The following is a 123,265-nucleotide window of genomic DNA, read 5'->3' as shown; positions in this document are numbered from 1 at the left end:
GATCTACAATTCGTAAAGCAAGTAAAGGGCGGCAGTAAATCAGGATGGAATGTGTCTTATCAACCCACGCAAGTCACCCAAGAACCAGAGGTGTCAGCGATAAGGAAATGGTGCGAAAGCGTCAAGGTGGTGACTTTTCCACGGATTCGTAGGAAAAAACGGACACTGGGACCTGCATTTTTCCGGGAAGGAACACCACCCCTCTTGGAGACATCTGGAGTCAAAACCGTTTCTCATCTCGTCGCGTTAACAGCAACCTCTCAACTCTCCCGATATAAAAGACAGAATAAATCGTTACCAAAACGTTCTAATGCATCTCGTCGCAAATCGAAATCTGTACACGGGCATTATAGTCAATAATCTAATCGCTAATCAAACCCTGTACATCAACCAGTCTGTGATTAAATGTAGAGTCATACGTGTAACAGAGTTTCTGTACCCTCGCGAACCTTTGGACCTCCATTATCTCATGGCGACAGCCCGTCTGGTCCTTCGACTCAAGCACAAAACCCCGCCACCGCATTTGGATTCCTCTATGGGTGCCTAGTGATGCAGTCACTGGTGTTGGGCAGGAACTCAGGAAGCCCCTGGCCTAAACACTAGCCATGGGTCGAAAAAAGGTGCGTTTCTGCATATGAGTTTATTAATGAAAGTGGGCCAATTTCCCCTGTATGCCCTATAAGTATGTAACACGTATTCATTAACGGTCTGTACATCTACCCCTGAATGCAAGGAGCATTTCATCTAATGTCACGTAATAATCTACTGAGTAATTCTTCTTAGAGTGTTCATTGATCCTATCGAAAATAGTACGAGCTGCAAGTTTTCCCACCCGCTTTCCCTCACCTCTGATCATAGTATCATCAAATCGGCAATTTTAATAAAAACACGAACCTGCGTCGAAACATCGTAGCAGGAAATGTCCTATATCTCTGACCATTTGGAGACCGATACTCTTCCAGACATTTTCATGATCTATGTTAAAGTCCAGTGGTGATCAGTAGCTTAATTTCCACAGAGTCTGCAACTCCAGAGTCAATTTTCTGTTTGCATCTAACCGAAGTCCTTTCTCTGTATATGGTTGAGGTCGGAACTACCATATCTATGGTTTTCAAATATGTACAGCCAGTCTTGCATTGGCGGCAATGTTAGCATAATAAATAAATAATATAATAACAATAACTATGTTTTTTTTTATGGGAAGCTGATACTCCCCATGCAGTTCCGTTTTTACCTTGAGAATACAAGTTACTATCAACTCCAAATATTTTTTCAAGTTCATCCTCTTCTTCCTGGATTTCTTCCTCTTCATTCAAAATTTGCTGTTCAGAACCTGTACCATGGTCCCTGGGATTCGCAAAATTCGGACCTGCAATTGTGTCATCTACGGAGTCGTTAATCCCACTGTCCGTTGAAATTTCTTCGTTAAGTTGGATCAGCTTAATTACTCCCTCTATATGCGGATCCATTTCAGGATACTGACACGTATAACATGCTACGTCTGTTATGAGAAATCAGAATGTTAAGTTTTAAGGAATTTGCCTTTTGATAACGCGTAACTATCATCGAATATTATTTTCATTTTACTACTCAAAATCAATGAAAATGTTCTACAAACTGTATGTCGTCTCTTTATTTAACCTCGAACTGATCAGCTGAAGGATGTTGTGGAGGAACCGTTCCCCCCTCTAAAACCCCGTCCGCCATCCAAAACAATACAATGGGTATCGCCCAGGGTTTTTCCCTAATTTCTCGTAATGCTAGGTTAAGGCTTTGTAAGTATAGTTAGGTATTATTTTAGTAAAATAAGAACCAGAAAACGGTTGGGCAAAATACCCTCGTGGCACGCCCATGGGCTTCAAAATCTGCACCATGATTTCCGACAAACCCTGGGTTTTTCCAGCCGTTATTCCCATATGAGGGACGAACCAAATTTTGGTATTCCCAGCAATAGCCTTTGTCGGAACCAAAATCATGGTGCGATTACGCGTACCGACAATACGCACAAGGCCCAATCTAGCCATTACAGCGCTACGCCTTAATACGGCAAAAAGAGTGGAAAAAAGCGTAGAGTCGGGATACGCCTATGGGTGTCCCTGAAGAGGCAAGATTTGGTAAGACTTGTTTTTCTGCTGGTTCTGGCAAAGCTCGCTTATTTTTTTTTGGTTCTCGAAAAAGCTCTCTTGTTTTGGTTGTTTTACAAGTTTGCCACCCAGCGAATTAGACACGGAACAAAGAGAGTGCGACATTGCCGGTCGTGTAAAACCGAGGGAGTAAACTGAGTTTAGGTGAGTGTCCGCGAGTTAACACCGACCGTGAAAAGTGTCTTACCGCGTAACTCCAGCCATCAGTACTCATTGGGGGGATCATTTGGTCCCTCATTCCCGCCGCCGCGCCCTCGAGGAAGGGTCGGGAAAGGAGTCTCACCCCGAGAACCACGCAAGGACTGTTTATAAGATAGCGTGAGGAATGTGAAATTAAGGACGTTTGTAGAAGTAGTTTTAAGGCCCAGGAGCCTATCCAACTCTCACACCCTTGTAAATGTTTAAAAGTTTCCTAAGTTAAACTTTAGAAGTAGCTTTCAAGAACTCTTTCAGAAAAAACTCAGATGGTACTCTTTGGCAATTCAACTTGGCCGTTTAATTTTGTTTGACAATTAAACTTATTTATTGGTCACTCCTGTGTTTGAAATGGCGCACGGGAATGCGATGGGAAGCAGGCTAGGACTCTTTCAATTATCATTAGAGGGGATCCCCTAGTACCACCCGTGAAGCAGAGGCGGAAAGGCCCCGGGAAGCACCGACGCCGCGCCCCCGACGGTCAAGTAACCGAACCAATCACGTTAAGGAACCGCCAAATCATTCAGTAGATCCCCATGCTCTGGAAACAGCGCAAATGACGCTAACTTGGAGCTTTTTCCACAACATATTCTAGTGGGCGGGGCCTATCTGAACAATATGTCATATGAGAGCTATTGATATATTTTTTTTATTATTTCCATATGGAAAAATAGTTGCTTTTCATGTTCCTGAAGTGTACTGTAAACATCGGAATTTGCAAAAAAAAAATATATATATATATATATATATATATATATATATATATATATATATATATATATATATATGAAGGATGTTCGTTTTGTCATGGACTCACAGACTTCACCCGTTGAACGGAGGGTTGAAAAAAGACCTCAAATTGACGTTGACATACCAGAGGCACGTCTTAGATAAATTCATCTGTTAACAGATTTCATTCGGATGCTGGATGGTAAACGGCAAATGGTTTAATCAATGTCTCACGTTCGTGGTTCACTACCTACTGCGAAGTTTCTTTTTAATGATCACCCGTTACTAAACAAGATAAATGGTATTCGACCATACAACCTATTTTTAATGGTACCTAATTACTTGTTAGTGAACACGTACTATTTTAATTCATGTTTGTACTGGATACATAATTATATTATATTACGAATGCATTAAGCAAGGCCATACAAAGCTTGAACGAGATTTAATAATTCTTATTGGGGGCAAACGAAGCACGTTTCCACATTTTGCTATTTTACAAATCGTTTATTATTCAAATCTAAAAATAAGTAGAAAAGAATGCAAGTGGACCATGCCAGAATCGAATCCGGAAGAAAAGGCATCCGATCCCGTTCAGTGCTTTTTCTGAGACGACCTGAGTCCGTTTGATTATGTGTGAGTTTATCTCGAATCACTCTCAATATCTCACTAATGAGTTTTAGTGTTTGAAATCAAATTTTGACACTCTGGACTCTGGTTAATGTTAATTTTTCAAAAAGTGCCTTATCACCCTGTAGTGCAATCGGGGCCGAGCTATAATAACATTTTGAAAATGGTGAATGCTAATTTGTCAAACACAGGGGGTGTCAAAATAACGGACGAAGCTGTAACTCGGTTATTTACGAATGAATTTCGATGAACTAAAAACCAAATAAAATTATACTTCTTAGACTACTGAGGAGCATCAAAGTTCTTTTTTTACTCAACTTCTTCTGCTTCAGATGTCCACTTTAGAGCTCCAAGAAGAACTCCATGATTTTTAAAAAATATTTTTTGATGGAAAATATTTTTTCCATTATCATGTGACATTATTATAATGTTACAAGTTAACGTTAAAAAAAAATTAATTTGAAAAAAGCGAAAAACTTTGTGCCTTTGGGCACTAATACGTCGGCTTGAATATTACAAACACGACTTTTCTTCCGCATTTAACGACGCATTTAGTGAAATTGACACGTGATAATTGTCTCTGATAACAACACTAATAAATGTTTTTATTGCACTAAAGAACTAATTTACAATAATCCAACTTGCAGCACAACTGCTCACCGATAATCACGAGGGAGAATTATGCGGTTCCAATAGTTAAGGGCGGCTTCATCTTGCCCCTTCTCGGTGGATGTCGCCTGGACGCCACTTAGTCGTGGCACCAGGCCCTTTGTAGAAGATGACATACTAGGATGAGATGGAATGAAATGCAAATGATCATGGTATGACGCAGATGACTCCGTGACGACACAGATGGCTACATAACTCACAACGTCCAAGTTTAACATACAGATGGTGATAGCAAAAACCTTAAAAAAATTTTTTGGAAAAAATTGTTTCACCATTAACTCCTCGTACATCATTCAATTCAGAAAAATATTTTCTATAACAAAATGTAAACAGTGTGGCTTTGTACTTGAGAATTCTGAAGTTAACACCCGAAGCGAAGAAATTGAGTTAAAAAAAATCAAATTTCACGTTACTTAGTAGCCTAAAAGGGTTATTTCATTTGGTTTTTAGTTCATTAAAATCCGTTCATAAATGACCGAGTTGTAGCTCCGGCCGTTTTTTCAGACATCCTGTATTACAAAGCGTCGCCATAAGGACTCAGCACTTGAGTTTGAAATAAAGCGCGATTTTCGGTAGCAAAATGCTGTAGTTTCTATTGGTTTAGAACATAGGAAATAGGAAATTAAGCATGAAGTAACACATCTGCACTCTTTGCGCTCTTTTGACGAAGTTTTCAACAACTCTTCTATATAGATGTGGCAGTGTTGGTTTGACACAACGTTCAATCTGGGCCCTCAATATTTGGGTGGTCTGAGGTTTGTTGACATGACAGTTCAAAAAATAAAAAAATAAAAAAATCGAGAGGTGTTAAATCACACGACTGTGAAGGCCAATTCTTGTCACTACAACGAGAAATGACCGGACCAGCAAGTCATGCAAGATCGTTAACGTTTGATGGGCGGCACTGCAGGTGACATCGTTCAGCTTAAACCACGAGTCCTCAAGGGCGACAGCTTACAGTTGCAGAGGCACAAACCAGTGGGTTGGTATCATGTCGCGGTAATGTTCCCCATTGATCCCTTCCGCGTTTCCTGACTCGTTTTCAAAAAATCATAGTCCAGTGATTCCCCCAGAGGATAGTGCACACCAAACGATGGTGTGACTGTTATGCATACGTTTCTCATGAATCATTTCTCGATTTCCAGAGCCCCAAAAGCGTCATATTTACGAAGCCATCAAGGTGAAAATGAGCCTCGATCATTTAAATCGGCATTCATTTCTTGCCGTTCGATGATCCAATAAGTGAACTCACCACGTTGTGCAGGATCTGTAGGCAAAAGTTGTTGAGTCAGTTGAACTTTGTAAGGATGAAGATGTAGATATGTCGTGAGAATGCAGTGAAGAGGTGAAGAGTGGCTGTTGAAACATTCAATTCTTGTGCGACGAACCCAGGTCCCTGGGTTCTGGCGAACTGCCGTGATATTTTCTTCTGAACGACCGCTATGAGGCTGTTTCGTCTCTTACACCAATGACTGAACCAGTACTTTCGAATTTGTCGATGATTCTTTTTACAGTTGATGAAGTAAGAAAACCATTCCTACCGAAAATTGGACGCACTTTACGAATGGTAGCAACCAAGCTTTCACCACTTTATTGGTAACAGTTCTGCACCGTGTATCGCTCCATATCTCCCATCTGTCTTCTTTCGACTTGGCACGCATATTCATTTATTACAAGATTACATCCAAAATTCCATTACATTAAAATCCTGCGTTCTTGTTGTAACACCCCATATTGCGACAACTTTGTTGATTGATACACGTTCCCTTCTTTTTAAAACTAGAAAAGCTGAATGATACGATTAGAGGGTTCAGATTTGATAATAGTTCATTAACTTGAATAAAAGAACACTCTGGCGCTTCATGGTAGTTAGATTTCATGAATTCAATCTCCAGTGCCTGGTTACAAAGAAATTCTAGCGAGCACTATTCTACCGTAGAGATCTCTTCATTGTCTACCAAACTTGGAGCATGCGCTTCTCGTGAATTTTTCCTTCCTCCGCGCCTAATTTTGCCTCGCCTGCCGAATCTATCATTTTTGTCCTCTCGCAAGGACACGTTATTTCCGAGCTGGTAATCTGGGCAAATTCTTAAATAAATGCTATGTTGTCACATAATCCCTCACTCAATATTAGTGAAGTAGAGACAAAAAGTAAGTTAAATAAAATATTAGATAAAAAGCGTGTTTGCATTAGAAGCGTTTTCGTTATAGCGTCACTTAAAGGATAAAATACATGTAGAAAGCTTGTTTTTTAAGAATTTTTTCTCGGAAATTACTGCGTCGCCTGACTTGCAATTTTATGTAGTTATTACTGGCTGTAATAACTATGAAGCACTTTTTTTAAAATATTTATTAATCGTGAAACAATGGCGGCTTAAAATATACAGGGTGTACGTTTTACGACCTCAACCATGGGGATATCGGTTATTTGAAGAGATACGAAGTTGGCGTAATTAGGGCGCGTTTTCGAGCTTTGTAAGATGCCGTTCGAAGAATTTTCAAATTTCGATTACTTCCGGAAATATCCGGGAAAATACAAAATTTCAAAAAAAGGTTTTTGTTTTTTTCCGGACTCACTTGAGGAGATGATTGAAAACGACTGGCACATTTTCGTAGTCACTTTTTCTCTTCGACAACATGACAGCGTCAAATTTGAATCCGACGTTTCGCTTTTCCAAAACCATCATCAACTTTTTTCTTATAGGCGCCATCTTGGATATTCGCATTTTTGACGTTCCGACCGAACATCGTTTAACGTCGCATACATTGACAAATTTGATATGATTTTCTTCTCAAAATGCCCTTTTCAAATGACGAAAAATGAGATTTGGTGGAAATTTATTACGCTTCGCATCGAAATGTGCAAATTACTTCGGGAACATACCTAGAACGACATCCAGAAAGGCAGCGACCGGCAAAAAATCACTTTCTGTTGCTTCACCGAAATTTAGCCGAGTTCGGAGCACTTTCTAAGCCGAGACGACGAGTTAACTCTTCAAATGAGAATGAAGCGGAGATTTTACAGGCGGTAAGTAAAATGTGAACACTTTCACAAAATATTAAATGGTAAGGAAATTAATTTTCCATTAGACTCAGGATAATCCTTCTACATCAACAAGGATGATAGCGGAAGAAATTAAAATATCTCATCAAGCAGTGTGGAGAGTTAAAAAAACCAAAATATTGCCCTTTTACAATTCACATATCACAAATATTACATATAGAAGGTACTGAATGACGGGTATCATTTTAAAGAAGCATTTTGCAAAATCACTTTGCAGAAGCATTTTGTATAATCATTTTGCAGAAGCATTTTGCAGAAGTATTTTGTAGAATCATTTTGCAGAATCATTTTGCAGAAGTATTTTGCAGAATCACTTTGCAGAAGCATTTTGCACAAGCATTTTGCAAAATCACTTTGCAGAAGCATTTTTCAGAATCATTTTGCAGAATTACTTTGAAGACGCATTTTCCAGAAGCATTTTGTAGAAACATTTTGCAGAAGCATTTTCTAGTATCATTTTGCAGAAGCATTTTGCAGAATCACTTTGAAGAAGCATTTTCCAGAAGCATTTTGTAGAAACATTTTGCAGAATCATTTCGCAGAATCACTTTGAAGAAGCATTTTCCAGAAGCATTTTGTAGAAACATTTTGCAGAAGCATTTTCTAGTATCATTTTGCAGAATCACTTTGAAGAAGCATTTTCCAGAAGCATTTTGTAGAAACATTTTGCAGAAGCATTTTCTAGTATCATTTTGCAGAAGCATTTTCTAGTATCATTTTGCAGAAGCATTTTGCAGAATCACTTTGAAGAAGCATTTTCCAGAAGCATTTTGTAGAAACATTTTGCAGAATCATTTTGCAGAATCAGTTTACAGAATCAGTTTGCAGAATCATTTTGCAGAAGCATTTTGCAGAATTACTTTGCACAAGTATTTTGCAGAAGCATTTTGCAAAATCCTCATTTTCTCTCCAACGTGATCATCTCTGACGAGCGCAAGTTTACTAATTCAGGCACGTTCAATCGATACAATGAACATGCCTAGTCAATTGAAAATCCACGAAAACACCAAGGTCGTCAACCACAAATACGCTTCGGGTTAAATGTTTGGTTTGGCCTATTTGGTGATAGGATTATTGGTCCGTACATTTGCGAAGAAAATTTAACCGCAGATGGGTATTTACATTTTTTTTAAACCCATCTTACTGACCACATTGATGAAAACATTTGCACCAACCGCTTGAATAACGTTTGGTTCCAGCAGGATGGTGCTCCGTCACATAACGCTAGGAGAGTAACGGATTATTTGCAGGAACTTGCGGGGAAGCTCGTCTCAAATAATGGAGACGTACATTGGCCGGCACGCGCACCGGATCTTTCCCCATTAGATTTTTATTTATGGGGAACTATGAGAGACCTTGTTTATGAATTCGTACCCACTGATATTAATGAGTTGCGAAGAAATGTCATAACCACCTTGAGGACCAAAATAAGAAGACGAGATGTTTTAAGGTCAATGCACAAACTAAAAAGACGTATGCAGCGGTGCTTGGTAGTGGATGGCGAAACCTTTGAGCATCTCTTATTAAAATGAAATTATTATATTATATTAAATTATATATATTATTATGTTAATTATTATATTAAAAATTATCAGAACTAAAGTATGTACGTTATTTCTAAAGCATTCTTTGCAAAAACAGGATTTCTGATATTTCTATTAAATAGCAAGTCTGATTCTTAACATGTGATGCATCATCGTAGTCAGAAAAAAAAGCTGAACAGAAAAATGTGAAAATCCAAAACGACGCCCATAGGAGAAAATAAAATTGATGATGGTTCCGGGAAATCGAAACGTCGGACTCCAAATTTGACTCTGTCATCTTGTCGAGGAGAAGAAGTGACTACGAAAATGTGCCAGCCATTTTCAATTATTTCTTCAAATAAGTCCAGAAAAAAAATAAAACCTTTTTTTTTTAATTTTGTATTTTCTCGGATATTTCCGGAAGTAATCGAAATTTGAAAATTCTTCAAACGTCATCTTAAAAAGCTCGAAAACGCGCGACTTTGCCCTAATTTCACCAATATCGTATCTCTTCAAATAACCGAAATCCCCATGGTTGAGCTTGTAGAACGGCACCAGCATCGTGCCTATTAAGCACCAATGTACCACTTTCACGCAAGCGCCTAACAATTGCTGGAAATTTTGCCCTGCTAGAATGTCGTGGAGAAGAAAATCTTTCTTGATAAATTCTTTCGGCTTCTCTTGCGTTACCTTGAGTTTCACTATAAATAAGCACCATATCAGTCAACTCCGGAAAAGTGTACTCCACTTTAAAGAAGCTTCTAACGCACAATGGTTAATTAAAGTCGATACGACAATAATTGTCATTTTTCTGGACAACAGTTCAGGTTAGAGTATTTTACTGAGAGTAACTGTTTTATGAAGATTTGCCAGTTCTTTAATATTCTTGAACTCTTTTACCGATAAATCTAAATTTAAAATAGTTTTGGATGAGAATATGTAATGATACATGTATAACTAGCGCCCTCTATCATGTACAAAATTTTAATTATGTCCATCAAATTTATCGGATTACGAAACGAAAATACACCAATTTTCATTTCAATAGTCTCAGTAGTTTTAAAATAAACTAAAAAAAAAGTGGAACTTTAATACCCTGTATATCAGAAATGACGGGTCTTCTGTTACCTCTATCGATTTGTCACCATAATTCTGAAACAGCCTGTATACAGGGTGTTTCCTAAGTACGATACATAACTTTGGGTGCATATTCTACAGCTAAAATAAAGGTAATTTTGTTATATAAACTATATCCCAAAACACTTCGCTGCGGAAATACAGGGTGTGAAAATTTCATTAAAAAATTACAATTTTTTAAATATTTTAGAAAGTAGTTGAGACATTTTAATGAACTTTTAATAAAACAGGCAAGTACACAACAATAAAATTCATATCTTCATACAAGTATTTCTTCTCTTAAAAATAATAAAAAAGAATGAAAAAATTTAGCAACAATGTTTTTTATTTATTTACTCGAAAACGGTGCTTGCTACGAAAAAAAGTCAAGAAACCTTTTTTCTTCCAAATCGGACACGTAATTAAAAAAGAAACAAAATATTGGAAAAGAATAGTGGCGTACCATATTTTTCCCTTAAAATATCCGGTGATTATCCTGTCCGCACGCCACTGTTTACACAACAGCTACTGTTTTTAGCGTAAAATACGCACCGTTGCTAACTCTCAAACCCTACAAAAAAATTCATTAAAATGTCTCAAGTAGTTTTTAAAAGATTTAAAAAATTATAATTTTTTAATGAAATTAGCACACCCTGTATTTCTGCAACGAAGCATTTTTGGGATATAGTTTATATAACAAAATTACCTTCATTTTAGCTGTAGAATACGCTCCCGAAGTTATGTACCGTACTTAGGAAACACCCTGTATATGTATGTACAGTAGTGGCCATAAGTATGGAAACTTTTTTAATATTGCTTTTATTTTAAATGAACGATTATAATTTGAAATTGTAAATATAAAATAAATTCTATTTTTAATACTTTATCGACATCCATGGTATATTGGTAATTATTGGAATTTGCCTTCCAAGGTGTTCCCAAAGGTGCTCGATCAGGTTAAGATCTGGACTCTGCGACGGCCATTCCATTTTCGCGACACAATTTTCTTCAAACCAATTTTTAACCAGTTTTGACGCGTGCTTGGGGTCATTGTCTTGCTGAAAACTCCAAGACAAGGGCATTTCCCATTCTGCATAAGGAAGCAAATGATTCGCTAAGATGTCCTTGTACACGAATCGGTCCATAGTCCCTTCTATTTTAATTAATGGCCCATCCCCAGAGGCAGAAAGACACCCCCACACCATAACACTTCCACCGCCATGTTTTACAGGAGGCAATTGATACTTAGAATCGAATCTTGCATTCTTAGGACGTCTTACGTATCGAATACCATCACTACCAAATAACTGAAATTTACTTTCATCGCTCCACAAGATTGTATTCCATTTTTCCTGTGACCAATTGATATGTTGCCAAGCAAATGCAATTTCTATTTCTTTTGGAAATTAGTGGTTTTTTGACAGCAACTTTTCCAAACGAACCTCCAGCTACCAAGAATCTTCGCACCGTGCGACTCGATACCGCCATGTTGTGTTCTTCAGCAAGAAGTCATGAAGTATCCGTTGAAGTCAATAGTGGATTTTTCTTCGACATCCTTCGTATTAATTCTTGAGTGCGTTTTGGAAACTCTTTGGGCCTACCTGGTCTTGAAAATCTCTATATTGTACCACGTTCATGAAAACGTTTCCATATTTCCGGTATTGTTCCTTTGGGTACATTTAAAGAACCAGCAATATCACACTGCTTCTGCCCCTGCTTAAACACCTGTACAACTCGCTGTTTTAATTCTTCAGATAAATGACGCTTTGGCATCGTCACTTTTATTGAATTCTACTGTATACTGTGTAAATTCGACAAATTTAGCTTTTATTCAATTCGTTTTATCAAAAAATACAAATAGTTTCTATACTTCTGTCCGCAGTTTCTTTTTAATTTCACATTTACTCCAAATCAAATTCCAATAAATACCAATATACCATGGATGTTGATAAAGTTTATATACAGGATGGTCATTTAATGCGGTCTCGGAAGATTACGGCTAAACAATTTAATATTTTGAATTTATTTTTTTTGCGTTATATAGAACTCGATTATGGGTACATTTCAAAATTGTTTTCGTTTTATACAGGGTGTTCTAAATAAGTGACAAATATCAAAGTTATGTTTTTTTAAATAGGACACCCCATATAGTAATATCGTTTTAGATTTCTTGAGAAAAATAAATGTAAGTTTCATTAAGGTTTAGTTGTCCCAAATCTTGAGGATTTCGAAATTAAGTTTTTTTAAAAAAATTATGCAATTTTAAAAACTTTGTTTTGAAGGAAGTTTAAACTGGAGTAAATCGAAATTCATTCCAAACCTTAGATATGAGACTTATTTTATGCCAGAATTATTAAAATTTAAATATCTCATACAGTGCGTCCAAAAATAACATGAAAATTGCATTCTTTTTGAAAGGAAATAACTTGCTTAATTTAAATAGAACACCTTGTGTTTTATTACTCAAAATAAGATATAAACATATGACTAATCAAATTATTAATTTTGCTACCTTTTCTTAAATCTTATTTTTCGAAGAAAACCTGTACATTTAGGTATAGGAAGGTGTAACGTTTTTTGATTAGGCCCAGATATATATAACAAATCTTTATTTCCAATGGAAAGGGGCCATCGACCCATATGGTCTTTCAGCCCATGGGTACAGTTTTGTTTTGTAACAATTATGCTACTACCTAGCTACCTCTTTAACCTTTGGGTTGATAAAGTATTAAAAATAGAATCCATTTTATATTTACAATTTCAAATTATAATCGTTCATTTTAAATAAAAGCGATATTCAAAAAGGTTCCACACTTATGGCCACTACTGTATATTGGGAGTGTGCCGTTCTACGAAACGACGTATATAAATCGACAGCTTATACACAGCCAAAAAACCCGTAAATAACGGCTGCATTAGCATAAAATTCATTAGTCAATATCGTTAAACGGGTTTTCGATCAATCCTATCTTATAGAAATTTTGTTAACAGCAAGGAAAATGTTACATGACTTTTTTCACTCCAAACACTGCGCTTTGAAGGTGTTTTTTCTACTTGGTATAAACAACAAAAAAATAAAAAATCGTGTTAATAATTAAAATATAATTATCAGGCAATTAACGCTCAGGAGCAGCGTACCTGCTCTCTTTTTTCTATGCGGAATTAGAGAGTGATTTTTAGCATAAAAGCGCTTTTTAATAAACACTACTAAAAAAATTTAATTAATATACAAGAAACTTCTCTTTTTTGCGTTTCACGTATGAATAAAACCAAGGAGCAGTTAGTTTCATCACAATGCAAATATTACATTGTTTTTTTTACTCTAACTGGCTCTACTTGGCTGTTTAATGGTTTTTCTATAGTTGTATCAGCAACCAACAATAAAACAAAATAGCTTTATATTTCTAATTTAGCTCTCTGGTAACTAAGAACGATCACGGCATGCGTACTGCTTTTTCTGCTGCGTGAAATTGAAGGATCGCAATTTTAGCAAATAAAATGGTGTAATTAAAAATCAAAAAAACTATAAAAGCAACATATTTCTAAAACCGTGGAAAATTAGATGTTTACTTATACAGGGTGTCCCAGACCAAAGTGCAAATACTTCAACGACGGTTTCTACTAATGAAATTAACAAAAACAAGACAGCAAGAATGTTTCAAAGGAGTGTTTGAGCGAAGAAATTAGGAAAAAGCGACCGCATTTGGCGAAAGAGAAAGTTTTGTTTCATCGAAACATCACACCAGTCCACACTTCCGTCATCGCGATGGTCAAAATCAATCAACTTGGTTTCGAATTTTTTTGCCCGACCACCCTACTCGCCAGATTTAGCCCGTTCAGATTATTTTCCATTTCTAAACTTGAAAAAATGGCTTGGTGGAACGAGATTTCCCAATAACGCGAAGGTGGTGTCCGCGATTAATGTCTATTTTGCAAGATTCGAAGCTTCGTGCTATAAGCAGGGTGTTCCCTTTAAAGCTGTGATTGAAGATTACTCAAAAACGGTGCGTTGTATGAAAAAAAGTTTCAAACAAAAGTTGTCCGGTAAAGAGGGGGGCAGGTAATGAAGATAATGCCTTTTAGCCAAAAGGTCATTTTAAGGTCATTTCAAATGGCAACCCTGTATTTTTTCACGGACTTTTATAGACCTTAAAAAATGAATTTCTATTATTTAAACACTTTTTTTATTGAACGTTTTACTGTAGAGTTATTCTTGATTTTTGCCTAATTTTTGAGATAGTCAAAATTATTGCATTTTTTTTTCCAGGAAAATTTTGCAATGCATTTTCTATTTAAAACTCATAACAATCTTTCTATCTCATTAAAAAAATATATGTTTTTTTGATGAAAAAAAATTAATTTGGAAAATTAATTTAAAATCCTTATATGAGAAACTTAGGGAAGCAAATGTTTAAAAGAATGTCCTTCCCGCTCCAAACACGTTTCAACTCTTATGCGAACAGAATTGTTTACTCTGCGTGACATCTCCCCGTTCATCATTTGACACGCATTTTCAATGCTCCTTTTTCATGTCATCAGCACTACTTTTGCATAAACTTTGTCCTTTAAAAAACCCCCAGAGGAAAAAATCTGATGAGGTCAAATCAAGCGGCCTAGGAGGCCAGTCCACCGGAACGTTCCGTCCAATTCATCGATCTGGGTATATTTCATTCAGAACCTCATGAGACATTCTAGAAAAATAGGCGGGACAGCTGGCATGCTGATACCACATCATCCGCTTATTGGCAAGTGGAACATTTTCTATCAAGTCCAAGAGATTATTACTCAAGAAATGACGGTACGTTTCTTCATTCAAGTTCATTTGAATGAAAAATGATGCAATTTAGTATTTCCCAATAATACTGCACCATACATTCACCGACCATAGCCTTTGATGTTCAACTTCTCTAAGACAGTGTGGTTTCTCAGTACTTAAAAAATACAGAAAATGGCGATTTACTGCATCGTGGTTTATGAATTTGGATTTGTTGGAAAACAACGTTGGAGAAGAAATTTGCATTTTGATTTAAAATGCTGCTTTGTCCAATTAAAAAAATAACTCGGTTTTCAAAATCAGTTCCATGGAGTTCCTGATGGAAAGAAATGTGGAATGGATGGTATTTCTTCAATTTCAAAATTTTTTGGACTTTTATTTTTGATATTCCTAAGTCACCAGCAATTTGACGATGATTTGTATGAGGGTCGAAGGCAATAGCTGCAAGAACTGCTATTTGATTGCCTTCATGCGTTGCACTTAGAGAGCGAATGCGTTTTTTTGTTTCTGTTTTCGTTTTTTTTTTGAAATTTTTGATTATACTGTTGAAATTGTCCAACAGGGAATTCTTTCATCCGCAAATCGTTCAGCATAGACTTCTACTGCTCGATTAACATTTCTTCCAGCCTCTCCATAAATAAAAATAATTTCCATTTTTTCATCTAAAGTACAACGATCGGTTTCAATCATTGAATTTTGAAGTGAAAAACATGATTTTTGAGTAATTTCACACAAAACAATTAGAGTGATTATCGAAAAAAGAATATCGATCTCCTGTAGACCTTGTTATAAGGTAGACTCTAACAAGAGAAAATTTGAAAAACAAATTTTTTTCATAGAAATTATTTTTTTTTCATTAGATAGGAGAACTGTTATGAGTTTAAAGCACGATATGCGCAACGAAACTTTTCTAGAAAAATACGCAATAATTTTGATTATCTCAAAAATTGGACAACATTCACAGACAACTCTGCAGCAAAACGTATAATAAAAAAATTGTAAAAAAAAAGAAAAATACACATTTTTTGAAGGTCTACAAGGATTTGTAAGAACAATATGGAGTTGCCGTTTGGAAAAAAAGTTGTCCTTGATATGACCTTGAGCTGTCGTTTCTGCTAAAAGTCCCTATCTTCATTACCCGCCCCCTCTCTGCCGCACAACTTTTATTTGAACCTTTTTTTCATACGACGCACCGTTTTTGAGTAATCTTCAACCACAGCTTTAAATGGAACACCCTGTATAAGCGATAGAACATCGCTGGAAAGAGTGCATCGATCTCAGAGTGAATTATGTCGAGACGTGATGTAATATTTCCCTTTTTTTTTTTTTTATTTAAGTGTTAGGTCGGGTCCTTCCGGGGCTACTTCCCTAGCTCCTCTTGAAGCATTACGTTTGTGTGAAAAGCGGAGTGAACTAAATAAACCATAATCGTGTAAATGCTACTTACACAATAACAAATGCCCAACGACACTAGTTCAGGCTGAATGGATCTTGTAGCAGTACTTACTCTGACTTCAAGAGTTTCGACATAAATGTACTTATTTTCGTACATTCTGTATTTAATGCAACGTAAAAATAGTCTTAGCTGTTACTTTGCGGTACCACGCCTCTCGTAGTCAAAACTAGGTACGATTAAAGGCCGTAAAAGTTAAAAAATTGCATTGGATTGAATTCGGAAGCGTACTAGGCGTGTAAGGGTGCATAACCGCATCGCTAACAGTTCGATTATGAGGTGCATTACTGCATTGCAATGGGTGCTTCTTCTCTATTATCATTGGTTGCGATCGATTTACACAATTCAATATGTAATTCTATGGAAATTGCACCAAAAAACGTTTTTGCTATTTTTTCGCAATGCTTTAAATCTAACTTTTGACAGTTTTAAGATCATCATTAAGCGATTCAAATTAATAATGACTTTCAAGTACTTATTCCAATTGTTGTACCGCAACAGAAAATACATTGTAATACAGGTATTGTGCGTCTACTGGGAAAAATAACATATTCTCCATTGACCATGTAAATTTATTACCAACGTGCAGCCAAGGCTAGCGACAGTTATAGGCCGAGAATATGTTTTTTCGTTCCCAGAAAATGCACGTACTATTTATACCTTAATTCAAGATTAAGTTCAAAAGTATAAACCCTAAATGTCCACGAAAGGCACTGAGTGGTTCATTTAAAAAAAAAATTACTGACCGCTAATTAGCTTTTCTCGGTCACCCTTTTTAATTGTCCTTGTGAAATCGCCAAGGGAGTCTCGGAAGATTTTTCACAAATTCCGCGAAAAATCCCTCGCATCACTCACATCGGAAAATATTTTCCTTGTTTGAGCTGAGTTCGAGAAAATTTTTGAGTATAATACAGGGCGTCCCAAAGTGGGACTCAACCGCATGTCCCTTGGTCAAAAATACACTGACTTTCAAAAAAACCGCAACACCAAGAAGACCGCATTGTATATATTTGAAATTTTGGTATGATTTTGGACTTGTAAAGAGAAAAAAATGATAAAAATTTCAAGTATTTTAATGCGATATGAAGTTTTTCTCTTCTTTTTTATCTGTGACGATCGTTATTTTTGCAAATTTTTTGACAGGCGATTAGCGATAAAGGTACTATTGTTAGTACCATATTGAATGTGTGGTAGTGTAAAATGCCTCGTGTACGCCAAAATGCAGTTTATCGGCAGTTAACTCCCTTTGAAAGGGGAAGAATTGTTGGTATGCATGAGGCAGGTTTACCTTGCCGCGAAATTGCACGTAGATTGGATCGAAACGCATCAACAGTGCTAAGAGCTTGGTCTAACGAAGGGTCAGTAAATCGTCATCGTGGTAGTGGTCGTCCAAGAATGACGCGAAGACCGGCGACTTCGTCGTTCAGCAACATTTGAAACAATTCCGTCTCTTGGTGCTAACTGGGTAGCCACCCTAAATCGAAGGGTCTCCCTTAGTACCATGTATCGCAGAATTCGAAGTTTTGGACTAAATTCATATCGTCCTATACGTCGGTTTCCATTATCACGAAACCACAGGGTGGCCCGACTGGAGTGGAGTGTGCAATGGGTGGATGAATGGAGAAGAATCGTGTTCAGTGATGAGAGCCGATTTTGTCTATGGCGATCTGATGGACGGTTACGTGTTAGAAGGCGCAGAGGAGAGCGATTAAATTCGGACTTTTTGGAAAGGCGTCATTCTGGTTTAACGCCAGGTGTCATGGTTTGGATGCCGTCCAGTATGGTAGTCGGTCTCCTCTTGTTTTCATTTATGATAGATTAAATGCTCACAGGTACATTAATAGTGTCTTAGAACCGGTTCTTGTACCATACATGCACGACCATCCAGGAAGCACATTTCAACAGGATAATGCGCGACCACATGTAGCCAACGATACTTTGAGGTATTTGGAAGCTGAAAATTTGGATACTTTGCCTTGGCCAGCTCGGTCTCCAGATTTGTCCCCTATAGAGCATGTACGGGATATAATGGGTCGGAGACTTCAACGTTTAGCTCGCCCTCCAGAGACCATAGATGAACTCCGGGAGCAGGTGCAGATTGCCTGGGATACAATACCGCAGGAATCTATTGATAATTTAATTTTAAGCGTGCCACGTCGCTTACAGAAATGTATTAATTTAAGAGGAGATACCACCCATTATTAAATTATTATTAAATTTGTTCACTTATTCACAATAATTTTCTTTTGATATTTTGATCGTTTCTATCTATTACCCGACCCAACGTAATGCCAGAATTTCAAACGTGTACGATGCGTTCTTCTTGGTGTCAAAATCAAAAAACGTTACACCTTCCTATACCTAAATGTACAGGTTTTCTTCGAAAAATAAGATTTAAGAAAAGGTAGCAAAATTAATAATTTGATTAGTCATATGTTTATCTCTTATTTCGAGTAATAAAATACGGGGTGTTCTATTTAAATTAAGCAAGTTATTTCCTTTCAAAAAGAATGCAATTTTCATGTTATTTTTTGGATGCTCTGTATGAGATATTTCAATTTTAATAATTCTGGCATAAAATACGTCTCATATCTAAGGTTTGGTATGAATTTCGATTTACTCCAGTTTAAACTTCCTTCAAAACAAAGTTTTTAAAATTGCATGATTTTTTTTTAAAACTTAATTATTTCAAAATCCTTAAGATTTGGAACAAGTAAACCTTAATGAAACTTACATTTATTTTTCTCAAGAAATCTAAAACGATATTAATATATGGGGTGTCCTATTAAAAAAAAACATAACTTTGATATTTGTCACTTATTTAGAACACCCTGTATAAAACGAAAACAATTTTGTAATGTACCCATAATCGAGTTCTATATAACGCAAAAAAAATAAATTCAAAATATTAAATTGTTTAGCCGTAATCTTCCGAGACCGCACTAAATGACCACCCTGTATATCGATGTATGGTTAAATACGAAATTGTCCCCTTCTGAAGATACAGCCTGTCAAAGTTTCATTTTTTTTAAATGTTGCAAATAACTGGAAAACGCCCATAGGGGTTCTAACGAAATTTGGTGAGTAATCTGTCTGGCTCTTGGGGCACATTAGACGAGGGTTATTATTCCTAAATCATCAGGAGTAGTGGTCAACTCTTAGAAGGTCGAATGTTACATACACCAGAATTTTCTTATTCATTCATGAAGAAGATTTTTTTTATGTGAAATTTCCGGTCTTTTTTGCAAATTTATTGAATTTTGATTTGGAGCCTCAATTAGACGAAAAAAACGTAAATCTCTATTTCGATTTCTGGAACTGCTGGGTAATTGCCAAGAGCACGGTCGTCAGCTCGGCTCACTCTCAACAATGTCAGTGAACGCAGAGTCTTCATATTTGGTCACACTTCATAGGTTTCAAGTAAGTTTTGAAGAATGTATGCACTTAGAGAAAAAACAGATACACTGCTCCTCAAAAAGATAGCTCCACCTATGTTTTTTGGTAATTTACGAAAGTGTTTAGACTTTCCTTAAGTTTTTCTTTAAAATCATGATGTTGGCCAAAAATATTACTCTCTGCAAAAAATCACTCACATCCGCTTCCTTATACTGTAGTATGTAGTATAGTATGCTAAACCGAAAATCGGCTTCCACCTAATGATAGCTTCACTTTGGTTTTTGGCGTTTATCAATGTGTATGTGAGCTTTCATAAAGAAAGTGATACGGGGTTGGTTACTAATTCATTTAAGGCAAGAGCAATAAACCTGCTGTCTTACAAGGATGGTGTTATGTCTTATCCTTGGCCACATGTGGTGTGTCACGGACACCTATGAGTGTCCCCTTGGAGATGGACTAAATTTGTACTAGTTAAAGTAGATCGTTGCCCTAAAAGGTAAAGAGGGTCTGTTTTATCATATGGGGTGTGAAAAGGAATGACTAAGGGATGTAAGCGTGGGAAGAATGTGGATGGTGCAGCGGTTTTTGGAAAAAAGCAGATACACGGAAATGACTCCGACACCTTGCAAGGGGGCATTTTCACTCCATTCCCAATCGTTGTCGAATAAAGAAGTCTGGCGTAAAGTGTTTTTTTTTTTAATTTTTTTCTTGATAAGAAGGAAATATTCTTCTGACATGTATTTGCTTACATTGATTTTTTGCTGCGTAAAAACATCGCTCTGGAAGATCGTGCTCAGTTTTGTTCAGTATTTGTTACAATGGGACGTGGTCGATCTTTAACTGAGGTGGAAAGAACAGAAATTTTAACTCATCATCGTTATGGACGTTCAAATCGTTCGATCGCTCGTGAAATGGGACGTAATCATCGAGTCATCAATTCTTTTTTAAAGGATCCAACCGCTTACAGTACGAAAAAATCCCCAGGGCGTCCGAAAAAGTTGACTGCCCGTCAGACAAAATGCATCATTAACGCACCTTCAAACGCAACTGTGTCATGTAGTACCATCAAAAAAGACCAGGACCTTAATGTATCAATTGAAACGGTCAGGCGTACAATTCGTGAGTGTGGTTTTATTAAACATTCGAAAATGCTCAAAGCACCAGAGTTACCTGCGTTCACGAGATTCAACGTCTCGCATTTGCTCGTGCTAATGTTCGTACTGATTTTACAAATGTAAGTTTTCAATATTAGCAGCAATGTTATGTAATTATTCACCACCTTCCATGTAGTTTATTTGGTCTGACGAGAAGAAATGGAACCTGGATGGCCCTGATGGATATAACTCGCATTGGAAAGATTCGAGGAAAGAACCTCGAATTTTTTCACGAAGAAACTTTGGTGGTGGCACATTGATGGTGTGGGCAGCGTTCAGCGTGCATGGCAAAGTGCGTTTAGCGTTTCCATCTACTAAGGTGAATTCGGAAGAATATCAAGAACTGCTGGACGCCTGTCTTTTGCCTTATCTCGAAGCAAATGATAGTATTCCATTCCAATATCAACAAGACAATGCACCAATTCATGTCTCGCGATCATCGAAAGCTTGGTTTAATGGAGTACAATTGCCGCTGGTCGACTGGCCTTCTCGCTCGCCGGATTTAAACGCAATGGAAAACGTTTGGGCGATACTCGTACACCGTGCTTAGGCAAATAATCGAAAATGTAGTACCATTCAGGAGATTAAGAATTCAATTTTTCTTGAACGGGAAAATCTGGATAATGATCTTCTTGTTCGACTTGTAGAATCTATGGATAAACGTTTATTTCAAGTAATTCAGAAGAATGGCGGTGTCACTGATTACTGAAATGTCGTCAATGCTATTGTTTTCTTGGTAAGCTGTAAATAAATTGTTTTTGAAGTGAAGCTATCATTTTGTGGAAGCCGATTTTCGGTTTAGTATACTATACTACATACTACAGTATAAGGAAGCGGATGTGGATGATTTTTTGCAGAGAGTAATATTTTTGGCCAATAAACATGATTTTAAAGAAAAACTTAAAGGAAAGTCTAAACACTTTCGTAAATTACCAAAAGACATAGGTGGAGCTATCTTTTTGTGGAACAGTGTACGTTGCTCTCCTTGGGATTTTGCCAGGGAAATTATCCAAAGGGCGCGAGAATTTATGCGGAAAGATTTCCAAATCGGCGATCTCCAAATTGGAAAATTTGGAAAATTCAAAATGAAGACCACCTAAAAAATAGGATCTTGCAAGCAGCCAATGGAATGCGCAATGAGCCGATGATGATGCGAAGAATGAGTTTTAACTTTCTTCGGCGTGTGAATTTCCGTACTCAAAAACGGGGCGGTCATGTTGAGCACTTATTAAATGAACTCTATTGAAATTTGTTCTTTTACTTCCTTGCGAGGGCTCTGCATTCGTCCTATCAATTACCCAGTAGCTCCAGAAGTCGAAATAACGAATTACATTTTTTCCGTCTAATTGAGGCTCCAAATCAAAATTCAATAAATTTGCAAGAAGGGCCGGAAATTTCACATAAAAAAATCTTCTTCATGAATGAATAAGAAAATTCTGGTGTATTTAACATTCGATCTTCTAAGAGTTGACCATTACTCCTGATGATTTAGGAATAATAATCCTCGTCTAATGTGCCCCGAGAAGCAGAAAGATTGTGCACCAAATTTCGTTACAACCCATATGGCCATTTTCCAGTTATTTGCAAAATTTAAAAAAAAATGATACTTTGACGGGCTGTATCTCCAGATGGAGACGATTTCGTATCTAAGCATATCACCATGATTCGATATATTTTTGACAAAGGAATATGTGGGCAAATCTTGACCCCCTCATTCGGGGACACCCTGTACATTAATATTACGTTTACATTTGGGGAGCTGTGGATCGCCCTTCGAGGACCTCCTAGGTACATGGCCGTTGATTTGAATAACTGTAGAATGCTGAATTTAATTTTATCAATCGGAAAATTGTTGTTTCCTTTAATGGAAACTACGTACTAATTACTAATCGCACGGCTGAAACTTTATAATTAAATAATTATTTCTTGCGGTAGAAAAACAGTAAATCAACTAAACATAAACGACTAAGTGCTTAATAACAGAAATACTGCTGCCAAGTGATAAAAGGGAAAATAATGAGATTAAGTGCATTTCAGATTTAAGCCGATTATCATCTCTTCTGATATCTATGATGCACGTACGGTGCGCGGGAAACACATTCAAACTTCTCCAAGTAGCGGTAATATTCAATAATCGAACTGCTAAGCATGCGCATTAGAAAATTATTATTTTAAAACTCATTTATTTCGTCTCTAGCGCTCAAAACTAATTCCCAATTAATAATTGCTTGTCTACTAGTAATTATTTACTAGCATAATCCCACAGAAACGGTAATAAATAAGTTTCAATGTGGGTATTTGCTAGTGCGCGTGCTTGATGGTTCCTTTAGAGAAAATTACCGTCTCTTAGGAAATCCCCATCGTTTCCATTTCAGTCGTCAAATCATGCCAGTATTCTTGCTTCTAACGTAAATCTTATTTTTAACTCGACTTACAGGGTGTCCCTGAACATAGTGCCATGTATTCAACCACGTCTGCTAGGTCGCGGAATCTGACGAAAACTTCATATGAACATACGCACGTCGAAAGGCGTTTCGTTTTCGATATATGGGGTGTGAACGGCTGATTCCTGAGGATGGTTTTTTGTTAATATTTTCGAAACTGTTCGAAATATGTGAATTGATGAAATTTTTTAATAACTTTTTGTGCAATTTCTGAATCTTCGTACGTAAATTGCCACGTCTTTTTTGAGGCCAATAATACAGGGAGTAGCGTTTATAAAGTACCTGAGCTTTCTTACGCTGAACTTTATGATTTTATAGGAAAAATGACAAACTCGATGATTTCCATATGGAAAGGTGCTCTTATTGAAAGTCGAAGTCTTCCAGCAGTTTTCGAGAAAATCGATATTTAACAAATCGGTGGATACCACGTTTTGTTAAATTACACATCAGATTTAAGACCCGATAGGCCTTCAAATGAAACAAAAAGGTATTTTCGACATTTCCGTACATAACAGCATGTACTGATAAAGGCCGGTGGCTTTTTCTCGAGACCGGAATGGTGTGCAGTTACACTTATTGGCGAAGAAAATGAATTAAAAAATATTATAAATCTCACGTTCATTTGCTAAAAACACAGTACCGGTTTCTCAAATTTCAGCTTTCTCGAAAGCTGTTGGAGATTTCGAGCTTCAACAAAAGCACCTTTTTATGTAAAAATCTTCGCATTTCACATTTTTCCTATGACGTCATCAACAGAATTAAGTACAAGAACGTTTAGGTACTTCTTAAGAACTACCCCCTCCCCCCCCCCTCCTTCTGTATTACCCGCTCCTTTAAAAATGTGGCAAATTCCGCAGAGCGATTCAGAGAGAGCACGAACAGCTAAATCGAAGTACAAAGTCTCATTAATTTATCCCGAAAACGGTTGGAGAATGTTAATAAAACACCAACAAGAGGAAGCAACTCTGTACACCCTGTCTATGGAAAATTAAACGCCTTTCGACGTACGTTTATGTGAAATTTCGTCACATTTTGGGACTTAAAATACTCCGTTGAATTAGTGGCACTACGCTCACAGACACCTTGTGACTGTAATCACCACTGCAATTCCCCATGTAAAAGTTCTCTAATAAATCATTATTTCACCACTAAATATATTAAAATCGATTGCTGCAATCAATTCGTACTTGCGCCGACACTAGTCTTAGATTAATTGACTCTTAACAACAACCTCTTTACATAGGTAGAGATCTTGTGTCTAGAAAATTTCACAATTATGCTAGAATACATTGGAACTTGCCTAAATTGAATAAAAATCAAATCCGAAATTCGAAAAAGAAAAAAGTCTTTAATTGTAACGTCGAAAGGACGCTCCGTCTGATTTAAGTTGCCATGGCAACCGTTAGTATAATGAGCCATATGGCTTATGTACGTGTCGTTAGTAATCTATTAGTCGACTTAAACTTAAGTGAAATCGACAAAAAAATGAAGGGAAGCGTATTGCATAGTGCTGCAACGACCCATTAATTAAAGCTTTTAGAGGTAGTAATGGGAAAAATTGGTTTTTTCGCGCTACTGCCGATATGAATGCCGACTTTGAAATTTTATGTATTATCATAGGTGTGACACATGTAGTAAGTATTAGTAGTAATTACGTATTTAAAGCGATATTTATACTTTTCTAGCAAACTTCGCTTCAAATTTAAAATAATCCACAGGAAAAGGACGAAATAGATGAAAGAACGTGATTGTTTCAGTGCGCTGACGATACAGCACTAATCGTCCGTGACCGAAGTGCGGAAAAAGCAGTAGGAAGACTCCAGACGCAAAACACACGAGACAATGGCATGGGTGTACACACGGACGCTCGCACCTCGTACAACCAAAAATCAACTCCTACTATCACCGGATTAAAACTAACCTGCCGTCAATCACCGCAGGTGAACACGGACCTAAACCCAAAAACTACATCGAATACCTGGGAGCGACAATACGCAAAAAACTTTAAATTCGACAAACAAGGATAAAACATCCGGATAGAGGCCATTAAAGGGGCAAAACATTTTTAAATTGCTACAACAGAGGCATGAGCATTAGAAGTGTGAAAATAATTCACAAACCCATCTGTAGACCATTGCTAGACTACGGACCACCGAGGACAAATTTAAGCGAAAGAACTATGCGACATGTACAGGCAACGGGACAGATCATGACTAACGCTGATTCTAAAGGTAAGACGTCCAGGGAACCAACGGCACAACTCATCCAACAAACTCCTGTATTAACGCACAGAAATGGCGCGAATGACGGGAAAGCTGATGCGAACGCAGACAAAGTGGAGAAACAGGCACTATAACTGCATCGTGGTAAAATCGCTTTGCCTAACAAGACGAATAAAAAATCCCGCCTCCTCTCCCCTCATCCAACCTGTGGGAACATTTTGAGCGAACCTAAAATAATTTCAACCTCCGTCTCAGTTACTTTTGTATAATGTTAGACCTCAGAAAGTCCTCTGAAGCTTCATAAAGGTGCCTATGATTATGAGCAAAAAATGCGAATTTTCTCAAAAGGCACTTAACTTCCTTTAACATCATCTGCACAGAATTCCAAACCTCGCCAGTACTTACCGTTAATTAGGTATGAATATTCCTTTGAATTTTAGTTCCACTATGAGTTACACGATAATGCAATATTGACAGTCAACACTCTGGAATTTATCAACAAAACCATAATAATGTATTCCACCCGGCAAAAATATTTAACACATCATAGATAATAAAGAAAAAAAATTAATTTAAGTGACGGACTTCAATGCTAAAAAACCTGCTGCCCGTCGCCTGGTACTATTGATAAACTGGGGTACAATACGTATGGTACCTACCGAACTAAAGCGCGGCGGTGCGACTTCAGAAAAATGTTTTACCATTTGCTAAATGGATTTCAATTTGAAAGGTTACTCCCCGCCCCTGCTTTTTGTTTGCGGTACCTCAGACCTCCATATAGGTATCATATTCAGCATTGAGATTTACGAATCTATTTAGTTGGCAATAAAACCAAATCTCATTTTAAATAGTTGATAGAATTATGCTTGTCTGCATTGAACCCCATTAAATACAATTATGATGTTCTGTCTAGGCTAAAGTACGCATTCACGTCACATCACAAGAGGCAATATAAATCTATTGTATTTGCCGAGTGATGTGAAACACCGTTTGAGAGATTGCTCAGAACTTTGCCTTCTATTTTTAACGTAATTCTGGCAGAAACGAGTATTTAAAGCAAATCTCAAAGCAAATTTGAAGATTAAGAGATGCTAAAAACAACTTTGAATATATGCTGTTCCGATTTGTTCAAAATCCCGGGTGGCCACCAAGCACAAATCTTTCTCTAAACACTGGCGGGAACGAGTATTTAAAGCAAATTTGGAGATTAAGAAATGCTAAAAACAACTTTGAATATATGCTATTCCGATTTATTCAAAATCTCGGGTGGCCACCAAGCACAAATATTTCTCTAAACACTGGCGGGAACGAGTATTTAAAGCAATTCTCACAGCAAATTTGGAGATTAAGAGATGCTAAAAGCTACTTTGAATATATGCTATTCCGATTTGTTCAAAATCTCGGGTGGCCACCAAGCACAAATCTTTCTCTAAACACTGGCGGGAACGAGTATTTAAAGCAATTCTCACAGCAAATTTGGAGATTAAGAGATGCTAAAAACAACTTTAAATATATGCTATTCCGAATTGTTCAAAATCTCGAGTGGCCACCAAGCACAAATCTTTCTCTAAACACTGGCGGGAACAAAGTTTGGCGAATGCATCGGTTAGAAATCGAAAAAATGTCAAATTATTTTAGGAACGTTCCAATTTTCACCGGAAAATGTTGCGCATTTCTAACACAAAATTCTCATTTTCTGATTTTCCATTGTAGAAGATGTTAGAAAAAGAATGTAAAATATTTGAAGACGTAATAGTATGGACTAAAAAAAAGGCTGAGTACATGGGCCCCAGAATGACGCTTTCAGAGCTATGGAATGTTGCCCTTTTGTGAAACAATTATTTATAATTATTTATTATTTATTTATTATGTGCTAACAAACAAAAGGAGCTTCTAGCAAAACAAAAAACGAAGTGGCATTACACGTTCAAAGTGTCCTCTTCCCATTTCCAAGCAGGAAAGGCCTCTTTGTCCGAAATATATTCGAACTCGTTCTAAAACCTCCTCGTTGGCCCTAACTTGTCGACATGAACTCCTGACTGCAACTGCCTGATGCTATTTTTAGAAGTACCATAAACTAACATTTTCAAATATCCCCAAAAATGGAAGTATAGAGGATTTAAATCGGGCGATCCTGCAGGCCACGGCGCAGGTCGCTCCTTCCTACCCATCTTCGGGAAAAATTTTGGGTTAAATACTCTCTAACAACAATGAAAAAATGAGCTGGAGCACCATCATGTTGGAACCACATTTGCTGCCTTTGATCCAAGGGAATGTCGCCAAAAAGATCGCCCATTGTGTTGTGCAGGAATTATAGGCAACCAGTGCCTGTTAATCGATTTGGTAAGACAACAGGACCTAGGAACCTGTCTCCTACAATACCCATTCAAATGTTATATGACAACCATGTCCCATATAGAGATTCTGTTACAACATGGAGATTATCGTCGGCCTGAACATAAGTATTGTGAAAATTAAAAACTCCATCTTGTGTTGAACTCGACCTCATGAGTAGAAAAAAATGTACAGGGTGTCCAGTGTTCGACACTTTTGCAGGGCATCTCCGTTATTATTGCAGGTCGAGTGTTGGAGTTTTCGCAAAACTGTGTAATTTTTTTGTAAAAGAAATGATGCCGCAAACAGATTTATCGTGGGCCTCTTGGTTTTTGGAATACAGGGCGAAATTGAAAATTGTGCATTTTCACACAACTGTTGTATATCAGTTATCTTACAAGTTATCGACTAGATAAAAACGGAATCTTACAAAATTTTTTTATGGAGAATTTAGTGACGCACTCAGTTTTTTCCCAGGTATCCCTGTTTTTGAGAAAATTGCAAAAGTTGAAATTTCTTAAATGGGACGCCCTGTATGTTAATTGGTAGTTACGTTCTATTCACTAAGAGCTTTCCAGAAAAATATGATAGTAGATACTTTGTTTCAAATAGAAGACCAGAATTTATGTTTTTTTAAACAGAGTTAGAGATTAGAGGCCAAATAGATTTACTTTTATGAAACTTATACTAAAAACCAATAACCAATATCGTGTTTTTTTAGAGATATTGTTCAAAATAATTGCCATTTTCCGTAATACAAAGCTATATATATTATATATAATTATATAGGGTGTCCCATTTAAAGTTGCGATTGAAGACTACTCAAAACGGTACGTTATATGACAAAAGTATCAAACAAAATTTGTCCGGTAAAGAGGAGCACATGTCATGACATAATGATTTTTGTCAAAACGTTATTTTAAGGTCATTTAAAGGGCAACTTTTTTTCAAATGGAAATCCTGTATATTTTTTACAGAATTCAGTAGGCCTTCAAGAAATGAATATCTTTTATTTGAATAATTGTTTTATTAGAGGTTTCGCTGTAGTGTTAACCTTGATTTTTGTCCAATTTTTGAGATAGTCGAAATCATTGCATTTGTTTTTCTAGAAAAGTTTTTCAATGTATATTCTGTTTAAAACTCATAACAACCCTTCTATCTAATACAAAAATATATTTATTTATAAAAAAAAAAAAATTATTTCTAAAAAAAAAATTTTTTTATTTCTAAAAAAAAAGTTTTTTTCAATTTGGCATTTTAATTTAAAATCCTGATTTGAGAAACTTATGGAAGCAAATGTTCCAAAGAATGTTCTTCCTGCTCCAAATACGTCGCAACTGTAATTTGAAAAAAATTGTTTACGTCGCGCAACATCTCCCCGTTCATCATTTGACACGCATTTTCAATGCTCCTTTTTCATGCCATCAGCATTACTTTTGCATAAACTTTGTCCTTTAAAAAAACCCCAGAACAAAAAATCTGGGGAGGTCAAATCAAGCCATCTAGGAGGCCAGTTCACTTTGTCCGTCCCGTCCAATCCACCGATCTAGATATATTTCATTCAGAACCTCATGAGCCATTCTAGAAAAATGGGCGGGACAGCTCTTATGCTGATACCACATCATCCGTTTAATCGCAAGTGAAACGTATTCTAACAATCCTGAAGATTATTACGCAAGAAATTGCGGTACATTTCCTCTTTAAGTTTCCTTCAATGAAAAAAGGTCCAATTAAGTATTTTCTCAATAATACCGCACCATACATTCACCGACCATGGCCTTTAATGTTCAACTCCTCTAAGCCAGTGTGGGTTTAAGGCACTTCAAAAATGCAGAAAATGGCGATTTACTGCATCGTGGTTTATGAATTTGGATTTGTTGGAAAACAATGTTGGAGAAGAAATTTGCATTTTGATTTAAAATGCTGCTTTGTCCAATTACAAAAATTCATTCGGTTTTCAAAATCAGTTCCATGGAGTTCCTGATGGAAAGAAATGTAGAATGGATGGAATTTCTTCAATTTCAAAATTTTTGGACATTTGTCTTTGATATTCCTGAGTCAGAAACGATTTGACTTATATTGGGATCAAGGCAACAGCCGCAAGAACTGCTATTTGATGATTGCCTTCATGTATTAATCCTCAGGAGCGATTGCGATTTTTGTTTTCAATGTTTTCATTTATTTGAAGTTTTTCATGATACTGCTGAAAGTCGTCTAGCGGGGAGCTGTTTCATCCGGAAATCTTTCAGCATAAAATTCCACTGCCCGACTAACATTTGTTCCAACCTCTCCATAAATGAAAACCGTTTCCATTTTTTCTTCCAAAGCACAGCGATCGGTTTCAATCATTGAATTTTGAAGTGAAAAGCATGATTTTTGAGTAAATTCACACAAAACAATTAGAGTGATTATCGAAAAAAGAATATCGATCTCCTGCAGACCTTGTTATCAGGTAGAGTCTAACAAGAAGAAATTCAATAAAATGTTTTTTTCAAAGAAATAATGTTATATTAGATTCTGCTTAAGTATGGAAAATCTTTCGGGAAATGGCTGACTTTTCCTTGCAAAACCAGGATTTGTGATATTTTTATTAAACGGCAAGTCCGAATCTTAACATGTGATGCATCATCGTAGTCGAAAAAAAAGCTGAATTCAAAAATGCGAATATCCAAGATGGCGCCTATAAGAAAAAAGTTGATGATGGTTTTGGAAAAGCGAAACGTCGGATTCAAATTTGACACTGTCATCTTGTCGAGGAGAAAAAGTGACTACGAAAATGTGCCAGTCGTTTTCAATCATCTCCTCAAGCGAGTCCGGAAAAAAACAAAAACTTTTTTTTGAAATTTTGTATTTTCCCGGATATTTCCGAAAGTAATAGAAATTTTACCATTCTTCAAACGGCATCTTACAAAGCTCGGAAACGCGCCCTAATTTCACCGACCTCGTATCTCTTCAGATAACCGAGATCCCCATGCTTGAGTTCGTAAAACGGACACCCTGTATGTTCAAGAGCGAGTGCAACACGGTTCTTCCTGTTCGCTTCATTTATCCAGGGCTTCTTAGCTAGTCTTCTTTCATGGAATTCCATTCTCTTAATATGTTGTCTAATGGTCTCTGGATTAATTCTTTGTTCAGTTGTCTGTTGTGATTGTGAAGGGGGATAAGGTGCACTTACATTGGGATTCTTGTCAATTTGCTGTACAATGAAGCTTTCATTTCGTTGCGTTGTGATTCGTGCCCATCCACAAGGTCTGAGATTATTAACAGATCCAATTGATTTGTGTTTCTGTATGATGTACTACATGATAGGACAACTCATCTCAACACATTTTGCTGTTTGTTCATAAAATGTTCCTTCCCGATAATATTTGTTTATCAACTTTTTGACGCCTTCGCCAATTTCTTTTCCCCTTCGCCCTGTAACTATTATTTTCATTTTTACTTTGTTCTAAATTGCGTTAACGTTAACTAGTGAAGGTTTATCGCAAATAAATGGAATTTGTAAATAGTAAATTTAGCAAAAAAATGAACCAAAACATCAGTGTATGGATACCTTTTTGGGCGTACCTAAACACACATTTCTTTACTTTCCTCGTGCAAAGAGGCAATTTCCTGATCATATTTTTCATAGGTCCATGTAATGGTGCCTTACTCATGCAAATATGTCGAGTTTTTACGATTTGATTTGTTTTTAATTTACGAAAATTGCACATACAGTCAGTCATAAAAGTATTCGTACACCCACTAAATTTTCCAAAAAACAAAGAAATACTAATGTAAAAAAAAAAGAAAAAGAGCTGCATATGAGATACCCTAAATGTATTTATTTTCAATAATTAAAATAAAAATTAAAAAATCAATGCGACAAAAAATAAATTTTAAATGTACTTTTAAGCGATCACGAAAGTATTCGTACAGGGCGTCCCATTGGTTATTTTTCGGGTTTTACAAAAAAATTAGCGATAACAATTTTTTCCTATTGTTGTTTATAGTAGTTTCTACGATATCAAAATTGTTGAATACGCATTTGAAGCATTTAGTAAAAATGGGGCGTAAAGGACCAGAGTGTTCTCAAGATATTCGAAATTTACTTATTAAACTCCATAAAGAAAGAAAATCCTATTCCGAAATTAGTAAAATCGTTAATAGAAGTCGATCTACGATACAGTACATTGTGAAGAACTACAGAGAATAGGGAAATGTGTATAAAAAGCCAAGATCTGGAAGAAAAAGAATTTTAAATTTACGCGAAGAGCGTTTTCTTATTCAAAAAATCAGAAAAACTCCGAAGACAAGTGCTCCAATTTTGGCTAGTGAACTATCAAATATGAGTGGTAAAAATGTGCATCCAGAAAATGTCCGAAGGGTTCCACGATCAGCAGGATTTCATGGAAGAATGCCCAGGAAGAAACCGTTTTCGCTAATCGGCAGAAACGACTCGCTTTCGCGAATAAATATAAAGACGAGGACGAAAGTTTTTGGAAAAGGATTCTATATACCGACGAAAGCAAGTTTAAATTCTATGGATCAGATGGGAAAGGTAAAATTTGACGTCAGAAAAACACACCATTGGAGGCCAAAAATCTATGTTCTACCATTAAGCACGGCGGTGGCAGCGTTATGGTTTGGGGAGGAATGTCAGCGGCTGGGGTTGGAAGTTTGGCATTTATTGAAGGCAAAATGGATCAGTATCAATATATGAACATTTTACAACAGAACAATGATCCAAAACACATCGCTCCTAACGTAAGGATGTGGTTAGTCTACAATGTGCCGAAACTTCTTGATCATCCACCTCAGTCGCCTGATCTAAACCCCATTGAACATCTTTGGGATGAACTGGAAAGAAAAATTCGACATCCTGATGTTCGAAAAAATATTACGAGTCAAGAAACATTAAAAATAGTTTTACAAGAACAATGGGACGAAATTACACCCGAAGTCACTGTAAATTTAGTGAATTCAATGCCTAGAAGGCTAAATGCTGTAATTTTAGCCGGAGGAGGACCTACAAAATATTAGTTCATTACCCAAAACCCGAAAAATAACCAATGGGACGCGCTGTACGAATACTTTCATGATCACTTAAAAGTACATTTTAATTTATTTTTTGTCGCATTGATTTTTTAATTTTTAATTTAATTATTGAAAATAAATACATTTAGGGTATCTCATATGTAGCTCTTTTTCTTTTTTTTTTACATTAGTATTTCTTTGTTTTTTGGGAAATTTAGTGGGTGTACGAATACTTTTACGACTGACTGTAAGTGGAACTCGCCTGCGTCCATGAAAACCTTTTAAACCTTCTGTGAAGCGTTGAAGTGACGTTGGTTTCCAAAACCCGGCAAAATCGGTACCCCAGAGGTTTTCCAAGTTTGGTCTCGCAAGTTCGTATATACTCCTCAAAAATGAAAGTCAAATTAGGGCCCTGATTTCCTCAAAACTCGTTTACCGAACCACGTATCGATGTGCAGCATAATACACTGGCGAGCATAAAATTCGGGTCACTTCGAAATTTTCAAATATAAATGTATTGAAGGAGAAGTGATATTTTTCGCTGGCATACCGGCATTGCTTCATGAAATTTCGGATCATTGGGGAAATGTTTACGGTTCTGCATGGTTCTACCATGAAAAAAAAAGATTGATAAAATACCTTCAATATCTACGCAGCCTCTTTATCAGTTCCATTCAATTGTTGTTCACTTTAGGCGAATTGGTTAAAGGTGTTCTCTTTAACTTCAAGTTGCGCTAACAGTAGAAAGGCAAAAAATGCCAATTAATAGTGTGATTGCAGCAAGAATTGTAGCCGGTTTAGAAGATGGCAGAGGGCAACGTGAAACTGCCACAAATGTCGGAGTTAGCCTTTCCAGTGTTCAATGCATCTCTCAACGTAACGCAGAAACGGGGTTACTCACAAGGAGACAAGGATCAGGCCGCAGAAGAGCAACCACAGCTAGGGATGACCGATTTTTGGTATCTGCAGTTTTGCGGAATCGCACCGAGACCGCAGTTTCACTGCGAAGTCATCTTGAAGAGGTAAGAAACGTTAACATCAGTTAATGGACGGTACGTAGGCGATTACACGCTGCCGGATTGTCCTCTCGGAATAGGGCTACAGGACCTCCACTTTCTCACGTTCATCAAATTGCTCGATTACATTTTGCCCACGAACACTTACTTTGGACTTTGGAAGACTGGAGTGCCGCATTGTTCTCAGATGAATCTCGATTTTGTCTTACTGGTTCTGATAGACGTGTGAGAGTGTGGCGACGGCCAGGCGAGAGGTATGCCCAAGCATGTATAGCCGAACGTCTTCCATTTGGTGGAGGATCAGTTATGGTCTGGGGAGGAATCTATTCTAATGCCCGTACGGAGTTAGTTTTCATTCAAAATGGATCCCTAACTGCGCACAGGTACTTGCTGGAGGTCGTGCAAGATCATGTCATGCCGTTCATGGGGTTTCTGGGGGATAACTCGATTTTTATGCAAGACAATGCTAGGCCTCACGTTGCAAGAATCGTGACCGCTTACATGGATGAGGTTCAAATACGGAGATTTGACTGGCCTGCGCGAAGTCCCGACCTAAATCCCATAGAACATGTTTGGGACGAGATGGGAAGACGTCTTCGCAGTCGTGTACCCGCTCCAAGAATTTCTTCAGGAAATATGGGAGAACCTACCCCAGGATGTTATTCGCAACCTCATTGAAAGCATGCCCCGACGCTGGCAGGCTGTCATAAACGCTAGAGGGGGAAATACGCGATATTAATGTCATTATGAGTTGAGCACAAAATTGTGTTCAAAAATGTTACAGTGCTTGGGTAATGGACACCCTGTACAATACATCGGTTATTTGGGTACAGGATCGTGTTTTTTCTACCATTTACCCTTAACAAGGTTAAAGAACCTCAGAATCGATAAAAGCTATCCTTTTTTATTTTTTTGGAAGTTAGAAAGGCAAAAATTTTGAAAATGCTAAAGTGACCCGAATTTTATGCTCGCCAGTGTAGTTCTCTGCCTTATAATGCAATTTTACATTTGTCGATATAACGATATAATTTATTGTTGTATTGTCAAACGGCTCGAAACGTTCAATTGGAGATTTAGCGTTTGGTCCAGCAGCCTTGACACCCAGTATACCAGTCATAATACTTCATTTTCTTATTCTGACATTTCCAGGGTATCATATCTTAGACCAGTGGGTTCTATCGTCTCTGATATAGTTACAGCGTTGATTTTGAAAAATTGCGTTTTCTTCATCGCCGGCTTCGGCAGCATTAGTGATATCGGCGTTAACCTCATCTTGAACCTTCAGCTACTCTAAATTGTCTGTCTAAATCATCCTGATCACTGTTTCTATCGTGATCGTCATACCCGATCGAGCATACCCTTAAGGAGATATCAATGCCCGCGTACCCCTTCATTAAAACAACTTAAAATTAATAACTATAATTTATAGCTAATTACAATCCTACAATACTTTAGAAATTTTCCGTGATAAAATGATGAAATTTTGTATTTTAATATAACTTTTGTGCTCTTTCTGAAACTCTATCAAGAATTTGCCCCATTTTTAAAGGAACCAGTAATACAAGGGGGCAGTCCTTAAGAACTTTTTTTTTATATAGAGAAAGAGAACCTTCATAGGTACCACTGTCTGATGGTCTGTCGGCAGTGGTTATGCGGGATTCACCCCAGAATGGGGCGCTTACCCACTAAAAATGTCTCCTCTCCCCCCCGAAACCGACGTTAAACATTACTTCAGGGGGGAAGGGGTATTTCAATTGGCTACCCTACGCCTCCAGGAGGCGGGGCAACCAAACTCTTCCTCCTCTCTTCATCCTTGGCTCTCCAAAGGGCCCTCCTAAATTCGTCACACCTTCCTGACCCTGTTCAGTATCCGTTCTTCCCACAGTTCACACACCTCTCCTCCGCTTTAAACTCCCGACTTCCATATCCCTCTTCCCCTCACGCAAAGCAACACTGTGTACTGTCCACTCCTGTGCAGTCCCTTGCCATCTGATCAAGCCTTCAACACCTAAAACACCTCCCCATCTCTAACCTCTTTTCCATTGTACACCTGCAAAATTCGATCCTAATATATGGCTCCCTTAATAATTTCTCCCCCCAGTCTTCTCCCACCGTAACTGTAACTGCCTGCATGTCACCCCTATTTCCCCTCATATTCCCTATTGTAATTTCTCTCTCCATCGTTTCACTTATTCTCTTTTTTATTGCTTCTTTTACCTCCTCTCTCGTCGTCGCAGCATCCATCCCTCTCACATGTAGCATAATCCTCTTTGTCCCTGGTCCTACTATTCTCACCCTGGCATCTGACCTCCCCTGCATCACCACCCTTAGAGTTCTTGCGGTCTCCTCCGCCTTCCCCATCATCACTAACAGATCTCCATCTCTGGTTGTCCTTAGGCCTTCTATTTCGTCACACTCCTCGCAATCCTCTGTCGTTCTCTTGATCCCTTTCACCATTTCTTGCAATTTTCTCCTTTAATTCTTTCCACTATCAACACGTAAGTCTCCCTTCTGTTCTTTTGTATCCCTTTTTTTTACCGTTCTCCGTGTATAAATGGTTATTTTTGTTTCTGTCCCGTAAAAGATCCCCTTAACCATTATTCTATACCTTCGTATTGTCATCCCTTCTACTTCATGTAATACAAGCCTATTGTCCTCCTCTTTGTCAATCTCGTCTCTTAGCTCCATCATTTTATCAAACAGACCTTCCTCTCTTCCACCAAATTGCATTTTTATTACTTTTTGATTATTTTCCGGCTTCTTCTCACCATTGTTTTAATTTTATGTATCTGTTCCATCACACCAAAATGTTTTTTTATTTTTATCAAAACCAAAAATCATCTATCATATTCTCTCTGAATTCCCCCCTCCATTTTAGTGTCCTCAGGCCCCACGACAACCACCTTCGTCCCCTCCTCCTCTGTGACCACCGGATTCCCCACTTTCACACATGTCCTTTTATAGTCCTCTTCCCTCCATGTTTTGTCTGCCTATTCCATATACTCTTCAAAGTTCTCAATCCTTTTCATTTTCATTTCCCCTGTTTGAGCTCCTATTTCTTTTTCTTTCTCTTATTGTTTCTCTGTTTATACTTGTGTCAATAAATATTTTTTCAAATCTACGTTCATTAAAAAACTCCTGTATTGTATTTTAATTTATGTTACTAACTTGTTTTTCTAATCTTTCTGTTAATTCTTTAATTTCCTTTTTTGTATTGTTCTCAATGTATTTTCTTACACTGCCTAGCATTCCCGTAATCCCCTTATGGCCTCCGTCAAAGTAAAAGCCTCGGGGCTCTCCCTCCTTTTATACAGTGTATCCCTGCCTTCTCCCTCCCCCCTTTTTCTTTCCCTGTCATCCTCACTCCTGGTTCTCCTACTGCCTTCCTGTATCTTCCTTCTAACCCTATCCGCTGTACTCTCCAGTCTCCCTCTCTCCCTTCTCACCGATTTTCCTTCTTTCTCATCCCAGACCAAATCGATGGAGTGCCTTCTCTTCTCTATCCCTTCCTCTACATACATCAAGTGGGTCTACCTCCCCACACACCCAGAATCCGTGGGGCCTGCGCCGGCTACCGAGGCTTGCACCTGGTCGGAGCCGGCGGCGAGACTATCACCCGCCTGGGATACTTTGTTTTCTAACACACTCATTGTACCTCATTTCTTGTGTCTCTCTTAGTTGGTCTCCCCCTCCCCCATCCTCTCTGGCAGGAATCCTGCCGAAGGAGACGGAGGAGCAGGACACGTGAAGTCCCCCCACCACGACAAGGTGGAGACACATCGGGGGGAATCCTTAAGAACTACTTAAACTATTTTAAGCTTAATTTTATTGACGATTTTAAAGGAAAAACGTTAAATTTGAAGTGTTTTACATAAAAGAGATACTCTTATTGAAAGTCGAAATCTCCGTCAATTTTCGAAAAAATTGAGATTTAACAAATCGGTAGATGAGGTGTTTGGTTGAATAAACATCAGATTTAAGGCCCAATTGGCATGTCCTTCAAGTGTTCACCGTTAAACCTGCACACATGCTGGTGGCCTTTTTTGCAAAAAAACATTGTTCGCCATTGGTCAAATAATTGTTGAACAACTTGTTGGACACAATGTCTCTAACCATCTGCGGTCTCTATTGAAATTGAGCACAGGTTACTGTTTATTCTTCCTCAAACAGTAAAATCGAGCGAATTTAAGTCTACAGACCTAGGAGGTCAACGAGTACGATCATCAATTCCTGAACCAATCCATCTGTTTGAAAAATGGTTATTGTTATAACTATTACCTACCAAAAGCAATTATTGTTCTTTTGTACTTTAGAAATGGACCCACACTTGTACTCATTAGAATAAATCATTGATCGTGAAGGATGAGGGGATCCGCTCATCATCTGCCTCAAACATAAGACAAGAAAGCGATGGCAGATCCACTTATCAGTTCGCATTAACGCAGATGTGAAAGAAGTGATAGAGGGTTGCAAGCGGGGGAGGAAGGTGGAATATTTTATGCTAATTCATTGGAGAATAAGCAGATGCACTCGGGGGATGACTCCGATGCATTTTTTGGTATGATGGGACATTTAATTTCCGCCCCTGATGAAATAAAGCGGTGTTGGTCGAGACACGATTGTATTATTTTTGGGAAACCACCTTAATACTACACAACCATTAGGTAAGTTCTCTACCATGATTAGGAGTGAGACCATTATGCATGAACCAAAGCCTTTGCCTTTTCTCAAAGGGAATATCTTCAAATTATTATTAAAAAATCGTTGTGTAATAATTTATAGCACCTATTTGCATTTAAATTTCCTGGAAATAAATTATATTCAATAATTGATTGTTCAGTTCTATTATTTAAAGTTGCTGCCTGAACATTGATTTTAAAAGAATGCTGGTAATGTGTAATTCATGCTGTTTTAGGAGTTTCTTCTGCCGAAATATGAGAGTTGTGCTTGCTGAAACATATTAATTGAGTCACTATCATTTTCCACTAATAACTAATCGGAGGCCAAAATCAACTGCAAATTTGTCTACCTAACGCAGACGGAATGGAGGAAATTGTCATAATTCTTCACGCTGCTGCTCATGAAATATTTGTTTTAAGTGCTACTTATCTAATTTTAACTATAAGACCATTTTGCAAAATTTATCGAATTTGTTCCTCCTTCCTCACTAAACCCAGTTTCGCGACAACGCTATTCAACTGCTAAAATTTTACTTCGGTGTAGATGGTTCCGATTAGAAAACTTCACATATCGTCTGACAACTTTCCCACTATTTCCATAGCACTCACTTAATGTCAATAATATACAGCCAAAACAATAACATTGATAGTAACTGTTAAGTGCCTTATGTGCAAATAATCGCACAATAAGGAAAGGTAATAAAGGAGGATGGGGAGCGTTAAAAATTTATAGGAAACGCCTTGCACATAGAACTTTTCTTAATTAATAAATTCCTTAATTAAAAATGTTCACCATTCTAAACTAAATGTGATAATAGTAATATTCTATCACTCCCTGCCTTTGACTATTTACTAGACATTCTTAAATTTCTTTATCTAAGTAGCATGTCTGTCTATGCCCTGAAGAAAAAAATCGAATTTTAGTTTTAGATTATTTTATTAAACCTTAACAGAACACCTAGAACCTCAATTTCTGGAAAAACCATTTGTTCTTTCCCTGCTTGTATCTCTCCTCAAATTTAACCCTGGTTTGGAAACGGATCTTCTTTCTCTTCATGGGATCTTTAAGATCCTTTGAGACAATTTTCATTGTTTCAAAATGTTGATCCGTTACTGAGTACCGAGTAGGCATCAAATGATTGTAGTTTAGAGTCTGTAAATAAAATTCTAATTAAATAAATAAACTTTATACTTAAAACTAAATTATTATAGTTACGAGTCATTTCATTTAAATCCACTCAAAATTTTTGGTTTATATGAGGTGATTCATAATAAGTGACTTATTAACAGTACTGAATGATTATAAAAATTAACTTCCTCAAATTTGGTATATTATCATAGTGCATCATAGTCTACTTTATACTTGGTGAAAACAGAAATTGATGTTGAAATTTTGAACAACCTACACAACACATCATTAGGAAATTTTCTGTTACTTCCAGTCGAACAGGAAGTAATCCTAATTTTCGGTTTTAAAATGGGCACCCTGCATTTTTTGACAATATGAGAAACTCAACTGTGTTAAGTCTCCAAACATTGTCTTCACCCAGTAAAACCATACTATTCTTGATACTGAACATAACATTATATTATGTATGCCATCAATCATTATTTTTTGTTTGAAAGTACTATTTTATTAATAATTTTATTTTGTTTGTCTTATCTATTCACATTTGATCAAGGTGAATTATTAGATTCTCTCCAAAAAAATAAAAATTAAGAGCGGTGTATCATTCAGACAAACAGTAATTTGCGTTCATCTTACATTAATATTTTGAGATAGGACAGAGAGAGCAAATGGTCAATGATCTCTTCGAAAAGCAAAGCTTACATATACAAGGTATTCCCAAATATCTTGTACATACGGATAGAGGTAATTTTTTTAACTTATTTCATGACTAAAAGTTCATATACGTCCACGAACGTTTTGTTACCCATCTACAGGTTGTTCAAATTTCAGAAAATGTTCAGTTTTTTCTTTATAACTCCTACAATGTTTGAGATATGGAGTTAAAATTTAGAACAAAGTTTATGATGTAGAACTTATATCATTGGGCATGTCAAATAAACTTAATAATCTACAGAATGATACTTTTCAGAGTTCGCGCCCCTTTTTTATCCCTTTGAACTTTTTCGCGATACGCTGCTGGTAAATTCTAATATATAGAATGACTTTTATTTTGTTTATAAACTTTTTGATTTCTTGTAGTTTCTTCATATCTTCATCGGTTACCAAGAAAAAACAAACAAAAAGCAAATATCTGTAATTCACCAGATGAAATGAAAATTTTCAATGTGAATGTGAAGGAAATGTAGTAGGCTTTCGTTTTATTTGGCTACCTTGTACTTGCATATTGAAATGAATTAAAGGTTTATGTGGTAAGCTATAAGATGTTTTAAACTCTACTTATAATCTCATAATGCTAAATTTTTCAAATACTGAAATGGCTAATATACATTTTACCTATAGCTTTGCGAATGTTAATGCAAGAAACGTTAGACGTTCATACAATGAAAATCACCTCAATAGAATTATACCTCAACAACAAATATTCTCTGATATTCATAGTGTCTGATAAAAACAAAACTTTTAATAAAAATATCAATGATGCCAATAGACCACATACTATGTAACACCACAGATCTAAGTTGTTTTAAATAACATCCAGACACTAACATTTCAAAAATCGATAAATAATTAAATATTACTCATAAAGTTGTTAGCATATCTTACATAATTATTTGTTATAGGCTTGAAACATTCAAAAGGTCCAGGTAATCCTTCTTAAAAATCTCCCTGTAAGAATTTCTATAAGTGATACCTTAATAGGCTAACAGTAAATCGCCAATTTTGATTGTGAGATCCCCTTTACCCACGACAATAATTTTTTAAAGAAATTTGATTACAAAGTTCATTGACAACCACATATGAGCCAATTTTTGCGACAAAAATTGCTTTTATTACTAGACGAATTACCTGTTTTGTTGAGTAATCAAGTGTGGTATATGCACGATAGTACCCTAATACATATTTCTATTTTCACAAAGGAGTATTTGAATGAAATGTATACGAACAAATGGATAAAATAGGGTAGACCTTAGTCATCATTTTCCAGGTCCCCCGCCTTAAATAGACTAGGATTTTATCCAATAGGGGCACTTAAAATCTTTAGGGCGCACAACACCAGTGAATATTGTTGATGAGTTATGAAACCGAATATTTAATGTATTTGAAACCGTAAGAAATACTCTGCGGGTATTCAAAAGAGTATTGGCACCAATGAGAAGAAGGCCAGATGCATATGTAAGGAATGGAGGAGTCCTAATAAACATATATCTTATTTTGCTTCATTTTCACAATACATTGTTTCAAAGTATTCAGGGGTTTTCTGAGACTAGATATTCAAATATGATATAGGTTTTCCGTCAATATGTATAGGGCAATTATTAAATACTTATTAATAAATTAATGTTTTTACATTATAAAATAATATGTAAACAAATTTGTAATTGTTGATATCACATATATTGAAATATCTCAAAAACCATTGCTCTGAGAGTTTTCAACCAAATATACTTTTTTTTAGAATTGACGAAGGAACAAGACGTAATCTATTAGAAGTTCAAATACCGACTCTCAAAAACATTAAAGCAATTTTAACAAAAGAACATTACTGCATGTGGCGCGCCCTACATATTGCGGTACAACCGATATCATATTTGAATTTTCCGTCTCGGAAAACCTCTGAATACTTAATTTCATTGAGATATTGCTCTCATATCCAAAAATATTTATAAAAAACCAAAAAAATAAAACTTTGACATCTTGTATCATGAAAAATAAGCACAATAGGACAAACGTTTATTAGGACTTTGTTTCATAAAATGTGACAAGAAATCACTCCTTGAAATTAATGCTATCATCTAATAGACACCCTGTATAATTGTTTAGCGCCACAATAAATTTCAATTTCATCTTTACAATCAATTATAGAAATTCGTTTTGTATTCTTTTTCTCAATTACTTATGCAGCTATGATAAACTACAAGACATCAAAAAGTTTTTAAACAAAATAAAACATTATTTTGTACTTTAGAATCTACCAGTGACGCACCACAAAAAATTGAAGAGGAAAAAGAGGGCATGACTCCTGAAAAAATATTTCCTTGTAGATTATCAAAATCATTTGACCAGCCCAATAATGTAAGTCCTACAGTCTCAATTATATTCCATATTTTAGCTAAATATCTGAAAAACTTCACAAGCTATAAGGAAAAACTGAAAAAACTTTCTAAGATTTTAACACTGTAGATTGGTAATGACACATTACCCAACCTATATTTATATAAGATTTTAATAATGATAAAAGCTAAAAAATTACTGTCTTCCATATATACATAATATTTAAGAACACCTTGTATATAGTATAATCACACTTGCAACATAATGATTCACAGAAAATTGTAAGAAAGAATAGTGTAGTTTCAATGGTTAAAGATGGTTTTATCTTGTCTCTTCTCCCTGGATGTCATATGAGATCCACTTATCTATGATGCCACATGTCTTTGTACAGGATAACACAGATGGTTACATACCTCATATTGTTCAAATGTTTCATTTTTTTGAATTAACTTGTTATTCACTATCAAATTCAAAGAATATTTTGTATAAAAAATGTTAAAATATATATAGAATTCTATTTAAATTTTGAACTTGAGATATAAAGCATAAGAAGCGGTGTCAAAAAAATCAACTGACTTTACTTAGTAATCTGAACAATATAATTTGATTTGATTTATAGTTCATCAAAATTCGTTCATAAATAACTGAGTTAAAGCGTCACTGTATTTTTTATAAAAGCCTGTATATACATATTGCATATATGAAAACCAATAACATGCTAACAGTACATCTATATGAAATTGTCCAAAGTAGCACTTACTTTAACAAAAGGCTTGATTTTACTCCTCTTGTGCATTTTTCCTTTACCCATCCTCTTATGAATTTTACGGGGATACCTGTCGATTCCAGCCACCAAGGCATGTCCATAGGGTTTGTCGCCAGTTCCATCATCATAATTTTTCACCACAATAGCTTTTCTGCCTGCGTACCGGCCTCCCAGGACCAGCACGACTTTTCCAGGTTTCATAATTTTACCCATTTTGGTCTAGAAATAGCCAAAATAATCAATTAACAGCAAACCTGGTTAATATACTCGTAAATTGGGCAAATTTGAGGATTTACACAAACAAATTGATTCGCTGACATAACCTCACATGAATTTCAAAGACATTTTTGAAAACAATTTTACGATAATCAATGAATGTACACTTTCTATTTGCCTAGCGATATATTTAAAATTTAAATGGCATCAATTGTCCCATAAATTGAAGAAAATCTAGAGGATGAATTAAGATTTTAAAATTGTACTTACAAAATTCTTCTCTTTTGAAATGGAGGTTATGTTGAAGGACCAGTCCGATAGGTGGAGCTTTACAGCTTGGTGGCAGGGACAGTATTACGCTTGACATACAGCTGACATGACGGCATCTATAAATTAATCGGGTAGGTAGTCATGTGATAAGCACGTCACCATATTCTTAGCACATAACGTCATTGAAATGCGAAATTTAAACGGTGGTTCGGTATGTACATATATGCGATCATTAACGTAATGACACAACTGTTCTAATAATTATCACATATTGACAAGTGTGTCATATACGATATTTGCATAAACGTATTTATTGTTGATTACAAGCCTGTAATATATGAATATTTTTTATTTTTAAGTTAAAATCTCAAACAATTTAGAATAGTTTGAATAATATGTTTTCCTTTCAAGTACATCGCCCTTTGGATAAAATCCCTAAATAAAATTACCAGTTAAATTATTTACAATTTATTATAATTTATCAACTATATTATGGACGCAAATAACAGTGTAGATATAACAAATTATAAGCAATAATAATCTTAAAAATAATTCGTGAATAAAGAATGCCGTTCATCACAAACTAATAATAATTATTACCTAGTTAGGTATGAAATAGGATCATTAGTGACTACGTTTGGACAATAATCAGGATTAACTGTGCTGAGTGGAAACCAGTTACAGAATTTTGACCACTTTTTCCTACCGTTTGACTTATTAATTTAGTTAAACATACCTATTTTAAATTATGAGCCTATCTTCTTTGAAGTACTAATGGGGAGTTTTACAGCAACTAATTAAAATCTTGTGCATGCATGCTGAAGTATTATCATCACAAAATACAGGGCATTTTTTATTGCAAATATTGAACAAAGAAACTAATATTCTAATTGCAGATATTTTAATAAGTGACAGATAACTATGAATGATATGAATGATAATTTTAAACGACATATTTAAGGCATTCGCATGACAATTTGCTAAATGGGTGAAGACAATCTTGTAACTCACAAATAAAGGTAATATTAACTCAAATGCCATATATAATTTTTTCTAAGTTAATGGTAAAAAAAAATAATCTAAATATTTGTATAGATAGGTGCAGGAAATACCCTGTGCATTGAAATATGAAGACCTTCAGCACAGAAAAATTGCATAAACTAAAATTGGGGCCACATTCGAACATTTGGGCCTGAACAACCAAAACTCACAATGTGGACATTTCACCGGACGAGATTTAACTAGCTAAATTTCTCCCGAACAGTGTCGGTAAAACTGATTTGGTCAAGTATTACATGAAGCCTGATATTAGCGTGAACGAGATTTTTTCAATATTTAAAAGAGTTGATTTTGCTAATAACTTTCATTAAAAATATTTTTTACATCTAGTACTGTTCCAAAATTACAGTAATCAAAATAATAAATTGTATCTAAATAATATGCCATTTCTTGTTTGCCCAGGAAGTGTCGGAGTTCAAAACATATTATATGTAGTCGACTTCGAAGTTACAACAAACGCTGCTCCAGAAAGAGATTTCATGCAGGAATAATTGTGTTCATGCGCAAAAATTTCATCATACCTTCACAATCACCATTTCGATAAGAAGAAACGAAGTATAAATTGTTTGAGATTTATTCCAGCATAAACAATCAATTTCAATGTATCTATTTGTAACAATCTAAATATCACCTTTTAAAAATCACGTGGCCAAACAAGAAATGGCGATAATTGAAACGCAGCAAATGCACCAAACTAGCTAAGTGTACCGAATTCTTATTAGAGTTGCTCATTTTATTTATTCTTAAGCGCTAAAATAGTTCCGTTCCTTTCGGCTAAAATGATCAAATATGGATCCAGTTTAATAAATATAAATAATTATCGGTAATTGCATTAATATAAAAATATTGTAAGTAATACTTAAGTACAGACTGAATCAACCATATAAATATGTACACCACTTTAATCTCACTAGACAACCTAAAATTTTAGTAGTTATGTCCGATCAATCGGCCTGGGTACTGAATACATCTCTGACTAAATGAACAGGACCCATCGGATTTTCAAGGAGTTAAAAACTCCATATTCGCAATTTGGCAGTACATTAATAATTTGGTCCTTATGCCGGTAACCGGGCCGGATTTTATCCGATATATCATAACAAAAAAAACTGAAGTTCGCATTTGCTAGTCACTAGATGAAGCGTTGATTCTCAACAAAGCACATCTTTATTATTGCGTCATTTTCAAAAATAGCTGAAACAGCCACGTAAAGAATGAATTGACCAGTTTCATTTAGCCGGAAGTTCAGATAAAGATGGGGATGTTCTCCTACAGTTACAAGAAATAAAAATATAATACCTCATGGCTTGTGATCGGCTGTACAATAAATAGAACCGTCCATAGGAATGTTAAGGAGCTGTTACATTTCCTTCAAATGCTGTAAAACCAAACATGTGATACATTTCGTTAAAGCACTTTTGTTTATGTGTACATAAATTTAAAAACGCCTTATCGGCTAGCTTACACCTTAAACGTTCATACTTGAAGGCACAATCTCACAATACCAAATTTTGAAAAAGCAAAATCTGAATGAGGCACTCTATTGTGATCAATGATCAATTCCGTTACTATTGGTCTTACGAAAATGATAAAATTAACAAAGTGTGATATTTTTTCCTAAAACCAACATAAACTTTACATTTTTTAAACTCGCATGATGAGGTACTGTTAGTCACGTTTAACATATCTTACAATAAACATCACCAACAGTTCTTAACAAACGCCGTACGTTAAGGGTATTAATGCTAACGACACCTCCACGAATATTCATTTGTATCATAAGATTTACTGCTACAGTATATGTTTTTTCTTTATAGTATAAATACAAGTTTGTTTCATAATGCCTATTGTAATCTTTCCTCTAGAATTTCCAAATCGTCCATTGTATTTAGCGATTTTATACTGCCATTTATTAACGTTTTTTCCATGCGTAATTACAAAAGTTTATTTACTGACACGATGATGATGGTTTAGGAAAAAATATAAAAATTTTGGTAATGTCGCAATAAGATCGAAAGTAGCTATTAGCAAAAATATAGTGCCCGACACTGTATCCGCTATGTAACAGTCTCCCCAATCACCTCTTGACATGTGGTTTTTCTAAATACGATTTGAAAAGTTCTGATAAATAGACATCATCTATACATAACAAAGTTGAAACGTAATCAGTTATTACGTGTAACAATCAGTCATTCCCACAGCTCGCCGGGAAAATTGTTTACTTCCGTCTGTTCCTGGACAGGGTTGCCGTCTATAGTGTATGAAATTCGTATCCTCATCCGTAGCATGTTCTGTATAAAGAAAAATATAGTTAGTTTATTTATAGAGATCATACTTTTAATATAACTGAACTTTGTTTTTTATCTTCAACTCCATATATTCTAACACTATTTAACTAACAAAATCGTCAAGTGTCCTAGCTTTAACTAAAACGAAACGAATAGTATGTTGCAACGAAAATATTTACCTGTCCGGGATTAGTCACTTTTAAAACCTGAGTGACCACACCATTAGGAGCCAAAGTAGTTCCAGACGGCGAAAGCATTTGAATTTGGAATGTCTGCAAAAAAACTCTTGCAACTTGCAATCACTAAATGAACCAAAAGCTTACTTTAGGTACTGCAGCTTGAAATAGAAAATCAGTCAAAGGGGACAATGAATCATTTGTCGCCGTCACATTAATGGTCACAGTGCCATTTTCTCTTACACCATCAAACGAGAATAAAATTCGCAAACCTTCTTTATCGAACGCGGTTAAAGGCGGTATGCTACTTCTTACGGATTCTACTGGATTTGGGTTAAATAAACCATCTGAAAATTTTTGAATCAATATCAATATTTAAGTTAACTAATAAAAATATTTTTTTATTACCTGATAAGAAGTTCGAATTCTGACTATTCATCACAGTGGGTAAAACATTGGCATTACTTTCTAAAATTAAACCCAAATTGCTAGATTCGGTGGATGGGGAAGCTGTATCGCTTAATGGACCTAATCCTAACAGATCCAAAAGGTCTTGGTTGTTCGAGTTTGAGACTGGAGGCGGTTTTGACGGTTCTGTTGTAGGTTTTATAACGTCCAAGTCGCCTCCGAGAAGATCTAATAAGGCGTTCTAAAACAAAGCCATATAAATTTAGGATTCCAAATATATTTTTGCTATTTCATAAAAAAAATTTTAAACTTATGTAAGATGACATTAATACATTTTCTGAAAAATGTTAAATATTCTGTTACTATCGGTTTCATAAAAAGTGCTTTACAATTTTGATTTTAAATGGAACATCTTGATTTTTTTGACATTTTTCGATTCAGTATATCACTTTAACTATCATAGGACTATTTGGCAAACTTTGACAATTACTTTGTATTTATTTATCTTATTTATAAACAAAAAACTACAAATCAGTTATTTTCAGAAATCACCTGTTTTAGATTCGAATTATGCGAAAAATAGTATGAATATGTGTTTGTTTTTTAATAGTTACTTCCATCGAAATTCTTGATATCGCATAAAAATTTTAAATGCATATAAGGTGGGTCCCCTTGACTTGTTGAAAACTTATAATATATATATAAAACGTACAAAATCTAATGGAATAAAAAAATATATCTTTTTAAAACCTGTAGATATATTATAAATTTCAAAACTGTGTCTTGTTCAACTAAATATACACAAGTTTGAGTCAATTTAAGAAGGGTTGACTTACCGATTCATTAGGCACATGTTGGGGACTACTTTCCTCTGATGGCAAATCTATACTATCCACGTCTCCATTCGTATGTACACTTTCATCTGTTTGACGAACTAATTCCATCGGTGGCATTCTTTAGTAATACATATAAAACTGATTTTACAAACAAAATGAATAATGACATATAACTCACCTTTCTAATAAGGCCGGTCGCAAATGGGTATATTTCCCGAACAGTTCAGAGAACTCTACCCCCCTCTGCTGCAACTCTATATGAATACTAGACCGGAAGGAACTGATCATTTGTTGGATTTGACTGAAAAAAGGTTACATAAAAGGAGTTGTTTGAAAACTTACCACTATTAATCATTTGAGAAAAATCCTGAAGCACGTCGCATATAATTTGAAAAGGGGCGAATAATGGCACCAAAATTAAGTCCCCGTAGGCGAAGTATGGTTCCACATACATATGTATAAAAATGTTTAATGGAAGGTATAGTTTTCCAATATAGTATTTGAAAGAGTATGTTTTTAATCAGATTTCTCAATTATTATTATTTAAATCGAATCATTGATTGCCAAATAATATACAATGAAGTTGGCCTTTGTTTATGTTGTGCGTTCTATCTTTAACGTTACATGGGACTGGTTATTTTATTTGTGGTACATAAGTCACGTATGTAACTTACTTTGTGGTATTGTTAAACCTGGTGCTCAATTTAGTCAATGACATTAAGGCATATTGCTTTGTAGAACTGCTATTCTGCGGGCTCCACAGCAATCTAAAATATTAAAAAGAGTTGGATTTAACATACATAACATAACCACGGGTTAAGTAGGGTACTGTCATAACGGTGTATTTCGTATGCCAGATATTAACTTTACAGCAATAAAAGACCTTTAACTAATTATATATACAGGGAAAATATTTTTTATCGTATGGACCTGATTTGAATCAATAGGAGAAAATCTTATATTTTTAAATTACCAAGTAAAGATCAAAATAATAATATACGTGATAAGTCAGAAGTGAACGGTCGACCTTATATAAAATTTATATAAAATGATAACGAAAATTGCAAAAAAATATTTTTAAACCTCCTGTTAGCTACAGATTAAAATGTTTGATATTCATATTAGGTAGTTTGACATGAAGTTTCTTTTAATTTTGAATGTATAAATTTGCTTTGATAAACTATGAAAACTAGAACTTTTCTATGTGAAGAAAATACTGTTGATTTAAATATTGCAGGGAAGCTGCTTATCAACGTTATTCAGTTTGCAAAACGAATGGAAAATTATTTTCCACCAAATGTCGTGGAAATAAAAAATCTGGGGTTACTTATTAATAACAAGAGTAAAACTAATAGCATTAGTCATTACCTTTGATAAATATCAAGCACCTGTTCTTCTGAGGGTGGATGAGAAATTCCGTGTTCTTCATCGGGTTGAGCAGTTAACAGTAGATCTCCATACTCTCCTAATAAAGCCAAAAACAGCAAATTTCTTATGTGTCGCAATCACAAATTTACTCAAAAACAGAACTTACCTATAGCCCAAGCAGCTACTTGTGTTAGAGGCTGTCTGTCTTGCATATCTTCAGATAATGCCTTATATAACTGCAACGCCATATATGATTGATGACTCGTGCTTTCCGATATCAATTGGATTGTCGAAGATATTACATCGTCTCTCACATAGTTACCTGCCTATTAAATCAAACACAACTTACAGCATGATTCATTGGGGCACGACCATCTCAGATAAAAACGAAATCATTTTCAGACCGAGATTTTTTTAAAACGTTTTTAATGAAATTTAAAATGCATGAATGAAAATGTATGTAAATGAATTATATATTTATATTTATCAGTTGTAATAAGAGTTTTGGCGTAATGGAATATTCATATTTTGGTAATGTTTGTGATTTCTATGATAAATAATTACCAAAATCCAACGTGTACTCATTACGCCGTTTAATTTATTTTAAAAAGTATAATCTTATGATATGAAATTGAAGTTGGTATTGATCTGTTAAAACTTTTTGGAATGATCTTAAAATAAAGAAAATTTTAATTTAACGGAGTGGACGAAATCATTATATTATTTGCAATAAACTTACCGCTACCAACACTTTTAATAAAGTATCTAAATGCCACCGTTTGTTAGGAGCGTATCGCTCCGCCGCTAATACGATATTGCTCGAACAGGGTGCCTTGAATTCCGGGTCCGCTTTTTCCAAAAATAACAGCAACTCTTTAATCATAGTTCGAATATTTTGAGAGTTCACGAGGGCAAATGACAACTCCATGGCTCTTCGTCGAATTGAAACATCCGGATCTGAAAGCAGAATATTTTGATGACTACATATATATCGTCAGTAAAATGACACAGTGACTGCATAAAGCTGTTTCTGTGTGAGATTCGATCAACGCCACAATAGTATGGATGGATAGCTACATACACATTCTTTGTTAATAGTAGAACACAGAAATGGCCAAATAAGAGTATGTTTCTAATATACCACCAATTTCATATTGACACCAAAATTCATACATAACCTACATATTTTTGAAATCATTTACAATAATTCTTTTATTCTAAGCAATGATATCCAAGATATTCCATTTAAAATCAAAGTTGTCGGTGTACTTTATAAACTTCACTATACACTATCCTGTAATCATAAACATCTTAAAAAAGAATGATCCTTAATTACATATGATGTTGAGAACATATTACTTCAATAACCATTAGACATCTGCTTTTACACGGAAAGGGTACTTTTTCGTAAAAAAAACTTATTCTTAATATTCGCGGGTTCAAGTATGTTATTCCCTGACTAATTGCAATAATCTTCAATAATTTATAATTACTAATAAGATACTCTAATAAAAATGTTACAAATAATCAAGATAATTCGAAATTACTAGTCCTACCTTACCTTTTAAACACTCAAGAATGGTCGTCCTGTGTCTCTGAACGGCCGACGTATCAACATGCACAGTTCTCAGCAAAGTGTTTAGCGCTACGTATCTAATATTCTTATCGTTATTCAATAGAAATCGTCCTAAGATATTAACAGCCAAAACCTAAAAGTTACAGCATGCCAATGAAAATCGTACAGTGACAATTTCCAAACACTGTATTTATCATGATAAATATACAGCAAGTCTTGAGACAAAGCAAAATTTGCTTGTTGGCGAACTGGTTGAGGAAGTGAATAAAATTTAAGTAGTTCAGATATCTTACCCTTAACCCACTTTCAGACTTAATATCCATAATAGATAAAACTGTTTCATATAATATAGTATTTCCGACATTTTTGCTTGTTTCTGTATTGGTGGCTACTTGAGCTAATATATCATTCATTGCCTCTGATGTGTCAGCATCATTAATTCCAAGGATGCGAAGCAATTTCAGAATTTTTACCTAAAATTTAACATATTAAATCATCTTATAACACTGTATTTGTTTTAATGAAAACCATTACCTGTAAGAACGGGTCACTAACTCCAGACACATCATGTTCAGGGGAGTAGCCCGCTAGTATCAGATTTTTCAAAATTCTTACTAAATTAGGAACAATCTGAAACACCTCAAAAATGAAAGTATAAGCAAAAAATAAAAACAAGTAAATACCTTTTTGAAGTGATTTAAAGTGTCAGGACTGTTCTCGCACATTTCAGTTATTAAAATAACACCAGTTATCAAAACTCCATGATTCTTTTCTGATAACATACTTCTCGTAGCCGGTAAGAATATCTCCATAAGTTCTGGTACCCTGCCAAAAATTATTAAATGATTACTAGGAAATAAATTATCAACTATAAAAAAAAAACCTTTTAATTATTCTGTATGCACATAAAGCGGCCTTTTTCCTTATATAAGCGTTGGGAGACTTCATCAATCTCTCAACCTCGGCGGCTAAATCTCTGGCCATTTCAGGTGAAGCAATTGCTCCTAACGTACACAGTGCTAACCCTACTACAAATTGTGTGGTAGAGTTCAAGTCACTAAAATATAACTCATGTTTTTAGTTCTTTCTTTACCAGAGCTCAAAATTTGAGAAATTTACTTTTTTAAACAGTTGGTTATCAACAGATGAACATCTTGCCGTTCGTCAAGAAGTAGCATAGCCCCTAAATATCCTATTCTTTTGTCTGTAAAGCGCGGGCTAGCTATTAGTTTCAAGCATTCCAATTGTCCAAAATGAGCAGGGTATCCCAGCATGTGAATGTAGAGAAGTTTGGCGATATTTCGGCATCTGGAAACAATGATCATTACATATAGCGTTAAATATGCATTGAAATATCCGACACATGTTGCGAATGTACCCATCTATTATTTGTTGTCAATCGTCCATTGTACTAAAAACAAAATGAGACAAAAAAATTTAATGTTGGCTGACTTCTAAACAATGCAATATTACTTGTGCATATGATATGTATAGAGTTCCCCATATAGTAGGTACTTGTACTTTTTTTTTTTATAAAACTCTATGTATATTATTATGGTTTTGAATTCTATGAGAAATTTTGAACATATTCAAGTTTAAATTCAATAGTTGTCGCAAAAAAAATTACAAAATAAACTTCTATAATCTAATGTATTAAATGTTCAAACTGTGCTCTATTGACTTCCTGAAAGTGGGCAAAATCCAAATCATATTGCTCACGAATGTTTCTTGCCATTTGAGGAGGTATTTGTTGGGTTAATTTTATGTTGAGACTCTTCTATATTGTTGAGTCGATTTAAAAACACCATATGTTTTCAGGTAACCCCATCAAAAAGAATCCATAGGGGTGAGGTCAAGCAATCTAGCAGGCCATTCTAATTGCCACATTGTGCAAATATTTCAATAACTGTAGAATTTAGACATATAGTGTGTTGCATGAAATATGTTTAGAATTTCTCAAAGAACTAAAAAATGTCGTAATATATGTACATGGGGTTCAATAAGAATAAAAAGAAAAAGTACATTTATCTATTACATGTGTAACCCCTTACACATGTTTGTTATGTTCCATGCAAAATAGTTTCAATTTTTAATAAATTTTCGTGGGACTATCAGTCCTTTATGTATATGTACCTACAGAAGAAAAAATAGTTCCTTTTTAAATAATTCCTGTGCTATAGACTGAGATCTGACCCATAAAATGTGCAATTTTTAAATGTTTTGCTCATAGGAGATAATGTACATATTCCAATTGAATGTATACTCCTATATTCTTCAATTGGAAACAAATTTGACTTCAATAATGTTTATGTGCAATCAGATAATGCAGTAACTCAATTGCTTATTATTCTAAAATAAAATGAAATTTTTAAGCAACTAACTTAAACATGCAAATATTTGGTCAGACTGCCTTCAAAATTAACTATATTCTAAAAAATAATGTTTAAATTAAAATCGATTCTCAAATCTTAGAGTTTCTCACCTCCATACAGAATCCTCCTCTCGAAAAGTACTTCGAATATAAGCACATTCCTTGTTAACCACACTTCTTTCTTCAGCAGCAGTTCTGGCTGCCCTAATTTGTCTTATTAGATCCCTAAGTCGCATAGGTGTTGGCATTCGAACTGAAGCAATAACAAAAAAATGAGCAACCAAAAAGTGAACCATATTGGTGCACTTACCTCGTTCAATTGCCTCATTAACAACCTGTTTGATTGTGGCCATATTAAAAGCTGGATTAAATCTAAAATTAATGTGATTTAGTAAAGAACGACACAGAAAACTAAATTAATACAGCATTACCCATGCTCTGAAGCATTCATTTTAGTACTTTATGTATGAGTTTCTTTTCCAGGTTAATTATCAGTTAAAGGTAAAAACACACACATTTAGGCCAAGGATTAGCAGTTGTAATGAGTTTTTGAGAATGTTTCAAGGAGAATTGAACACTGCTTTTGCGACGAGAAAACCTCCAACGTGGGGCCCCAAATCCCGGATTCACCTGTATTATGCACCTTATTGCTGTTGACAGTCGACATACAAAATAGATAAGTACGTCACTTTAACGGTCGCTGTACTGATGAAACTTTTAAGTTCTGGTTGGCCTTTTTATTAGAGATTGAACCTCATTTGAATAATGGGGATTTATTAAGAACAATTGCAATATTTAATTAATTTGACGACCTACACAAACTCGAATTTGATTTTATATGACGTAAATATTTAATATGGCCGCCTGAAATGTCACGTCATATGACAGTTATTGACTAGCACCTTGTCATTGACAAATGATGGCTAAAAACTGTGACGTGATACGAGATTCGATTTTGAAGTTCAGGTGCAACTCTTCGGAATTCAGGACACAGGAGCGCGCAACGCCAACAGCAATGCAATAATTCTGAATCGAAATTTATATTATCACTATTACCCTATATGTATATTAGGTGTTAGTGATCGGTTTTTGTAATACTGAAACTGCACAGAAACGAAAAGGCAGTTAAGTGCTTGCAAATTGTATCCGAAGCTCAGAATGCAGCAATAACTTTAATCATTTTTCGTTATATCTATTAAAATGTTTAATGTTTTCAACAAAAATAAAAAACACAATAACATCTCCACGCTGGAAGGGCCATAACTATAGGAACATGTGACCAATCAGCATAGAGGAAAATATCTTTCTCACTCTCATGTGTTTCTATGGAAACACGGTCTAGATCAAAATAAAGAGAATCTGGTAAAAGAAGGTAAAGCAAAAGATTTGTTCCAACAAAAAGGTAAATCGATTTTGGAACACTGAAAACGTTCACAAATGCACGCCGTATAGGTGTGAGGGTTGTTAATAGATATTCCTTACTGTATCTGTATATTTAGTTTTTCCTGCTAGAACAGAAATATTACTACACAGCAAGTACCAATAAGTTCAAGTCCCGGCAACTTTACCAAGAGGGTAACATCCATGGAAGCGTCGAAATAAAGGCACGGTATTGGTCAGTTTCGTTGTTTCTATGGAAATTATTTCACATGTAAAGTTGCCAGCACATTGATCTAATAGGTCTGAACCGGTCAACACTACCTATTTACGTATTTTTTAATTTATTTTAAGATTATTTATGTGGTTTTACCTTCTGTTGGCTTCGGGTGGCAAAACACTCCAATCTGATTCATAATACGGGTACATTGTGACCGAAAATTGTAGCAAAAGACATGAAATCAAAAACTACACGCATGACTCGCTTCTACTAGATTTTAATTAAGCAAAATAAACGACTGCTTTTCTCTGCTGATAAGTCATGTTATCAATTTTATTTTTAACAGGTGTACTCGTAATATGTGTAAAGGTGGGAACAGTACCAATCGCATGCCAACGCATAGGTACATCATGTGTGGCTTATCTTTAGCACAAGAGATTACCTACCTATTTGTTTAATGTTATAAATTGTGGATAAAATAATTATGTGTATTTGCACCTGCCAACTGGGGCAGATAAGCCGATAAGAAATTGGATAGACAGATGTATGGACCACATGAATGGTGTACAACTACACAGGGCTACATTATAGCGTTTACACAGAGTTTCCCACCGATAATCAACATTAAACGTTTTGGAAAAGCTATAAATAGTAAAATTACGAAAATTTAAATATTGCAAACGCGTTTAAAAAAACCCATGTAAAATATTGTCAATGGCGTCACACTTCCGGTTGTACCGGAAATCGATACTTCGTTGCTTATTTTATATAGAACATCCTATATATTATTAAATTTTTGAGTTCTAAGTTCAATTTTAACACAAGTTTGGTAATATGTTAGCTTTCTTAAAATTACTAGTTTTCAAGATATGTATATGCAATTGTATAGTGAAAGTGATAGATGCAGACGTCTGCAGAATTGCAAATTATTAAAGTACGGAAATGTATTTTGTAACTTTTTTTGCCACAATAGTGCAGAAGGTCCATATTTTAATATAGTGCCAAGCTTTACCTAAACGTTTCTATAGGTTATCCATAAAAATAGCCAACTTGAACATCAAAAGGATGGTCAAAATTTAAAAATTTTAAATGGTACCCTCCTACTATTTTGATGTATTATCAAACTACTTCCAAAAAAGAACCTACGTTCACATTTAATTACCTAGAACAAAAGTAGCAAAGTTTTTGAGTAATTTAGATTTATAAGTTGGCGCTTTTATTTTACGGCAAAATAATAGTAGAGTTCCATTTAAAATGTTTAAATTTTAACCATATTTGGATGTTCAAGTGGACTCTTTTTTTGTGGACACCCTATAGAAAATATTAGACACAGCTTGGCAGCGAACTAAAATAAAAACCTTCTGCAGTATTGTGGCAAAAGACAATTATAAAATACCTTTCCGTATTTTAACAATTTGCAATTCTACAGATATTTGCATTTATCACTTTCAACAGTTAATTGCATATATCTTGAAAATTACCGACTCTAAAAAAGCCAACATAATGATAAACTTATATTAAAATTGAACATAGAACCCAAAAATGTAATAATATATAGGGCGCTCCGTTTAAAATAAGTAAGTGTCGTCTTCCTGTACAACCGAAAACGTGACGTCATTGAAAGTATTTTAGATGAGGTCGGTCCAAGGCTCTTACCACACTACTAAATTTTCGTAACTTTGCTATTCATAGTTTTCTCAAAATGCCTAATGACGATTACCGGTGACACACCCTGTACAATGAGTCACAAAAGCATTGGAACGAAACAAAAATTAATATAATATTACTATTTCATTTAGATATGGTAAATTAAATTATCCTATCAAAAAAAATCTATATAGGGCGTCTCAAAAGTAATAGAACAAAACGCAACGGTTGATTTGTGCCGTCAAAAGATTAAGATTCAGCGTAATTGTTGCATTCCGAAAGTTAATATTAACAAAAATAACTATATTTAAATTTTATTTAATGTCTTCACAGTCTTTTACCCTATGGTAGTGAAATTTGGTATGCGGGGATTTTCGGACGGGGAAAACAAAGTAATTCTGTCGCTTTTATTGTAACTAATAGGGGGTGCCACTTGACATCATGTTGAGTAATTAAAAGAGCTCTAATTTTTTTAACGCATTTTCTGTAGCTCTGTTAATAAGATACTGTTAAGATTATTCTTTTGTTTAATATTCTAGATAAAAAATATATGCCAATTAGTAATCTCAAAACTTGGCTATTTTTTACATTCCTTTTAAGCCAGTCTAAAAGTAAACCAACAAAATCATATTTTCACTCCCTATTAATAACAAGTACATTTCTGAATCTGTATCCCAGTTATTTTTGTCTAATTTAGTGGTAAATAATGACTTCTGGTCACAATTTGTCAATAGATATTCAAAATTTGATAATTGCTAAGTGGCGATCGCGTATGAAACAATTAACCATCGCAAATCATTTGCATCTGAATCTAAGTACGAAGAGTAAGTCTCTCGTACAATCAAACGTTTTTCAAATCGAGGAACTTTTGAAAATAGAAGAGAATCTGGACGATCCAGAAAAACCAGCCAAAAAATGGACGAAATTATCGAACATTTATTCCGGGAAAATCCGTTTCGCCTGCAGCGAAATAAAAAATTTAGATCTTGCTAATGTTTTTGTTAGTACTGTTCGAAGACATCTGATAGAATGTAAATTATTTGGAAGAAAACCGATCAAAAAATTATTTAATTCTAGGGAAAATAGATGACTTCGCCTGAAATTCTCTGAGAAACATATTAATTGGATAGAAGAAAATGGAAACCAGTGCTTTTTATCGAACGAATGCAAATTTAACTTGCATTCAAGTGATTCATGGCATTTGTTGGGTACGTCGTTCTGTTAATAAATGATTTGACTCAAAATACACTCATGACACCGTAAAACATAGAGGAGAAAATGTGATGGTGTACGAATGTTTTTTGGCAACTGGGGTGGCTCCACTCATTGAAACTGATGGGTAATGAGTCGATTCTAATATTTGTGAATTATAAGAGACACAATGGTGCCGTCCGCCGAAAAAAAATTGCCATTGTCGTGGGAATTTCTACAAGATAATGACCCTAAGCATACTGCAAAGATAGTAAAACAATTTTTTGTGGACTGTAGTGTTCACGTAATGAAATGGCCTATCCAGAGCCCAGACCTAAACCCCACAGAGAACATCTGGGAAATTATTGACCGTAAAATGAGTGAAAAAAACTCACAAAAATTTCAAAATTGTAATCAGCTCTTAGGCGTCATTGTTGGCGTTTGGGAATCAACCATTATGAGTTTAGTGAAATTTATGAACCGCAGATGTGCTGAAGCAATAAAAAAAATAAAGGTTACGCTACAAAATATTAGATATAATCTAAATCTATATTCATTTAGTTATATGTTGCTTTACTTTTGAAACCTTTGTTGGAAATATTTTTTAATTTAAACTAGAACTGTTTCTTTTCTTTCAAATTTTGTTAATTATTATTTGTTAATAAATTCATTTAACTTAGTAATAAAATTTTAAGACCCGTTTAACATCTCTAAAGATATTACATATAATTTTATTTGTTGCTTTACTTTTAACTGATATTGTATATTTAAACAGTTAGAGAGAGCTGAACGTATTTATTTTTATTTCCATTAGGGATTTATTTTTTTATTTAATACGGTAAAAAAATTACCCAGGTCTCATAAATTGCAAATATACATGAAATTTGAATATGATTTCGTTCTTAAAAACAAACATTTGTTTAAAATGAATCGAACGCACGCCGCTGAAATCTTGAATTAAAATCTAGTCCACGCAAATTTTCAAGCATCTTCACTATTCCTTGATGGTCGCATAAAAGAGTTTCGTTTAATACAGTCCACTAACCACCGGATACCTTCATCAACTCCTTCCCTAAAAATATCAAAGGTATATTGGATTTGCCTACCTATATACCTAACTTATTAGAAATATTGTAATACCCTGTTAATGCTGACACAGGCATAACCATACAATCTCTTTTGCCCACCAAATGAGCGTTTTTATTAAATATAGGTTTTACTTCACGTACTCCCATACAATCTGGAAGATCTTGCTTGTTGGCTAAGACTAGTAATGGAACACCTTGCAGACTTTCACTTGCAATCATTTTATCTAAAAATGAATAAAAATTAATTAACTTGAGAGCTAAAAAGATTACTTAAATTAGGTATTGGCTCATTGTGCTCTTCATGTGAGTATTTTAGATGCAATTTTACTGTGAATGGTATAATAATATTTCTTTAATTTGAATTAATCATTAATAAAGCCTGTACGTTTTTTGAGACCCACTATTGGGGCTTTAGTTATCTTAAGAGATATGATTTCAACTAAATTAAAGCAAAGTTGCACAATTTGAGACTGAATCAGAATGTTTTCAAATTGGCAACATTCCAAATAATTTTGTAAAGGTCTTCACAAAACGGAAAATTGTTTTTATTTTAAATAAGTAATTTGCTCTCGAACGTTGACAATAATTTCAATTTTACTTACCAAATATTTCTTTTGAGTCATCTATTCTTTCCCTATCTGATGAATCCACAATATAAATAATTGCATGGGACTCTTCATAATACTGAAATACAAATAGATATGAACCTATATGTAATTATGGAAAGCATACAGTGTAGTCCAAACTGACCATCCATTATCATATCAGATTGTGTATGAGTTATGAAGTCAATTGGATAAGAAAAATTTTAGACAAATTTGTTAGTAATGTAATGACAAAAACGAACCAGCTCGGAATAGGGAAAAAAAATTTGAGAAACCCAAAACGATGTTTTCAACAAAACCTACCTAATATATATTTATAAACAAATTTCTTACACAACTGCATGAGTGATTAATGTTTGAGAAGTTCACCATCATGATTTAATGATTAACTTTTTTATGAAGGAGATATTGGATTTTTATTTTTTGGGACAGAGGGTAAATACTTTTGAAATATGCATAACATTGACTCTACTAAAACCTTTTTCAATTGAAAACATACATTTTTTTGGAACCTACTACTTACCCTCTTTATAGAGGTAACAACGGATAAAATGTATCTACTATAAAACATAGAATAGTTTTAAATGAAATGCCTACCTAAATATAAGCTAGACCACAATTGAACACTTTCAGTTCAACTTAATTACATAGATACGCTTTGCAGTATTAAGATTGTGTGTTCCCTTTCTCCAGCTAATCTATTAACCTTTTGATTGAAATTTTCTGTTGTGTTAATCTAAACTGCTAGTTTAAACCAAAAAATCAATATTTTTCCTCAGGTTCAAAAAACAGTAAAGATATTCTGTTAATCAATCCCATCAATCAAGGCCATTAAATGCCTATGATTATTATGATGCCAATCACAATGAGAATTCATGATTTACAATAGGTATTAAATGTAATGGGTTAAAATTTGATATTTTTGCAATTGATTTTCCTTTTGTATTATATAGCATTAACAAAATTGTTTAATTAAAGATTGACTTACATATTTAATTCTAAAAGAAACAGTCTAAGTGTCTAATTTCTGCAATACATGCACGTTTATTTGTTATCAGTTAATCTGCTTTCATTATAGGTGTCGCCAAATTAAACTTATATTAATTTTATGTATAACATTCCGTTACCTTGTCCCAAAGGGATTGAAGTTCACTTTGTCCACCAAGATCCCAGAAGTTCAACCTCACTCCATTCACTTCAATTTTTCCTATATTTAATCCAACCGTTGTAGTGATTTTGGCTGGATTGATTGCTTTGTAGTTTTTTGTAAGTTTTGTCTTGGCAGCCTCTAAGTATGTCTGTAAATTTATCAAAATGTAACCATTTGACTTAAGTCGAAGACAAATACAGAACAAAATTAGTAAATAAATATTGTCACCCTAATTATCATTAACTCACATTTCGGGGGTTAAGGACCCTTTCATGGCTTCGTAACGACAAAACATAAGGAGCGATCATAAAGAGTAAAGAAATTGAAATATTGAAATTTTATGTTGACATTGTGCCATTTATAGTTTATCCCTAAGGCTTACGAATGGCCGAATACCATTCTACTTTTACTAAAATGAAGGATACATAAATGACTTATACTTACAGTTTTTCCAGCATTATCCAGGCCTAGAATTAACACACAATATTCATCTTTTTGTACCATGTATTTATAAAATCCGTATGTCAATGTGTACATTATTATATTATTAAATATTATTAATAATTATTACGAAAGGGGCATCAGTCCATTGTTTCAAAACGCGGGCAATTTAACTCCAAAGGTGAAAAGAAAATTTTAAATGTTAGGAACTCTACGTTATTATCATTAATAATTTATTGAACTACCTTTATTTGTTTTTCTTCAATATTTTTATTTTAGGTTATCTGGTTGTGGGCATGTTTTATAATACGTTCGAACAAGCTGAGTTGTGCAGGCTGATTCCAAAGGGGTTAGGGAAGGGATAATGTTCAGAGCAGAACGTCAGACCACACTGGTAAAGTGCAGAACTGAAGAGCAGCAATGTATCTCACAATGTGAAAAGTGTCTGAATATGTTTATCGTCTTACTTACTTTTCATGTTATGTTTCACTTTTATTTACTTTTCTAATTTTGACGAAATTTCGTCGACCACTGAGCACTTACCCAGCAAGGTCGTTAGATTATCGGAAAAAACGCGGGCAATAATGACAGTTGCCATGGCGACAGCTAAAATTCATGTAAATAAAATTCGGGTTCTCCGATAAGATAGAAACACTGAAAATTCAAGAAATTTGGATTTCCAAAAATTTACCTTTCCTGATTTCCTTCCACCAAGAACAAAAACAGAACCACAATGGATGTAAGTACCACTACTAACAGGTTTTCTGCTGTCACTGTGGTCTTCAGTCTTAATGTGCTTGTTTGGGGAGCACAAAGTGAGTTTTCTAGTGTAGAAATACACACACACACCGGCAAATTAAAATCTAATTATTTTCTCTAGGATGCACATGAAGTTAATATTTTTTTGATAATTTCCTTATGCTAAGTAAAGTAATATAAATGTGATTTGAAATAGTCGTACCATGTGAAATCTGTTGAAAAAGATTGAAGCTTAAAGGTGTCACGGTTGAACAAAATACTGGATTTAAATAGAATAACTTTATTGCAAATTTTAAAGTTGATTAATCACTCAATGTAATCTCTCTTTTACTTCAATAGCACGTGTTTGCCCTCAAGTTTTTGCAGCTATAGCCATTCCTCCTCCCATACTTCAGATGAGATCATCGAATAGTTCTTGAGACAATTTGTTCCATTCCTAAATCAGTGCAACTCTTGTTTCTTTCCTTTTTTCTTAATCTAAGTCTTCTGCTCAGCATGTCCCACACATGCTCCATTGGGTCTATATCCTGGGAACATGCTGGCCGATTCATTGTTGTTAATTTAAAAATTTAGCTACACAGTGAGCGGCGTGTGAGCGCACGTTATTTTGTATTAAAATGAAAACTTCTCCTGTATGGGGCAAAAGACAGTGCATGATTTTGAAAAATACCTTTGGTATATCTGTTGGCAGTTAATGCTCCTCCGTCAATCACCACTAAATCTGTCTCCAAACAATACGCCCCACACCATAATTGTACTTCCATCAAAACGTACAGTGGTAGTAAAATTGAATGGTGTATTTTGTTCTGCTGAGCGTTTCTACAATCTTTTCATACTATCAATAAAATAAATATTATAATAATAATATAAAAAATAAAATTCATACAATAATAGCTCTCGTCTGTGAAGAGAACTTGATCCCAGTGGATATCAACCAACTGTGATATACTCAAACAAATTCTAGTCGCGCTATACTGTGGCATACCTGCACTCTTAAGGTTTTCATTTGCGCATATGACACGAGCCAAACTCTCTAAATCTTCTTAGATTGTGCTCTTTTATGGCGGTTCTACGAACATCTTGCAATAGGTTTCTTGTTCGAACTACCGCTTAATATCTGTTTCGAAGTGTTTGTAACGTTATAAAACGATCATCTACAGCTGTAATTGAGTCTTTTCTGCCTTGCTTTCTTCACACATATTTCCCGATTTGCCTCCAATGCTTTACACAACGATGGATAATTGATTGTGAATTATCAAACATTTGTGCAACGTTCCTATATGTTCGACTATATTCGATCATTACCACGGCCCAAAGAACATCCATCATCATATAATCAAAGATATAGTCTATAAAGTAATAAAATTAAGAAATAAACTAGGTCCACAATCTGTTTCTTTAAATTTTCCAGAATGTACATGAAGTCCGTATTATTTAACTGTCGTAGGGGGTCATAAAAATTTCACTCATAAATATCTTATGTATTATGTACCCCTTTGGAGGTTGCACCTTCGTGCTTAATTCTTGGGAAGCCACACTAAAATTGCGTAAATTCCTTCATTGTAATTTATATAAATATAGGAATGGGGAGGTGGTACCCCGGTTATTTCTATTTAACTTGCTGGTCTCTGCTATCATTCTGCAGGCATGTGAGATTGACCATAGCACATACTACACCCATCACCTTTTTTTTCATATGGGTTGGACACAGGGATCTCAACCTGCCCAGATATTAAAATTGTATGAATTCATCTATTATTGGAATAGATTAAAAAGCTAATTTTCACATCTGCGAAATTAAATGATTTGCTGAGTTGTCTATATAAGAAAGCCCAACGAAACTGTCTTTTGATTTTTAGTATTTGAAATGAAATAATGTAAAAACATTTGAACTCTTTGAATTTGAATTCATGGGAAACAATTTTTTATTGTATTTTCAACCCTTCAATTTTAACCCCTGAACAGAGCTGGCAGTTACTACCAAAAAATTTTAATGGAGGAGGGTGTTGAATGATGCCTTATTTTAAAGGTAGTTATATTATAACCCCCCTGATTATAATCGCCAAGTTTGAAATTACTGCCATTATCCTCGTTGATGTGACAACTTCCCAAAGTCTATGAGGAAAAAGTTGCTAGTTAATAATTAATTTATAACAGCAAGAGCTGCACACTTCAAAATGTTGATTGGAAGACCGTTAAACGTGAGATATCACTGAATCGTTTTAATAGAGCCGAGTTTTACCCCTCAAATTTTAAAAAGGTTTCTTTGTAATTTTTTTTTTTTAAGTTGAGTAGATGAAAGGAAGTGTTGATATTACTTTTCTGCTTAATTTATTATATGCTGGAAATGACCGCTATTTATCTCCACATAAAAAAAAATTGTTCAAAGTGTTGTATTGCGTTATGTGGCATTTTGGGTGTAATTTAGTGGCATTCATGAATTACACGAATAGAGGTAAAACTCACCTTCTTCAAAACGATTCACTGATATCTTATTTTTAAACGTTCTTCTGCTCTTAATTTAAAGTCTGCAGGTATAATTGTGAAAAATGAATTAGTAATTAAAAGTCTTTTCTCAACAGATTTTGGCAAGTTGTTTATTTCAACAGGCATAAAGGCAGTGACTTTAACTTCGTGTGTATAATCAGGATACAACTACCTTTAAAATGAGGTGTCACTCGACACTTTCTCTCATTAAAAATTTTGGGTATAATCATCACTCCTGTTCAGGAATTGAAGTTGAAGGGTTGAAAATAGAATGAAAAATTGTTTCCCTCGAATCGAAAATCGAGGTGCAAAGTTTTTATCGTGCCACCCTCTACGTTGATGTTTCACTTAGGTCAAGATTACCTACTTGAAGTTTTTTTTAACGATTTTAACGCCAATATAACGACCCTTCGTTATACTGGCCTTTTATTTGGCCATTATTCTCTTGGAGACTTGTTGCGCTAGTTGTGCTTACAATAGGCTTGAACCTTACTTATGCTAGGCCCAATGACTAACTTAACAAACTGATTTAACAATATCCTATATTCCATCTTTGATTCCTGTTCATGTCTTTTCATATGTATATTTTTAGGTTTAACGTTAACATCTAGACCATCCTGAAAAGATGACATTGTTTAACAGGGAACTTAACGGGACACAACAAAATCATTATGAGACAGTTGCCAGCTTATCTCAAGGAATAGTCGCACTTCATTCTGAGCTAAAACAATCGAATATCACGCCAAAGCTCTCAAGCAGTAACACCAATCTAGCCTGGCACGTTCTTCAAAAGGAAGACATGGGTGGTCTAAAGTATAGATTGCTTCAGAAGTTCTTTACTGAATGGAGACGGAAGACGTTATTAAAGACAGAACCAGGTTTTGATGCAATACATGAAAATTATCGAACAAAACATAAGGAAAAACTAAATTATTTTATTAATAATCTTAGAAATCATCAGAAAGAAAGGGAAGCATCAACAGAGTCAGTGGTCCAACAAAACAACTGCGAAAACAGCAAACCAATCCAGTGCTTCAAAAACAGGTACAAGTCGCAAAGGAAAATTATTAATGATCAACGGTCTAAAATTGAGGAGCAAAACAAGATTATTAATGAACTTAAATTGGGCATAATACGAGAAGATCTCCTAAAGTCAATTGAGAATACCAAAATAGAAATACGTGAACTATTTAATAACTGTTCTCCGAAATTATTGACTAAATCACCTCTTTTAAAAGCGATAGATGATCGAGATAAAATCATGATTTTATCACAGAAGGCACCAAAATCAATTCAGCGCATGCAAGAAAGAGCAACTGAACGAACTCTGTATCGCGAAGTAATATTAGAACGAAAAAGGATAATAGAAGAAACTAGGCAAAGATTGCTTGAAGAGGCCATTGAAAAAAAGAAAGTAATGGAAGAGGAGGAACGGAAAAGAAATTTAGATTTGATTAACAAGCAAAGGAAAAAAGATCTTCACCTGCAAAAAATACGTTTGGAGAAAAAGAAAGAAATCCAACATAAATTTATGTTGGCTAAACAATTTTATGACAGAGCATTGATCAAGCAATGTTTTGAGAAACTGTTTAAAAATTATATAAAGTCGAAGGAAAACACAAAATTGGCGACCGATTTTTATTTAAACAGGCTGAAGCTCAAAGTCTTCAACACCTTGTTAGGATACGTCGAATCTAAATTTAAAGTGAAATATGATATTGCTGATGCTCACTACCGATATATTATTTTGAGAAGGGCATTTGATGAAATTTGTGATGTATGTAAATTGATATTTTTATGATTAGCATATCTGGACAAAAAGGTGTTTCCTTCTAGTTTAAAACGGAATCAGTTAGAGCACTGCAAGTTGCGGAAGACTTGCACGACTTCAGACTTACAAGTAATACTTTCATTCACTGGCATAGGTACGTCTGTAAACAAATAATGCTAGACCGTAAAAGAAGCGAAATTGCCATGAAACACAACAACAGGTAAAACACAAAACAACTGTTATACAGATAAGGTACATTATAAAGATATTTTGGTGTAATTATTTCATAATTCAATTCCTAGAAGGAGTTCTACAATGGTCAGTACATTAAGATATAAGTTAGAGATACTGCGTATTTTATATGACGCAGCCGCATCGATTTTAGTGCGACTTAAAATTCAAAATTTTTTACATACTACTATGAGCTATAATGGTGGATGTTTTCTTATGGTATCTTTGTATACACCGTAACCGATTTTTATACTGTAAACCCATGAAATAATTACTCCAAAATTCAAAAACTCACTGAGTGTTTGAGGACGTATTATTGCATGGATCCGTTTTATACAGGATGTCCCAACGAAAAGAAACCCCTCAGGATGTTTCTTATACTGTCGTGTTTGAAGAAATTTCCCAAAACACGTCGATTAATTTTTCTTGGGAGACGTGTTTTGACGCACACTTGACGCATAAACAAGGGCCCCCTAAGATGGGCATAAGAATTCTTTAAATTTGAATAGAATCGGAAGAAGAAGAAGAATCGGGTGACACCTAGTTTTAAAGGTTGTGGACCTCTTTTTAGAACAGACTATGATGTGAGTATATGTGAGTCATTTTTGCAAACATTTTAATTTTATTTGCCATTGTTAAATTCTCTTTTAAAAAATATAATTCAAATATTTATTTAAATTAAATGATCGAATTGACCACCATTTGCTTCTATATAAAACTATAAACGCAATTCAAACATTTCCATACATTTTGTAAGCTACTTATAATAATCGGCGACACTCCTAAATTGTTTGTGGTCGGAAGTCATCCAAAGAAGTTGATTTTAGTTGGTGTACTTTAGACTTAAGGTGTTATGAGAAAAAAAATTCAGAAGTATCAAATTTGGTAATCGGGTTGGCCATTCAATGGGTTCTCTACATCAAATCCAATGCTCGCCAAAAGTATCATTTAAAAAATTTCGAACAAGCGTGGTATAAATAGGCAAAGCTCCACCCTGTTGAGAAAAACAAGCCATTTTCGAGCAAATTATCATCACTTTAGACTATTTCTATAATTTTCAAATAAACTAAATATTGCAGCTTATAGAGCTACACGACGCTGATTTAATTTCCTAATATCTCAGCCCAAACATTACCAGTTTTTCAGAATGTTGTGTCTACTCTTCTCGCCTGAAATGGGAGTTAATTTTGACAGTTCTGCCAATTTACTTGACCGTTTAATAAAAAATGAATATTCATGCGGGAAGCAAATGCTGTAGAGTAAATATCGGTTATTGTTTGGGCGGTATGATATGATTTCGCAAAATTCTAGACGTTTGTCAAAATTATTCTTATTTAGCTAACTGAAGTAGCTTCCTTATTGACAATCCTTACTGGGTGACGCTCCTGGTTGTGAACAGGACCAGTTTTCCTGAATTTTTCCATCTGTGTCAATACGTACTTGTGCCCAACAAACTTTTCAGGATGATTCTAGTTAAAAATTGTTTCAGCAGCCCTTGTACACTTGTCATTTGAGTAACAGAAATCCACTATTTCCATACTTTTTCGAATTAAAAATACCACGTTTGTGTTTTAAACCTACTCATAGTGAATAAAATTAAGTCCTATCTGGTAGAAAATAGCAAATACAATAAGTTGTTTTTATTGAAATTGATAAAATATATGGAGGCATAAGTAGAGAATTTGGAAACAAAATTTGATTTTTTTCTTGCAAATGTATTTAACAATGACCGATAAAACTTAAATTTTTGATAAATAATCGGTTAAAATTATTTTTATTATAACCTGTTCTAAAAACGGTTCCAAGATCTTTAAAATTGGCTGTCACACAATCTTTCTTTCCTATTGAAATTGTAGGGGTTGCAGCGTCCCGTCTTAGGCCGTTGCTTCTTCAGGTTTTTAAGGTACGTTAAAATATATCGTCCAAAAAAATCAATCGACGTCTTTCTAGAAATTTCTTGAAACACGACAATAAAAAATGTTCTGGATGGCTCTTTTTAGTTGACTTTTTAGATGAGTAGAGGAGTTGACTTAAAACATCAGTAAAACTATTTTCCTGCCCTTCAATCTGCGAAATATTGCTGTAAAACTTTGAAAAATGTCAATATCTTTGAAAATTTAGTTATACTTTTGGTATATAAAATAAAATTAAAAACACAAAGGTTAAAAACTATAGCTGGCAATTACACGGTAGCGTTATCTAGAGTGAAATGTACAGCTATCAAGACTTAAAAAGAAAATTAAAAACGAAAAATGTCTGTTAGCAGTTTGTACCATCCTAAAATAATAATTCTAAAATCTATTATATAGGGTGACTCACTGAAAACTTCCCATCGAAGTTTTGTGTGTTATAATGTAGAAAACACGAAAACGCTCGGACTCGTCAACTTTAATTTCAAAAGTCATATTTCTCTGGTATAATCATTTTTCCAGATTTAACCCCTATGCGCGAATGACCTTCACCCTAAATATCTTAAATGGAAAGGGATGTCACATCATACGCCATTTTAAAGATCGTTCAATTACTTTTTCCATGCCACGTTATTTTTTTATTTTTGAATGATCAATTCTGGAGAGGGTTTAAATATGATGGTTGCCGGTTTTGGTTACCCATTTTTCCATAATTTTTTTAACGTTTGTTTGCGGATTTTTGGAGATTACATGACTCATTATTTTTACATGGAGATCTAAAGGGAGAAACTTTTTTAGACTTATTAGAAAATGTCTTTTATCCAGCATTAATACTAATAATTGGGCAAAATAACCGTCACCGGGCCAAAGACATTTATCAACAAGAAAGGGCTCCTCCACACTACGTAGCACCTGTGATGTAGTTTTTAAACGAAAAATTTCTGCAACAATAGATTAGGACAAAAGGACGTTGAATGGTTTGCGAGTTCCCCAGATTTGTCTTTGTCGGACTTTTTTATGGGACTATTCAAAGTAAAAAATTTATACAAAATAAGCTGAATCACTTGAAGACTGGAGGCAATGTATTGTACACGAATATATCTCGTAACTTCGCAAATGTTTAATATCAGAGAGCACTTTGAACAATGTTTCTACTACTGTATCGAAGTCGGTGGTGGTCATTTGTATGATAGAAATAATTGGTAAGTGAAATCGATAACATCGTTTTAATTTCTCAAGAACTGATCATCCAAAATTAAAAAATATGGTGACGTTAAAAAGGCACTTGAATGTTCTTTAAAATTATGTATAATGGCTTTTTCCATTTAAGATTTTTAGGGTGAAAAATCACCGCCGTTTAGAAGTTACACTTGGAAAAATCATTATACCAACAAATATCACCACCTTGAAGTTAAAGTGGACAGGTCCGAACGTATTCGAATTTGGTACAACATAAAAACAAAATTTTGATGGGCCACCCCGTATATGATGCCAAGATAGAGCGTTTCAGTCTGTAATTTAGTTCGTTTATAAACCTGTGACGACACACTGTTTAAAATTCTGTAAGTTTAATAAATAACAATTAAGTGCGTGTTCTGGAGGTACTTATAAAATAAATTTTTAAGATCCACCATGCATAGATCGCCTCTCAACTCCCTGAGGCTCTTCTGTGGGTAATAGGTGCTTATAATCGTTTGTACCATTCAATTTTTAAGTGGAAATAATTAAAGTTATTTATAAGTAAAAAAAAATTTCATGTTATCTTAATTTGTCTAGTTTACTTTAAAAAATTCTTAGTACAAACAGCATTATAACATGGGACATAATTTTTCATATGAAAAACTAAGGTACACAATGTTATTGTCCATAAGTGATTTCTTCACGTAGCCTGATATTTGTTATTTTGTAGAAGAATGTTGTTCCAGTACTTTCACCTCTGGCGGTCGCTACCGGTCGTCTTAAAATTAGAAAGAGCTAAGGAAGAAAAGAAGAGGAAGTGGAGAGAAAAAGTTTGGGAAATATTACCAGATTATCAGATACCCGATGAATAATTTTACACTCATTGCCTGTTGATAAACGAAACTTCGGTTAAATATCACTAAAATGTTTATATTGTATATTGGGTGTCTTAAGCATGTGGCTTGTACCTGTAATTTTTTTACAAATTTAAAAATCTTATTGAGTATGTATATAATCAGTCTTGAGACAATAATATAGCTTTGTCACATCTTAAACATACTGTTATGTCCAAATCAAATTTGCAAAATTTATCTAGCTCCTTTTAATAATAATTTTAATAAAAAGCGGACATCAAATGTGTTTTTATTACACGATGGGGTAGCACGTCTGGGGGTGCGTATTGATAAAAAAAAACGGGTATTGCCAATAGGCAATGATCATATATGTTCCTAATTAACAAAATATGAATTGCCAATGTTTCAGTTTGTTGCTTTACTCTTATGAAAGTACATTTTTTGAGTCTTAGTGCATGGTTAATCCCCACGGCAAACATCAAATTTGGACCACCTTCTTTGGTGTTCAAAAGGATAGCAGGTTAGGTATCAACATTACAAATAAAATCCTTGAAAACAATGATTTTATTATCAATTTTGAAACTAATAGAATTATATTAGTTATTCATTTTACGAAGAAATCCGTATGGAAATTGTAATCTTCATTAGTTTCGTTTAGATCTCCACTGCACAAAGAAAAATTTTCAAGTCCCGTAGCCAACTGTTGAGCAACTTTTTCCTTTCGAGATCTGTCTTTTCTCTCTTTTTTAAATTGTTTCTTTTTTATTTGATTTAGTTTCTGATTCCCTTCCAGTGCCATTTCAGGATTTGTTTTTTTTACTCGAGTCACTGACGTTGTTTTTCCAATTAAACTTTTCTTTCCTGGTCCAATGTTTATATTCTCATTTAACTGGAATAGAAAAAGGAACATATTAAATAACAAATTAATTTTAAATTAATGAATTGTGGTATTTGGAAATTCAGCTATATCAAAAGAAACATCGGAAAAATCGAAACTAGAAACATCCAAAAATATATTTTCATATCGTTGGTTTATTAAGTGCAAATCCGAAATACTACTATACAGGGAGTGTTTTTTAACAAGAGCTGTAGGGATTAGTTCACAAATCCTGTATAAAGCGATAAAATGCATCTGATGACGCATTCAGACAGAAGAAGCATTCACTATTGAGTTTCCTGAGTTTTTATTATTGTGTTTGTTATAATTAAAATATACATTGAAAAAGCGATGAAAAGTAACTACAAACACGAACCTTTTTTTAAATATTTCTAGGTCAAGAGTTCTTAATATTGAGAATAATATGTTTATTTTGAAAAATTTCTGGAACCTTTTACAAAAACAAATATTTTCGCTTGTTTCCACATAAAAGGATTTTGGTTTTCAAGGATCAACAAATGTGGACAGGACTACTGCAGCGTACACACGGTTTTACTTCATTCTTTTATAGTTTAACTATGTGTTAAGCCGACATATTTATCGATTGGACCCCTATAATTGGTCTAATCAGCTACAGCTGAACGAACCCGTCTAAAATTATCAACATACCAAGTTATCAAGAGGCTTATCTTGTTCCATTTCTTCTATTTCATCAGCATCAACAGGACCAGAGCTTTCCAGTTGAATGGGTTTTTGTTTATCGTCCAGAAATTTAATTTTATTAAGCAGGTCAGTTTCCATTTTGTCATAATTCTCCAACTCAAATTCCTTTCCAAATTCAGATACAATCTGATATGAACTAGATTCATGGTTTTCTTGAGGTGGAACAGTATAGTATGGTATTTTACCACTACAATAAATAAACAAATCAAAATGCATGATTCAAATTTCAAATTATCTTACCTATTCCAATCATCCAATAGACTTCTAGCAGCAGCTACAGCATCAGGAATGCCTTTCTTTTTGAATTTTCCTGTTCTTTTAGCCTTTAAAGTATAAAACTCCTGAAAAAGGTCGCAAAATTTAAAATACTAAAATAAGCACACAGCATAATTATATTCCATAAAAATAAAGGATGATCAATTTAGTTAAATTATATATTTATATTTTTACCTCTGGTGAAGAAAAATCAGTAACATCATAAATTTCCATCAATCTGTGCTTTGATACTCTTTGAAGAATAGCATTTGCTGGAGTCATTGGGTCAACTAAAGATGAAATTTTTACAGCATTTCTCAGTGATGCCTGACTATCACTGCCTGCAGCAAACACAATCCCTGGTGAATCAAGCAGCTTTATTTTTGAATCTAACTGAACAATCTGAGTTGCCCTGGAAGTAATATTTTTTGGTAACTAGCCAAAATTTAACACGAAGACCCCTAAATTATCTACCTTGTTATGCCTGGTGCTGCTCCAACATTACACACCCGTGATCGTTTTAAACTGTTTATCACAGAACTTTTACCTACATTGGGTAGTCCCACAACTCCCACTGTAATTGAGGTCTTAATGTCTTTATTCCTACAGTAGTTTCCTAGCAATGACATTATTAATTCGGTACCAATTGAGGCCGAACCCTTTAAACCCTTCACAGATTTATTAAATTTTCTTTGTCCTAATTTTTGTTTTTGATTTTGCACTGAAGACTTAAAGGCAACAACAGGCCCTTTATTTTTCAAGTATTTAAGCCAACTTTCTAATATGTTGCGTGGAACTAAGTCAACTTTGTTAATGACTAAAACTAGTCTCTTGCTACCATGTAGACTTTTCACCGCTTCTTCAACTTGTTTACATCTAGTACCTAACGGATCTCGGGCATCCACAACTTCTAAAATTACATCTGATGCCTCAATAACTTTTCTAAATTCTTTGTAGTACTGTTTTAAGGACTGCTCAGTTTTTTTGTCAAAGCTTTTTTCTACCTCCATTTTTTCAGGTGTTAGTGTTTCATGTAACTTGCCCCTTACAGTTGCTTTTTGAACCTGAAAAATAAAGTCAATTCCTTGAATTTATCTCTTTACTGTTAAATAAGGGTTTGAAAGAAAATGTGACATTTAAGGTGGAAACATCTTATCAAAGATACACAAACACTTTTTTTTACATTACATTATCCTACACTAAAGCATGCTTGCATTACTCTTAATATTTTATAGTAAGCTACATACCAATGACTCAAAGTCACCATTAATAACATGTGATTTTCCTTGTTCTTTGCTTTTCTGCTTTTCCAATTTAGCAAGTTCGCGTAATCTCTGCTTCTCCTCATCCTTTTTTTTCTTTAAAAGCTCAACTTCTTTCAATATTTCATCTTTAAAAGGACAAATGTTTGGAACTTCGATAAGTTTTGGTTTATTCTTCTTAGGATTCTTTTTGGCTTCTCTCCTTATTTTTCTGTTATGATCTCGGACCTTTTTTTGAATCTTATATCGCTGTCTGGCAGGCTGCCGTTTTGATTGTTTCTCTATACAAAACACAGAAAATACCAATCATTTCTTTGCCATAAGTCTTATTAGAATGTTACTTACTTATTCGATTTTTTGCCATTTTAATTGATTGAAATGTATTATCGTATATTAAACTCTATTCACTTTCAATAAACGTGAACAACTTTATTTCCTGCTCCATTAACCTAACATTTTCACATGACATTAAAAGCGTTTTCAATTTTTGCAGAATCGAGACCAATCACAACTAATTTGAATCCAAATTCGGGCCAATTACATCCGCCTTACAACGATGACGTCATAAATAAACACTGATTCTGACGGTTCGAAACCAGTTCTTGCATTGGTCTAAAAAATCATCTGTACATCTTCCTATAAGGCTTCTCATATTTAGTTCTACGGTAATTAGTCTAGTAACTGTTTTGATAGTATTGAAACGCCATACCTAGATCTTGATGTAAACAGTATTTTTTTATGACCTTAACTAGAGTCATTTCGAAAAGAAAACCGCCTAGGCTGCCGTGACATATAACGGAAAAGAATCAGAAGTAAAATGTCAAACGTATAAGACTGTCGTGTTAGCGTTCGTAGGGTTTTCGCTGTCCGACTTGAGATTGTCCACAGGATGTAAATTATCGGTATTTATGAATGTATATATTTATGTAGTACACAATAAACTTATGTCTAAATATGTGCTGTTAGAATATGTTCACCAAGAGATTGTGGGAGTCAGGTTTCACCGTATCGAGAGAAGAGTCGCAAATGTAAGAGGGTGCGTCGTTTTTTTTTTTTTTTGGGGGACGCGACCCCGGGTATAAAAAACCTTGGCGGAAGACGATACGATACGATAGGGTGCGTCGTTGCGCAACCCTGCCTTTTATACCCTCTTGGCCGAATATTCTGGAACGTCCCGCCGACTGTTTAAATCGCCTAGGAAACCGACAGATTGTTCTGGTGCACGTCAAACTGTCATAGTCTGACAGTTGACAGTTTGACGCGCTGCTGGCTCCGCTATAAGACTCTCATTTGATTGACATAAAGTGGATTTTGAGGTTATGTTCCGTTCCTCTTTAGGCATTTTCCATTTACTGCTATATGTGACGGCGGCCTCACCTGCTGACTGTACTGTCAGCGACTTATTTTATTTTTAATTTTGATATTTACGAACGGAAATTTGATCATGTTATAAAACTAAACTACCATAAAAGGAAAACAATCATCGGAAGTTTAGATTTTACCCGTAGTTCTCATCATTTAAAATCAATGGGTAAAAAAACTCATTCCCACTCTCAGAACCATTCCAACAAATTGAGGGGCTCAAACAAGAAAGCCAAATCAGCTAAAGAGGAGAAAGAACTGCTGGAAACTGTAGATAGTCTGCTCAGATTAACAACACTTCCAACTCATGGTAATATAGCCCAGTCTTTGGAATGTCAGAAACAAATAACTGTGTACTTGGATAGAATTAAGTACCTGGAGGATAAATTGTTAAGGAAGCAGAATAAGGTAGGTATTTAAGGCTGAGATATAGCGTCATTTATTCACAGGGTTAACAAAATTGTTCAGAAAAATTCATATAGGTTTCTTGCAGTTTTCTTTTATGTTTTTTTTATAAGATCTAAAATTCTATTCTAAGATATTGTATAATATCTCTTATAATATATTAATTGTCACAAATTTAAAACTGCAAGTGTTTTGAGTTGTTTTCTGTATGCTCATAATATTGTTTTTTTTCCATGTTATATTAATAGCAAAATTTATGTATAAGTGTTCAGAAATATGAAATATCATAAAGAAACATCTACTTCTCAGATTTCAGCTTCCAATGCTCCTACAATAGAATCACAAGGTTCTCAAAGAGATGAGGAAACAATTAAAAACTTTACAAAGTGGCTTAAAGAAAATGGTGCAGAGATTCATGGGTGTTCAATTGTCCGCTTTGAAGGATATGACTTGGGAATTAGGGTAGACCAAGACATTTCTCAAAATTCATTAGTTATTGCAATACCTAGGAAAGTCATGATGTCTGTAGATAGTGCAAAAAAGAGCATGGTCCAGGATTTACTAAACAAGGTATTTAACTTATAGGTACCATCTCTAATAATGTAATAATGTTATGATTTTTTTACTCCAACTTAGGTGGAAATATTAAAAAACATGCCTAATGTGCTATTGACTATATATCTGCTAATTGAAAAAATTTCAAACAACCCCTTTTGGAGACCTTACATTGACATTCTACCGAAATCATACAATACAGTTCTAACTTATACTGTTCATGAGTTGGAAGAACTCAAAGGAAGCCCTACATTAGAAATTGCTTTAAAGCAAATTAAGAGCATTGTTCGACAATATGCCTATTTTCACAAGTTGTTTTGGACTATGGATGATCCTGTCAGTGAATTGATGAAAGCCAAGTTTACCTTCAACGAGTACTGGTAAATTACCATTCTTTTTGTTGAGTTATGATAATGCCAAAAATTAAAGTTACCTACTTGAGACACTGATTTCAGAAATAACTCAAGTTGACTTTTTATAATTAGAGTTATGTGTACAGGTTGCATAAAATTCTCTGAGCATTGCAGACTATGTCTGAGATTATTGATATTACAGACATACAGTTTTTACTAAACTTTATGACAAATATTCTTATCATAATCCATTTTTTACTATTTCAACACCTTGAATTCTAGTATATATTGTTAGGTAGGTACTCATTTATTAAAAACATACTGTATTAATTACATTATTACTCTTACATCCTACTAAAGCCTTTTAATATTTTTGAGCAGACAAAATAAATACTAACCCATAAATCTATTCATGAATTATAATCTTCAGTATACACTCTTCCTTTGGCTTTCTTGGTGCCAACTATCGTTATCGCTCATATTCTGTATGTGCCGTTTATAATAATTAGCATTGTTCTTTCTTAAAGTTTCCGCAACAAACGTCTTAATATTTCTCTGTTTGACGCTTATAAGAGAGGGCTTTAGGCTCTCATTATATTTTAACTGTTTTTTTCTTTGTATCCATCTGAATGTCATCAAAATGGTCACAAAGACTATCATTGACAGGACTATTATGGCCAAACTAGCTACTATTGCAGATTTAACACCTGGGGAGATGTTTATTAGTCTACGAGGCGGTTCATCAACTGCATTCAACTCTTCATTTGAAGCTGAAGAATACAATGTCTGATCGATTTCTTCCAATATCTTCAAATTTTCTTGAGTTAATATATCAGTTGGTTCTAATTTTACAATATCTTTTTTTGACATTTGTTCGGCTTTAGGTTGATTTTGGTTGTTGAAGAGTTCGGGATAAAACTGCTGCCAAGGAAAATATTGATCGTTCTTTTCGTTTTCTGAAGAATTGGTAGGCATCTTCAAATCATGAAAACTATGCTCCAAAGTTTTTTCGGTAACGTTGTCTTCAATGACCAATTCTTTAGGACGCCTCACCAAAAGTGGAAAATTCGTAAATACTTCCGAGCTAACTTTTCCTTCAAGGGGTTCCTCTACAGGTTCAGGCTCTCTAGTGTTGTTGTGAAATATATCGGCCAAGTGCAATTGACTAGAGCCTCGTTCTCTTTGTGCAATCAATTCTTCAATGGTCATATTTCTTTGTTCCAGGATTCTGGATAGTCTTGCCCTGCCTCGTGGGTCTTTTAGAAGTTGCAGTATTTCTTCCTTTGCAGTATGCAATGTAAGTTTTGTGGTTTCTTGATTTGTTGTAGCCGTTGTAGTAGTTGGCGTCGTCGATGAAACCGTAGTTAACGTTATTTTGGCAGGAATGTTTTCTAAATTATCCAGGTCAATCATCATGTGTAGTGGCCCATCAGTGACCTGTAAGTGAATATTCTGTTAGGAAGTAAACTTTAAACTAAATATTAACTTACCTTATCTTCAAAAACATTTGTGGATTCAGGGAAACCTATGACCTCTTTAATATTAATTTTGATAGGTTTCAACGGGGCATCATTTTGTTTTGGATAGTTTTCTTCTTCCATCAGAATAGTTTCCATAGTTGTTGTGGGTTTAGCAGGGGTCGTTAATTTTTTGGTTGTAATTTTCATGAGTTTTGCACTAGTCAATGGTAGTCGTTTGCTGGTTGAGGTTTTGGGAACTTTTGACGTTGTCGTGGAGCTGGTTTTTACGTTTTCAGTTGCCTTCATTTCGTTCGGAACCATTTCTATGGTTAGATTAGTGTCTCTAAATGTACTTTCGTTGATACTAGCTGTTACAGTTGGTGGTATGCTCGTGGAAATAAACGGTTTATTTTCGGTGGTTGGTTCAATGATCACTCTGTTCCTAGAATATATATAAATCGATCAGATATACTGTGCTTCATGTAGCCTGTAATCATAAAATCCTATTCTCTGAGTAGATAGAGAAAAACTCATTTGGATACTCAATAAACAATAAATCATTCATAAAAATTTCATAATTAGGGTTCATATTGGCGATTCAAATTTCGTTTTTCGAAGTTTAATGAAGTAGTCATATTTGACGATTCAAAATGTTAGTGAATGAGACCCAACAATTTGTGATTGTGAATTATGTTGTCTTTACCACCTCACATCAATTCGAATGTAAAACCGTTGCTAAAACTTGTATACCGCAATAACAATTGAGATATGAAGAAAGATAAACACATACCTAGCAATGTCAGCAAATTTTCCATTTTGTGGATAACTCTGCAGCAAATTTAACCTCTTCCTTTGGGCCTCCATCATTTCTTTGCTGCTCAATGAATCGGATGTTTCGTATTTTCTATTAATATTTACTTTGCCTAACGCCACAGAGGGAAGCACTCTCTTATACTTAAAAATTTCTAGAGTTTTCTGAGTTGTAGACGTAATTGGATACACTACAGTAGTCTGCTCAGGAGATTTTGTAGTGAGTGCTTTAATAGCTTTCTCGTTTCCCATTAACAATTCTGCTAAAGTAACGTTCTTTTTCTGTAGAATTTCACTTAGACTGAGACCCCCGTTTTGTTTTAGAATTTCCTTGAGATTTTGAGGTTTTTTAGTTATTAAAACATTTTCGTGTGCATTTTCTCTATCCGACTGTAGCTCAGGCGTTTCTGCAGGACCGAACTGAATTGAGGCGCTAATGGGACTAAAATTGGAGTCTTCACTCGTCATTATTTCGATGTTTTCTTTTTGACTTTGATAGGCAGGAGTAACCTAAGTAAAAGATTGTTTCCCATATTCCAAAGGTTGTAATAATTGCTACTTACTTTTCTGCGAACGTAAGGTCTTACGCTTTCTTCAAGTAGTTCCTCCCAAGGACCACTATCGTGATTAATTCCATGTTTAACTTTATTAAAAAAAAACTAATTTTTGGTATGTTATTACAATTAAATAGTGGTTGAAAGCATACCTTGTTGTTCGGTACTTTTTTGACTAGTAGTGTCAGCATTTTGGTCCAAATAGCTGACCACAGGCGGTCGTCTCTTTCTTTTACGCAGCCGCCTTCGCTTGATTAAACCTGCCCCTTGGTTATCTGTTGAGCCTCGAGGGATCCAGCCCGAGGTCCCGTCAGGGATGGCATGAATTGCATGCCAGCTCTGAAAGTTAAATAACCCCATTCATGATTTTTATATAATTTCAAATGAGATTTCTATTATTGCTACTACATTGCTACTTATCTATTCGATTAAACACAAGAAGTAATACATAAGGTGATTATATGCCTTAGATTCTTAGGTTGTTAATTAAGTGTGATAAAATCAAGACAGATGGTCATTCAATATTGTTATTACCCCATATAAATTCAAAGAACTATACTGGTTTTTTAGTCGGCTAGGGATAAAGATTTATCGATCCAATTAATATTGCCGATATTTCCTTACACACCTGTATAGTTTTAAATGTGAAATGTTCTGAACTGGCCCGTTACAGAAATAATTTCTGGTTGCGTTTATACTGTTTTGGTTTTGCATATTGTTTGAGTTTTACAGGGTTTATATGGCATGTGACAATCGAGAATGCTGGAAGTAATAGACGGTTTTCGGTGCAGCAGCAGCATTAACATACTTGCTAACTAACAGGTCATTAAATAGTTTTCGTCTCACGTGCTATCGGTTTCAGCAGCGTTTAACGAAAAACATGTTTATATTAGCTCGTTATATTTATTAATGTAATATTATTTGATATTGACAGAGTTCGACAATAGCTGAACCTCTATCCTCCCCCAACAGTTAAATTCAGCAACTAATGCTGTCCCCAATGCATAGGTACGAGAACGCTTGTATTTCATGGTAAACACACGATTTCGATAAGTTGAAATAACATACGTATACGTTTAGGATCCCGTAATCTGAAAAAAGGACCATTTCGACGAGTGAAACTCATTGTCACTTACAGAGTCATTTTTTTAGGGACATATAGCGACTTAGTATTGGGTACTTGATGGGCGGTTCCGTATTATTTATTATTTTTTTAAAACCACTAGTTATTTGGAATTCCGAAACTGTTGGTTCGAATATTCCTAACTGTCAAAAAGACAACTACCTGAATAGAATTTGTGGTTACTTATTTTTATTAGATATATACGTATGTGAAATATCACGTTGCCTTTACAGATTTGACACCTTGCCCCCTGTATAATATGACAAGCATTCCATGCTATTCTAGCTGTATTTCTATTCTTACAAGGTAGTGATTGAATTATTGAAAGATCATGATTTCTTACTCCGTGGTTACAAGAATTTTGAAAAATGATTGGTTTTTAGTACCGATTATAGACAGGGTGTTTCGGAAAGGAGATCCGCTACTCACAGCTTTTCACACGAAACCCAAGTGAAAAGATATTAGAAACGACAGAATTTACGTTGAACAAGAAATTCGATTTTCTAAAAATTAGCGTTCATTGTTGTACCGCATAGAAAGCTTGATATTGTAAGGGAGCACAGCTCCAGGACGAAGAAAGATGCAACCGACAGTCAATGTGATTTTTTAGATTGTTAACATTATTTTTAATGATTGCATTGTTTACAATTTTCGTCTTAAATAAGTTAAATATATTAATAAATGCCATATTAAGGTTTTACTTAGGCACCGTTATTCGTTTTCACTTTTGCGACGTAAACAACCACAAATAAGGTGAAATTTTTTTCTTTATATTTATGTGGAGCGATTTGTATAATTATTAGATTTATTATATACCATTTACGGTTGAATTTTACTTCCTCAATAGCTTGTTCTTTTAGCGCGGGCACTTGAATTAACTTGTTAAATTAATTACCTATCTGCACTCAAGTTTCGACAAATTGAAAACTTAAGCGAAACATTAATTAGCCACGTCATAACTGAGTCGTAATTTTGTCCAACTTTTTTTTAACGAACCCAAAATTTTTACTCATCTAATTTCATGTAGATTTCTGCAAGGACACTTTTTGCTTGCCACGATATTGGATAGTATACTTCGATGTGTCACATACAGTAATAGAGGACACTATCCGGCCAAACTGGTTTGGTGTAATAAGGCCTGATTGATCAACGTTTTTCTTGGTCAAGTGAAAAGTGGTTTATGGTTTATGCAGTTTCTTAGCTCTCTAGTTTCGCCTTAGGTTTTTCCGATAATTTTGTCTCGTTGCGGTATTCACGGAGAAGTAGATTGGGACAAGAGGCAAGTTGCCGGAAATAAAGCTGATTAGCACAAATGTAGCTTGTTAAAATGGCATATCCATTATTGCAACGTAATGGTAGATTATTGTGGGGTCTATAGCGCTGTACCGGAGAGGAATTTTGCAGCGAAATACACAAATAACTAATTGGGGATTGAATATTTATTTTTTTAGAATGTTAATTGGGGGCATTCACCACGCTCGTGGAGTTTCCAAACCTGCATTGGGTACTTATTAGTTGTTATCAAGCGGGGGGCTATGCACTTAACTTTGAAACTATTGCATAAGCGAGCAATGCTTTAAAACGCAGCTGCAACATTTCTACGTTCTTTTGCAATTACCTATAAAAGTGGGTTTATAATGATGAGACATCTTACTCTCAATGTCTCGGTGGTCGAAAGTTCAGGCTCGAGAAATTTCGCGTTGGGTTGTCTTGCAGGCACATTTCCCATACAAATTAGTAGTACGTCCTTTCGTCAAGTATTCTTAATTCAGCTTCCTTACATTTATTTCATTACATATTGTTTATGTACTTTAATGTGTAATTTATTTACAGGTTTTTGGCTCTTTTTTTAGGTAGTTCCGTGTTTGCTCTGTTTTTATCGCGTGTGTGCCATAAAAGCTCTCATCAAAGCCCAATGATTTCTCGTTGTAGAAAAATGAATTACCGTTTCTAATAGTAGTTACTGGATTTTGGACACTGGAAGCGTGTCAAACACAAAATGTTGTAACTGACACGTATATTTATTAATGAGTTAGTAATTGCCGTCACAGATAAATGTGTTCGTTAAATAACCATTATATTGGTAAAAAAGTTGTACGTTTTTCAACGTAAAATTGCATGTCGCTCTAAAGAAAAAATTATATTTTGAGGAATATTATTTATCAAGATCAGTTTACTAAATGTCTAAACTCTGAAATATCTGCTCATTTTCACTTTTTTCTGGATATCTCAGGTAGTCTTGACAATTTAATTTCACGTGAAAGCGGCAATGAATCCTGCATGTGCATAATTCTGGCCAACTTAACTCATTTAACCGAAAGCGTTTCTTTATCAATAAGCAAGTTGTGCATAAAACGAGATGAATTATGGCCACTGATGTATAACTGATTTCATTGATTTCTAAGTGAAATTGACAGTGCATTAAATTCACTTGAAAGAAACGGAAAATCGGAGCGTCTTTTGATAACATAGAAACTGTAGCTTAACGCGTCGTTTATTGTAACTTCTAGGACAATTTCTGCAGAATTGATACATAATTTTACTTCATTATTGGCCCTAATGCAAATGTTGAATCCCATACCTCTGACATATATTTTCCTTCCCTGTTTTCGTTATCTTCTTTCGATTGTACGGCCGCATCTTGACCCGCAACAGTATCTTCACACAACACAATAGAACAGCAAAATATTGAAATTGCCACCAGCACTGTAACCAACTTATTTACACCTATAAACTTCATAATAAAATTCGATTTCTTTTAAAAGTTCATAAATTGTCGCATAATTTTTCACCCATAAACTAGCTCAAACCTTTGGTATTTATTTTGAATTCGCACATTTTGCAATGACAAAACGATGCTTTTCAACGAAGCTCAAATCGGGCATTAATTCAATTTCAGTGCACAACTTAAGCCGATCACATCGATCTAGCGGTACCGTGTGTAACCCTACAGATTGATGAACAAGTACTGCATGTGTGGTGAGTCGCGTATTGCGGACCATGTGCTCTCGGAGTACTCCTTTCTATAAGGATAATGTGTTCATTGTTGGGGGGATCTCAATGGTTTCGCAGACTCCTGAATTTCTGAGATTTAGAGTAGACAACATTAAAACAATGTAGGTTTCAGGCCAGGGCTCCTATGAGCCGTGTAAACACGCGTGTGAAGTGGTAGTAGACGCGCAAAGCAAAGGCTTTTTTCTTTAGGAACATTACTGGTATTTTGCTTCCTTGGTTTCTTCTTAAAACGCGGTTGACCAAGCTGTTTGGGTTACACGAAAGCACCGTTTCATGTAACCTGTATTGATGTTGATCAAAACTTTCAGATACTGAATAGCTTCAGTTAGATTAATGAATTCCATCTGAATATTTGTTTTACTTATACATCTATTAACTAACGTCGATTTATTACCGTACATTACAGCGCTGTTCGCAGCTAACGATTACCTTGATTAGTTGTCATTACATTGTCAGGCACCACAATGCACATTTTTACAACAAAGCTCCCAACTAATTTATCAATGTGGCATCTAAGTCTTATAACGCAACTTAATTAGCATGGAGGTATTGGTCTCATTGATGTAAATCTGGCGTCTCACGTGTATTTCTTAACGCACAACGCAGGATTTTACGTGGTCAGTTTTAACCCCACGTTAAGCTCTGTTCTGTTACGATAAAAGCTAGAAAACTTGGTGCAAGATTTGAAGCTTTATTCTTACGCTAATTTACAGGGTGTAACATAAGTGATGACTTTAATTTTAATGAGTGATTCCTTGTCATATTTTAAGCAAAAATGTTCATATAAACATATGTCCCAACTTGCATCACTTTCGAGATACAGGGTGTTAAAGTTGAAAAAATAAATTGCGTTTTCTTTAATAGTTTTCGACTGCTTCGAAATAATTTCATGAAATTTCGTATACAGGGGTTTATTGGGATAAAAAATTCAAATTTATAGTCGATTTAGCTGTATTTTCTAGAGGGCGCCACCAGCAACGATTTCGACCCCCTGAAACCGTTGCAACTTTTTTGTGCTACCCTGTGTGCCATTTTGAAATAGGAAAATCGATTGTCTCATCTTTTGTGCTTAAAAAAGGTATACTTTATTGAAGTCGCTACGAGCAATGATTTATGAGAAAAATGCATTTAAAGTTGATGATGATTTTCAACTGACAGTATCTTGTAAATTTTAATGGGAAAAATTATCGGAATTTCCTTATCACAGGATTTTTTTATTCCACAAAAAAAAACTTGTTTTCATTTTAAATCTTAAAAATACCAATAAGAATTTCTTAGATGTCCTAAACCTTTTATTCATTTTCACAAAAATTAAGCGAGTTGCAAAAAGAAGTCAAAGGACAAGAAAGTTGTATTTTTAATAATTAAAAATTGCATTATAACAATTATTGTTTAATTTGGTAAGGCAGAAAAGCTATTTTGACCCTCCGAAAATGTGCACGCATCATCAACTTTAAATGTATTTTTCTCATAAATCGTTGCTCGTAGCGACTTCAATAAAGTATACCTTTTTTAAGCACAAAAGATGAGACAATCGATTTTCCTATTTCAAAATGGCACACAGGGTAGCACAAAAAAGTTGCAACGGTTTCAGGGGGTCGAAATCGTTGCTGGTGGCGCCCTCTAGAAAATACAGCTAAATCGACTATAAATTTGAATTTTTTATCCCAATAAACCCCTGTATACGAAATTTCATGAAATTATTTCGAAGCAGTCGAAAACTATTAAAGAAAACGCAATTTATTTTTTCAACTTTAACACCCTGTATCTCGAAAGTGATGCAAGTTAGGACATATGTTTACATGAACATTTTTGCTTAAAATATGACAAGGAATCGCTCCTTAAAATTAAAGTCATCACTTATGTTACACCCTGTATTTCATTAGATCAGGTTAGAGTTGTTTAATTAGGTCGAAAAAAGCTCGTAAAAGTATCTAAAACGCATTCAGCTGTGGTACTGCTTAGATACAAATTGAGTTCATTTCTCACTATTAATTCAAAACGTAGATACTTATCTAAATGCTGATAGTGATACTTGCGACGCAAAGCGGAGTTCGATCAGTAATTGACTGGCAAAGTTATAGATGCACTTGAGGTACATACAGGGCGTGTCTAAAAGGTGCGGAAAAAATGCTACGACAAATTCCTGAAGCTAAAATACGATGATCTAACCCAACTCACCCCAGTCTAAAAGTGGATTATTTCGGAGATACAGAGTGTCACAAGTTCAATTTGGTTTCAGTTTTTCATAAATATATTTTTTTAATAACTGGTGTATTATCACCATATTCGGCTAGGGGGGTTTTTGGGGTGACAAATTGAAATCTGCTTTCATTTTTATAGTAAAACCTAGGGGACGCCACTTGCAGTACTTTGCACACATTTAAAACGAAATCACTCTTTTGAGCCACACTGTATTTTACCTCTAAATAAAATTTCTTGTTCTCCAACGTCTTTTACCTAAAAAGGGTACACCTGGTAAGGGTTGATTTGAGCAACCGTTTGTGAGATATCTGGATTTACAAATGTTTAATTATTATTAGTTTTGATGAGAATGAGATTAATTATGGTCAATCTTTTGGTAGATGAAATTCTTGAAAGGCCTTTGATTGTGAGCGGTGTTGCCGATGTTTTTGGTACATAATTGAATTTTTGACTCTGTATCTCCGAAATTATCCACTTTGGGACTGAGGTAAGTTGGGTTCGATCATCATATTTTAGCCTCAGGAATTTGTGGTAGCATTTTTTCCGCACCTTTTAGAGACACCCTGTATATTGTAAAAGAAAACTACCGCAGGATGGGCAAAAAGACCGTCTTTTTTTGTTGGAAAATTTCTTCAATGCACAGTTTTTAGAAGAAAGTCTTGGGACATTCTCGAGTCCGACAGTAGACAGAGGAATATGTATAATACAATAGATTGAGACGTGTGCCGGATTTTTAAAATTTTCGATATTATTCCCATTCCTCCACACTTATCGTTTTATCGCAAGTATCGACTTTTTTCAACATTTCAGTTGGATGTCCACTCTAAGCAAGACCTATATTCTCGATCTCTTAATGAGTATGCCTATGTCGATAGTTTCAATTCAGAATGAGTTGAAGCGTGTTCAAAAAATAGAGTAAAAGTGTTAATACTGTAAATGTTTAAAATGTCAAGTAAATCCCAAAATAATTTAAAATGAGCTTGAATCGAGCTGTTCCTTGTCACGATATGAACGCTTCAACCCCATTTAAACTGCAAAACTAAATTTAAGATCATGGCAACTCGAACTAACTTAATTGTTTTAGCTCATTAGAGCCCATTCAACGATGCTATCCCAAGTTTCAGTTGAAATGATTGAGTTCTTAAATTTTTTAATAAATCTGGCAACTCTGTGTCTCTCCAACCAGAAATCAATATATACCATATCCCACTATCGTATATTTACCTAATATGAGTTTTTAGCTTTTGTCATAGTGACATCGCTCACCAGACTTTTAAAAATCACCTGTTCCCTATACAGGGTGTCTCACAAATATGGGCCTTTATCGGTATCTGGAAAAGCATGACTAGGAAAAAGTTGAAATTTGGACATCAGATAAAAGTGGAGCTGTTTTATTGATTAAAACTATTTTCATGAAAATGCCACATTCGGTCGTGCCGGAAATAAATGTCAACTCGCTTATTTTAAATGGAACACTCTGTATATTATATCAAATTTCGATTCTGCGGAATATCATAAATATTTTCCATGTATAATGCTCTATATCTAAATTATCCAGTTTTCGAGATATTTAAAATTTTGCAGTCACAACTATTAATGTATTTTCTAATAATTCGCAAGTGGCGAAGCATTTTACAATGAAGTTTTGCGCCGTTGCACAAAATGCTTTAGTGCTCTTGGATTGGTGAATTAAATCGTGTCTTTTCATACAGGGTGTTCAAAAAGGTAGTCAAAAATTATCGTTCAAAAATTGTAAAACATTTTCATTTTTTGAAATTGGAACGCCGTATTTTTGGAAACGAATACATAGTTAACACCAGAAATGAGTATTACTTTCAGTGTTCAGTGGCCTGATTTAAGTAATGCCTTCGTTCTTCCTGGATATAAAATATCAAAAATATAACATGTTTGGGTTAATAATTTTTTACATTGGCCATAAATAATAAACAGATGGAGATAATCTTCGTTTGTGTAATTTACGGGTGCCACCATTGAAACTTGAACATTGAAAAGCTGTTTTTTTTTTAAATAAAATGAAAGCGGTTAAGTTTAAGTATAGATGATTAAATTGAAAGTAGTGCTTATTTTTGGTGTTAAATGTGTATTCGTTGAGAAATACGGGGTTCCAATTTCAAAAGTTTTCACAATCTTTGAATGACAATTTTGAGCTATCTTTGTGAACAGCATGTACAGTCACTCAAAAAAGTATTCATACAGCCGGAAAAAAATTCTGTAAACCGTAACTTTTGACTGATTTTGTTCAAATTTTGTATAATTAAAATTCAAACCGAAACTCAATTTGCGTAATTGAGCGACTTTTGAAAATTTAACTTTTAGAGTGCTTTCCAGCGTTTAAAAAAACTCCGTTTTGAAAACTTCTTGTGCAGTGGAAATTTTTCAATGTGGTTTTAACATTCTTGTAGAGAGGATTTTTCTTCATATATCCTGAAAATTTGATCAAAATCGAACCGCAAATAAGAGAGTTGCAGCTTTTTAAAGTCGTCAAAAATGTCAAAGTTTCGTCATTTTTCGCGAAAATCGTCACTCTTTGGCGTTTTTGAAAGGCTGCAACTTCCTTATTTGTTGTTCGATTTTGATCAAATTTTCAGGATATATGAAGAAAAATCCTCTTTATAAGAATGTTAAAACCACATTGAAAAATTTCCACCGCACAAGAAGTTTTCAAAACGGAGTTTTTTTTAAACGCTGGAAAGCACTCTAAAAGTTAAATTTTCAAAAGTTGTTCAATTACGCAATTTGAGTTTCGGTTTGAATTTTAATTATACAAAATTTGAACAAAATCAGTCAAAAGTTACGGTTTACAGAATTTTTTTCCGGCTGTATGAATACTTTTTTGAGTGACTGTATATAAACGCATGATTTAACTTGTTGAGCAAAGTGCATTAATGCAGTTTATACAACAGTGCGTAATTTCCTTGCAAAATATTTAGCCATTTGTGAATTATTAGATACTAATGGCTGTAACTGTAATTTTAATTTGGAAAATTTTAAATATCTCGAAAACCGTAAAATTTTGTTAAAGAACATTATATACGAAAAATGTTCATAATGTCGTGCAGAATAGAAATTCGATATAATATACAGAGTATTCCATTTAAAAATAGCGAGTTGATATTCATTTCCTGTATAATCAGAAGTGGTATATTCATGGAAATATTTTTAATCAACGGATTACCTTCGCTTTAGTATGATATCTAAATTTCAATCTTTTTCCTAGTCCTAGTTTTTAGGTTGCCGATAAAGGCATATATTCGTGGGAAACTCTATTAACCTCCTAGTTTACCTCAAATTATGGAACAAGTTTTTGAAAACACCTCACAGTAAAATAAGATGGATGGATTCACGGCCCATTAAATTCCAAAATTGAGAAATGAAAATGGAAGGAAACGAAAAGAATTTAGAAAATTTTTTATCCATCACTAATCAATTCATTGACGATAATCTATTAGGGATAGCTTAATCAATATCTAGCATTTTCTTTCCCGCGTTCCTCCATTTGGCCTGCTCTCAGGTCTTAGATTACTTATGAATCGGTGGCCATATGTGTATCTGCTGAATGCACTCATTATGAAAGTGGGTATTAAAAGGTGATTAGACTGTCTATCAGACCGAAATGTTGAAAAATGTCGGTATTTCCAATAAAACGAAATTTCCATAAACCCAGGTATAATGCGAAAACCGCCACACAAGCAATGTGAAATGTTTGAAGCTAACATATGCTGCATACAGAATAATGATGTTAGAATTTTTTTTTTAATGAAAAAAAGCATTTCTATTTGCGTTATGTGCTCATGGGCCTTCAAGTGTCTCTTCAAAATTTCGAATTTCAAATTTCGTTCTAAAATACGCCCGGTATATTTTCCTATGTCAACACTTATGCATACATAAGCAAATTTTGATTATTCCGAACTAAATAGCAGATATGTATACTACCGCGCAAAAGTACTTGGGCACCTAATGTTTTATAAGATTTAACACCAAAATTGATGAAAAAAGTATAATTTTTTATCCCTCGATCTTGGATAAATGTTTAATTAGCTCAAAGCATATTAGAAAAATGGACAAATACTGTGTATATTTAAATGGACGATTTGTCTATATACTATATGTCCTTCACGCGATTGAATAATTGCAGTACATAACCGAGGCTTCTTCGCTACGATTTTTTTTTCCAGGTTTAATTTCGTCTCAAGCTGTTTTTCAATTATCGAACGAGTCATTAGTTAATGTGGAGGTCGATTGTCGGACTTTTCTGTTCAATTCATCTCACAATAATTCAATTGGATTTAAATCCGGACTCTGAGGAGGCCAAACCATTAATTTAACAATACAAACCATTTCTAAATTGTGTAAATATTTGTTGAATAATTTAGATGCGTCTTTCGGGGCACTGTCTTGCCGTAACACAAAGCTCTGATCCAACAGCGTTACTCCGGAAGCTATTGCATGAGTTTCTAAAATGTCGCGATATCTTTCTTTTCTCGAAATTCCTTCGATTCTCACGGTGCCACCCACAACTATGCTAGCAAAACAACCCCAAACCATCATTGAACCACCTTGCTTAACAGTACGCAGAAGGTACTCGGGTCTTGCACATTCACCCGCTACTCTACCAACAAACTTGGTGAACTGAAAATTCAAAATTTCGACTCGTGGGTCCATAGCACTTTGTCTCAATCTTCCATCGTTCAATGTTGGTATTCCCGGGCCCATCGCAGTGGTTTTTGTGTATTCTGATTGCACAAGAATGGTTTTGTCGTAGTTTCATGTCCTTGAAGAGCATACTCCTTTGGTCTACGTGGTACCTACGTTTACGTTTAAAAGTGCTAATTAGCTTTGACAGCTTAACATCCGTTTTTGCAGTAATTTCTGGAGCTGTTTTAGTTCCATTTCTCTTAGTAATCAATGCGATTGCACGATGATCTGCAGATGTAATCGCTCTTGGTCTTCCCCTCGGTTCCTTGTTTAAAAAACCATAAGTTTTTTTTTTTTTTTGCAGTACTGTCAACTGTGGAGTGAACTAAGTGCAATTCTCTGGCAATTCGCCGGTTGCTTTTGCAACTCTTGTGGTGAGCCACTGTCGGCGCATGCGTTTCAACGCCCACTTCTCCCCTTTTAGGCGGGATTTTTAATTTTTTAGCATCTTATTTTATGCACAACCTTATCCCTGTGAAATCGTAAGCATACTAACTTTCATTTCGATTTGTTATACCAAATCGTTAACAACGCAAAATTACTACCACCAGGTGGAATGACAATAACAAAAACGAACCCAAATTTTCCCTCCGAGTGATTTAAGTTGTCGCTACACCTGCGTTCTTTGAATGTGCCATAAAGGTTTTATTTTAATTTACGGTTTCCTAGATAGTAATGTCTTCAGACTAATATTAATTGCTATATTTTCGTGCAAAAATACTATACCGGAGATAAATAATTAAATTTATTCAAAGGGTATGTTCACTCAATCTTTTTGTTTAAACAATACGACAAAATAAGGATGCCCAAGAAGCTTCGGGCAGTAGTCTACATGTTGCTACATGCCATATGGCACTTGCTAATGAACACCCAAATAAAACCAATTCAGTGCCGGTAAACTGGCTTCGCGCCAATGAGAAGTGCCGGATGTTGAGGAAAGTGCGAATGTCATTAGCTTCGTGCCCATGCAAATTACACCCATTTTATATTAGTAATTAGACGAATTTTTGCGTAAAAGGAAGTTGCTGTGAAAAATACACAATGGAAAAAATAAACTTTCCTTTTTTTCTAAATACTGTCTTATACGGGGCGATTCCGAGATTGGGTAAATTTTTGTCCAGCTCTAAATGGGGCTTCAAAAAGTACGCATTTTCTCCCTGAACTTTTTTTTTTAATTTTTAAAAAATTTTTTTTTTACTATTTTTTTTTTTAATATCAATACTGAAGAAAATACTTAGATATGTATGCACCTTCTGGTTAGAATATATGTGCCTTATTTGGAAAAATGAAACTTCGCTTTTTACGAAATCGCTTGAGATATTCGAAAGTAATGTCATAGGTGTTGATAGCTCGGGGACGCCTAGTTTTCGATAAAATAAAATATTTTCACATCCACCAGTGGAGTTCGTGCCGACAGGTCTCGGTTTATTCGGAAAATAAATGAAATAATTTGATCAGTCCTGAAACAGAGAGTGGCTGTACGTTTTTCGCACCCGTGCAGGATTTACGAACTCAATTTTGGACCATAAAGGTTTTGCTGGTCTTGTTCCGCATTGGATGGCACGAAGGCGACGACATAATACAAGAACTGAATTTTATCCCATTCTACCGATTTGGTATACAGGGTTGCTCATTAGTGCGTCAAAGTGCGATATCTCAATAAATATGAGTTTTGATGAGATTTTTTTTTTTTTTTTTTTTTTTTTTTTAAGGGAAACGTTGGCATAGATACATGTAATAGTGTAAACTTGGGCAGAAAGACCTAACGGTTGATAGCCTATTTCCTAGGAAATAAAGATTGTTGTTATTATTATTATTATTATTATAAGTTTTGGAAGGAAATTTGTCTTAGTCAAGTTTTTGGGGAATAAAAGGCACGTGTTTTTAAATTATTTTCAAATGTACAGGGTCTGTCATAAAAGTGTGGTAGTACCAAATTATGTTTTTTTAAATGGATTTTTTTTAAAGTGAGTTTCGACATTGGACGTCACCGGACATCGCGTAAAATTTGCGTATGGTGACGTAACCGATGCAACTTTTCAAATACAAATTTAGATGTAAAAAAGGGGGAATTTTCAGCAGCTCAGAAACGGTTGGGTTTAGGGACAGGGTAATGTTAACAAAAGTTGTAGGTTTTTGGATTCCGAACACGATGCCGTCGAGAAAAGTAGGGCATTCTATTTGAAATAAGCAGGTTATTGAGGATTGAAGTCATACAACTTCGGAGGCCTACTTCGAGGGTTATGGAAAACTTTTTTTAAACTAAAACGTGTCAAAACGTAGCTCATTATGTCGCCTTGGAGCCTCATAAGATCGATTCCAAAATTCGCAACGGTTAGGAAACAGCATTGATTTGCGTGAGACCTTGCAGCTATCAAAATTTTCGAATTTTAACAAATAACTCGAAGATGGTAAATTTTTTATATAAGACCTATTTCATAAACTAGCCTTAAAATTTGACGATAAATCCGAAAATGGCAAAAAAATTGGGGGGTTCCATTAAAAAAAAACACAATTCGGTACTACCACACTTTTATGACAGACCCTGTACATTTGAAAATAATTTAAAAACACGTGCCTTTTATTCCCCAAATAACTTTACTAAGACAAATTTCCTTCCAAAACTTATATTTACTGAGATATCGCACTTTGACGCACTAATGAGCAACCCTGTATACACGTGCCTGAACTTCGTTGTAACAAGACTGTTGGGAAATTTCATGTTTCAAACCCGTGTTTATTCGTATATAAAAATGACTTGTGTTCGAGATGGAAAGTACAAATTTACATTGCTGAATGGCACGTATTTGCACTAAGTTGCTGCAAGAGATGATGAGCTTTTCAGCATATTAGTCAATTTTAAAAAATCGCCTTCGATTGTTTAATTATAATTTGTTTATCAACTAATGGTCTTTCGTTAGAGACAGTTTTAACGACCATAGTTTACCTTAGCCTAAATGTGGTTGTTTTAAAACCACCCACCGTGTTCGATTTCCTCTGGCGGGTTCGCCAAAAGCAGCAATCACACCGTTAAAAACAAGAGAGTAATCAGCAATCTACGATATTGTTGGTCAATTATACCTTTAAGATTCGTTCAATAATTTTCTCGGATTGATGATTGACAGAGGTATTAAAACGAATAGAGAAAAAGTAATAAATCATTGCTGGAATAGGTCTATTTATATTAAATAATTCGTGATTTATGAGTGTGACACAAAAAAACCTAAATATCAACGTTTTATAGAGAGTTAGGAAAGTATTACCACCGGTATCGTTATGAAGATGCGTTCTAATCTACTGAAATGCGCAATTTTGTCTCAATTTAGCACGCATGTCTCTTAACCCATTAGCGCCCAAATTATTTTGTCGTGAAAAAATGTCCTGCTTTCTTCACGAATTAGTCTTTTAGCATCATATTTGAAAATTCATCTTGAAATGTATCTTTTTTTCAGAGGTTTTTTTAAAAAAAAGTGATCTATATACAGGGTTATTCACGCTATACGGCGCGGAATATTGTGGCTAAAATACGAGGCTTTCAAAAGGTTTCACTTTTGGTCTATATGAGGATCTATTATGGCTACTTTTTAAAATTATTTTCATATTATACAGGGTGTCCGAAAAGCTCTAAAAGTATCAAAGTTGTGTTTTTTTTAAATGGAACCCTCTGTATGTTATTGCATTTTTGGATTCTCCGATCAAAATAAGTGTCTGTTTTAATAAGGTTTACTATACCTAAAACTTAAGGTTTTTTAAATAATTTGAATTTTATCAAAATTTGACCTAATTTTCTTGTTTTAAACACTTAAGAATTATTTAAGTTGTGCAAGTGTAATTTACAGTGTAGCGTAACAATAGATCATATTTTATATCCCAATCATGATAAACTTGCCATCTTATACAGGGTGTGCAAAAATTAAAACCAGTCGAATAAGAACTTTAAGTGACTATAACTTGATTAATTTAAATACAATGTCATATTTTTTTACCTTACCAGGATATGTAATTTTTAATTACCTATTGAATGGTATTAGGGTGTTCATCACTAAGTCTTCGCGTTTTTACAGAATAACACCAAATGGCGCAAAGAACAATGATTTAGCGTATTCTGTAAAAACGCGAAGACTTAGTGATGAACACCCTAATACCATTCAATAGGTAATTAAAAATTACATATCCTGGTAAGGTAAAAAAATATGACATTGTATTTAAATTAATCAAGTTATAGTCACTTAAAGTTCTTATTCGACTGGTTTTAATTTTTGCACACCCTGTATAAGATGGCAAGTTTATCATGATTGGGATATAAAATATGATCTATTGTTACGCTACACTGTAAATTACACTTGCACAACTTAAATAATTCTTAAGTGTTTAAAACAAGAAAATTAGGTCAAATTTTGATAAAATTCAAATTATTTAAAAAACCTTAAGTTTTAGGTATAGTAAACCTTATTAAAACAGACATTTATTTTGATCGGAGAATCCAAAAATGCAATAACATACAGAGGGTTTCATTTAAAATAACACAACTTTGATACTTTTAGAGCTTTAAGGACACCCTGTATAATATGAAAATAATTTTTAAAAGTAGCCATAATAGATCCCCATAGAGCCCAAAAGTGAAACCTTTTGAGAGCCTCGTATTTTAGCCACAATATTCCGCGCCGCATAGCGTGAATAACCCTGTATAGATCACTGGGATGTGCCGTATACTTTTTAATTTTATTTTTGGTTAAATTATTTAGGCGTTAAATTCATAAATTTTATTTTTTACAAAAACTATTTAATAAAAAAAAACAAAAACTAAATAAATTGTAATTACAGTTCTACTTATTGTGCCAATTAGGAAAGCAAAGAGTGCACAAGGTAACGTTACATTTGTCACAAAATGTTAACTGAAGACCATCGTACGAATGCAGTTCTCGCTGCATACTCAACCACCTGCATAAGCTAACCTTATGTCCCAATAAAAATTGTTTTCATAAACTAATTTAATTATTAATTAAAACAAATTTATGTCATAATGATTGTTTATTTTCTGCGATCTATATACAGGGTGTCCAAGCGAACATTGAATATAGGAGATTAACATGGGAAATTGGTTTTTATTTTTTTGCGCCTGTACGGATTATCCAATTGAAAAATTTTTATATGGAGGTCATAGTATGCAAGACCGGCTATCTTTCAGTATTTTTTTCAGTCTTCTAGTTACAGCCGTTTTGGCTCAAAAGTTTTGTTTTGAATTAAATTTAAAATTGCCCGCGAAGATTCTGTCTAGTAAGTGAGATAAAAGGTTAGGTTATGTCTTTGTGTTATCATTATGGGGTAATAAGAAACTTGCGTATTTACCGTAGGGACATCAAAGCAGACCACATAATAATTATCCTCAGGTTTTCCATTGATTTTTCCCTGAATTAATTCTTAAATAAGTTAGAAATCAGCAAAAAGGGAAAATTAATTTGAAATGGGGTGTTTACGCTTACGTTGTTGGCGACATTGTGTTTTGACATTAATTCTGACCAATCATGGCGCCGAACGGTTACGCGGGACATTCAAATTTTTGAATTTTGGAGGCGTTTTGAGCCAAAACGGCTGTAACTAGAAGACTGAAAAAAATACTGAAAGATAGCCGGTCTTGCATACTATGACCTCCAAGTAAAAGTTTTCCAATGGAATAATCCGTGCAAGTGCAAAAAAATAAAAACCAATTTCCCATGTTAATCTCCCATATTCAATGTTCGCTTGGACACCCTGTATACAGTTAGTCTCATGAGTATTCGTACTCTATTGCTTCTCTATTTTAAATTACTGTTATTAATTCACAATGAACGATTTGAAACTGGTACCATCACAAACCCACTTTCCAATTAAAGGGCTTTTAAGCTCATATGTACTTTCTTGCAAATTCAAATGTTTATATGGCGAAAACGTAATTTTAAGGAAATAAGAATAAAATGAGGCTCACAAGAGTAGTCGTACTGCAACTGTCTGTTATGGGTTAAATCAAGATGATAAGAAATTTAGCCTGTCTTAACCTATTTGCGGCATAATACGAACGATTACCAATATAGACATATCGATTTGTTAGTATTTAGGAGACACTAGTGAAAATGGGGAGAAAAAGTAGTGAAGTTTCATTAAGTGATGGGAAGTTAATTCTTAAATGACACACTGAAAGTAAAAGTTATTTAGAAATTGCAAATTTAGTGGGCAGAAGTAAATCTACGGTACAATATGTTATAAAAAACATTAAGTCAAGTGGAGATATTTGCAATAAACAAAGTAAAGGAGGCCCGAAGAAACTTACTCCTTACGAGGAAAAAGCAGTTATTAAGGAAATAAAGAAGAATCCACAAATTAGTGGACCCAAGTTAGCAGGATTCGTCTTAAAATACTTCAAAAAAGAAGTATTAGCAGAAACATGTAGAAGAATTTTGAGAAGGAAAGACCACAATGGGAGAGTTGCCAGAAAGAAGCCATTTTTTAATAAAAGGAATCGAATGAATCGTTTAGAATTTGCAAAAAAATATGTCGACAAAGACATTAATTTTTGGGAACAAGTAATTTTCACTGACGAAAGTAGATTCAATTCGTTCAATTCAGTTGGACGAACAATGGCGTGGAGAAAATCAAATTCAGAGTACGAATTAAAAAATTTAATAAAAGGAACCGTAAAGCATGGAGGTGGTTCCGTCATGGTGTGGGGTTGTACGTCCGCAAATGGTGTTGGTGATTTGGTTTTTATTGAAGGAATCATGGACAAAACATATTACCTAAATATTTTACGGAATCACTTGGCATCAAGTGCTACAAAATTAGAGTTACAACATAATTATTATTTCCAGCAAGATGATGATCCAAAACACACGGCTCATATTGTGAAAGAATGGATCTTATACAGGGTGTCCCACAAGTGTTTCATTATATTTCAGTGGGTAATAGTACATTGAAAAATAATACGACTCCCTATATAAACCATATTCCAATAATGCTTCATTAAGAAGATACAGGGTGTTAAACTTAAAACACACCTGGAATATTTCAACGTATCAGAGTATCAATGAACAGGCGAGCTCAATTATGTATTGAACAAAATGGCCACCAATATGAACAATTTCTATAATGTTATAGCAAATAAATAATATTTAAAACAAACTTAACATTATTAAAACCATTTAGAGAATATCGTGCATATAGACGGTATTCAATTTTTTACTGGTAAACGATACGTCGGACGAAAAAGAGTCAAGTGAGCATTTTTCTTCTAAATGAAATTAAATTTCTAAAAATAATTTTTATTTTGATAAAAAGCAGTGGCGCACTATGTTTTTCTTTAAAAATGTGCTGAGAGGTGTCCGTACGCACGTCACTGGTGAAACGAAAAATAGCCCTTTTGCATAAATAAATGCGTCTACATTAACTCTCAAAACATGCCAAATTTCACTTACATATCTCAAACGGTTTTGAATATATCAATAAAAGTTAGATTTTTTAAGCAAAGTTTAACACCCTGTATCTTCTTAATGAAGCATTATTGGAATATGGTTTATATAGGGAGAACATATTATTTTTCAATGTACTATTACCCACTGAAATGTAATGAAACACTTGTGGGACACCCTGTATAATACACCATATACCTTGGCAACACCACCCCTAAGTCCCGATATGAATCCTATAGAACATTTATGGTCAGAAATGAAAGGAAGATTAAAAAACTACGAAATTGATAGCAAAAAAACATTAAAAATAATACTTTTGGATAATTGGAATAAAATTGAACAAAAACATACGAAAAAATTAGTTAGTAGTATGCCTAATCGGCTTAAAAGTATTATAAAATCCCGGGGAGGTCCAACAAAATATTAAATAATAGAAAATAAACTGATCTTTTAGTATAGTTTTAGTAGGTACGAATACTCTTGTGGGTGTCATTTTGTTACTTATTATATTTAAAATTATATTTTGTTAATAATACTGTTTATCTTCAATAAAGTTTATAGGAATTGGGCTTTTTACACGCCCATAAAACATTTCTACTAAAAAAAAAATTGTTGAAAATTACTTATAAAAAAGTATTTTTATTTTTAAATCTGGAATCAATAGGGTACGAATACTCATGAGACTCACTGTAGATCACTGGGCGCTAATGGGTTAAGATAAGTGAGGTTTTGACGGTGGGGCTGCATGCGATTCTGATTAGGGACGATCTAATTATTCCCTCCCAAGTAATTCCGAAAATTCAGTGAATTTTTTTTTTTTTTTTTTAAATATTCGTCGGCGACTTTTTCTTAATTTAAGCCACATTCGACGGTTTCCAATAAGTTCCGCGAGCGCTACTAGCTGCTGCCGCTAGCTGCTACGTCTAAGGCCGAATGGGATGCCCCGTCATGGCCGTGGGAAAAGCATAATCAATTACAGTTCCACATTAACTAATGATTATCAACGTTCGTTCAACTGCGACAGCAAGTCCACTTTTCGGTAATTGAACATATTACGAAAGAGCGCAGACGACTTATTAAAAAGTAAAATTGATAATACGAGTCACTTTAACTAATCCAGGTAATGGCCAATTAGGTTGAGAAGAATAAAAATGTTTTTCACGTGAACAAGTTAATCGCGAAAGTGACGTTCGACCGGAATTTCAAACAAAAAGTAAAAGCAATAAGTGAGTACATGACAGTCATGGTGTATTACTCGTTTCGGCGTGATTTACATGATACATGGGCATTTTAAGAAGCTCTGCTTAATTGGCTTTGTGGAAATGCTGACATGCGCCAACTTAACGCAACACAAGGTGTTTTGAACTTAAAGAGATGAACGAAGGTTATTTGCATTAAAGATTTAGAAAGTGGAATTATTTCTGCCCTATGCTCACAGAGAGAAATCACCATCTCGAGGAAAAATCGTTTCTAGGAACTTTTGTGTGGAGAAATTTTCAAGCACATTTAAGAAGAATCTTGCTTTACCGGTGGCACGAATGGCGAATCTTAAACCTAATTGGGCCACTAAAAATCTTTGAATCGCATGATTTTTTTCATTATATCGCACAGATATGAATCGAACGTACGAATCTGTTTATTATTAGCGCAAAGAACAATGAGATTTATAACAATGGTAACGTGTCTTCTACGATGATTTTGAATTTGAAATAAGAAATGCGTGGTACCACCGATACTCCTCTTTGAATTTGTAAAGTCGGTCACACTACGTGTACGAAGATTCAGTTGAAAGTAAATGGAAACAAAAAGTGAAAACTTTAAGGCTTCTCGGAAGAAATCGGCTTTAAGTCGATCGTATGTTAAATTTGAAGATGTGGTAAGGTTCATTCTTTAAAACCAAACTGCTGTGCAATTACGTACATCTGACACAGAAATAAATTTAAAAGTACCACTTTCGTCCACTGCGACCCGCTTTGGAGGCAGCTTGGCAATTTGAAGAATCTATGATTGAAGATTTTTTTGAGAGGAATATTAAAGAAATAAATTATTGTTTCGAATTTTAACAAACTGATAAAACCAGTAAGAGTTCTATACAAAAATATATTTGTTTTTTGCTACAGTCACTCAAAAAAGTATTCATACAGCCGGAAAAAAATTCTGTGAACCGTAACTTTTGACTGATTTTGTTCAAATTTTGTATAATTAAAATTCAAACCGAAACTCAATTTGCGTAATTGAGCAACTTTTGAAAATTTAACTTTTAAAGTGCTTTCCGGCGTTTAAAAAAAAACTCCGTTTTGAAAACTTCTTGTGCGGTGGAAATTTTTCAATGTGGTTTTAACATTCTTATAGAGAGGATTTTTCTTCAAATATCCTGAAAATTTGATCAAAATCGAACAACAAATAAGGAAGTTGCAGCCTTTCAAAAACGCCAAAGAGTGACGATTTTCGCGAAAAATGACGAAACTTTGACATTTTTGACGATTTTAAAAAGCTGCAACTCCCTTATTTGTTGTTCGATTTTGATCAAATTTTCAGGATATATGATGAAAAATCCTCTCTGCAAGAACGTTATAACCACATTGAAAAATTTCCACCGCACAAGAAGTTTTTTAAAAACGGAGTTTTTTTAACGCTGGAAAGCCCTCTAAAAGTTAAATTTTCAAAAGTTGCTCAATTACGCAAATTGAGTTTCGGTTTGAATTTTCATTATAAAAAATTTGAACAAATACTTTTTTGAGTGACGTACATTTACCGTTTAGCCGCCGTTTCAAAGCTTATTTAATTGCGATAACATTAAAAGCCCAGAGATTTTCAATAAAAAAATATTTTTACAGTGAACTATTCTTTTTTGATATAAGGACGTATACAGCGAAGTTGTAGGCAATTAAGTTAGGCATCATTTGACGAAAAAATATATAGGGAATTCTATGTAAAATAAGCAAGTTATTGACATTTGCGACAATGTAAATTTGGAGGCATATTTCGGTGGTTGTAAAAGGCTTTTTCAAATTAAAATAAGCCAAAACGTAGTTTGTTACGTCTTCTTGTAGCCCCAGAAGACCTATTCCGAAATTCGCAACGGTTAGGGCAAAGCATCCATTTCCGTGGGATTGTGCATACGTCAAAATTTTCGAATTTTCCGAAATAACTGGGAAATGATACATTTCAGATATAAGATACTTTACACAAAATGACTAAAATTTGATGAGGAATCTGAAAATGCCAAAAAAGGGGCTTTCATTTAAAATAACGAAGTTGATGTTTATACCCCAAAAGTCATACACCCTATATACATATTCCAGTTATTATATAATATATACAGGGTGTCTCTGAAAGGTATGTACAAAATTCTACCACAGAATTCTGAGGTCAAAACATGACGATCTAACCCAATTTACCTTAGTCCAAAAGTGGACGGTTTTCGAAATACAGGGCGTCAAAGTGAAAACAAAAAAAAGCAAAAAAATTCATTTCTTGGTTGGTAATGTTGCTATCTACACAAAATGTCGTATCGGGCGGTTTTTGAGGATAAGAAATCAGAATCCGTTTACATTTTCGACGCACAATGTAGAGGGCGTTGTCAGCGCTCGATGAACCCTCTTTAAAAGGGCATAACTTTTTCATCGCCCGGTATAAAATTTATTTATGACTAAACTTGTGTTTTCCTACATTTTTTAAGGAAAAAAGGTCTCTTGTCAAAAATCTCTACGAGGCTTCCTTCTTGAGATATTTGAAGCTTAAAATTCGCTGCATGTCTTGAACAATAATTTTAATGTACAGGGTCTGTCATAAAAGTGTGATAGTACCGAATTGTGTTTTTTTTTAATGGAACCCCCCAATTTTTTTGCCATTTTCGGATTTATCGTCAAATTTTAAGGCTAGTTTATGAAATAGGTCTTATATAAAAAATTTACCATCTTCGAGTTATTTGTTAAAATTCGAAAATTTTGATAGCTGCAAGGTCTCACGCAAATCAATGCTGTTTCCTAACCGTTGCGAATTTTGGAATCGATCTTATGAGGCTCCAAGGCGACATAATGCGCTACGTTTTGACATGTTTTAGTTTAAAAAGAGTTTTCCATAACCCTCGAAATAGGCCTCCGAAGTTGTATGACTTCAATCCTCAATAACTTGATATTTCAAATAGAATGCCCTACTTTTCTCGACGGCATCGTGTTCGGAATCCAAAAACCTACAACTTTTGTTAACATTACCCTGTCCCTAAACCCAACCGTTTCTGAGCTGCTGAAAATTGCCCCTTTTTTACATCTAAATTTGTATTTGACAAGTGAGTTTCGATGACTGTATTATTATTTTTATATTATTTATAACAAATTATTATTATTTATTTTCACAATATTATTTGTATCTACAATAAATTCTCAAACTGTCCTCCATTTCGATCAGCAACCAGTAAGTAAATAGGTCTTTTCTGGCAAGACTTCAACTGGTTCCATTTAAAAAAACATAATTTGGTACCAGCACACTGTTATGACAGACCCTGTACATTTGAAAATAATTTAAAAACACGTGCCTTTTATTCCCCAAAAACTTTACTAAGACAAATTTCCTTCCAAAACTTTTATTTACTGAGATATCGCACTTTGACGCACTAATGAGCAACCCTGTATATATATAAAAAGCAGTGGCGCGTCATTTTTTTCTCTAAAAATGCGGTGAAAGGTGTCCGTACCCACGCCACTGGTGAAATTAAAAATAGCCTTTTTGCATAAATAAATGCGTCTACGTTAACTCTCAAAACGTGCCAAATTTCACTTACATATCTCAAGCGGTTTTGAATATATCAATAAGTCGGATTTTTTTAAGTAAAGTTTTACACCCTGTATCTTCTTAATGAAGCATTATTGCAATATATGGTTTATATGGGGAGTCATATTATTTTTCAATGTACTATTACCCACTAAAATATAATGAAACACTTATGGGACACCCTGTATGTATAAGGTACATGTATAAGCCATTTCCAAGTAACTCAAAGCATTGGAAAATTACGACTGTCGGAAAGTGAAAAAAGCTCACATTTCAAACCTCCATATGTTAAAAAGCTCTTGAAAACCGTTACAGGACACTTTAAACAAAGTAATATTTAAAACTTACAAGGAATCCAAGAAATTAAGGGGGATTCCAATTACAATTAAAAGGTTAAATCTACTTTCTTGCCACACCTTATTGTTAATATTTTATTCATTCCACACCTCTATGCCTCCATCTTATAACTGTAGTATGTATAGCGTTCTCATATGTATGTCGTGTCTATGAGAGTTCAAGAGAATTACTGGCCAAGAACATTTGGGACGTCCTGTACTCCTTAAGTGTTTTATCAATTACCATTGATTACCAATCAGCTTTCCTATTGAAAATCAATTTAGTTCAAGTTAGGTCTTTCAAGTATTACCTCATACAAGGTGTCAATTTGAAAACTTCCCACTTCTATCATTTTGACACGTCGGAACACGTCGATTTCGTTATCGAGGGGGTACAATTTTTATATCGAATTCACTACGGCTCTTTCACCCGCTATCCCCCAGGGCCGCCCTGTGAAATATCTTAAACGGCCAAGAGGGTTAAGTGATACATCATCTTAAAGGGCTTTTCAATCCCTACATTTTGATACCTCACTCGTTCCATTTGACTGTTGCGTTATCAAGTTATACGTGTTTGATCATTCTAAATTCATTTGTCCTATTAGGGTGTGGAAGGCGTTGAAACTAAAGCTTTTTTATTCAAACGTGTCTTACGATGAGGAAATTGTTGTAATAAATTTATTTACTGACCTGTTGACATATTGTTAGTCTACAGGGCCTTTAAAAGAAAAGAGTCATTAATCACCGAAACAAATGTTTATCAGTCTAACAATTTCGCTCGATCTTCTCAAAAAAACATCTATGAAAACGTGAATTTTTTTACAGTTTATTTTTATTTGCATTGGAATGCGGTTTTAATAAATTTCATATTATCTTGCACGAAAAATATCAAATTTATTAAAATTAAATGCTCTGGCACCGGTCGATGTTATTAAATATTTAAATCAATTAAAATGTATTGTGAGTAATGTTAAAAATAGTACGCGAAATTCAGCAAAGAACTGAAATTACTTTTGCTCACGGGGAGCGAAGAAGATGCGCAAGAACAGCGGAAGTTTTTAATTGTAGAAACTCCAACTCAAATGTGAGTCAAAGATACGTTTTATACTTAATAAAAAAAATTACTGAAACGGGCTCTATTGCAAACCAAAAAAGAGCTTTTCAGAGCGTTTGGAATGAAACTGCTCAAATAGAGGTTTTGGGAACCTTCTTTGCGAAGCTCAGCAATTTACTGTATACGGCCGCAAGTCAAACTGGAATGTTACATGAATCTGTAGGAAATGCGCTGAAATTAAACAAATTTCATTGCTACAAAATGTACACTTTACAGGAACTTTCTGACGACGATTTTGATGGAAAAATGAAGTTTTGCGAAAACACGATCGGTTTAATTGATAATAATCAATTTTCTTCAATAAACATTTGCTTCAGTTCGGATTCAGATTTTCTTAATGATCCGGTCAATAAACAGAACTGCCGATACTGAAGTGACCAAAATTTTCACGTTTTTATACCCAGTGGCCTAAAAAAGTATTAAAGTTTGCGCTGGTATTCTCGGAAATGACGTTATGGCACCTTCGTTTATTGAGGAAAACTTAATTGGAGACGCGTACTTAAACTTACTCGAAAACGTAATCGACCCTTTAGTAACAATTTATTTGACAGATCAAGTTGGTGAAATATTTTGCAAGAAGGCAAAATACATTTTCGGCAAAACGGAGCTTTGCAGCATTGTTTTCGCCAAGTGCGAGAATTGTTGGTTGACCGATTTTCCGACAAACGGATTCGTATCGGGGGACCGACAGAACGGCCTGCAAGATCACCTGACTTAACGCCGTTAGATTATTTTTATGGGGGCATACAATATCGGTTGTTTACGAAACAAGGCCGGCAGGCCTATTTCAAAAACGGTATTGGAAGACGTCAGAGAAGAATTTCAAAATGAGCTTTATTAGTGTATAGAAAATAATGGGGAACGATTCGAACATCTGATAAACTCAAAATGTTAAAAACGGAAATTCCAATTTTGAACTTGTTTTTTTTTAACCAATAATAAGAAAAATATGTTTAGAATGATCAAATATGCCTAACTTAATAACGCAACAGCCAAACGTAACAAATAAAGTACCAAAATGTAAATAATAAAAAACCGCTTGTTTAAAATGATTTATCACTTAACCTCCTTCACCGTTTGAGATATTTGAGCGAGGGGCTCTGGAGGTAAGGGGTTGAAAGAGGGGCAGTAAATTTTACATAAAAATTGTTCCCTCTCGATATCACAAGTAAGGAAACGCGACAAAATCGACGTGTTTTGGTGAGAAAAAATCTATCCTATATTTCGTGACAATGGGAGTGGCAAGGTTTAAAACTGACACCCTATATGTAATATTTTTGGCGAAATTTTGCTAAAATTGAAGACTTAGTGAAAACCCTTTGTAATTTTTTTTATAGATTAAAAACCAAAAAAAGCTCAAATACGTTTCAAAGTACCTTCGAGAATTTCCAAACGATGTTAAAATGAAAGTTATATTTTTTGTAATTCAGTTCACCGCTACCAGTTTAATTATGATAAGGTACTGCTTTGTCCAATTTTCCATGCTGTGTTGGTTACGAAAGATGTATGGAATTAAAATGGTAAATTTGTAATTATTTTTCCCTTTTCAGATCTGAAAGTATGTGGCGCAAAAAATAGGAAATTTCGTGTTCTTATGAAATTACACTAGAATGCATTTAATTCACCCTGTATTAATGTTGTTGAGTGCAAAATTCGTGCTGAACTATTTTTTCCTAGAGAGTGCTATTACTATCACTATTACGGTATGTTAATACCGGATGTTCAGACGACCCCTAGACATCGACATGGGAAATCTGTTTTTATTTTTTGCGCTTGCGCGATTTATCCAATTGGAAAACTTTAATGTGGAGATTATAGTACTCAAGACCGGTCATCGTTCCGTCATTTGTTCAATTTTTTTTAATTATAGCCCTCTTGACTCGAAGCGCGTCCAAATTTAAAAAATTCGAATGTCCCGCGTAATCGTCCGAAGTCACGATTGGTCGGATCGGTGATTTCTTCAATTATTGTAAATGTTTTTTTGCAAACAATGTTAAACTTTTTTTGTTTTTTTTTTCACTTGTTTGTTTTAATTTATTTGTTTTCACTTTTTTTTAGCATCGAAATAAAAGGTTAAATAAAAAATGAGGAAATTCATTTGAAATGGATTTTTTGCGTTGATGTTGTTGACGGCTTTGTTTTTGCTTAATTCTCACCGTGACGCTGGCCAATCATGGCTTGAAACGGTTGTGCGGCACATTGAAATTTTTGAAAATCGGAGACGTTTTGAGCTAAGCCGGCCCTCGTTAGAATATTCAAAAAATTGCGGAATAATGGCCGGTCTCGAGTGCTGTGACCTCCAAGTAAAAGTTTTCCAATGGAATAATCCGTGCAAGTGCAAAAACATAAAAACCAATTTCTCATGTTAATCTCCTATGTGCCTGGACATAGGGGGGTTCGCCTGGACACCCGATATACTAATACTACAAGAATAATACACTGCCCCGTCCAAGTAATTCATGAGTACTTCCTTGCTTCTCTGCTTTCTCTGTCTTTAATAAATTTTGTAAACGTGTTAAATTAAGGCATGAAAATGATGTAAACGCAATAGAACTTTCTATGATTTCTGACGCTTGTTAATTTTACAATTTTATTAAAAATTATTTTTTTTCTAGTTGGGCTGTATCCACCGTAATGACTCGACAGAATAAAATACCTTCCGAAGATGGGAGCAGTGCCATAAACGCCCTTATTCCATTTTGGGACTTATGCAATCACTCCAACGGGACGGTAATTATGACCAACTTTCTAACATGTCCGGAAGTAATGAACTATGCATTATCAATTCATCCAGATATCGACGGACTATAATCCCGAGCTAGACCGAAGTGAATGTTTGGCCTTTAGAGACTTTAAGGTTGGCGAACAACTGTTCATTTTCTACGGCCCCCGTTCGAATTCAGACTTTTTCATTCACAACGGGTAAGCAAGGCTTCTTCCCCAGGCCATTCGTTGTTCCCCCTTCCGCCCCTTAATTTCGTTTATTCCTTGATTCGCCTTGCTGATGCAGGTTCATCTACGAAGAAAACGAAAACGATGTTTATTGGATTCGATTGGGCATTAGTAAATCGGACCCTCTGCAAGAAAAAAGGCGAGAGTTGTTGGACAAATTGGAAATCTGGAGTATAGCGGAGTTTTGCCTTAAAAAGGGGCCCAATCCAGTCGACGAACGATTGTTGGCCTTTTTACGAGTTTTCAACATGGACGAAGGTAAAATCGACAGTTTCTAAGTAATTCGAAGATGAACACTTAGTTCCATTTCAGAAAAACTAGATCATTGGCTTAAATCCGAAAAAGTACTAGATCTGCAGCATCCAGATTGCTCTCTGGATACAGCCCTCGAGAGAAAATCATGGGCCTTTTTAGAAACGAGACTCAATCTTTTATTAGCCTCGTACAAAACTAAAATCGATGAAGACAGACACCTTCTTAGTGGCGAAGGTTTGTCTGAAAATGTTCGATTGGCAATAAAAATGAGACTCACTGAAAAGAAATTGTTGAACGATTGTTTGGAATATGTCCATGAAATGATGCAGAAGTGATTTCAATTACCTTATAACTAGAAAGTAATTTTTAATGTTACTGTATTTTTTTGTTTGAAGTCTAATGTTTGAAAATATATTTACTAAACGGTCTTGAGTAAACATATGATCATTAAAAAAGAACATCGACCAATCTCAAAGATCCCTCGTTGCTCGCCGTTTATTTCCAATTTTACTTAAATACTCTGTGTAAACGATGAGATTATGGAACTGGAAAGAGAAAAAATGCACATGGGAAGAATCAAGAAAATAATGAAAAGACGGATACATTCGCAAAGACCTTAATTGTATGGTGTAATATTCGTTTTGTACTTTACAGTTGTATATCATTATGTTTTCAGCAACACAGGGGACTAAATAGAGATTTTCTTCTCGCCGCCCTCAATTCCAGCCATTGCTCTTGATTGGGAACATACATTTCAGCCGGCATTTGCTGATGGTGATTGGTTTCCTCCTCCATTTCTCCTTAAAAAAGATGAAATTATTTACTTACGTTTTAAATTAGTTGACGAATCATGAGAAACATTAGTATACAGTAGCGGACAAAAGTGGAGCAACAAACATATTCTTGAAAATATTCAAGGTTTGGTACGACTTATTCATAAATTAGTAATATCAAAATCATGTTAGGGTATCTAGAAATAACGCTGCAAAAAATCATAAGTTTATTCCTGAATTCAAGGCATTTAACAACAAAAACGAATAAATGTGCCGGACAAAAGTAGAGCAACATATGAAATTTTGAACGATTACGAAAATTTTAACTAATACTTAGTAGCATCGCCATTATTTTTAATAACTTCAATGCATCTATTCCTCATGGACTTTATTAATTTGGTGATGGTTTCTTCTGAAATGGAACTCCATGCAGTTGAAATGGCGGTGAATAATCCTGCGGAGTTTCTAAATTGTTGTGGATTCTCTGTCCTTATCTTATGGTCTACTATCTCCCATAAGTTCTCTATTGGATTCAGGTCGGGACTTTGGGCAGGCCACTGCATTACATTTACCCGTTGCTTCTATAAATATTTTTTAATTATTTTTGCAGTATGCTTCGGGTTATTGTCATGTTGAAAAATCCATGACAATGACATGTTTTCCTCTGCAAACGGAAGCACATGATCCATTAATATCTCCAGATATTTAAACCGGTCCATAATGCCCTCTATTTTTACCAATGGTCCCATTCCAAACCCGGAAAATGATCCCCACACTAATACGTTACCCTCACGAAATTTAATTGTGCCTTTAGTGTACTTTGGCTTGTACCTTTCATTTGGAGGACGCCTGACATATCGAATTCCATCCGACGAATACGTATTAAATTTACTCTCGTCAGAGAATAGCAGTTTTCCATTTTCCGAAACTCTAGTTAAGATGGTCATTTGCAAAACGGAGCCGGGCCATCCTGTTCTTCTTAGAAATGAAGGGTTTTTTAGCGGGTCTGCGTGCATTCAAACTTTTTTCTTGTAAGCGTCTTTGAATCGATCTTACAGAAACACCAAAGACACTACATTCCTGTGCAATATCAACTGCTGTTTTATATGGATCCCCTTTCGAAATGTTCACAATTTCATTGTCTTGAACTCTTGTTGTCTTTCGAGGACGACCTGTTTTTGGAGGACTCGCCACACTTTTGCGAATCTTGTAGGCACTCAATACTCTACAGATTATAGAGCGATTACGATTTAATTCTTTAGCAATTTTACTTTGGAACATTCCAAATTCAAACTTGGAAACAATTAATTGTTTCAGTTGTACTGAGAGAGATTTACCACGAGGCATGTTTGCTGGTTTTCACTAATAATACTAAACACAATAACTCAAAAGTGTTTGTTAAAAAAAGACGTCAGAAGGAATTTTTATATATTGTTGCTCTACTTTTGTCCGCTACTGTATTATTGGGCCAGCAAATAGGAAAATTCCTCGGCAGAAGTGCCGTTAATTACGAGTAAAATACTATACCTTATCCACGGCTAAGCGTCCGTACTCATAGCAAATTAACTAGAAATACCACTTAGTAAAAAAATAAGGGAAAAATTCTGTAAATTACTAATTTTTTAAATACTAGCCCCCATAATAAATGTCTTATACGTTGCTGCACAATATTGCAGTTTCAGGCACTCTCATTTTCGATTTTTTGATCAACAGAATTTACGTTTTACTTCCTTTATGATGGCTAAATTTCATCATTCAGAATCGATTTACTAGAAAGTTTACTCTGATTGTTTGTGACATGGATTCTTTGTCTCTTTATTAGTAACAAAAGCGGCAACGTAAAAAACTACCCTACTTCACGACCGTTGGACACCGAGTAAATGACGGGCTACAAGCTGCATAAGAATAATATAGAAAAACAATCTAAAAAGAAAAATTCCCCGTTAAATTATAGCCCCCTAACCGAGTGAATAAAGCACTCAACATGTAGTATCTATTAGAGCTATTACGATGTGATGGTGTGTACTAAATCTATTTTAGGAAATATAGAGCACCAGGCAAGTTCCAGAATAAGATCTTGAATATATAGTGAACAGTAGCGATCAAAAACTGTGAGATAATTAAACATTTTGTAGTCTCTACAAGACCCCAGGCACCATTTGACTTCGAAACCAGAACAAGACACAACATTTAATATCTGAAAAAATGTTGCTATTTTAAACGCTGACATTGTTAACAACGTTAGATCACAGGTGAAGGCGAAGGCGTGCCATAAAGGTAATTAAGTTCAGTGTACTTAATCTTAAGCCATGAGCAAACGCCCCTCATTGCTTAAGATGTGCCAATTTGAACGATGGTTTATTTGGTAATTACGATATAAAAGAATATCGATCACTCACCATTATTATAAAGTGTAGAAACCATTTTCTTATCCACCATATTTAGTTTCTCACCAGGACATCGCAGCAATAACCTGCCAACACCTTCGCATCTACGCAATATTTCGTTCTTCACCAACTTTTTCTTCATTCGATCACTTATGAAGGAACATTCTTCTATCCACATACTTACGTAGGCAAAATCGCATAGCAATTGAAAAGCACCCCAATGGGAGAATTTTATTTTCTGATTGTAAATATGATCCAACCATGATTCACACACCAAGGTTAAAACCATGTTACAAATCACGTCGTCATCAATAGAGTTTAGGACCGGTAACAACATCTTTTCTGTTTCAGGACGGGAATGTTAACATTAGAATGTTGGACCTTTTTCCACTGGCCGCACCAAGAAAAGTACTCCTAGCCTTATAAGTTAACAAATGATACGAGATACCTTCCACCCCTCCACCCCTTGTGCGGCCCGTGAAAAACGCTATTAGAATCATCGAAAAATTAAATTCTCACCGAGATATTTCTTAACATAAGAGCTGGCGGAGTTAGGGACATCTTCACGATTTATCCTCCATAATGATTTTGCTGGAAATATCATTTGAAGGTTAGCCAAGTTTATAATCTTGCATATTGAAGCTAAGCAGCTTATGCATTCTTTAGGGGAATCCTAAAAGAAAGATATCCGTATTTAAATTTATAAATAAGGTTTTAGTATTTCAACTTAAAAATTACAATTTTTCCGTATTAAAATATTATGTTAAAATAGTGTTCAATGTTCGCAATACTGAATCATTCAAACTCGGTGCTAATTTTATGAAAAATCGGTTAGGTGTAGTAAAAAGCTTTCCCGAATTAAAGAAATAAAAGTTCCTCTTCACCAGGGACTGAACGAACGAACCTACGATCAAACGTGGTAATTAAAAAAAAACTCAGATAGGCGTTGAAAGATCAGCGGGGCACGTCTTTGATAAATTCGTCTTTCGTCTGTTATCAATGTCAGATGTTTGATGGTGGGGCATAGTAAGTGGCTTATCCACGCCCTACGTGTACGAGCGACCGCCTATTGCGAGATTTTTGAAAATTATCACTTGTCATACTAGGCATTTCCCAACCTTAAGTTGCTGTATGTTCTCTTTGACCTCGGACACAAGTTTAGCTCTCATAAGCGCGCATACTTCAACATGAACTTCCATCCCTCCTTTTTCAATTGCAATAGTATGATCAGCTACACGAAGGTTATTTAACTGTGCCAAGCAGTTGGTAATTTCGGAATGGGTTATGGCGAAGACGTCCTTAACATTCCAAGAGCCAGCTATTTTCCGGCACTCGCTGATAGCCCATAACCTTGTAGTATGAATACTATGATCTGCAATGATAAATTGATATAAACATAAAGCTATCGATTCTAAATGTGCGATTTTCCCTTTTAATGTGATACGCAATTTTCATTTGCTTGCAACAGTTTTCCCAGTAGCACATAGTGTGAAACAATAGCAATTGTTCCACGGAAAACTAATTTGAAAATGACATACTTATTCTTATTGCTGTGTAACAATAAGAGAGATGACCATGATATGATTGGAAGTATACCGGGTGTTTCTTCAAGGTCTCCCCATTTTTTTGTATCAAATTAAAAAAAAAAACTCATTTCTTGTAGGTAAAATTTGCAATTTTTTACTTATGTATGTCGCAGTTATTTCCTATTTCCATTCAACCGAATTTAATTTTTATACCTTTCATTCGGTTTCGACATACTTATTTCATAATTTGCCATTTGGACCATTTTTAAGAACTGAAATTTTCAAAGGTGCCGCAAATTAGGCTCATTCGCGGGTACTTAGAGCATTTGTGCGCGATGCATCTGCCTTATTTTTATTTTATTCTCATTATATCTGATGTAGCGGCAGCGGATACACTTCAGGGATATTTATCGGTTACTAGCATACTTCTTAAAGCACATAACAGGACTGTTACGCAGCTTTATCTGGTGGTCAAAGCTTCCTGAAGGTATTCGCGCTTTGACACACACGTGTGACACTAATAGCCTTTAAAACACATTTGACAGCAGAAACGTCAAAACCATGCAAATTAACTCTTAATTAGTGGTTAACATATCGAGGCATGCGCAGTTCAAAAACGTGACACTCAACAAATGTACAAGCGCACTGCACAATATTCGAACGAAATATCTGCAAGAAAGATCCGAAATAGTTAAATTGAGTTTACTAAGTTTGTGCCTACAACTTTGCTCTGACATAAAAATTATTTTTAGGGCAAAACTGGACATACAGAATGTTTCAATCAAATACTTACCAAGTCTATGGAGCACAGGAATTTGCTCGACTAAGGGCAACTCATTTAATGGGGCGCCAATAGTCCAATCAGACGTAACTTCGAACAAATTGCAAAGTGCAACTAACTCCTGTAACACGTTGCAAAATAACTTTCCAGTTTCTTGATTTCCCGTTTTTTTCGCAGCTACTAACGCCTGTCGGAAGCATTGGTCCCAGAGGGTGTAAGTTATTTGAACGCCCAGAGCATCTGCCAGGTTGAGTAATGCCGCGAGGATCACGGGAGGGACCTCGGCTAAAATCAATGATATTTGAGTCGGAATATTCGACAAAGGAAGTTGTACGATGAAATTTGATGTTTTTTACAATTTTCAAAAAAGTACTTTTTCTATTTCGTTCTTCCCCGAATTAGACTTACAACTTTACGCCCATTTAACCCATCTTGTATGTATTTGCTGTTAAGGAGTCCATCGTGCTAGACACCGGGTCTTACCTGATGGAGCAAAATTATTTATCCATTCTCTAAGATGTTGGCTTGACCTTGGCGGCCTTGAGGATAAAGGGCTCGATGCCCACCATAAAATTACATGCTCTAAGTAATTTCCAACTTCCGTCCATAAAATTTGCTCGTAGTAGTCTAATACCTTTTGGGTTATTTTCGAATCAATTTTAGATTTACCTAGGAAGTGCAAAGAGCCTTAGTTTCCAGTTTTAATTCACATTTATGCTCCAAGCCTGTTAGCATCGGCATAATTTAAACTTAAGCCAGAGAAGCCCGATATTTGTATACCTACATAGTAATATAACACATACAACATACATAATACATAATTACCTTCATAGGGTTCTTACAAAATAGCAATTTTCGTGCTAAAACTCGTATCAATAATGTTAACCATTCATAAGTGACGTGGGCTGCCGTAACTTAACTTGTGACGTTGGTTTCTTACGTCGATATGGCAATAAGGCAATAAAACAGACAGGAAAAATAATTATGAAGGAAAATAAATTAAATAAACAAATAATATATTTCTTCTTAACTCGAAGAACAAAACTGGGTGCCTAATTAAGAACTAGAAAGTAAATCAAAGGAAAAAAATGCCTGGACATTCACAGCCTTTCTTCCGAACAATTGTTGCAATTAACGATTAAATAGTCGAGGCGAAGGAGCTTATTACATGCTTAACAACAAAATTTTGTTTTTCGGTTTTGCCAAGAATTCCTCATTTGACGATGTTCATACATCTGTACTTCATCTTGTCTGGGTTTCTCATTCGGAAAGTAAAGTGTTTGGTGAATTTTTTCTCTGAATAGGCGAGATACGAAGAGAGTCCCAGAAGTACCTGGCTTGACACGTCCAGTTACTCACAATATTGACCCTGCATTAGGTGAAAATGAGTAAAAAGGTCATAAACCAATATTTCTACGCTTTTTTGCTTTACAGATATACTCATATATACAGATATATTCAATGCAAATATTAGGTCGTGTAGTATGGAATGAGTAGATTCTCGAAATGCCACATTCAACTGCGAATCACTTCACTCTAAATCTATATTTGGACTTGACTTTTTTATGTGAAAAAGGCACATTTTTCCTCTTTCGATCAGAGTTTAAACTGTAAAAAATTATTGAGAACTTTTATTTTTATAAAAAATTTTGTGCAGCTATGCAAAATAGTGAAATTCGTGTGGTAATGAAATATGAGTTCCACCGTGGAACCGCAACAGCTCAGACGGCTCGCAATATTAATGATGTGTTTGGTACTGAAGTCACTTCACAGCAAACACTATCTCGTTGGTTCATGAAATTTCGTTCTGGAAATTTTGACCTAACAAATGAACCACGTGGACGACCTGAAACTCAAGTGGATAACGATCATCTGAAAGCCGTGGTGGAAGCGAATCCACGTCAAAGTGCCTTCGAATTTTCGTTAATATTCAGTGTAACCAAAAAAACAATGTTGACTCATTTGGCTGAAATTGGTGAGGTGAAAAAGCTGGACAAGTGGGTACCGCAGGGTACCGCATGAGTTGAGCGACATACAGAAAGAACGACGTCTCGAAGCTTGTGTTTCTTTGCTGTGCCGGTGTAATAACGATCCATTTTTGAATCGGATTGTTACTTGTGATCAGAAATGGATCCTATATGACAATACCAGACGTTCATCGCAGTGGTTGGATTAAGATGAACCACCAAAACATTGTGCGAAAAAAAATCTTCATCAAAAGAAGCTTATGGTGTCCGTTTGGTGGTCCAACGCAGGTTTCATCCATCGCAGCTTCATGAAACCTGGTGAATCGATCACGGCTGATGTCTACTGCCGACAACTGACCGAAATGATGAGGCAACTGACGGTTAAGCAGCCAAGATTAGTCAATCGAAGCGCACCGCTATTGCTGCACGACAACGCTCGGCCACACACCGCACAAGTCACCTTGGCCAAGCTACAGGAGTTGGAATTAGAAACTCTTCGTCATCCACCGTATTCACCCGACTTAGCACCCACTGATTACCACTTCTTTCAAAATTTGGATAACTTCTTGGTAAGGAAAACATTCAACTCCGACGAGGCTGTCAAAGCTGCCTTCCACGAGTTTATCGACTCCCGGCCTGCAGGCTTTTACAGCAGGGGAATCAATGAACTTCCCGTTAAATGGCAGAAGTGTATTGATAATGGTGGTGCATATTTCGATTGACAATAAAAACATTTCATATGAAAAAAAATGACTAAAGTTTCAATTCAATTCTACTCATTTCATACTACACGACCTAATACATTAATAGTGTCTTAGAATCGATTCTTGTACCATACATGCACGACCATTCAGGAAACACATTTCAACAGGATAATGCGCGACCACATGTAGCCAACGATACTTTGAGGTATTTGGAAGCTGAAAATTTGGATACTTTGCCTTGGCCAGCTCGGTCTCCAGATTTATCCCCAATAGAGCATGTATGAGATATAATGGGTCGGAGACTTCAACGTTAGTTCGGTCTTTAGAGACCATAGATGAACTCCGCGAGCAGGTGCAGATTGCCTGGGATACAATACCACAGGAAGATATTGACAATTTAATTTTAAGCGTGCCATGTCGCTTACAGGAATGTATTCATTTAAGAGGAGATACCACCCATTATTAAATTATTATTAAATTTTTTCACTTATTCACAATAATTTTCTTTTGATATTTTGATCGTTTCTATCTATTACCCCACCCAACGTAATGCCAGAATTTCAAACGTGTGCGATGTGTTCTTCTTGGTGTTCCGGTTTTTTTGAAAGTCAGTATATTTAGAACAATTTTTTGTGTATTACCATTAATATTTAGTCCAATACCCCTTGTTTTGAAGAACTAGCTCACACCTTTTTGGCATTAAAGAAACTAAATTTGAAATGATGTCAGGATCAATAGACTTCCAGGCGTTCTCTATTTCTTCAAATAAATTATCCTGATTGGTCATATTTTTTCCTCGGATTTTGTTATCTACGATCTCCCAAAGGTTCTCAATGGGATTTAAGTCCGGAGATTGGGCTGGCCATTTCATTGCCTCGACTTTCTTCTCCACGAACCAAGCTTTTACTATTTTCCCAGTATGCTTAGGATCGTTGTCGTGCTGGTGGACAAACTTAAGGGGCATTTCCCATTCGGCATATGGATACATAACATTCTCTAGTATATAATGATACTTAAATCTATCCATTTTGTCCTTAATCCTATAAAGTGGACCAGTTCCGTAAGCAGAGAAACAACCCCAAACCATAATATTTCCTCCTTCGTGTTTAATGGTAGTTTTTACGTACTTTGGATTAAGTCTTTGGCCATTTGGACGACGTGCCCATTGAGCTCCATCACTTCCATAGATGCAAAACTTGGATTCATCGGAAAATAATACTTTCTTCCACTGTTGAGGAGTCCAATCTCGGTGGTAGGTGGCGAACAACATCCTGGCCTCTCTATTTTTTAGTGAAAGATGTGGTTTTTCGGCAGGTTTCCTTCCTTTTAAACCACGTTCTGTCAATCGACGTTGAACTGTTCTGGAAGAAACCCCAACTTCTCCTGCTTGTGCAATAATCTGGCGAGCTGACATTTCAGGATTTTTCTTACTTAGCCTTATAAGGCTCCTGTCTAACTTCTCTGTCGTTTTTCCCTTCCGACCACCTCGTTTTAAATTTGTTACGTCACCACGGTCAGTGAATCTCATTTTTTATGCCAAAAACTTCCGATATAAGTTTTTGCGATTTCCCACTCTTATATGCACTAATGAATTTTTGTTTTAGATCAACTGAATAGTGAACACCACGAGGCATAATCGTAGATGTTCGTTGTTTAAAAGACCACAGGAAAGTCAGAAATACGAAATATTTAAACATTGGTTGCTCTTATTTTGTCGCAAAGAATTTTAGATAAAAAACAATTTTTTTGTTTTTTTATTCCCAATAACAATTTAGACTGTTTGTAGCAAATGTATTTTACACTAGCTACCTTAAGCTGAATATTTATGATAAAATATTTCATGATTTTTTAGAGAAGTTAAATTTAGAAGAATATTTCAAAAGTTGCTCTAATTTTGTCCGATACTGTATGTTGCAAACAAAAAACTTACATGGTTCCGATTCAAGAAATATAAATAACAAATAACAATAAGCGAAAAATGTTTTCCCATACGTTAAAAACTACTTAAAAAAAAAAAAAAAAATTAAATAAAAAAAGTAAAAATAAGTAAGTACCCAGTGTGCATCTTTAGTTCTTCTACAAAATCGTTATTACTCAAAATGTTTCATTAAAATTTTGTACAAGCCAGTTCTGAGGGGTGGTCAATCCAGTGGCGTACACAGATTTTTTCTAAAAAAATCGCTAATATGATTTATTAAAATTTTGTTGGTAGGAACTGTCATAGTAGGCTCAATTTTGTATCAACCAGGCCATTTTTGATGAAAATGTGCAGTTTATCAAGCTTTATAATAAAAAAAAACGGGTTAAATCGCACAATCAATAAACTTTTTACAGACTGACCCCAAAACAAATGAGTCACACTGTATGTGCATATTTTTTATTCTACAAATCGTACATAACTTAAAACCTTTGTTGTTAAATTTCTAATTGATTTCTGTACGCTTCGAAATTTGCCAACACACTCGCTTCTACGCCCTCGTTTGTAATAAATTGTTTTTGAGTTCTAGTTTTCACGACGACTCTTTCATTATTCCTAAATTTTCTGTAAAAATTTAGTAAATATCTTTTCCTTGGTAGATTACGTTCAGGATAGACTTCACCATGCCGTTCCAGTGCTTGGAGACCATCTTTCTTTCAGAAAGTGCCATTTTACAAAATTAATAATTCAACTATAATAAAATGCAGTTCTGTTAAATAATAATAATTTCAAATTTAAATCAAATTTAATACTTTAATTTCTTAGCTTGCTTTTTTTGGCATCAAATTAAAGTACAATGACGCATATAATGAAATTTTTTTTAGATATACACAACCAACTAGTCTAAAAGAAAAATGTGCTGATAATTTGGTGATTTGCGAACGTTGAAGTAAAGAATATACAGGGTGTCCCGTTTAAAAACCTTTTTCCTTATGTTTTTTAACGGCACATTTAATTGTTTTTCCTTTTTCACCCTCTGAATCGGTGGAAAAAAGCCACTAGTTTGTTAATTTAACTGACTTTATATCTATAATAATAAAAAAGTTACCAGTGGTGCGCACTGAACTTAGAACAGGCTGTATACTGTCTAAGTCAACATCTCCCTCGAAAAGCTACCACCATATAATCTATGGTTGTTGTTTGAGAGAGGCTAAAGTTTCTTTTGCAATTCTCATTGACTTTTTCAAACGTGTTATAAATTGGTGTCAATTCATCTATGGCTCTTCTAGCATCCCTTGCTTCACCGTCATCAATTATAAGATGTCTAAAACGGAAAGGAAAGCATTGCTGAGACATCGTCAAACGAAAAAGCTCTGGAAAATCTCCAGTAGTACTAAACATTTTAAGGGAGTTAAGCCTATTTATTTTCTTAACCCCGATTAAGTATAATAAGCCAATCAATACTTCTATCTCTAAGACATAAGTTGGTCTTGTATATGTTTTTCTAGAGTAGTTATATTTGTTACAGCATCAATTTGCTGGTTGATAAACTCATCAACAGTTTTAAAAAAAGTGACCTCCCAAACTGTTTCCAGATTTCTTCAGGATCACATAGATTTCGAGCTTTTGGATCGAGTAATTGAGTAATTATGTTTTTCTGATTTAGCTCTATAAGAGCATACATTAGCTGACGAACGGTGTTTATTCCACAACGTAGATAGATGTTTTCCTGTGTAAACTAATAAGCTTTGATTACTTTTTGTGGGATCCTTGGAAGACTTGTTGTGATCCATACAGCTATCTAATGTACAGTTATCAAATTAACTGTGTTTTATTGCCTTATTGGTATCATCCATCGTACGTCACTTATGAAAGATTAAGGAACTTCTTATGTGTACCAACTGTGTCGTACCTCAATCAAGCTTAGGCAAGTCAAGTAAATCATACAGGTGCAACTAAGCTTACACAACTTTACGAACCATTTGTGGTATCTCCAGTCGCTCGTAGATCTTTACCTAACATCATAGGCGCTACCTTCTGAGTTTGCTTTAGAATTATAATTACATTTGATTCCTCTTCAGATATCATTTTCTCCAAGCTCATAAAGCTTCCAACGTGATCATCAGCCGTTGCTGACGACGTGTTCTCGTTTTTATCGTTTTGCCTATTAATATCTGCAGGCGGAGATAGATGTCTGGTGAGAGCCCTAATTCAAAATAATGCAGTTTTTCTGTTATGTCAGGTGTAGTAGCAACAAAAAATGTATAGTATACTGGGTGGTCAAATAAGAATTACTCTCGGGTGTATAGGTCGTTTCGAATTCGACCCTCGCCGTCGAGGTCTCGGAGACTGGAGGAGATACGGAAAAGTTTAAATGGGGGCAAAATTGCGTAATTCAGCTCTGATCAAATACCTTTTTCAAAATTTGAACATTCCGAATACTTCCGAAGATAGCCGAAAAGAAACTAAAAAGTAGAGATTTCGGTTTATTTTTTTAACGTTATTTGACCAGGAAACTCAAAAACCACAAGCACATTTTCTTCACCGCCACTTATTCTCAGCTACACGAAAACTTTTTTAGATTTACCATTCGACATTTCGTCTTTCGGCTATTATCATCAACTTTATTTTTCCTTGTGTATTCCACATGATATTTTTCCACAGAAAAATAGTCGGATGACCTGACCGAACTAACCTGAACTAACCTGAAAAGGTCACCGTGTACCTGAGAAAAAGTGGCAATGAAAATGCGCTTGTGGTTTTGGGTTTCCATATCAAATAACGATAAATAAATAAAAAGCCAATCTCGGATTTTTAGTGTTTTTTAGATATCTTCGAAAGTGTTCGGAAAATTCAAATGTCGAAAACGGCATTCGGTTAACTGCCTAATTACCAAATTTTGCCCCCTTTTAATCTTTTTCGTATCTCCTTTAGTTCCCGAGATCCCAATAGTGAGAGTGAAATTTGAAATGCCCTGTGTATTTTCGAAACGGTCAGCGGCTCTAGACCGAACGCGTCGCGCTGAGCTGAGCTGCGCCGCGTTGAATTCCGCAGCAAAGTGGCGCTGTTTAGCACAAAATATTTTAAGGAAAAAAATGATTCAATGCTTTGTCCCAGTTTACGCACGCGCGCATTATTTTAAATTAAACCGACGGTCGCTCAGCTGAAAACCATACAGACAACGTACCTATTTATAACCCTGTCCGAAATAAACGCAGACAAACATTTTCCTTTGATATACCGACGATTGTCGGATCGCGTTGCGCAGGGCAGGTTTTGACAGCTCGACGCGATCGGTCTAGAGCTGCCATATCGCTCTGTGAAAAAGCCACCAAGAGCAGTGATCTCGGATATAAGGCGATGCGATTTTGACCAATCGCATAGCGTACTTATTCTACCTATCTTCCGTTTGGCTATGAAAATTGTTAAAGTCCAATTTTGACGGCTTACTGTTTTACATTATACTCGCTGCGCAGGCGTGCTTTTACCACCTCTTTTCCTTTTGGCTACGAAAACTGTCAATTTTCATGGCCTATTATTCTACGACGTACTCACTCACCCATACTCACATATAGATTTCGACGCTTGAATTGTCAGAACTATTATCCTCTTCTAAGATCTCATGCATCTTATATGCTTCTAATAAGCAGTCTATTAAGTTATGGCAGCAATATTCCGCTCTTTGATATGAAAGAATTTGTAAAAATCTGGTAACGGAGAATTTTCTTAACGCAAATCTCAAGTACGGGCACGTATTGTTGCATACACTATTTGAGTTGTCTGATAAGTTAAATGTAGCATCTAAGGCCAGTAAGTTGTTGTAACAATTAGAGAGTCTGAAATGAATTTACTTAATAATTCAGACACCGAATCGTATTCTCTGTATTTTACCGTAAAGTAAAAGTAAGGAAAGGATCACCAAATAGTAGAAAGTGACAACTAATATCGCAAATGAACGATTGGAGAATGTAACACAATTGAAGTTTGATCTTTCGTAATAATTCCTTAAAAACGTTGAATTTTCTTAGTAGTAAAGGGTGGGACTTTGATATTAATATTTCCTGGAAACTTAACGTAAATGACGTCAGCACTTGCTCAAGAGCAAGACAAATTTTTTCGAGGTCCTGCAAAATATTAACTGATTCTTAATTTAGACTTGATTAAATTTTACATAATACCTACCTCGAGCATGACGGAATCATTCATTACCGAATCGTCAGGTTTCGCACTCTGAGCCATTTCTATTGTATCTGCCACCTTCAGTATGTTACCAATTAGGGTGAAACAGGTCACCCTTAAGGCTCTGCACCTACTAAAGACGTCTTCATGTTCGACAATGGATGAAGGAAACCACTTTGCAAGAGCAAGCAAATTGCCGGACATAAATGACAAAATTAATAAATTTCTTAACTAAACCTTGAACACACGTTTACGATATTCATTAGAAAATAGAACTTTTATTTGAATAATGTACGTTGCTCTGGATGAGTTTGATCAATACTTCGTGAATCAAATGTGCCGGAATGGCATAACAGATTCCAAGAAGAATATCCGCGGATTAATAGGAAGAACAATTTAACGTTATCTGCCCCTCTCGATGTCATTTTTACTTATACAGGGGGTCACTTTGAAAACTTTCCATCCCTGTTATCGTGAAACGGAAAAGATTTTGTGTTAATCGTTGTGTAACACGTCGAATTTCTTATCAAGAGGAAACAATTTTTGTGTAGAATTCAGTGTGTCTTTTTCAACCCTCTAGCTTCAGAGCCCCCTCTTAAACATCTTAAGTGGTAAAGTTGGCTAAGTAATACATGATTTTAAAGAGCTTTTTCATTCTCTACATTTTGGTACCTCATTTCGTACATTTGACTGTTGCGTTATCAAGTTATACGTGTTTGATCAATCTAAATTCATTTTTTCTATTAGTGCTTTGATAACGTTGAAACTGAGACTTTTTTTAATTGAAACATGTCTTACGATTAGAAAATTGTTGTAATAAACTCGTACATGGCCGTTTTGAACTACAAAACAAATAATTTCTCTTATTATTGGCCTTTCAGAGAAAAAAACACGGTCAAAATTGCCATTCCTATTTTTGACACTTTTAGTTTATTAAATGTTCGAAATGTTCTACATTATTTTCCAAACAATAATAAAGCCCATTTTGAAATTTTTCTCTGAAATTTTCAAATACCGCTTCCGGAATAGCCCTGCTTGCCTTACGTAGAAAAAAAACCGATATTGTATGCCCCCATAAAAATAATCTAACGGCATTAAATCAGGTGATCTTGCAGGCCGTTCTGTCGGTCCCCCGATACGAACCCGTTTGTCGGAAAATCGGTCAACCAACAATTCTTGCACTTGGCGAAAACAATGCTGCAAAGCTCCGTTTTGCCGAAAATGTATTTTGCCTTCTTGCAAAATATTTCACCAACTTGATCTGCCAAATGAATTGTTACTAAAGGGTCGATTACGTTTTCGAGTAAGTTTAAGTACGCGTCTCCAATTAAGTTTTCCTCAATAAACGAAGGTGCCATAACGTCATTTCCGAAAATACCAGCGCAAACTTTAATACTTTTTTAGGCCACTGGGTATAAAAACGTGAAAATTTTTGTCACTTCAGTATCGGCAGTTCTGTTTATTGACCGGATCATTAAGAAAATCTGAATCCGAACTGA

At 34.9% G+C, this 123,265-nt stretch overlaps 8 protein-coding genes, 1 long non-coding RNA gene and 1 pseudogene across 20 annotated transcripts; 3 read left to right on the top strand and 7 right to left on the bottom strand.

Moving 5' to 3' along the window:
• Window positions 1-34,245: 34,245 nt before the first annotated feature.
• LOC136348755 (uncharacterized) lies at window positions 34,246-34,495 on the bottom strand. The gene is made up of 2 exons (XR_010733716.1): window positions 34,381-34,495; window positions 34,246-34,311 (listed from the first exon to the last, which is right to left on the bottom strand). It is a non-coding gene; the product is annotated as an uncharacterized lncRNA (long non-coding RNA).
• Window positions 34,496-39,476: 4,981 nt separating this feature from the next.
• On the bottom strand, window positions 39,477-44,115 carry RpL27 (ribosomal protein L27). Its single transcript, XM_066299885.1, has 3 exons — window positions 43,994-44,115; window positions 43,502-43,726; window positions 39,477-39,711 (listed from the first exon to the last, which is right to left on the bottom strand). The coding sequence occupies exons 2-3, from the start codon at window positions 43,718-43,720 to the stop codon at window positions 39,517-39,519; spliced, it is 414 nt and encodes a 137-aa protein (XP_066155982.1). The 5' UTR covers window positions 43,721-43,726; window positions 43,994-44,115; the 3' UTR covers window positions 39,477-39,516.
• A 330-nt stretch (window positions 44,116-44,445) lies between these two features.
• AP-1gamma (adaptor protein complex 1, gamma subunit) lies at window positions 44,446-59,166 on the bottom strand. Of its 3 annotated transcripts, none has more exons than XM_066299855.1 (19): window positions 55,826-59,166; window positions 54,386-54,447; window positions 54,187-54,328; window positions 52,824-53,012; window positions 52,588-52,761; window positions 52,388-52,529; window positions 52,239-52,334; window positions 51,998-52,177; window positions 51,690-51,837; window positions 50,868-51,085; window positions 50,295-50,454; window positions 50,129-50,225; window positions 49,435-49,527; window positions 48,939-49,061; window positions 48,761-48,878; window positions 47,925-48,165; window positions 47,664-47,863; window positions 47,520-47,612; window positions 44,446-47,343 (listed from the first exon to the last, which is right to left on the bottom strand). In XM_066299855.1, the coding sequence occupies exons 1-19, from the start codon at window positions 55,879-55,881 to the stop codon at window positions 47,242-47,244; spliced, it is 2,634 nt and encodes an 877-aa protein (XP_066155952.1). In that variant the 5' UTR covers window positions 55,882-59,166; the 3' UTR covers window positions 44,446-47,241. The 3 variants fall into 3 exon arrangements, with proteins under 3 accessions (XP_066155952.1, XP_066155953.1, XP_066155951.1); XM_066299856.1 differs by lacking the exon at window positions 55,826-59,166 and adding an exon at window positions 54,507-55,149; XM_066299854.1 differs by having other exon boundaries at window positions 54,187-54,447.
• On the top strand, window positions 55,357-71,255 carry LOC136348744 (coiled-coil domain-containing protein 191). Of its 7 annotated transcripts, XR_010733714.1 has the most exons (6): window positions 62,383-62,533; window positions 65,633-66,817; window positions 66,877-67,031; window positions 67,382-67,626; window positions 70,283-70,514; window positions 70,578-70,831. XR_010733714.1 is itself a non-coding variant. In XM_066299873.1 (4 exons), the coding sequence occupies exons 2-4, from the start codon at window positions 65,666-65,668 to the stop codon at window positions 67,539-67,541; spliced, it is 1,467 nt and encodes a 488-aa protein (XP_066155970.1). In that variant the 5' UTR covers window positions 55,357-55,447; window positions 65,633-65,665; the 3' UTR covers window positions 67,542-67,927. The 7 variants fall into 7 exon arrangements, 5 of the variants coding, with proteins under 5 accessions (XP_066155970.1, XP_066155972.1, XP_066155969.1 ...); XR_010733713.1 differs by having other exon boundaries at window positions 70,283-70,831; XM_066299873.1 differs by lacking the exons at window positions 62,383-62,533; window positions 70,283-70,514; window positions 70,578-70,831 and adding an exon at window positions 55,357-55,447 and having other exon boundaries at window positions 67,382-67,927.
• Arfrp1 (ADP-ribosylation factor related protein 1) lies at window positions 59,291-62,355 on the bottom strand. 3 transcript variants are annotated; one of them, XM_066299882.1, is made up of 6 exons: window positions 62,266-62,355; window positions 61,798-61,820; window positions 61,331-61,501; window positions 60,201-60,282; window positions 59,651-59,822; window positions 59,291-59,582 (listed from the first exon to the last, which is right to left on the bottom strand). In XM_066299882.1, exons 1-6 carry the CDS (start codon window positions 62,270-62,272, stop codon window positions 59,492-59,494), a joined length of 546 nt encoding a protein of 181 aa, XP_066155979.1. In that variant the 5' UTR covers window positions 62,273-62,355; the 3' UTR covers window positions 59,291-59,491. The 3 variants fall into 3 exon arrangements, with proteins under 3 accessions (XP_066155979.1, XP_066155977.1, XP_066155978.1); XM_066299880.1 differs by lacking the exon at window positions 62,266-62,355 and having other exon boundaries at window positions 61,798-61,945; XM_066299881.1 differs by lacking the exons at window positions 61,798-61,820; window positions 62,266-62,355 and adding an exon at window positions 61,602-61,742.
• Window positions 71,256-71,531: 276 nt separating the features above from the next.
• Window positions 71,532-74,757, bottom strand: Ns1 (Nucleostemin 1). Its single transcript, XM_066299864.1, has 7 exons — window positions 74,448-74,757; window positions 74,088-74,383; window positions 73,315-73,904; window positions 73,036-73,252; window positions 72,826-72,926; window positions 72,532-72,772; window positions 71,532-71,874 (listed from the first exon to the last, which is right to left on the bottom strand). The coding sequence occupies exons 1-7, from the start codon at window positions 74,464-74,466 to the stop codon at window positions 71,590-71,592; spliced, it is 1,749 nt and encodes a 582-aa protein (XP_066155961.1). The 5' UTR covers window positions 74,467-74,757; the 3' UTR covers window positions 71,532-71,589.
• A 660-nt stretch (window positions 74,758-75,417) lies between these two features.
• Window positions 75,418-107,959, top strand: Setd3 (SET domain containing 3). Its single transcript, XM_066300061.1, has 7 exons — window positions 75,418-75,872; window positions 76,179-76,439; window positions 76,506-76,804; window positions 106,940-107,054; window positions 107,119-107,246; window positions 107,335-107,534; window positions 107,589-107,959. Exons 1-7 carry the CDS (start codon window positions 75,630-75,632, stop codon window positions 107,864-107,866), a joined length of 1,524 nt encoding a protein of 507 aa, XP_066156158.1. The 5' UTR covers window positions 75,418-75,629; the 3' UTR covers window positions 107,867-107,959.
• On the bottom strand, window positions 77,074-83,679 carry LOC136348879 (uncharacterized). Of its 2 annotated transcripts, XM_066300054.1 has the most exons (6): window positions 83,306-83,679; window positions 79,754-79,940; window positions 79,611-79,690; window positions 79,028-79,557; window positions 78,268-78,679; window positions 77,074-78,214 (listed from the first exon to the last, which is right to left on the bottom strand). In XM_066300054.1, the coding sequence occupies exons 1-6, from the start codon at window positions 83,462-83,464 to the stop codon at window positions 77,204-77,206; spliced, it is 2,379 nt and encodes a 792-aa protein (XP_066156151.1). In that variant the 5' UTR covers window positions 83,465-83,679; the 3' UTR covers window positions 77,074-77,203. The 2 variants fall into 2 exon arrangements, with proteins under 2 accessions (XP_066156151.1, XP_066156152.1); XM_066300055.1 differs by lacking the exon at window positions 83,306-83,679 and having other exon boundaries at window positions 79,611-79,706; window positions 79,769-79,934.
• A 173-nt stretch (window positions 107,960-108,132) lies between the features above and the next one.
• On the bottom strand, window positions 108,133-122,014 carry LOC136348880 (coiled-coil domain-containing protein 142). The gene is made up of 10 exons (XM_066300056.1): window positions 121,770-122,014; window positions 121,479-121,711; window positions 121,157-121,423; window positions 119,567-119,793; window positions 113,482-113,667; window positions 113,011-113,283; window positions 111,810-112,063; window positions 111,211-111,364; window positions 110,704-111,033; window positions 108,133-108,331 (listed from the first exon to the last, which is right to left on the bottom strand). Exons 1-10 carry the CDS (start codon window positions 121,968-121,970, stop codon window positions 108,204-108,206), a joined length of 2,253 nt encoding a protein of 750 aa, XP_066156153.1. The 5' UTR covers window positions 121,971-122,014; the 3' UTR covers window positions 108,133-108,203.
• On the top strand, window positions 114,643-115,853 carry LOC136348885 (histone-lysine N-methyltransferase SETMAR-like; annotated as a pseudogene).
• Window positions 122,015-123,265: the final 1,251 nt, after the last annotated feature.

The sequence above is a fragment of the Euwallacea fornicatus genome, chromosome 35 (genome assembly GCF_040115645.1).
Source record: "Euwallacea fornicatus isolate EFF26 chromosome 35, ASM4011564v1, whole genome shotgun sequence".
Taxonomy (NCBI): Eukaryota; Metazoa; Arthropoda; class Insecta; order Coleoptera; family Curculionidae; genus Euwallacea; species Euwallacea fornicatus.
The sequence above is the reverse complement of the archived record's forward strand: the minus strand, read 5'-3'. Positions and strand labels throughout refer to the sequence as shown.

Coding starts and splice junctions, on each gene's coding strand:
- RpL27 (XM_066299885.1), bottom strand. CDS start 43,720: ATGGGTAAAATTATGAAACCTGGAAAAGTCGTGCTGGTCCTGGGAGGC. Junction 39,712..43,501: donor AAATCAAGCCTTTTGTTAAA/GTAAGTGCTACT, acceptor TTTTATTTACAG/ACTCTAAACTACAATCATTT.
- AP-1gamma (XM_066299854.1), bottom strand. CDS start 55,881: ATGTACCCGTATTATGAATCAGATTGGAGTGTTTTGCCACCCGAAGCC. Junction 53,013..54,186: donor GAGGAGGATTCTGTATGGAG/GTGAGAAACTCT, acceptor CATTGTTTCCAG/ATGCCGAAATATCGCCAAAC. Junction 51,086..51,689: donor CATTCTTGAGTGTTTAAAAG/GTAAGGTAGGAC, acceptor TTCTGCTTTCAG/ATCCGGATGTTTCAATTCGA.
- Arfrp1 (XM_066299880.1), bottom strand. CDS start 61,890: ATGTACACATTGACATACGGATTTTATAAATACATGGTACAAAAAGAT. Junction 59,823..60,200: donor TGACTCAAAAGAAATATTTG/GTAAGTAAAATT, acceptor ATTCATTTTTAG/ATAAAATGATTGCAAGTGAA. Junction 59,583..59,650: donor CCTGTGTCAGCATTAACAGG/GTATTACAATAT, acceptor TGATATTTTTAG/GGAAGGAGTTGATGAAGGTA.
- LOC136348744 (XM_066299873.1), top strand. CDS start 65,666: ATGACATTGTTTAACAGGGAACTTAACGGGACACAACAAAATCATTAT. Junction 66,818..66,876: donor CATTTGATGAAATTTGTGAT/GTATGTAAATTG, acceptor GTTTCCTTCTAG/TTTAAAACGGAATCAGTTAG. Junction 67,032..67,381: donor GCCATGAAACACAACAACAG/GTAAAACACAAA, acceptor CGTTTTATACAG/GATGTCCCAACGAAAAGAAA.
- Ns1 (XM_066299864.1), bottom strand. Junction 73,253..73,314: donor GCAGCACCAGGCATAACAAG/GTAGATAATTTA, acceptor TATTACTTCCAG/GGCAACTCAGATTGTTCAGT. Junction 72,927..73,035: donor CTGATTTTTCTTCACCAGAG/GTAAAAATATAA, acceptor GACCTTTTTCAG/GAGTTTTATACTTTAAAGGC.
- LOC136348880 (XM_066300056.1), bottom strand. CDS start 121,970: ATGTCCGGCAATTTGCTTGCTCTTGCAAAGTGGTTTCCTTCATCCATT. Junction 121,712..121,769: donor ATGATTCCGTCATGCTCGAG/GTAGGTATTATG, acceptor AATATTTTGCAG/GACCTCGAAAAAATTTGTCT. Junction 108,332..110,703: donor TTCTACACTTTATAATAATG/GTGAGTGATCGA, acceptor ATCTTTTTTAAG/GAGAAATGGAGGAGGAAACC.
- Setd3 (XM_066300061.1), top strand. CDS start 75,630: ATGGGTAAAAAAACTCATTCCCACTCTCAGAACCATTCCAACAAATTG. Junction 75,873..76,178: donor TGTTAAGGAAGCAGAATAAG/GTAGGTATTTAA, acceptor TCTACTTCTCAG/ATTTCAGCTTCCAATGCTCC. Junction 107,247..107,334: donor GACTTTTTCATTCACAACGG/GTAAGCAAGGCT, acceptor TTGCTGATGCAG/GTTCATCTACGAAGAAAACG.
- LOC136348879 (XM_066300054.1), bottom strand. CDS start 83,464: ATGAAGTTTATAGGTGTAAATAAGTTGGTTACAGTGCTGGTGGCAATT. Junction 79,691..79,753: donor AAAAAGTACCGAACAACAAG/GTATGCTTTCAA, acceptor TTTTTAATAAAG/TTAAACATGGAATTAATCAC. Junction 79,558..79,610: donor GACCTTACGTTCGCAGAAAA/GTAAGTAGCAAT, acceptor TCTTTTACTTAG/GTTACTCCTGCCTATCAAAG.